Here is a 144,179-nt window from a genome sequence, read left to right as displayed (position 1 = left end):
CACACCGTTCTAACAGCCTTTTACAACTTTGCATTAGGAATATCTCCCCATTAAATAAAACATACAAGTATGGAGATATTTTCAATACAAGGGCAGCAAAGGCTGCTCGAATTGGCTTTGCCCTGACTAAAGCCGAACTGAAACGATTGTAATCGTTACCTTTCTCAGTTTTATAAGCAATAAAGTACAAGTGTTGAATGGAAAGTATAAACAGAACTAAACACATACCTGGTTTTCCTTCCTCTTCATCAATTTATGTCATTCAACCTCAAGAATTATGGTTGGGTGAAGCTGCTGGCTGTATTCATCAACTTGAGCTAAGAGAAGCCACTAACTATGTCTCCCCGTCAGCTTATATATATATTGTTTACCTTTCCAAGACGTAGGAATTATTTATTATCTTTTTGGATTTAGCAAGCATTACTGTCAAAAAAAATGTTAAATTGTTGGAGTCTTCATTTTCCGGTATTGAAAAAAGAAAAGAAAAAGAGAGAAATTAAATAAATAGTGACTGCTGGATACTTAGAATCTTCAACTGTTCGACGTTGGAGTTCTCGGAGCCGAACCGACTGGGGGTGTTCACATTGGACTGTTTAAAATTAATATTTTAATTATTATATAAATTGATTAAATGATAAAACTGATCCAAATTATTTAAAGGCCGGTCGAATTCAATTTAGTCAATAAAGTAAACCCATTAAGTCGGATCGGTTAAAGAAAATTAATGGCTCAATCCGACCCATAAAAACCCTACTTCCTCGAATAATTCCCAAAACTGATTTTTGATTAGCTGCACTTGATGGCTGACGTGAGCCATTAAGTGCACAGCTAATCCGGGCTCTTCAATAATCAAAACCATGGATTAGCCCGATAACTCTGCTGCGTCCTAGCTAGCGTCTACCTGACTATCTCTCTGGTTAGTTTGCATGTGTCATCTATCCTCACCACGTGGAATACATGGCACGGTTCTATATATGCACGTTGTCTTTTAATTTGAGTACGTCGAATTGGATATGAATCAAATGGTTTATGGGAATAGACCATTCTAATTTCAATTCAAAGGCATTATGATTCTAATTCCAATTCTGATTTCAATTGTCCTTAATCTTTTTAAGATCAGCACTGAAAGACAAAATGATCGAAAAAATCCGTGGTGCCTCAAAAGGATCACAAAAAACCAAAACAATAAAAAATGAAGCTTATGGTCTTTTTATACCTAAAATCTTTTAATTTTGAACCATGGTAAATCATTATATTTATCAAACCGTGACCTTTTGGCTATATCCATATAGACTGTCAAAAGATCTAAACAGCATCTGAATTTTTCAAAATTAAAAGAAAAAATTATCTAAGTCCCTAATTAAAGAAACCATCCCCTCAACAATGATCATTCCAAATTTTATTGTTTTTTAGGCCTTGTTGAGGCTATTTACCCGGGGATAAGTGCATTTATCTATGTTCTTCTTTGTTAAATTTATTCGAGTAAATGAGGCCTCATGCCTCTCAACTTTCCCATGTTCTTTTGTCTCATTAATTTTTTTTTATCTTTTGTCATTTTTATCTTTGGGCCCAAGTCCATGTTTTTTGGATTATATTTGTTTTAATGAGTATTTTTGGTTTATTATATTTTGAGCATTTGTTCTCCACTCGGGAAAACTAAAAGGGTAACACTTCCAGTGGATTCCACCTAAATCCTCAAAAAGAATGTGAAAAAGTTGGTCAATAAGGCTTTGTTTGGTTCATCGGAAGATTTAGGTGGGATGGGAAAGTGTAAAAATGTATATTTCCCTTGTTTGGTTTTATATGGGGAAAATAATAGAAAAAATGAAGGGATAGGAAATCAATCACATGGACGCCCAAAGATTGCGAAATAAGGGGGGCGAATTTCAAAAAATTTTCTCTCCTTTCAATTGGGAATCGAATTCCCCATTTAGAAAATCATATTTTCAATGATCATTCTTGAACCATAAACTGAACCAGATCTGAACCAAAAGGAGTAGGGAGAGATAATACCTGATACAGAGAAGTAGTATCTCCCAATGGAGGTGTTCATGCCCAAGGAATGATCCAAAATCTGCTCCCACTGAAGATGGTGCAGTGCAAGGTGGAGCAGAATCAGCAGTGTTCTTCCAAAAGAACTTGATCCTTCTCAAGAATCACCTAGATGGCTTATGAATACAACTCCCACCAATCTTTTCTCCAAAAGATTGGAATCAAGATTCAATCTTGATTTCTCCCAAGAACTGGAGGTAGAACTGTTGTAGGTGGCGGCTACAGGAAGGAGGCGGCAAGAGAGTATTTGTAGGGTGCAGATTCTCTCTTCTTGTGATCTCAGCTCTGAAGACAAGGATCTTTGTATTGCTTGTGATGTCTAAAGGCTGCCGCCCCCTCTTCCTTTTATAGACTTAAAGGGATCAGCTCCTAATCCTATTAGGAGTTGCTAACCCAAATCATATCTGGATTAGAAATCCATTTATCTTATCTGCAGATTAGATCAGCCATCTCCTAATCTAATTAGGAGGTTTCTAGATCTAAATCTTATTTAGATCTTGGACTCTCTAAGTGGATAGGGTGTGGGCCCAATCCTATCAGCTGATCCATCTCAGAATTCGCCCCTTAAGTGACTAATCAAATTAGCCCAGTTCGAAATGGGCTTAAGGCCCATTTAAGGTTATGTATTCATTTAGCCTTCCAAACTGCTGCCCAGTTGGGCTTCCTTGTATGGCGTGGGACCCAAACATTGATCTACACATCAGTCACATGGGTTCAGCCCAGCCTTTGTTACAAGGCCTGGCCGAATACACTGTTATGGACAGTGCACCCCCTGAAACCCATCAGATGGGCTCTATGGGCCCAACACTTACCCTAAGTGGTCCCTGGGCCAAACCACCTTGTAACACCCAGGGACTATGGGCAGATGCAAGATTAGCCCATCAGATATTATCCTCAATGGTCTTACACTTAACATCTCAGCCCATAATGATCATACATTGCCCAACAAGAGAGGACCTCTCCCTCGGCTGCAAGGAATAGTGTTGCACTCTCTCTTATACGGATCTCGGGAATTGAAACATTTTGCAAATCATTTCAAAACCATAATTTATATACTTTTATATCTCATATAAAATATATTTTGCAAAACAAATCTCAACGATTGAAATCGGATGCCATCAGTCTTGGTTTCCATCAGTAAGAGTGCATCCCCGATCATTACCTTTGTCCGACAAAGGGGCTGATCCTGTCACTATGATCACCCACTCAGGTGAATTCTTAGACTGTCCCAACATACCCAGGTTTTGACCCCCGCTAAGGATCTCACTGAATGGTACATCAAAGACAGCCCAATCCGACACCTAGTGCAGTATCATAATCGAGTCTAGGGGTCGGGTGTAACTTTCCAGTTTTGCCCATCAATCTCCAAGGTCCAGGGCAATACTGGAAATCTGGTCCAGTTCAAAGATTCAATTAATCCTATACTATAAGTGCCTAGGGTCTCACCCCGGTGGGTGAGACAAGCCACCCTAACCGACTTGGTGGCGCCATAGTGTCAACCTTGTGAGGATAGGTCTCCCCAGACCGATCCACTGGCTGTGAACATTCTAAACTAGCACGAGTCTCATTAAGTGTCCAGTTTAAGGGTATTACACAGAAACATACCAAGGGAACATGAATCAAATATGCACTTTTATTCATTTACAATAAATTCATAAAGTACATCATTTTGATTGAAGCTAAAAGCATACAAAACTGTCTAACAAAAAACACTATTCATCATCTCGACAGTGCCGTCGGAGATGATGAATAATGCTTCTCCCAGTCTTCCACTACCCACCGCATTGTCGCATCGTTGTATGTGATTACGTTTCCATGCAATAGAAACGTGCGCGCCCACAAATTCCCTGAAAGCATCTCCCTAGTAGAGCGATCATTGGGTTCAATTCGCAGATGACAGTTCATTGCCATTTAGAATGTGGTTGCCTTGGAAGGAGGGTTAGTATTAGCTTCAATATCGCTGGTTAATCTCAGCTTCAGTGTTCAGTATCGCTGGATTTCAGCTGGTTAATCTCAACTTCAGTATCGTTGGACCTGTTAATCTCAGCTCCAGCCTCGACTGGTTACTATCACTCTGGATTTCAACTTCAGCATCGCTTCTCTGCTGAAATGAAAAATTCTCACTTCGAGGGGCATCGACAAAGAACGTCACCTGGTGATCGTTCTCAAGGAAGGGGAGGTAGCAAACCGCCGATGGTTTTGGTGCAACCCCTCCAGCTCCTGCTTCTGGGTTCGAACGTCACTGTCGCCGAACCAGCTCCTCTTCTGTATTTTCCACACAAACCATTCCTCACTCCCTCATCTTTCTTAAAATTTTCCACTGGGGTTGCACAGTTTTGGTGTGACCCCAAATCCTTGATTTTGGAATCTAACATCCCACATATTTCTCATCCCATCCCTCCATTTCCCTCAAAATAAATGAGAGAAAAATGAATATTTTTAGAATATTCATTTTATCTCATCCCCATCCCACAAACCAAACAGAGCCTAAGATTGTGATTCCCTTTCACTGCTAAAATTCATAAAACAGATAAGGCCTTAAGATAAACCATTAGGGTTTTTATAGTTCAGTCCACCCTTAGGGTGTAGCTAAGATTTCTAGGGGTGGACTGAACCATGCCTGTGGATTGATGTCAAATTCAGAAACAAGATGCAATTTATAGGGGGCTACTAGTAGGATAAGAAGAGGATGCAATTCAGATTTTCAAGGTGGATTGCAGTCCACTTATCCCTAAACCATTTCCAAAATTGTATTCAATTTATTTGCATTAATTCCTCTCTTCTCTTCTAAAAAACAGAAGAAAATTAAAAGAGGAATAACTAGTGTGATTGAAGGTTTGAAAGTGCGATATATAACCCTGGGTTTTTCGGATATGGATTTGGACCGATGTAGTGGTAGGCCAGAGGGCGAACGTAGTTTCAATCTTCTAGACCATTGTGTAAACGGCTTAATTTTAATATTTTTGGCTACATAGAATGTAAAATAATAATTTGTAATTAGAAAGTGTGAGGATGATAAGCTGATTGCCACGTGAATGGTATGGGAATGTATATGTGGATCATGATTGAGCCCTTGAACCATCATAAATTTTCCAACTCTTACACGTGGACAACTGAGTACTGAGTTTGAGTCGGTGACTGTATCTTGTCGTAACGTTAATTAGAATACTGTTTCTCTTTTTTGGCCAAAAATAAAAAATAAAAGCCGTTGGCCCATCATAAATTTATCTTTGGCTTTATCAAGTGAAGTCTCTAATTGTTCGGTGGGGTCTTTGGCCTGACAAACCTTTAGTTAAAACTGTTATTTATATATGATTATTAAGAGGAAATTGGATGAATGCATAGGGCCTGTTTGGCAAGTCTCTTTGGAAAAGATCTTCTTATGAGCTTTTGACATAAGATCCGGATAGTCCAAAGATTGTTTGACAGATGCACATCATTTCGGGTCGTTCCGTGTGAGATTAAAACGCAAAAAGCTTCACTTGGAGCTTCTCAAAATCAGCCTAAAATGAGCTTTGTGCATCTTTTCTGCATCCCGTCTTTTGATGGTTAAATCTTCTGTGTATCAAATGGAAATAGACCAATTTTCGGTCTTCCCGACTATAAACAGCCAAAAGATTCTGCAGAAAGACGCGTTAAACAGGCCCATAATAAAGTAGGTCTTTGGGCCCCAAAACTTGAATTAAAATGTAATGGATCACTTTCTAAAGCTCTTCTACTTCTCAAAATTTAAAGAAAAAATATTTTTTCTTTACAAAAATATATAAATGACCCAAATCTTCTCAGTCCAATCTTCTCTAAATCCTACTTCTACTCCTTATCTCATTTTCTTGTTTAACTTAGCCTCCTCTAAAAAAATTTCTGACTCTGCTACTGGTATTGAATCCCACATTTACGTGGGTGGGGTGACCGACGGCAGCCACGGCCCCAAAATCCTCACAGCACTCATTTGAATCCAACTTATATTTTGGCCCCCTTGCATATATTTAGTAGCTTTTGGCTCTCTTATCTATGTTTATTAGTTTTCTTGGCCGGGATTTAAGGGTTTTTGGGATAATAGGATAAGACTATCAATGGGCCGGTTCTGCCTAACTGACAGAATAGGACTGTCAATACTATTCCTAGTTTTCTTATAATTTTTATTATATTTTGTTCTTGATTTATTAATATATAAATAGTTTACTGTTTTATTATATTTTTGTTGAAGTTATATTATCAAAATTTTGTATTATTTTGATTTTATCCTGATTAATAATCAATTCGGGACTGGGACACCCTGCCCTTACCCAAACATAACCCGTTGACAGCCTTGGGATGGATACTCTCATTGTCTTGCTCATTTGTATACTATAATAATAATAATAATAAAAAAAAAAAAATGGTGAGCACACTAATTAATCACATACCTGTCCCAAAAATGTGTTTAAAGTGGGCTGAGAACATTCAGATCGTCTAATTAGGGGTGTTAATTGGACTGGATTTGGTCTAATCCGGTTTAATCCAATGTGAGTCCATTACAAATGGACCTGGTCCAATCCAATCCAGTGAATATTTTAGACCGGTCCAGAGACTGCCCAATCTATTCAGATTCATATTAATTTAGATTGGTTTGGATTCAAACCTGGTCCATTGACACCTATGTTCTTATCTTATATCAATGGACCAGATACTGGCTCAATCCAATATAAATTCATTATGGATGGACCAGGTCCAATCCAATATTTTATACTGGTCCGCCCAATCCGTCCAGATTCAATATGTCTTATTGGTCCGTCCAATCCATCCAAATGAATTTTGTTTTGAACGGAATCAATCCAAAATCGGTCCGTTGACACCCCTACATCCAACCATCCGGTTTGGTTATTTGACTCATTTATATAAAATTTAATATATATATATATATATATATATATTATTTTTTATAACTATTTATATCAAAATGAATTAGTATAATTTTCATGAAGCCAACCCAACAACATTTCTAAATTCTAATAAACCAGTTTGGCCGTCGTTCAACCCAACAATATTTCCTAACAAAGTCTAACAAGTAATAACAATGATAGTAGAGGACAAGATGTAGGTTGAGGTACTGGTCGCTTTTAGACGCTTTTAAATTGCCCTTGTTTGTTTTCGAAATTTACATGCCATGACAGGTATTAATTAATATGTGTCTTAAGCAAAAAAAACTGGCTGAACATTTTATTATTTTATTATTTTATTATTTATTTTTATTCATTTTATTAATTTTCACTTATTTTTTAATCAATTTATTAAATAGTTAAACAAACATTATCCATTGGGGGTAAAAAGGTCAAAGTGTTATTAATTTCTCAAATTTTTCAGGACAATATTAATTCTTTGCAATCACATATACAAAAACAAGCAAAAAATCACAACTTTTTTATTATCTCTTCTTTCAAATATATATATATATATATATAAGTAGCAAACGACAGTCATTGACCATACTGTTGATAGCCCTAAAAATTAAAATAATAATAATTAATTAAAAAAAAAAATCATACATGCAAGGAAGTTTCATACTCACCCATCACTTCAACCATCATTAAATGCTCAAGATCCATAGTTATTAGTTAGCTCTCACTGTATATATACAAACCTCCTCGCTTCATTTTTGCTCCACACCACGTTCCTCTCTGGCTCGATCGCTCAGCTCCCTCTCCTGCCGTGAAGATGAACCAGAAGATGATGAAGGGGACGAAGCTCTTCAAGCTGCAGGCATGGCTTAGAAAATGGAGAAGGATGAGCGCAAAAGTTTTTCCCTCTGCGACCTGTGATTACCCCTACAGATGGCGATGGGCGCTGCGGGAGGAGGAGGAGGTGTCCATCCCTAAGGATGTACCCAGGGGTCACTTGGTGGTGTACGTAGGTGAAGACTGCAAGAGGTTTGTGATCAAGGTGACCTTGCTCAAGCATCCCCTCTTCAGAGCTTTGCTCGACCGAGCTCGGGACGAGTACGACTTCATGGCCGCCGACTCCAAGCTTTGCATTCCCTGTGACGAGACCATGTTCCTCGACGTTGTTCGCTGCGCCAAGTCTCCATCGGATCCAAGGATCTGCTTATTCTGTGGTTGATGTTCCATCCATCGGTTCCTCTGATCTTGCTTTTTTCCACCTGCAGCTGATGATAATCGACCTCTTTACTACCCAATTTGGTTGAACATCATAACACCTAATTATAATTACTTGAAGATACGATTAATGTCGCTTGATCCATTCTAGGGTTTTGTATAGCCACTGAAAAGCAATGTCATGACTTCCTTCAACTATATATATTTACTTGGAACGAGCTCTGCCCATTATTTGATTCCTTCTGCTCTGAATTCTGATGTACATGGAGTAGTTATATATACATTAATGGCAGAAAGAAGGAAGCTGAGGCCTCTGAGAGGAGGGAGGCCGGGGTGGTGGCATGCAAATGTTAATAAAAATAATCATGATCGAAATCAACGAATGATGGTGCAATTTTCTCTATCTGCTTCTGCTTCTGCAACAAACTGACTAGCTAGGGTGGTGCATAAGATATAATAACCATCTCTTCTCTTTTCCCCCTTGAAACAAGGAAGGAATTAAGTCAGTCTGTACAGGTGGGTATGTATCGTCACGAATTGGTGCAAGTCCTGAACTCGGTTGCCGGCGCCGCAGTAACAGAGGCACACTTGAGAAGTATACACTATAAACTGTAGCCCCAAGAGAAAATACTTCGCTGCCATCACTCTGGCCTGCTGCATTATTTTCCATTAAGCTACCATTTCCCCCCTTAATTAGTTTGAATTAACAAGGGCAAAGAAGGTTCCCATTAACTAGGGTAAGTTCCCTTAGATAATGCTTATCTGGGTAACTGAATTTATATATATTTTTTATTTTCAGGTAAATTATACAATAACTCTTTTTGGCTTAGTTTCAAAGGAGTACATATGCAAATTTGTAGATTACAAAACCTTATATTTTGTATTGTATTGTACATATTTGTATTTATACTCTTTCCAAAGTGAGTCTTTATTACAATCAATAAAATTATCCTAACACTTTTTGTCAATTTTTTTTCCAAAATGGAAATATTATTTCTCTGGCTACCTAGGAGATGAGTATCACTTGTTCAGATAAGTAAGACCCAAGGTTTTAAAAATCGACCCAGAATCGAAACTGTTCTTGCCATCGGTTTTAGGGTCAATGGTTAGACCGCCCCGTTCAAATGGATAGCTTGTTCCAACTTAAAAAATTAAAATAAAAAAGGCCAAAAATTATTGAACGGATCAAACAAGTCGGCGGTTCGACCACCCAAGTCAGCAGGTCATTGACTAATTCAACAGTTTTTTGCCAATAACCAGATTTAGGATAAAACAGAACTGATTGTCTGAACAATTCTCTAGCCGAACGATCCAAACCGTTCAAATCAACGGCGATTAGAATTTTAAAACTACAACCTCGGTTAAAATTTTAAAAAATACAAACAAATCAACCAACAAACCAGCCCAATTGTAACCCATTAAACACAACATGAGTTGTAGGGTTGTGCAATCCTATTCCAGTTGGATGGTAAGAGTGTCCATAGGCATGGCATAAGGCCTTTTTACCCTTTTCCAAATTAAGGACGTCCCCAACTCCAAGGACACAACAAATGTCCAAATCTGACATAATTATGATAGCAACGGAGCACATGAGCGACGCAGCAAGTACATCCCCTTCTGGACAAGAGCCAAGAGCCAGAAAATGTCGTCTACTCTCTTGTCTTGAATTGAGAATCAAGAAGGTCATCAGGACTCAACTACTAGCCATTAGCCAATACTAAATACCAATAGCGTTTGGCACAGAGCCCCTTGTGCCCATAATAATAGTCCATGATCAAAACTCACATCCTACAAGTTACTACACTACGACGAAAATGACTTATTATGTATGCAAGAGTATAGACCCATAAGACTACTACTACTACTAGGTATTTGATTTACATGTCTCTTTCATAGCAGACTGCAAAGACTACGACAGAGACTGAGCATAGAGATGATGCTAAACAGTCTCCCAAGATTATGTTAATCTGAAGGGAAAATCTCTAATGCGGAAAAGACATGGTATCAAAAGAATTTTGACAAATCAAAGTTCATCCGATTGGTCACCACGTTTATGATTGATCAAACGTTTTTCAAATACCATATCTTTTCCAATATCATAGTCGAACCCTAATTCGATTCATCAGCTAGGCTAAACCGGCCCTCAGCTAATTAATTGTTCTTCAAGTAGAGAGAAATGGAACCAGAACTCTTAGAGTCAACCTAAACCATGAAATGGGTCATCAACCATTCTCTTGTGAGTGTTAAAAGGCCACGTAGAGAATAAAATGGTTTCGTTTTCCCTCCACCTAGAACCATATTTAATATTTCTGTATACACCCACATCCACTATCTAAAATTTCTTAATTTTGATGCGATTGTGATAGCTCAATGGTCAGCGCACGGATATTAATAGTGGTTCCTATGAATTTGATGAGGACAGATCCGAAATATTTTCCACAATTTTATGAGATGTATATAAATAGACTTTCTTCTCTCCCTAATCTATTTATACTACCTATAAAAGAGCAAATGCCACTTTTTCTGGAATTTTTATTGGACGTTTTTTATCCCCTTGTCTAAATATACAGTAGGCATAATGAGCACATATATGTCCTTTGCTCTTATTTTAAAAACTGCCCATTTATAATTATTCACAAACTGTCCATGAATTATAAATTGTTGTCTTAGAGATACTGTCACGTGAAAATGCACATACATGTTTACTAGTTTCATAAAAATATCGTCCAAAATCATAAAATCAATTAGGGTTGTCCATAACAAGACCAAAACCGACCAAACCAACTAACCCAGTCCGATCCAACCCGACCTGGTCGGTTTTTCTTCAGTATTGGTCGGTTTCGGGTTACAAAAAAATATAAACAGAACCGACTTAGGTATATATTATATATATAATATATTTCAGATATATATATATATGATATATTTCAGTTTTACTATATATATTTCAGCTTTATTTCAGAAATATACATATTATATATAAAATTTCTAATATATAAAATATTAGTTTTAATCCATCAAATCATTTTTAATTTTCAGGCATCCAGCCTTTGCTTTGTTAGACTTGAATCCTTTATCGTTCACACCAAGAGAATCATTCACAAAACCGACCCACACCGATTCAAACAAACCAAATCAGTTTTACTTAGTACTGGGTCGATTTCGGTTTCATTTCTAGGTAAACCGACCAGGTCGGGTCAATTGGAAAAATGCCAATAAATCAACCCAACTCGACCTGTGAACAGCCCTAAAATCAATAGTCAATACATGCTAGTGGTATTAATAAAATTTAAAAAAAAAAAGTAAAATAAAACCCATTACCCAATGTTGGTCCCAGGCTCCTAACCATATGGGTGTTGGGGGGTGGACTGGAGTCTTAACCTTTGGCATTGTTTGCACAAAATGGCCACCCTCAAATTCAAACCTGCATTCCCACAAGGTTCAAAGTATCATACTTATATCATACAATGTATATTGATATTCAAGGTCATCAACAACCTAAATTTCTAAGTGTTAGGTGTTTTTAAATTTTTAATAAAATAATAATAGGGTGATAAAATATATCCCCTGACAGATTATTATACCAAATAAATAACAATGAGTTTCGATGGAATGAAAAGGAGATCGGCTTCAATCAGTGCAAGGCCCGTTCAAATAGTCTTTACAGCCTTGCATCAAGAACATCTTTGTACTTTTGTGCTTTATTTCATGGCGAGGTATTCCCAATGCAAGGCTATAATGGTTGTTTAAATGGGCTTTGCATTGACTAAATCCAATTTAAATGAAAAGAGAGTATCGATACTTTAAGCCTTGATTTTCAGCTCGGGATTTTATTGTTACACCAATTATTTGCTATTAATACCAACGTTTTAAAAAACGACCCTAAAACGAAACTATTCTGGCCACCGATTTCTGGGTCAACAGTTCGACCGTCCGGTTTGAACAGATGGCCCATTCTGATAAACAAATTAAAAATAATAATTAAAAAATAAAAAATGGTCAAAATCATTGAATAGGCCAATAGGTCGATGGTTCGACCGCCCGGGTCAACAGGTTGTTGACTTTTTCAACAGTTGTTGGCCAAAGACCGGGTTTGGGATAAAACAGAACTAGTTGCCTGGACGGTTCCTGGGCTGAATGATCCAATTGTCCAGGTCAACGGCGGTTCGAAAACCTTGATTAATACTGCGTTTGATTGCAGAACAAATAAATTTGCACTGATGCAAAATTATGGTAGTATAAATGATTTTGGTATAAATTCTAATTTCTTTTTGTTTCAAAGTTTTACCTTATTTTGTTTAACTGCAGTATAAATGAAATAAAATAATACTTGAAACAGAATGAAGTAAACCCAAAACAAAATTAAACCAAAATTTGTATTCTTTTCATTTGCACTCTCATGCATTTGCACTAATGCAAATAAGATTGCACTACAACCAAACACAGCATAAGGCTCAATTTGAGAAGAACATAAATACAAATATGTATAGTACAAATACAAGGTTTAGAAATATCGTATATAAGCTTTTACACTGTACATAGTTGTATTTACACTCTTTCCAAACTAAGCCTATGTGTCAAATTGCAGTGTAAATCTATTTGAACTGATGCAAAATTATGATAGTGCAAATGATTTGAGCGTGAGTTCTAATTTATTTTTGTTTCAAATTTTATCTTATTTTATGGGAAAATTCCCGACTAGTACCCTGTACTTTGGGCTTAATGCCACTTTGGTCCCCGAACTTTAAAATGCAACAATTTAATACCCAAACTTTTAAAACATGACAATCCAGTCGTTAACTAGTTGTTGACCGGCCGTTAAGTGGCATTTGAAAAAAGACACAAATGCCCTTCAAGTGTTATTTAATTTTCTTTATCAACCATCTAAACGTTGACAAAAAATTAACAATCCCAAATCTGTCTTTTCCATTCAAGAAAGTTGGGATCACATTTGAGTGGGCATTCTAGTGACCCCAACTTTCTTTAATAGAAAAGGCAAGGATTTGAGACTATTAACTTTTTGTCAATGTTTGGATGGTTGATAAAGAAAATTAGATGACACTCAAAAGGGCATTTGTGTCTTTTTTCAAATGCCACTTAATGGCTAGTTAACGGTAGGTACTAGATTGTCTAGTTCTGAAAATTCAGGTATTGAACTATCGCATTTTAAAGTTCGGGAACCAAAGTGGCACTAGGCCCAAAATACAGGGTAATAATCGGGAAGTTTCTCCATTGCAGTACAAATGAAGCAAAATAAAAAATAAAAATAAAAATAAAAACAAAAAACAAAGTTGAACCAAAATTTGCATTCTTTTCATTTGCACTCCCATGCATTTGTATTAATGCAAATAAAATTGCACTGCAAAGAACAAAAATGAGTTCCTCTCCCCTGTAAAGACTAGGGAGATCGGACTCGCCTCTACGTGGCTGCTAAAATCGGCCAGAAAAATATGATAGGTAATCAAATTGGAAATGGACAATAGCAAAACAGTGCAGAGATTTGAGAATGCTCTCCTCAATCCTCATGAGCGAACCAACTGGTAGGAAGTCAGCTGGTTGGATATGGATTAGCAAAAATCATTAGATTAATATATTGACCTGACCATAGCCCATAGCCCCCGCCACCCTCTCTCCATTCATGAAAACATGAATGGCATATTTCATATACAACTTGTACTTGGCTATGATCAACCAGGTAAAACTCCAATTCAAGGTGGGGGGGTATTGAGTTTTATATCATATGGATGATGGCCAATCAATGCAAACCTGATGGACGGTTAGGATCAGCCACAGGATCCCTCCACATGGAGCTTAGTATGAGCGTCCTAGTACAGCAAAGGCATTAATCCTACACCGCCAAGGCAGACCCAAAAAGACAGCAAAAACCAAGCAAAACTAGGACAAACAAATAACTATTTCTTTACACCCGTTCTCCAATCAAACTGCCTGCCAGCGACTCGCCTCGCCAGATCTTTGGACCCAGCTGCACGAGATGTTCACTCTGGATTGTCAATGATCTGGACTCTCTGGTATAGGGAGGGTCCAAGCCGAATCCGCTCTCCCACCTCAACGTGAGAGTAACCCAACGAGAGCATCAGATTTGAGTCCCTATAGCAGTGCCAGTGTGTGATTCAAATATAGAGCTTAATTATAACTAAGGAAGTTCTCTCTTCCCCATTATTCACAGAATAACAGCTACAAATGTAATTAACTCAGCAAGAATCTTTTTTATCAGTTAATTCAGCAATAACCCGTACTTAATTAATTTACAGCACCTACAATATTATTAGAAAATTATAAAATAGTCTCAGACTCCCAGACTCTTCAGGCCCAGGGCGAAATATATAGGGGAATTCCTGCAATAATTCTTTTTTCTTTTTTTTACTGCAATTCATCTTTCTGGTGTCCTAGTTCTGCATTAGATTGTCCATATTGTAGCACTCAAGCACTGAACAAAACCTGATATGGATATGCAATATAATACTCCTTTCATGCAATAAGATATCTTCTTTTTATCAGTAATAAGGTGAGTATATATTTAGTTAAGCAAGACTACCCTATGGCTTCCAAAAAGGAAGAAGACAGCCTTGTGTTCTTTGAATGACAATCTTAAACAAGAAAATAACCTAAACTTTATAGTTCAAATCAGAAAAGCCATAAGATAGCAGACCGACAACCTATGTAGGACCACTTAAGTCCATGAAACTCTACATTTGCAGCTCCATAAAATGAAAACATGCGCACAGTCACAGATAAATACATAGTTACATATAGAGAAGGATGGCATTAAATAAAATGGAATGGTGGAACAAGATTCATCATTCGCATAGCTAACGCATATAGTTGGGAGAAGGTATATACAGAGACAGAGAAGAGTGTAATCAACTCCATAGAGGTTATGGAGTTGAATACACTAAACTTGCACGTTTGTTGTACCAAGTGATTACACTCGGAATATGACAGTTCTGATCATGATAAAGAGGAATTTAATTTACTCCGCCGTGTAGACAATATTACACAAGTTATTTATAACAAAGATGCACTATTTAATTCCATATAACATTGAAATAAAAGATCCATTCTCACTGATCAAAAAACAAGAAATAAAAGATCCATTCTAGCAAGCAATGAAAGATGCAGCAGCATCTTTGCCACCTTACTGAAGACACAAAAAGTGAGGAAAAAAGAAAAAGCGAGAGATCCAGACTACCTGGCTTTGTCAGTACCATGTTTGAGGAGGATTCAATTTATTTTTTTTCCTTTATTTCTGCCCCTTACCCCAGCTTCCCCTTTCACTCTCCATACTGTGATCCTTCTCTCTGTCATTTAATCCAAACCAAGGGACAATGAGCATTTTCACCATACAACGAGCTAAAATATTAAAAATCCAATCATATAAATTGCGAAGTAATCAGAAAAAGAGTCAGATTCAAACCACTTTCTGGGTATAACTTCGCAACAATAATTTGGAGTTTTTCTAAAGTTCCATGAAGAAAATAGATTGCATCAGCATTAGCCATGATTTAGAGGTTAGAGTGGGCTTCCTGTTCCATTATTTGTTGGGTGTGGAGATGGTGTGTCACAGAAAAGAAAATTAGGTTGTTCCCAGATACAGATCTTGGCTTAAATAGGGAGCAGAGTATGTCCTAGAGATTCATTTGGAAGGAGATGGGGCTTCACAAATAAGAAATTATGGAGATATAGGACTACGAACATATGATCAATCAATAGGAAAAAGAATAGAAACAGATCTCCTTTCTTGGAGATCTTACCTGTAAGGGTGTCAATTAGACTGGATTCGGTCCAATCCAGTCCAGTCCAGTGTGAGTCCATTACAAGTGGACCAGGTCCAATTCAATCCAATGAAATATTTTGGACCATTTTGGACCAGTCCAATTCAATGTCTGGACCGTCCAATCTGTTCAAATTTATTTTAATTTAGATTGATTTCAACCCAAATCCGGTCCATTGACACCTATATTCTTATCTTATAGCAATGGACCAGATATTGACTTAATCCAACCTAATCCAATATAAATTTATTACAGAAGGTCCAGGTCCAATCCAATCTAATAAATAATTTGGACTGGATTGGTCCAATCCAATATATCTTATTGGTCTGTCCAATCCATCCAAATTGAATTTGGACTGGACGGGGTCCAGTCCAAAACCGGTCCATTGACACCCTTACTTACCTGTGCCCACAAAGGGATCTTTGGAGTGCAATATGATGGAAATCTCCTGGGAGCTTCCCAAGAGACTGGTACAGCCAGGGAATCTTAGGGAGAGGAATGTTAGCAGTCACACACGTAGGAGGGCATGCCTGCATAGCAGTACAGGCACATAGCGGCATAGCAAGGTCCAAGCACAAGCACATTGCCAAACTTGTATCCAAGTCCGTACTAAAGCATGAACACATAGCTGAAGGGTAGGTTGGCCAGCTCTTTTCCCTTGTTTTCCTACTCCAAAACCAAGATACACTACTAATAAACCAACTAGGAATAGGATAAACCTTAGTTTAATTGGCTAAGGACCTTATCTGTAGTCCTAAATCAACTAAGATGTATGAATAACATTGGCATCACAATGCAAAATCTTCAGATTTCTTTTTCCCACCATAAGATATATCCCATAACAGTTCCAGAAGTTGTTAGATAGCACATGCAACTGAAAACAATGTACAGCACAAGAACTGGATTTAGCATCAATATGGAGAGGCATTGAGAAAAGGTGAAATGCAATTAATATATTAGAAGTAGTTAACCAAGGCTATCCAACATTCGGGTGATGATACTGTACTGATGCACTGTTTAATTTTAATTTACATTAATAAAATTCTGAAGAGTAATTGATAAAGAAAAAAAGAAACTAGATTTAGCATCACCTTTACACATGGGCAACTAGAGGCAAATATATTCACCATTAGAGGTGCAGGAACAGAATCCTGAAGCGAAACTTTAGTCATGTCAAGAAAGGAGAGTCAGACCCAAAAAAAAAAATAATGAGAGAGTTGAGAATATTCAGCATGCTATAGTAATATCCCAAGCAGAAAAAATATGAGAAGATAGAGTCATATCTAACAAGACAGTCAAAAACAAGGTCAAGTGGCAGCAATTGAATACCATTCTCAGCTGAGTAATGCTTTGATGAAAGTTGCCTCCAGAATTAGCAGCAGGAGCACATAGAAAATGTACATCACTCAGATCCTGAATACTTTTGCACCTAATTACAAGTAGTCTCCTCTCCTGCTGCCAACTTGTCTGCTGCTTCTGGTAACTAGCCTTCTGTCAGAACACCTAAACAAGCTAAGATATACCCTTCAAGATGGGGCATCAAAACCAAAGAAACTACTGAACCCTATCCCCAACTTCACTGCTAGGAACTCCAGGATTTTGGTTGGTTCCCCAAGAACAGAATTCTGTGTAGCATACGTTTTGGTCGTTGATGCAGCACAACTTTTACCGATTTATGTATCCACTATTTTACATTAGTCAAAGAAGATAATAAATTTGTAATAGAGCTTGGCTACTTCTTACACATATCAATACAATATCATATTTACTCCAAAGGATGCATCTGGTAAGAGTGGAAAAAGTGAATGCACTGATGTAAATGCAAATTTGTTCAAATAAAAGGATGCAATTCCGGCAATCTTGCATTCATAACAGAGTCTTGTTTGGTTCCAAGGGTGCAATCACAAATCTGAGGCTGGAACCAACCTAATTTTACATTGACCAACTTTGAGTGCAAAGTTTGCTTCCATTGCTCTCATTTTGAACACAAAATCAGTTGATAAAATAAATTTGCTTTCATTTTCAGTATGAATACGCGTTCTCACCAAATGCCCACAAAACTGAACTTGAGTGCAAATTTCCTTCAGTTTTGCTTTTGTACTCTTGCCAAATGCAGCTAAAAAAGAAAAGAAAAGATAACAGAACTATGGAATGCTGAGTGCTGACCAGAAAAAGATCAGCAACAATGTAATAGAGTAAATGTATTTCAAAGAAAAAAAAAAAATGTTCTCATCATACTTTTAACCTTCCAAGATTTGGAACAGAACACACTGGGCTGACAAGAAGTGTCTTCGTTGTTTATTCTCTGAGCACCAGGAACTGGAATAATAACAAGCTATTAAAAAGAATAGAAGCCTTTTTTGGAGGGAGCAAGTATTCTGGAAACTTTACGCCCGCTAGGTTTTCCCAGATTGCACATGTCATTTACTAATATAAAGTGTTATTTTACAATTTCATGGAGACTTTACCAAGTACCAACTATATAAAAGAAAATCAACTCCGCAAAACTATGGTGAGGGAAATCATATATTTATCAGGAGATCTTCATTGGGGCCTTGGAGATGCCAGCACCTCCAGCTTGATGAGTAAAAATCTTTATTTCAAACAGGTAGGTTGAATTCCATTCTTTAGCTGAAGATCTAGTTTATAGAACTTAATAATCTTCATTCTTTTTAATTTTTTTACAAATGGATGTTAGACAAGGAAACCATAAAATTTTAATCACGTCTAGATACAATAAAGGACCAAAACAGATTATCTGGTATTATTGGTAATACTGTGATAGTGAGTGCTGCTTCCAAGAAGGTGCATTTCTCATTCACAGGTTTTTTTATCAGTCTTGTTCATTAGTTGTTAGTTGATCTTCCACGAATTATAGATAAAGGAGCATGAATCCTTCCAAAATCCCTCACTTTTCACTCATCAAAAATGTCAATCACTTCTAAATAGATAAAAGAGCCAGAAAGATATCTGAGAAACATTTTAGCTCTTTTAGGTATTTAGCGCCTGTTTGGGAGGGCTTTCCCATGGTGACCTATGGCTTTGCAAGGCGAGCCCCACCCCAACACTTTATAAGCAATGTTTGGTGAAAAACTAGGAAAACCCAAACTTGCTGTCCTTCAAGCTTCAGCCAAAAAAGGCAGCTTTCTGTTAAAGCCTCTTTTAGTAACTTCTCAAAAGCTTCAGCCCTCCCAAATGCCCAAGTGCTGCTCCCTATGAGATTCACTAGCTCATTCATTAGCTCATATTCCATTATGTGTGCTTAGGGCAGCAAAATCCCTGTAAAGGTTCTCTAAGTGATCCCTTTACACTTTTCTGGAACCTGTGGAAAGATAAAACCAAATAGAAGCCCCAATTAAAAATATCTTAGCAGCCAGGACGGATTAATTGATATCCAGTGCTAAGTTGAACTAGATAGAGTGAGAGACTTAAGTACCACCACATCCCACAACAGAACAAATGTTCAAATAAATGATAATGGAGAAAGTTTGCTTTCAAGTCCACATAGGCAACAATGCAAATAAACATGAACCACATGGAATGTGATGTTAATAGAAGCAAAACAACCCATTGAGCCTGGCATTCAACAAATGTGTTTATCTCTGCAAGAAATGTACAAGGAACCAAAGACACTAAAAACTGACAAAGAACCCAAAAAACATTGTAACAAAAGATGATCGTGAAGATTATCTTTTCAGTTGCGTAAATCATGGCCATTCTCAATGTGTTATGCCACTATCACCAAGAGAAAAGGCAGAACCTTTTAAAATGGGAAGTCTTCCAGTGAAAATATACACAATTTCATATACTCACTGATAAAGTACATACAAGGCAGAGGGTCCTGGTGAGTACACCAACAAAGTTGGCAGAGACCAATCCACATGGACTTCAAGAGAGGGCCACGCAAAGCATCAAAAGGTTATCAATATTTTACAGTTGCATTCAAAGACCCCAAGTGAACCATCACCCTAGCATAGCCACAATCATCTGAGACCATTAATATAGTCCTCTAAATCTCTTCGACCAAACCTCCTTCCCTCTGGATTGACATTCTTGCACCTTGCAGCAAAGTATAATATTAACCAAGCCACCATAAAATAGACTTCCACTATCGATTGGAAAAAAGATGCACATAATTCCCCAAAAAACCGAGCCACTACCCATCTGGGAACAGAGCCAGAAAGGATTTCCAAACATTTTAATTGAATTGCTTGTATCAACATCGTAGATATCAAGTAACAACCTTCCTGTATGACTTCCCTCCCGCTCCTCCTTGTATCCATAATTGCAACCCAACAGTCCACTGCAAATACAAAAGCCACAAAAACATCCAGGAAAAACCACGTAGACAGAAAGCCCGAGATCTCTGTCTCAAACCCCCGGGTCCAAGGAGAAGATATGGAGAATGGCATCAGTTTCAATCTCACAAACAATTTAAAAAATGAGTACTGGTCTTCAATTTCACCAAAATACCACAGACCGAGGAGTTGGGTCAAAGCATCTCTAACAGCCCATCTCATGAGTATAAAGCCCGAAAGCCTCCGAATTCCCAGCCGCGAACCAGCCCAGATCGTTTTCATAAATGAATTATGTTTCTTCAGATAGTCATTAACCACAGCATAGAACACGATACCAAGAACACAAGAATGCGTAATCAAGAACCCTAGAATCACCCAACCATAAGCTGCGGACAAGAAACTCACCAGAAAAAACAAAGTCACCGCGTCACGTCGACCCAGTTCGAGACCCTTAACAAGTAACTGAAAATCTGCAGGCCGATCCCCTTCCTCCCCCTTCTCTTCAATCGTTGTCCTGTTCCTTTCACCATTATCCTCACCCTCATTTTCAATATCAGCATTCAAAGAGAAACCCTCCGCCTTGAACAGAAATCCAGAACCAACAATCTCCGAAAACCTAATCCCATCGCCCTTCTCCGAATCCAGAAACCCTAATTTCCCTTCTCCACGAAAGAAATGACTCAGATTCAAAAAACTGCGATTTACAGGAGAAGGACGACCCAATCCAAAAAGACTCCGATCCTCGTCATCGTCTCCAGAAAAGAAATCATCGTCAAGAGTACCGACGCGGCTCAGGTGAAGGAACGGCCGGCGACGACGGCTCATGGTGGTCGGAGATTTGAAACTCTCCGGCGATCGAACATTCTTGCCGGCGAGATCGAGGCGGGAAAGTAATGACTTCAAGGAGGGATCCCGATCGATGAAGGAGGTAACGAATAGGGTACCGCTCTCGACAACAGTACGGAAGGAAAAGAGGAGGAAAGAGAGGAAGAGGAATGTGTAGAAGCCGGAGAGGAAAGACGCATAGGACTGCTTGATAACTTGCGCCGTTGTGCGTAGGTCAAGGCTAGTCCTGGTCATGGCCGTTCTCAGGGTCTTTTTTTTTTTTCTTTTTCTTTACGTTTTCTATTTTCCCTCTCTCTCTCTCTCTCTCACAAAATCTCTGCAACTTCTCTCTTCCTTTCAACTTTGTTCGGACTTCAGAGAAGACACCATCATCAACGTGTACGAGCGAGCGAGCAGGTCCACGAGATATTATTATTAGTGTTAACGTTGCAATTAAATTACAGATTACAACACCTGTGTTTGGAATAATGATACTTAACCCCTCAAATTTTTATTTGACGCAAATTCTTCTTGAAAAAAAAATTTTTTTTTTGACGGCCATACTTCTTTCAGATTCTAATACTTTATCCCTTTTGTATCAATTGGATTGAACAAAAAAGATTAATTTATTAAAATACCCTTTTTAAGATTTACATGAATAAAGTGATGATATTTTAAAATGACAATGAGAAATAAAAAATAAATAAATAAAGGATTTATACATGCAATTGTTTGCGGGATAAAACTTGTTCGATCATACCACACATCAACTAGCCTTATCCTTATTCCGCCCGAATCAACGGATTCGATAAGCCTTATCGGACTACACAAAGTCCATCTCCAAGTAACATGGACCGAAGATCTCGGGTGTGTTTCATGAGGCCTCCAGCAACTTGCCTATATAAGGGCATACGTGTGATTTAATTCTCTAGCTCTCTCATTTATAAAGCTTTCAAACTCATAATTACTCTTTGCAAACTTAAGCATCGAAGTGCCCACACTAAGTAAAACACCCTGAGTCTTTTGGTTATACTCTATTGCAGTTTGATTGCCCACCTGAATAGAACGACACTGAACTACCATCCAGTTAGGAGCGACCAAACCGTGTACCATCAGTATACGTTATAAAATTGCAAATAAATCAGTAGGAGGGAGAGATTATTTATCAAAGTAAACGATGCTCACCAATAACTCTTAGTTACCATGAGACTTGATATAGCAACAAATGAGCATGCATAGTCAATTTATCGATTGACTAATTTATCTCAATTAACTGAAAATTCTATATTAGTACCCTGTACTTTGGGTCTAGTGCTACTTTGGTTCCCAAACTTTAAAACGCAATAATTTAATACTCGAACTTTCAAAATATGCCAATCAAGTACTTGCTATTAACCAACCATTAAGTGCCATTTGAAAAGATACAAATATCCATGAGTGTCACCTAATTCTCTTTATCAACCATCTAAACATTAACAAAAGATGAACAGTCCCAAATCATTGCCTCTTCTATTCAAGAAAGTTGGAGTCATCAAAATGTCCATTGAGACGTAACCCCAACTTTCTTGAACAGAAGAGGCAAGGATTTGAAATGTGTCAATCCACTTTGGTTCCTGGACTTTTTATCATTTTTATCAACACTCAAATGACATTTGTGTATTTTCAAATGTCAGCTAACGTCTGGTTAACGATAAGTACTGGATTGACACATTTTGAAAGTTTGGGTACTGAATTGTCATGTCTTAAAGTCCAGGAACCAAAGTGGCACAAGCCCAAGGTACATGGTACTAATCGGGAATTTTTCCTAAAATTAATATCCGAAGTAAACCTATTCATGGGCCGAGTTGGGCTCAAGCTGGGCTTTTCACTCTGCATTAACAGATTTTTCTAAGGCCCGAGCCCGATTCCGGCCCGACCATCGGGCCTACAACTTGTGCCCGAGCTCAACCCTCATAAAAAGCCTAAAGCTCGGGCCTAGGCCCAAGCCCGAAGTCTAGCTCATGCGGCTGCTACTGTTGAAGTGGCCGAGAAGAGAGAGAGAGAGAGAGAGAGAGAGAGAGAGAGAGAGAGAGAGAGAAATTATAAAGAAAAAATAAAAAATTGTATATATATTAAATTATTAATTTATATTCTAATAAATATTATATTTTATATAATATATAAAATACATACTATATATTTTATAACATATATATTGCTAAGTCAGGCTCGGTCTGGGTTTGGGCCAAGCTTTTTTGACAAATTCTGAGCCCAGCCCGAAACACAGTTGGGCTTACTATTTTGGGCCTGAGGTCAGACCCGTGGGCCTAATTATGTGCCCAAGTCCGACCGGGGTGTAGGCTAGGCTGTCAAGCTACCCGGCCCATGAACAAGTCTAATCCGAAGGCATCAAAGACAATGAAGAGACAACAACACCCTTTATACTTACTTTGCTTGCCGCCTTGCTCTTGAAAATAGAACTCCTGTTACTTAAAGAGACGAGGGCATGTTTGGCATCTGCTTTCTGCTATTGCATATCCCCCAAAGCCAGAGGAGAACCGTCGACCGGTAGAAAGAACCACGTAATCCACGTTATAACGTAAAACTTAAGATTCTTTTGACGTGGTTTAGTAAAAAGCTTCTTTTTGAATTCGAGCATTCCGCGTTATGATGACGCACCAATCACAGCACCACAGATGAGAAATAAGAGATGGGCTTGATGGGTCCGTAGTCCATACACCTATAATCTTCCAATAGAATAGAGTAAATGGGCCCCAACTAAAATGTAATCTAAACTTTTCATAGTTAGCTAGGATGAATGTTTTAAAAACCGATTCGGATGTCGAACCGTTTTGCCTCAAGTTCGCAGGTCATCGTTTCGTCCGACCGGCTCTAATGGTTTAGATCATGCCTCATCATTACCTATATGTTAAGTATATACGTATTTATATGCACATACACACACATGTGTGTGGACATTATCTTCAAGATGAAACTATTTAAAATTTATAGACAGTTTTTGAACAATTAGTTATAAATGGGTAGTTTTTGGAGTGAGAATCAAGGGCATATATGCCCTTTTTATGCCCGTTTTATGTTGCTTAGATAATATATACTTTTTAATTCAGTTTTTATTTTTTACTTATGAAAATATTAAAAATTGCATTTTAAGGCCAAAAAATGAGTTTTTTTTTTTACGAATATAGCAGGGGCAAAGCGCCTTCAACACTTGGGACGCATAGATCTCAAAAAAGTTACTCAAAATAAAAAAAAAAAACACAATCGAATATCAGAGTGCAAAGTTATGGCCTCCGAAAGTTTTGTATGCATTGTGTGCAACCCACCAGTCACCAGGTCAAATGGGTCAGCGATTAAACCAGTTAGGTCGACTGATTTTTAACCAAGTCAATGATTTTTTACTGTCTAACAGGTTGGCTGAACCGGACCCAAAATCCTGACCGGGTGATAGATCGACTAGCCAAGTCAACGGTGGGTTGAAAACATTGGCAAGGATGTCAATGGATTAGATTAAGGGTAAACTCGGCTTGACCCTACCCTACGGGGTCAAGGTAGGGCCAGGTTTGATTAGGGCTATAAATGGATCACCTATTGGCATGTCAAAATTAAATTCATTTGTATTTTCTAATCGAATCTTATTGGATTTGAATCAATTCGAATTACAATTTGATATTGAATAGTATTAGTAAATTAAACTAAAAATGATTAAAATATTATTAATAAAATCAACTAAAATTGACTTTAATATTGCATTTCTTTAACAAAATGAATCGAAAATAATTTTTATAAAACATAAGCATATAATAATTTGATAAAAATACTAACATTTAAACCATGCAACTTTACCCATGCATGCAATATAAATTGTAAGTATATATATATATATATATATATATATATATATATATATATATATATATATATATATATTCAAAAATCAAATTAAATCGGATATTATTAGATTGAATAGGGTGGATCCATATTCAATCCAATTACAATCGGATTAAATTCAAATTCAGATAATCGGGTACTATTTGCAGCCCTAGGTTTTATTCAGTTTAGGGCTTGCTTCTTTAACCTGAGTTGGGTTCAGGTCAAATTTGGACTTGGCTGACTTGGGTTCAGGTCCTTTATTTTGTTTTCTATTTTATGTGTATGTGACACTTCAGAACCTATAAACCAAGTTCCAACATAAAGTAATGGCTTTCAGATTTTTTAAAATGTATTGTAAAAATACAATTGGAAATATTTTAGGTTGAGCAAGTTCTAAAATGGGACTGGGTGATAGTTTGATGATCTAGGTCAATGACATATTGAAAACATTGCTCAAGAATCTAATTCTTTCAAAGTTAAATCCATGGTTGTAAAACTGTCGGTGACCCAAACAATCAGATTGTTTGGCCCTTTATTTTGAAAAAAAAAAAAAATGTTGAAATGATCAAAGAACAGTTAACCATTGAACCATTAAACCCTTCAACCCAAACAGTCGTTTGCGCGTTAAAGTTTGATTTTCCTTTTCAGGTTCTTCCTCACTTTTCTTTTCCAGGCTCAATTTTCAGCCATTTCTTCTTGTTTTTCCTTTAAAAAAATGATGATTCCCACCACTCTATCTTGAGACCGATCACGTTCTGTGAACCCGTGGGTTTATGGGATGCGTGAATCCGCCAATCAAAGATGGTCACGTCGTCGGGGCGAGTAAAAGGTAACGTCAACGAAACTTTGGCCATCAAGACAAAAAGACAGAAAAACCAAAGTTCCCTCCCTCCATTTTTTTCATTCTCCTCCACCGAACTTAGCACAGTAGCATCCACCGGCATCCTCACTCCACACTGGTGTCCGTAAACGCGGAAGCCACCGGTGGTGAGGGATATCACAGTTCGAAGAACCGTAGCTCACACCGGCCCCTATTTCACTGAATGAAGAAGGACGAGGGGCTGAGAACGGGCATTGGATGCCGAACGCCGGACGATATTCCTTTCGCCGTCAGTGGCTTTCGTGTTTACGAACGCCGGTATGGAGTGAGGACGCCGGTGAATGCTGCTGTGCTAGAATCGGCGGAGGAGAATGAAAAAAAAAAAATTGGAGGGAGGGAGTTCGAAATGAGGACAGACCCTTTTTTTTGTCTTTTTGTGTTGACGGCTAAAGTCTGTTAATGTTACCCTTTACTCGCCCCGATGACGTGGCCGTTTTTGGTTCGAGCGTTCACGCATCCCATAAATACACGGGTATCTCACCGCTTGTTTATTTTTTATTTTTATTATTGTTAGTTTTGTATCAATTATCAAACGCCTCCACCAATGGTTTTTGTGACAAGCCAGTATGATTAATACGTTTTCTCATTTTATTCATATAAAAAGTATAAATTGATTAAAACCCCATCGCAGGATTGTTGAGTTTATCTTTACATTAACAAAAGCCCGTTTTGAACCAAGCGTTATTTGCCAATAAGTGCATTTTTCTTTAGAAAAAGGTACCTTACCAAGCAGATTTTAAATGCTTTTTTAGAAGCACTTCTAAAAAAATCCCACTAGGACGTACGTTTTGAGGGAATCCAGCATAGTAAAGGGAGTTAAGTGATTGACCCCCCAAACTGGGGGCATGTGTGAGTTTACTAACATAAATGTTATAAAGCCAATAATACAAGACAGATACCATGCTCATATCATATCGAGTGTCAAGCCATCTTTTGTGGTTTAGTTTGGAGTGGTTGGAAGTTACAGATCATAGTTTGTGGCTTTATAACTTCCTGTCAGTTTTCATTTAGTTGAAAACTGTTTTTGTCAATTTGCTCGCCATTGCTTTGGTTGCAGAAATTCTTACAATTCTTACAATTCCCTTTGTTTTGTTCTTCTTGTATCAATCACTTGAACGAATGAAACATGATTGAAACCTTCAAAAAAATAAAAAAGAACAGAAAAGAAAAGATAGGGGTGGTAAAATAAAATTTAGTTTAACATTCCACGCGTGCCATGATCAATACCTTAAAGTTTAAAACAAAGTGTATCTCGTATCTCATATTGAATGGCATTAAACTTCCCAAAATGCACAAAAAGATCCATCTCTGAAAATGCCACAGGCCCAAGTGCCTCTAGTCATCACAGAAGAAAATGGCTTAAACGCCCTTCAAATATAATTATGCTCGACTCGGGAAAGTTGATCAGAAATAAAACCGGCTACTCCGTGTCACAAACAAAGATAAAGAGCGTTGCATACATGCTCTTAGAAGTCTCTCGCTAAAAATCAATTAATATATAGAAAAACATGGTAGCCAGGAAGAATTGTGAGAAGCTTTAGTTAAAATCAGGCTTCTCCGGGTAGGTGCAGCCAGACCTTTGGATGATGACATTGGCTGCATAACAACCAGCTCTCACACAATCTTCAATGGGCTTCTCTTGAACCAACTGAGACAAAAATCCACCAACAAATGCATCACCTGCCCCAAAAAATGCAATACACCATTCAGGTTTTCCTTTTTTTCTTTATATCAAGTTTTTTGTTTTGCGATGCCTAATGGAGTGATGGGTGGGGTCTAGAATCATACACCAGATAGTTAAGAGCCATAAAAATCATAAACCCTGAAAGTTGACTAGAGGTATAACCAAAGCAACAGAACCAGAGCTATTTTGATTTTTTATTGTTCAGAGAAAGGTTTGTTGAAGGCACGGAGCACCGGAAAATCATGAATTTATGATAAACAGCATGTGCTAGGAAGGGCATGTTTATTAATTTGAGCATCCAGGGTTCCTGTAGAGATAATAAAGCACATACCTGCGCCATTGGTATCAACAAGCATCTCCTTGGGTAACAATACCACTGGGAACAGTTTCACCTTTCCATCCTCGGCAACAACAACAGGATCAGCACCTTGAGTGATCACAGTAATCCTCTTGTGGGTTCCTGATGCCTTGGGCCATTGGGAGATCTTCAAAGCAATCTCCTCAACATTATCAGTCTGACCAGAAGAAACAAACCCAATCAGAAAACCATTTAAGCACAAGTGAATCCATAAAAGCCAACATCATCAACTGATCATTACCTCCCAACCATGAACCTTTGCAAAAGTTCTTGCCTCTGTCTCATTTCCAAAGATATAGTCCATATAACTGAACCAAAGAATTTTAACCCATATCAGTGCATTCTCTAGCTTGGAACCAATACTACAAATAGAGGAAAAACTTACGGTAAGGCCTTCTCCTGTGCATCCCTGAAGAATTCGCAGATGAAGGGGGCAGAGAGGTTCATTGAGAATATCTGCATGGAGCAAAAAATGAATGAAGTTGTTGATGCTGAGGTAACTGAAAACCAATTATCACTGATTACCTTGTTCTTTTCTGCTGCATGTTCAGCTACAAGTTGAATGGACTCTGGGGACACCGTAAGGAAAAACCCAGCAATGTAAAAGTATTTGGCCTTTTCAACTGTAGGAACATGGCTTTATATAAGTAAGCTCTGTTAAAAAGCATATATAAACTAAACAAAGAACAGAAACAAAATAAAACATAAGAGAAATTACCAAGGGCCCAATTTTCTGGTCTTTTCAAATGTTCAGTTTTGTAGCAATTTGCTGCTGACAAATTAGCTATAAGTGATCTGTTTGTATGTTCATGAAAATAATGTTAATAAATAGCATTTTGCAGAAAGATTTTGCTGCTGACAAATTAGCTATAAGTGATCTGTTTGTATGTTCATGAAAAGAATGTTAATAAATAGCATTTTGCAGAAAGATAAAAGGATACTTTCTTGGCATCTGTACATCAGTATGATGTATATGCACAAAAATATAACTCCTCATAATGTTAGTTGTATTTGGATGTTGCGTTATTGTGCATTACTACATATGAAACGTTGCATCAATGAGGCTTAGGTGCAAGTGTATGTTATATTTCCTTAGTTCATAAACCATCGGTGTCTCCATGAGGTAGCACTTTAAATTTCAAGGAAAACTTAAGAGGGTCTAATATTATCATGATTGCAATTTTTGCATTAATAACTGGCTTAGTCCCTGGTATGGTAGAAATTGTATTTGGAAACAAAAAGGGGCACATTTCTTAAAATACCCCTATGGTTTATGAAATTGACTAGTTCTACATATCGTCTTAAAATACTCTTAAGTTTTCTAACAATTGACTAGCTCTACCCCTGCCGTTACCGTCTGTTAATGTTCCATCACAATCTGTGCACATGTGACACCATGTGACGTATAAATTTTTTCTAAAACCCAATATCACCCTTCTGTGGTCAATTTTGCCCTCTATTATTCTTCAAACTTTCAAAATGAAACTTAACATCGTTGCATAAGCAGAATGCTAGTAGGATGCACATCAAATGGTGCATTCATGATTCACAACCATGAAATGCAAAGCTGTGAAATGCAAGTGCCCGTTGCCAAACAATAGAGAGGCATGGGTATGATCTATTTCTGCCCCTTCTTCTTCCACAAATCTCCAAACATCTGGACCCTGGAAACCTCCCTCTTCCCACTTCCAAATCCATCATTTGAATCATCTTCCAGCATTGGAGACCCCACAAATCTAGTGTACCCACCATCGCAAAGGGTATTTTATTCAGCTCCATCTCCAGACAAGAATGGATGGAGTAAAAATAAGAGGATTTAAATTGGGATTCTCTGTGGCAGTTTCAAGCTACAGCTGTAGTCGAAGAAGGCACCGACGGTGCAAGAATAGGAGGAAATGGATCTGGTTGATTTGATTGTTGGATTGGTTTCTCGGCTACTGAGGACACTGCTTTGGCCTCTAGGGTTGTGGGAAAGGAGGGAGTAACATCCACTGGAGGATCTACAGCATGTTGCGCTCAATGGAAAGTGGGCTATAAGCGAGCCCTAAACACCTTGTCTTGGTCTATTCTCAATGGATTTCCCAAATGCACTGATTGCACAGTTTTGTTTTTGTTTTGCCTGTTGATAAAGCTTCAGCGAGAGGCAGGTGCTTGGTGGATCATTGTGTGTGATTTCAGAGGCAGGTGCTCAGTGGGCTCCTATGGAGCCTTTTGTGCAGGTTCGCTCTTGCACTGATTGAAGGGGTCAAGATAACTAGAAGATTGAATGTTTCTCAAGTTATTTCTGAAAGCAATTACAGGAACCACATGCTGGCTCTTCTCAATCCCAAGATGGATGTGCTATCAGAAATCCTCTTTTTAGTAAAAGATATTCAATGTTGGCTTCAGCCTCTTTCTGCCAAGTTTGCCTTTATCCCTAGAAATTGCAACAAAGCAGCTCATGGTGTTGCTACCAGAGGCAGATAGATCCCTGGAAGATGCATTCATATCTCAGGTTCCAGATTGGGCTCAATCCGTCGTTCAAGTGGTTGGAGACTTCCAAGTTTAAGTTCTTTTACTTGTTTCTTAGCCAGGGTAGTTTCAGTTTTTGCTTGCATCTTGCTAGCATTCAAAGAAATTAGGAAGATTAAAAAAATAAAATAATCTTTTATTCAAATGTTTCATTTTGAAAATTTAAAATAGAATGATGGGTAAAATAGTCTTTTTCATCTTTCCGTTAACGGTAAGAGAATTTAGTCAATTGTCAGAAAACTTAGGGATACTTTAAGTCAATTTCCAAACAGTAGGGGTGAGTAAGTCAACGAGGCTTAGGTGCAAGTGTATGTTATATTTCCTTAGTTCATAAACCGTTGGTGTCTCCATGAGGTAGCACTTTTCATTTCAAGGAAAACTTAAGAGGGTCTAATATTATCATGGTTGCAACTTTTGCATTCATTTGGCTTCGTCCCTGGTATGGTAAAAATTGTATTTGCAAATAAATAAATAAATATATATATAAGGTACAGTTTCACCTACAATCATTTCCTTGTAAACTCATATTTATATATTAGATTAGATGTAGTATAGTACATAATTTTAGCTAATTGGAAAATCAAACCAATAAAAGCAATTAGGCAAGTGACCAAAAAAAATGTTGATGGCCTGATGCATGTACACAGCAGATATAGTGGTGAATATACAAACAACAACCTCTTAAAAACATGCAACATTAGACAAAAGAATTGTAGAGGAAGTATGATGCAACTGACCTTTCACCACCCACAACACAAACAGCACATGTGCCTGTTGGTGCAGACTCGTCCTCATAATAATGCACCTGATTGTAAGATGTGTTATCCTCAACAAGATGAAAATTTTGGCAATAAAGGCTGAATGTAAGTGATAAAAGATTAAAATAATCAATATAAAATGAAGAAATTTACATTAACACCAGAAGCCATTGAACTTTTCTTCATCTCTTCCCCAAATTTATCCTTTCCAATGGAACCCATATAACCAGTTGCACCAGGAATTTGAAGCATCCACTGCAAATGGTCCGAAAAAGATAAACTTATTGGAATAAGGAAATACCATTACAGGAATAATAAAACAAAAATAAATTCAGATATACCTGAGCCACCCTAATTGAATTTTGAGTAGCACCTAGAAGATTACAAAAAACTCATAATTATATAACGAACTCATGGTAAACAAACTAGTAATTGAACATTTTTATGTTAATAAACAGAAAAACAAATTTATCTTTTAATACCTCCAGCAATGTACTCAACATTGTACTTTTTAGACATTTCATCATACCTATGAACATTCACCCAAAGATTCTTAGCCAAATATAATGAAGCACATTTTTTTCAATATAATGCATCAAATGATCAAATCATAGAGGCAAATCCACTGAAACATATAATGTAAATGGATGATTTAGTAGGGAGCTTCCCTACATGATCTAATCTGTTTCTGCCATGGAAGGAGATGATTTAGTTCATCGAATAGAATGATTGTTGCATATCATTCTATCTGATTAAGTTTGTGAAAGTGTCAGGCCTCTCATACCATCTTTACTACTTCATACTTAATCAATATCAACAAACAGAAGATATGACTATACCATATCAACAAAAGATAATCAAACCTTGAAAATGCCAAGTTCATAATCTCAAATTTTCTTTCTTCCAACTTTTGTTCATTCCACTAATTCATAGTTGTAGACTGGTGAGCAAATTCTAACTGATATAGATACCAAGTTATCAAAAAAACACAGAATACAGGTTTGTCAAAAAGCCGGTTATGTGAAAAAGGAAGTACATTTCACTGGGAGAAAGAATCACTTTAATTAAGTCCAACATTAGCAAATCTGCCTATTTACTACCAGTCTACTCTTAGGATCTCGATTAAAATAGCTGGGCAGCTTCTTATGGGAACTGGGTGATGAAAAGAATGACCACTTGATAAAAAGGGAATAGGTGTATGTAAATCTAAGGAACAAGGTGGACTAGGAATTGGGAATATGATAAAGAGAAAACACAACTCTATAAAGATAGGCCATGGCACAGGATTATTAGAAGCAAAAATGGTTTAGCGAAAAAATGGCGAAGACGCAAAATTGGCTCCTCACACTTTGTCAAGCTCCGCTTAGAAAGCAATAATTGAGGTACTCCTTTCCTTTATTTTACTTGTTTTGATGTGGGTTGTAGGAATAAAGTGCTCTTTTGTGAGGATCTTTGGATTGGTGGCATGCCCCTTAATCTGCAATTCCCTATACTCTACTCCTTATTTAAGTACAAGTTCGATCCTATTTCAAAATTTGGTGTGACCTCTCCACTTGGAAGAAATTGGAACTTTGGGTTTAGGAGGGGCATAAATGTGATTACCATGTTCTCTTGTTATCGAAATTGGAAACCATGTTTTTGGACCAAATTAGTATTGATGATAGGATTTGGTCTCCATCCCCTAATGGTTTATTTTCTCGTGCGAACGTGTCTCATTCTTTAGCCTTCTTGTCCACTCTAATTCCTAGGTGGCGATACCAATGAAGGAATCATAGTGCAAACCTATCCCTCCTAAAGTACAAGCTTTGTGTTGGAAAATGCTCCATGGAAAGGTCAACACCTATTATATGCTGCAAGAAAGAAGGCCTAACACTTGCCTCTCTCCTCATGTATGTATTTTTTGTAAGGCTAGTGGTGAGGCCATTCCTCACTTGTTAATCTCCCATCCGTTTATGTCTTGTATTTGGGATTCTTTTTTTTTTTCTATTTTTGGTTGCAAATGGTCCCAACCAAAGGATGTGGTAAGTTTATTCAACCCCAATTTCCTGAGGCAAAAGAAAGAGAGAGAGAGAGAGAGAGAGAGAGAGAGAGAGATCATGTGGAGGACAGTAAGAGTAGCAATGGTGTGGAGGTTTGAGAAAAAAACAAAGAATATATTCAATAAAAAGAACAAATCTAACTAACTGAAACCATAAAAGTTAGAGTTGTCTATACCTATCAAAAAAAAGTTAGAGTTGCGTATACCTATCAAAAAAAAGTTAGAGTTGCAGATTGAGTAAAAACTTTGGAGGTAGTCTGAGTCTTTTCAATCAATGACATTGTTAGAACTTGGACCAATGTGGCACCAACAAGTAGGCATGTTGACAGAATGAGAATGAAATGGAATCCTCTGGTTGTGTATAATATGAAGCTGAACTTTGATGGCAACTCAATGCCTCTTTGGTAAATCTGATAAGGGAGGACATGGGGAGAGTGATTAGGAACCACCAAGAAGTGGTAGTAGCGATGTATGCAATTTCAATTGGCTTTGGAGACTCGATCAAAGCTGAAATCATGGCACTCTTACAAGGAATGAGACTAGCACCAGAGTTTGATATTAGGGACTTGGAAGTTGAAGGAAATTCAGAACTAGTCATTTACTGTACCAAGCAAGTTAAATCAGCACCTTAGAAAAATAGACATGCATTCAGGGATATGGATATCCTAGCAAAGGAAGTCAATCCTAGTTTTAATTGGGTTAGAAGTGTAAATGGAGTAGGATAAGGGGCTTGTTGAAACTTTCCAACTGCTGTACTAAGTTTTTTTATTATTAACTAATGGAATCATTTTTCTGATAAAAAAACAATACTAAAGAACAGCATCCAACATCCAATAACTGCCTTTTATGTTAGTTGTCACCCAAGAAAAGAAGGGTAATGGGTTTGAAGACCTTCTTTGATAGGAAAGGCTCAAAACAACATGAGTAAACAAATTGCCAATCCCACGTTTTAGCATATAAAATCAAATAGATTTGACAGTAGAAAACTAGAGGGGTACAGTTTCTTCTTACATTGGTAGGTGTTTGTCTTCTGCAAGAATAGCATTGTTTAACTTGACGTCATACCTGTCAAGAAGCCAACCAGATAAACCTCAAAACCATGAAGTTCAACAGTTAAGAAAACATATATTCCCCAACAACAAAAGTGCAACAATGCCAGCAAACATTGAAGATGAATTAATTCTACAACATTAAGCGATGCATACTCCAAACTATTTAATACCTGAAATAATAAGAGTTTGCAGAAAAAAATACAAAAAAAAAAAGTAGTATTCAAGTTACTAACAAATTCTGACAAGTTGGATATATTGAAAATTAATCAAACCATTAAATCATATAATTTAGAATAAAATATCTCCTAAATAGCAGGTGTATAATGTGTAAGTAGAATAAAAAGGAAATCATTACTATTCAGAAATCAGAAACTATGATATCTGGATACAGGGGCAGAGACAGAAATTTTTTGTGAGGGGGGCCAAAACCTAAAGTGGAATGGTAGAGGGGGGGGGGGGGGGGAATAAGTATGGATGGGCCCATGGAGGGGGGGCACTGCTCCCCTGGGTCCCCCCTGGCTCCGCCCCTGCCTGGATACCTGTTCAAGGATGCTGAATCATATTGGATAATTCAATTGTTAATGTAAATTCTGTATCCAATATATTATCCAGTGCCCTTGCCATATCTAGACTGGATAACATGGTTCAGATAAAAAGTAGAATAAAAGGCAAAAAAACCCCAAGTATAAATTAAGTACAAGCAGAGCAAAAAAGGAGCAGAAAATGCCTTTACTAGATAGAGAAAACAGAAGACAATAGTTTTAAGAACCCAAGTATTGCAGCCTTCCCAAAGAAAAAAAGGAATAAATACATGTATGCATATACGTATATCAAAGATTGAAGAGTGCTATAGCAGGCCCAAAAATAGTTACAATGCACAAGAAGAGTGAAAGAAAAAAATCAAATAAACAATAAGTAAAACTCACTTTTCAAACCACCAATTGCAACATTGGTGATTTGAAGGAAATCCTACCAAATCCAGGAAGAATATACTCCTCCCCAGAAGAAGAGGAAAAAAAAATCATGGATCAAAATTATGATCATAAATGCTGCATGAAAAATGAAAGATTTTACAACATCAAGTTCATTAAAAACCTATCCATCAAAAAAATGTTCATTAGGAACACGTATCAAACCACAAAGTAACAACACAAACAGGTATAATGGAATTTTAACATATAACGTGAAACTAAATCATAAGAAGCTGATCCCAGACAGAAACGAAGTAGAAACAAATTCGGCCTGGAACAACCCAGCCACAAGAAATGAAAGGACTACCAATCATAGTGGTTCCAAGTTCCAACCACATGGAAAACCATAGACTGAAGATCATATATGGATCTCTGAAATCTAGATCTTCTATGCATTTAACAATAATTACATAAGAATGCAAACAACTCATTAGCTTTCCTTGTATCAAACCATAAACGGCATCTAGGAAAGCAAGTAATACTGAAGCTTTCTAAACACGCCTAAAACGTTAAGTACCAGATAGATCAAACAAGAATATCCAGCTTGCTAGAGCTGAGATCTCGATGGACATAAACTTCCGCCGTAAATTGCCGTTAAAGTTGATCAAACTCAAAGCGTAAAATATTACAGTCTCCGACCCGGCAAAAACAAACATAATAAATGTACAAAAGTTTCTGGAATCTAAGACCAACTAAACAAGATAAAATGACATCACAGTAAATCAAATGAAGTGAGCAACAACAGGGAATCCCGTATTTCTAGTATCTACAAAATCTAACCGAATATAACATGGAATATAGGGCAGGTACTTTCATTTACACAACCATCAAAAAAAGGGATCAAATCTCAAGATCTACGCGCTAACGAGCTTAAAGGCTAAATCTGCAGAAATAGAGCTAAATCAGAGAAAGGTACAAGAAATCTTATTACTTTTTCAAGAATTCATCGTCAACAACTGCGGAGATATCAAGGAGGGGGTTTCCCATCCCCAAAAGGATTCCCTCGTACGCCATTGCAGAATAAACCCGAGCTTAGCCGAGCTTAGCAGAGGAGCAAGGAAATAAGAAAGAAGAGAGAAGGGAGAATGTCGCGCGAGCCACAAAGAAAAAGTTGGATTCCAGATCTCGTAGAGAAGCATTTCGTATTTATAGGCCGCTTCTCACCAACCCAATTACCCCAGAGTTCACATTAGCGCCTTACAGAGCGCGCCCCACATGCTCAGCGTGCATTGGAAACATCTATGTAAGGCGCCCATGCGAAATCATGAGTTTACATCAGCGCCCCACAAATACGCCTCACGGCACATCTGAACCGTATACTGATAACATCTTCCAATGACAAATACGATAGATATTCGCAATGCACGATGTACATATGAGGCACCCTGTATGAGCGCGCCCCACAACGCTCTACACAATCGTGTACTGGAAACATCTCCCGATGACGGGGCGCTAGTGAGGCGCTGATATGATCTCCAAACGGACCTCGGCGGGGAAAAGACAAAAAGTCGGAGTTGGCCCACGTTATTTTACCAAAATATCCCTATCCATGTGAGAGAATTACAATTATAGGTCCCACCAACCATTGATTGGGTGGATCCAGAGTCTGTCGAGGTCAAAATTTTTGACACGCGTCTGTTACGGGGCAAACGGGTCCCACGTAAAGTTCATCAAATGATTATTCACCATTTGATCCCCAACTTGTCTTCGCAGGAGTCGAGATTTGCTGCGGATACAAACGGTAAAAAGCCAACCCTAATAGGTAATTTAACAGTAGATCCCTACTCCGTTCCGAGTACCTTTAGATGGTTACTGAATATTCTAACTCGTAGCAGGTACGGTTCACAATTGTTGACTATTCTCTTTCAGTGATAGACTCGGGATCTCCTGCCCACGTCTACCCACAATATACTGTTCTCGTGAATTGAGAACATCTTACATCTCTCCCTGAATAGGAAGATGAGATATTCTCAATGTGTAACTGCGATGTTGTGTGGATAATCGTAGGCAGAGTTGAATGGGCAGGTGTGCAGTGTTTGGATGGAGAGGAGATCCGGACTCCCAGTGATATCATAGACATAGATAGGTGTGAGTGGGACCAACAATGGTAGGTATCAATCAACTTTACCACGCCACGTGTCAAATAATTGTTGCCCAACTCCCGGTACCTAGGACGAGTTACTGGAGTCGGTGGCGTATTTAATTTTCTTTTTCTAGGCTATAGTTCTTCACTATTGATATCTTTTTTTTTTCAAGTACCAACTCACTATTTGGTTTTTAGAGAGAGGTACCAACCGACCACCAACTCACTATTGGGCATTCACATTTAATGCAGTTAAAATAAAAGGCTTTTAAAAAACAAAATAAAGACTTTTCTTCGCTTAGGATTACCAGTAGGGGTCTGCTACCGATAAAACTTCCAATACTATTCGTCGCACGTTGGAAACGTTTATCATTCTTGGGATCCGTTACCAATAAAATTTGGGAAAAGTACGGATAAATTCATTTCAGAATTTTGAAATTCACGTCAGTCCATACAGAATCCAAAATGACATTCAAATTCAACTTTTTCGATTTTAGACAGATTTCCACGCCAACTCAGATTTCTCTTATTTTTTTAATTTTTCCCTCCTCTTTTGTTGTCTCTCCCGCTTTCATTTCTCTTGTTCCTGCAACTTTCTATCTCCCAAACGTAGAATTTCTCTTTCGCTTTCACTCTCCCGCTCTTCCTCTACTGTAACCGCTTTTGTTTCTACCATTTCCCTCACCCGCTTCGACAATACGGGAGGAGGCAGAGATGTCTGTTTCATTAGTGGACGTCCAACCATTATAGATAAATGAAGAAACGATTCAAACATAATATTATACGTATAGTTCATCGATCGTCTGAGCTTCAACAGGAGGGGAACTGTCGTCGTGACAGATTCCATTTTATTTCTTATGAGTTTGGATCCTCCCGAGCCCGTTGCCAGCAGCTGCAACGTTCTTGAAGCTGAATTCTTCGTTCCCGTTTCTGGTTCCGTTCGCCGCCATCTCCTCTCAGCAACCTTATTGTTGGTTGATCAACAATTATAAAATCTCAGATACTCGAACAAGCGAAGAACGTCCTCAAAGAATATATACATAGGAAGATTCAAATAGAGCATCACAAAAGTACAGAAAAAAAAAAGTAAAGACAAATGACTTAAAAAATCTGAGAAAATTCGGATTTTTTAAAAGCTAATATAATTTAGAGATAAGTTTTTTATGTAATTTTTTGTTTCATATGCAACACAGCACTATCCAGTACTTGTCAGACATTGTAGAATAGTTGTGTATGGAATTCTCGCATATGAGCATTGAAGTTTTAAAGGTTTGGGCCATATACAAGAATGTAGATAATTTACTCATATTAATTTCTCTGTGAAAATGTTCTCGATCGATGGAATTGTTATTTCTGTCGGAGGTTTCTGAGTTCGTAGAATTCTTCTTTAAGTTCAAGGCAAATAAAATTTAAAACAATAAAACCACCAAAAACCAGAGGAACAAATCCAGAGGCTTTACAGTGCAACATGTTGAAATTGAGACAGATGATTATGCCCCCAAAGATACAGGGGGTGATTCACAGAGCTCATCAAACATAAAAGAAAGCAATAGGAATAGGATCAACAGGGAGGGAGCTCAACAGAAAGGCTGAAACTGGAAGCTGGAAACAAGAAAGAAGGACAAAATGAAACCCTAAAACAGATGAAAAACGAAAGGGGAAATGGAGGTGTTCACCATCCAATTTCAGTAGAGGGAAGGCTTCGAATAAAGCGAACAGGAAGGGTGCAAAAATAGAGTAGTGAGCACTCCCTTTTAAAGCCATCTACTAACCCAAGTTTAAACCAACTCCAACCCAATGCTCCGAAACCATTCCAACCATGGTTAAATCCTAACACATTTGGGATTGAGCCCAAGGATCAAAACGGTTAGATACACGTATAATATTATGTTTGAATTGTTTCTTCATTTATCTATAATGGTTCGACGTCCACCTAAAAGGGTAATGAGACAAACATCTGTCTCCTTCCGTATCGTCGAAGCGGGTGAGAGAGAAACGGTAGAAACAGAAGTGGTTACAGTAAAGGGAGAGCGGGAGAGAGAAAGTGAAAGAGGAGTTCTGAGTTAGGAAGGAAGAAAGTTGCAGGAATAGGAGAATTGAGAGTGGTAGAGACAACGAAAGAGGAGGAAGAGCGGGAGAGAGATTTAAACAATGGGCCCCATTAGAGTCATTTTATTCTATTCACAGGTTAATTAGTAACTTTGAAATTACAAAAAATAAGAGAAATCCGAGTTGGCGTGGTAATCTGTGTTAAGATTGAAAAAATTAAATTTGAATGTCATTTTAGGTTCTGTATAGACTGGCCTGGATTTCGGAAATCTGAAATGGGTTTATCCGTACTTTTCCCATAAAACCTCCTCCTAAGGTGTTAATAATCGATTGGTACTGTTTAAAGCAAACTGATTGGATGGATCAACAAGATATGTTGAATTGGACTAATCCAAATTTAGCACAGTTCCGTAGGTGTTTCTTAAAAAACGATGCCACGTTTGTAACGTTTGTATCAGTTAGGCGTTGGTGTTTATTGAAGGTTGAACCACTATTTGATTCACCAATTTATTGAAAAAAACGATAAGAAACTAAAACCCATAGATTTGTGTGCCCAGAGCCATTGGGGAAAGCAACAAATTCTCGCTTCCCTCAACGGCATGGCATTTCTCAAAACCCACTGTTGATGTGGATGCCAGCGTGGTGGTTCAAGTAGGTTGATTCCATGCATGGCAAACCACGAGAAGATAACCTTTTTTCACCCTAATGCGTCTAAATAAGAAAGTTTACCCTAAGAATTACCGCCATAGTTTTGTCTGAAAATAATTGCTGTCGTTGTTCACGACTTTTATGTTCTTTGTCGTCGGTAAGACCACCTTCTAATATTTTCGTTGTCATGCCGATATTGACATTTTTTTTAGATCTATTACCTTCCTGCAAGTCTCCCCTGTGAACGGTACGAGTGCTCACAGTTTCGTTAATCGAACCATGGCCATTTTTTTGAATCGAACCGGTATTATCGGTTTTTGGAAAACTGATAATCATAATCACATTGAAATCGGTCAGTTAACCATCAGTTTGATTTGTCAGTTTTTGTAGTTTTTTTATTTTTGTAATATATATTATAAATATATAATATTATATTTTAAATAATAAATAATAGATAATATATTATGTAATGCATATTTATTAATATTATATTTATACCAGCTAGTTCGGTTAATCACCGGTTTTCTTTATTGATTAACCGAAACCGAACTGACCGGTTTGATTAACCAATTTTTTCAGTTCAGTTTCGATCGGTTAATCACCGGTTTTTTTTTTTATCTTTGAAGAAAATCTTAGCTTTTTTTTAGAGAGCTGATGTGAAAATGTTGTTTAGAAATACTTCCTTTCTCTTATGCAACAGTAAAAACACTCCTCTACAAATTCTTAAGTAGATTATAATCCCTAAAATGGAGGTGAGCGAGTGGGATGTCCAATTGTCAGTCGCATTATATTTTATCAAACAAAATTTCAAGGCCTAACCATTTAATTTGTTCATTATTCAACTATTTCTCTTTCGCATCTAAGCTTCTTTTATTTATTTAATCCTCTTCATGGGAGTGCAACTTCCTAGTTCCTATCATCTACACCCCTCTTGTTTCTTTGACACCAATTCCTTGAGGGAAGCCATGGTCATGGCCTGTTCTCACGTTTGGTATATTGGGTTATGCTCTGTTATTCTCCTCCTCCATGGAGGAGCTGAAGCATCTCAACCACTCCTTATGCATTTTCAATTTGTTCAATCCACTTCAGCAGTTATATTAGGAAGCCAACTATGCATCAAGATGTACACTTTAGGCTGAGTTTGGAAGGAGTATAAATGCAAATATGTAGAGTGCAAAACCTTATATTTTGTATGTATTTACATTGTACATACATTTTTTGTACTCTTTCCAAACTGACCCTTAAATAGATTTAGCCAAAATATCCCTTGAAAAGCTTAACAATCGAACATAAACATCTTCAAAACGAACAAACCTATGTATCACTTTTCATAGAAGCTCTGAGTTTTTTTTTTTTTTTTTTTTTTTTTTTGTGTTTTGGGGGGGGGGGGGGGGTAGGATTACTGTAATAGAGGAAAATATGTGTTGTCATGGTGTATCACATATGAGGGTAACTTTAATTAGAAAAATGTATGGGCAATTTTTATTTGAGTGCAACAAATAAAGGCCATCCACACATGCATCCCATATACCAGTTATTTTATCGTTGGATGTAATTTTCAAGCAAAATCAAGTGTTGGATCTCAAAATATGCAAGTAAATGTAATTTGGACCATTGGATCAATTCAATGGTACCCAAATATCAAGGAAAGGTGCCACATTGAATCTTCCATATGGCCATTTCTTGAAACACCCTTCCAAACAACAAAAGATGAGGCATTGTTTATCTTTGTTGAGGTGAAAAGTGCCTTTATGGGTTGTTTCTTGAAATGCCTATGAAATGTCCAACCAAACAATAAAAGCGAAAAATGTTTAAAGTAGCATTTATCAAATAAACATTTATATGATAAGCACCCCCCTCAAGAAACTGTCATGGAACCAAATATATACTTAATGATCCAAAGTATTTATTGGATTAGTTTGGAAATGGTCCATCCATAATGAATTTATATTGGATTATCTTGGATTGAGCCAATATCTGGTCCATTGATAGAAGATACGAATATAGGTATCAATGAACTAGGTTTGGGTTGGAATTAATATAAATTAAAACAGATTTGAACAAATTGGATGTCCTAACATTGAATTTGATTGGTCCAAAAGATTCATATGATTGGATTGGACATGGTCCATTTGTAATTGACTCACTTTGGATTGGGTCGAATTGGACCAAATCCAGTCCAATTGACACCCATACACCTAGGTGGGTTCTAGGGTATAGGAGTTTACCCTATCCCAACCAACTTAGAGGATTGGCCTTAGTGGAATCAGCCTTGTAACGAAATGTCTTAAAATAATTCCTAATATAATTTGAAGATGATGATTAATCCTAAGCACTTGTGGTTGCAAAAACCATAGTCCCACTTAACCATTCATACATTTAAGTGAACTAGTAATTAAGCACATGTGTTGCACGTGAGATTTTTATTTTTCATATTAATTATTTGAAATTTTAGGCATATCATAGTTGATTCTAGTACCTTACCCACATCTACCCACAACACACTGCCCCTATGCACTAGGAACATATCTTGCATGATACTATGTAGGAGTATGAGATGCTCTCCATGTGTAGCTGCAATGTTATATGTGTAGACATGGGTAGAGTTCTTGTGGGTAGGAGATCTGGACTCATCATAGTTAATATAGAAAACAAAAATTAACAGAAGTAACAACATGATTAAAAATAACAATTATTATTATTATTATATTTTTATCCAATTAATGTCATAAATAAAAAATATTTTTTATTTTAACAATTATTTTTATTTAATATGATGAGTATATAACATTAGAAATGTTCCTAAATGTTTTTGGCACAATTCTCTACTTTATCGTTTTATGTTAAATTTTTTTAAAATATTTATTATTCAATTATGACATCATGAGTTTTTTTGAAAGGTTTGATCATTTACTCACCATCTAGATAAGAAAAAGTTTTGCTTTCGGATCAGTTTTAAGTTATATATATATATATTATTTAACTATTACATCATCGATTTTTCCATTTGACCCAAACCACTAACCCACCACCCAAAAAGAAAAATGTTTGATTTGTATGGTAACATTAAATTTTATATTACATTTTCATCAATGATAAAATTATTTCTTATGTATAATACTTATTATATTTGTTCAATAATTTAAATGTGCCCCAAATTTTTTATGCTTTTTACTTTTCATGGTTCTTTATTTTAACAAATTTTATTGTCTTACAATGACATCATTTCATTTATGGGTAGGTTTTAAATTTAGCATTCCATTTTCTCCATTAATAAAGATACTTATTACATTCTATATTTATTTTTGTTTTATATAATAAATATGCAATATTAGAGATAATGCCTATTTTTTTTGTATTATATATTTTATTTATTTTACTTTTTATTATTTAATTATGGCATTGTTCATTAACCCATTTAACCCCGAATGGTTGAATTGCTTACCCATCACTGGAAGGGAAGGAAATGGTTTTGTTTTCAAATTACTTGTTAAAATGTCTATTTTTATACTATTAATATTAATGTTGTGGATTTAATTAATAGAATTTAATGATGAGATAAATATATCTTAAAAATAGGATTTAATGAGAGAATATACCTTAGATATGAGACTTAATGAGAGAGAGTAGGAAAATAATTTTATTTTCAATTGGTTCTAAAGTTTACATTCAATTCCCATTATTAATAAAAATACTTCTTATTTATCATACTTATTATTATTTAATATGTCTAATATATGATGTTAAAAATATTTTATTTTTTAAATTTCTATATATTTCTATGTTTATCTATTTTTTAATTTTATTATTTAATTGTGGCAACATGGATAGGCCCATTTGACCCAAAATGGTTTAATTTCTTACCTCCACCTAGATGAAAAAACTATTTTTATGTAGATTTTAAAAGTATAATTTTTTATGTTATTAAAATTATTAATTTATTATGTATGGATTTAATTAATAAAATTTAATAATGAGAAAAAATGCCATAAATATATGATTGAATGAAGGTGAATGCAACTTAATATCTTAAATATTGGATTTAATGAAAGGGAATTGAATGTCTTAAAATGACCTCTTTTCAATTCATTTATTATCAATAACCAAATACCCTATTTGCCTTCATTTTTGTCAATAAATTTAAATATATAAGGGTAGATTTTGTCCTCAAAAAATTCTAAAAATATTCTTGAGGCTATTCATGCTTTTTAAAGTAGTATAGATTAATAATTTTTATTTGATTTAATATTTGAATATATATATAATAAGTAATGTATAAAGTAAAATTTAAATTATAATGATAAGTTTTGAACTATATCATCATCATCATCATCATCATCATCATCATTATTATAATTGTGATTTCTAATCAATTATATATAGTAGGTACCATGTCAATGATACAATTTGTGATTATGTCATTAAAAAACATAACTTACCTTATAGTATTATGTTAAAGTCACATACATTAACACACACACACACACACACACACGCACACACACACCTATATATCTATACTACTTATAAAAGTGCGAATGAGGGGTATTGACTTCTATTATTTTTATTTACTGAAATACTCCTCATCTTGAATTTATTTCATCTCCATTAAAAAGACAGGAAAATGTAATTAAAAGAATATCATTAAGTATATTTAATTACCTCTCATTAAGTCTCACATTTAAGTCATTGCATAAATCACATTCTCTCTCATTGAATCCAACATTTATACTTTTGTTTATCATCATTAAATTTCACTAATAAATCCATACACAATAATTATTAATAGAATAAAATTTTATATTTTAAAATAAACATAAAAATTAAATCATATTTTTCATCTAGGTGGTGGGTAAATAGTTCAACCATTTGGGTCAAATGGATAATTTCATGTCATAAATAAATAGATCAAATTTAGAAATATAAAAAATACTTTTGTTTATCATCATAAAATTTCACTAATAAATCCATACACAATAATTATTAATATAATGAAATTATATATTTTTAAAATAAACCTAGAAATGAAATCATATTTTTCATCTAAGTCGTAGGTAAATACTTAAACCATTTAGGTCAAGTGGATAATTTCATGATGTCATAAATGAATAATATAAATTTAGAAATATAAAAAATATAAATAATATAGAAAAAATAAATAAATTATGAAAAAATTGGACACGTTTCTATTATTATATATTTGTCATATTAAAAAACAACTATGATAAAATAGACATAATTTTATTAATGATGGACATTAAATATACAACTTAGAACCAAAAGTAAATTAAACCATCTTCATATCTAGGGGGTGGGTTAGTGGTTCAACCTTTCAGGTCAAATAGGTAAACTCATGATGTATAATTAAAAATAAATTTTTTAAAATAGAATAGTACAAAAATAATATAGAACAATATTGGGCACATATATAATATTATATACTAATAGTATAAACAAAAATAAGTATGATAAAATGATTATTTTATCAATGATATAAATGAAATGCAAAAATTAAAACCAGTTTGAAAATGATACTATTTCCATATCTAGATGGTAGGTAGGTCAATGATATAACATTCCGTGTCAAATGGATAAATCTATGATGTCATAATTAAGTAACGAATATTAAATGCACACACACACACACACACACACACACACACACACACACAACACACACACATATATATATATATATATATATATATATATATATATATATATTATATATATATATATATATATATATATAAAGAAAAATATAAAATAAAGTATTTTGATACAATTTTATTGTTATATATTCACCATATTAAACAAATATAAATGTGAAAATAAGAATTACTTTTATCAATGATGGAAAATGGAATACATGATTTTCCATCCAAGTGGTGGGTAAGTGGTTAAACTATCCATGTCAAATGGGTGTTATTATTAAATAATAAAATACATAAAGTTATAGAAAATGTAGGAATTTGTTGATAATTTTGGATACATTCTATAATATTATATATTCATTATATAAAAAGTGTGATTAATGAGAATTATTTTCGTTAATGATAGAAATGTTATAAAAATTATAATAAAAAATAAATAGCATTAATGTTTAACACATGACCCGACTAACCATGTCAAATGGTTTAATAATTTAATTAGCTAGGCCATCGTAAGCAAGTGCTTTGGTAGGGATGCAAACAAATCAGATCATATTTGAATTAGGGTATATTCAAATAAGATATGATCCAAAGGTTCGATCAGATCTCATAATTATTGATTTGAATCCGAAACTGATCAAGATTTTGGATATTCAAATATAATATGGTCCAATTTATTTTTTTAAAAAGTAATAAATTATTAAAAGAAAAAATATATAATAGTTGAAATAAAAAAAAAACAAAAAATATAAGTATTTTTTCAACTATTTCCATCGTATAAAAAGTTTACAAAAATGCAATATAAATAACATATTATATATATATATATATATATATATATATATATATTATATATAATTGATTTGAACATAGTATTAAAAATCAATACTCAAACAATATTTGGAATTGCATTTCCTCTTGGTAAATAAGTAATTTTTATTATCTCATAAATTAAATAATAGAAATATAAATATATATTTTTTTATAAATTTTATAGAAAATTTTGAATATGCATTAATTTTATATATTATTCATATTAAACAAAAATATGTTTAAAAAATAAGAATTATTGTTATTAAAGATGGAAATGGCTAAAATACAAAGAAAAAAATGAATTAATGTTTTAATTATAGTCCATTTTCTTGGTTAAATAGGTTAATGGTTCAACCAAAAAGATCATTTGGTTGTTGAGTAGCTATTGTCACCACCATCATTTGATATTGCCACGTGCAACGTGCATACACTTTTACTAGTATATATATATATATATAATGTTATGGATTTTTTTATGATAAATATTCAACTTTTTTTTGTAAAAAAAAACAAATTCCAAGGTGTTGAAACTACCAAGGCCTCTACAAGGTAGATTTTGTTTCAAAAAACCTAGAATTGACCCATAGGGTAAGTTACGAGTTCTACATTGGAATCAAATTGAAACAACCCATGTTCACCCATATTAAGTGGAACTTAAGGTGATAAAGTGACACATATGCCAATACAATGAGGTTGTGTGGTTACAATTCATTCTCATAGCATAAAGTCTATAGTATTTTTCACGTACTAGGATTTCTCTAAAATAACTATTATTTCTTCATTTTACTACACATTAACTATGGGTATAAAATGTATTTTGTTGGACTGCTTCTTAGACATAAATTACTATACCATTTTTATTGTTCAATGCATTTCAAACTGATGTAGGAAATGGTTACCCAACAAATAGATAAGTGCTAAAACCTCCCCTTTGAGTAAGGGTGCTCATCAAAAATTGAAAAGTAATGAAACCAAATCTAAAAAGCTTATTAACTGAACAGACTGGTATGACTTTCCACATATCCTGTCATACAACTTGGATCACTTGGTACTATAACAAGGATGTATTAAGTCATTTTCTTTTTAAACATGGGAGGCATTAAGTATATGTCGAATACCGTATAGATGTTTAAGTATTTTTCCCTATAAAGTATTATGAAGATACCCTCACTCTATCACAAATCCAAATTTCTTTATCTCATAATGGTCCTCATATTGACTTCATAGCACTTACAACCATGCATTGGGAACATTTCTTGTGAGGTGGATGTGAGGAGGAAATCAAAACTCCTTTGCCATCTAATTCTCCTTTTCACAATAAAAAAAGGTTAAACTATGATATCAGAAAAACTTATAACCAATCAATTGATATAAAAGTGGCAACCAATTAGACAATACTTATAAATATTCACAGTGTTTTTAATTGGTCGTATCCCTTAAAGTATCATATCTATTCAGCATCATAAATTTACCCTACAAGTAATACCATTTTTTCTCATGATGTAGTTGTAAAGTTTTCATATGTACAAATGTGTTAATTTAACAAATGAGTAGTTTTTTTTTTTTTTTTTGAGGGGGGGGGGGTTGACTAGGGGGCCAAATTATGGGTTAAAGATATGCTATCAATCATAATCTAATGCCCTATTGGATCAGACTTAGAGAGTTTTGATAACAAACCCTATAGGGTTTGGTTCAAAACTAGGTATGCACATTTACTTATTATGTGAAGCCCAGGTCTACCTTACCATAGGCCAGACCTGATCCATTGACAATAAATGAAGCAATTTTCCATCTAGTCTATAATGAAAGTCTAATGCCAACCAATGAGATGATCCCCACATGGAAAATGTCCACCTTATGCTAAAAATAAAACTTACATGTTTTGTGTAACAAGGTCCATGCATCGCATGGGTCCCCACTAGTATATATATCTATACTATATATAAAAGTGCAAATGAGGAGTGGAAGTTTTTTGGACTAAATATATTATTTATTTATTTGTTTGATAAATGGTATAAAAGTCATTTTATTACAATTTTAATTGCAGCTTTAATGGCTACTAGAATGCCCATATTTATCTATTTATTGCATATTTAATTGTAAGGGTAGAAAATGTAACTTCAAATATTACTTTCAACTTAATTTAATCCCCTTTAATTAAGTCATATACACAAAGGTATTGCCTCTCATTAATTAATGCTACTAATTAGATCCATATGAATATTTTTAACAATGTAAACCCATATTTTTTAAACTGGCTCAAAAACAAAATGACTATTTATCCAAGTGATGGTTAAGCAATTCAACAATTCGAACCAAATTGATCAACTTATGAAGTCATAGTTAGGTAATAAAAATTGTAAAATATAAATAAATATAGAAATTTATAAAAATGTAGAAAAAATGTAGACATAATTTATAACAAAAAGTAAAATTATTTTACTTTTGCTAAAAATACATTTAGGCACATGTATAATGTTATTTAATTGTCATGTTAAACAAAAAGTATGTGTGGCGTATCAAAATTATTTTTACACACAAAAATACAAAAAACATAGAAAATTTGAGAACATTTATAGTTCTATATTTATGCTAATATTAAAATTATGAATAAGATTATAGAACTTTCTTTTGACTAGAATACTAATTTTTTGAATTTAATCCATATTTAATTGTGAGGTTTAAATTATAAATTGAGCTACTTCTTTTCACCACATTCAATTCCTTCTATTTAAATCTTACATTTATTTGTTTAATGAAAAAAAAAAGATACACAAAAAATATGAAACATTACAAAAAGAAGAATTCGGCCAAGCAGGTAGGTTTGTCAATTATACTTGAAGCTTCACAACTTGATCAAATTATCACATATTTAGATGAGATGTTTATGTAATTAGATTTGAATTTTACAATCTGCATCCGATTAATAATAAAAAAACAAAAGTAAAAAAATACATATTTATAAAAAAATGTGAATACATTATTACTATCATTATCATCATCTATAACTGCCACGTACTTTCCACATACATGCTTACTAGTATAAAGAAAAGCCACAAATTTTAAAGCATAAAGTTTTAAGTGCTGCTTGGTAGTAATTTTCAACAAAAGTATGAAAAGTATTAGCTTATATCCAACCTTAACAAGACTTAGGTTTCTTTTAGGTCGCGTTGGGTTTGAAAGAATTGTAATAGGTTTCCTTACATTTCCCTGGCTTTTTTTTCCCCTTTCTTCTCAAACAAACAAAACTCAGTCTTAGAGTTTTGTATTCTTGTCTATTCTAACGCCAATCAACCTTTAATGTGGGTTTATCCATTTGGTCCATATGAGAAAAACACATACCAACGCATGAACTCAATTTCATAGGTCATTGTCTAGATATAAATACCGTACAAGAAATATGGGTATTGGAACGGGGATATTTTTTCTTTCTTTCTTTCTTTCTTTTCTTTTTTTTTTTTGGGTGGGGGAGTTCATCCCACAAACCCATGCCCCTTATCCCTTGTGAAGTGAGGATTTGGCCCTAAGTATCTGCTGCAACCAGACCTTACCAACCAATCAATTGGAATCTCATGGGTTAAATAAAAACTTGATAAGAGGATATGTATGGAAACTTGTATGTATGCGTACTACCAAGTACCAACCAGGGGAGCTAATCATCTCTAGTGGTAAGACTTTCAAATCTGAACAATATGCTCAAACCCAATAAAATCTACCTTAGCCTTCCTAAGTTGAATTGGCTTATCTTAAGTGTTTTTTCTCCTAACTTGAAAGTATCACTCAAAAACATTATGAAACTTCAGAGGAGGTTTGAGCAACGGTCAAAAACTTAAGTGGAGGTTTCAATAATTTTTGAATGATAAATAAAGTTTTCTCTAGTATTTGGGCGAATTCCATAAAAGGCAAGGTGCCAACCGGCTGATTGGTAAGGTCTCTCTGGTTGTAGCGGAGAATTGCGATCTAATCCCGTTTGCACCTGGGGGTTAGGGGGTCATCATGGGTTGGGGCTTGGGAGGAAAAAAAAATATAATACACATCGGGTTTCGGTTGGGATTCAGGCAAACGGATGTCTATTGCGGTTCTATTCCTACCACGTAAGCCTTTTTCGCGCCATCCAGAGCTTCGAAGGATAGTTTCATCATTTAAAAAATTAAACTCAAAGAGGAAAAGGAAAAAAGAAAGGGTGCATGAAACGACTCCGTACTAATACGTTATTATTCATGGGAATTGGAATGTGCATGTGAGATGTTCCCAATACATGAGAGATGTGCATGTGAGGTCGGTGTGAGGCGCCCTGAAGGAGAGCCTAAAACCATGTCGTAGCAAAAGAGTGGTTTGCTTAAAATATCTTTCCATTCTTTCGCTTTCTTTGCTATCTGCTTCCAAATTTCGTTTGCTCTCGAGTCTCGACTTCACAGTCTCTGTTATTCGAGATAACGATCGATGGTAAAACCTGTAAGAGCGGGAATATCCTACATTCTCTTTTCCTGGCCAAATTTGATTCTAATATCGTTTTCACACAATTTCATTGCTTGTCAGAACTTTCGATTTTTTATGGAACCAGTCTCTTTTATTTTCTTGTTTCAATATTTTGAGTTTCATGGTTTTTTTTGGTGGGTTTTCTTCACCAGATCAATTTTTCATATGCCTGATAAACTTTACGACGATTTTCGTATTGGAAGTGTACGCAACAGTGTTTCTTTTTTGTTGTTGTTATTACTTTTTCTCTTGCTTTGTGATGGGTTCAAGCATTATCTTTGCATTATTGTCATGCGATGGATTCAAGCCGTTTTGATGGTTGTTGAAGATAAAAAACAAAAGGATTTTATGAGCGATTCATGAGTGTTATTGTCGTCCGGTTTTGTCTTATAGCGCTGACTGGGATCTTTTATCGTTAGGCGTCTTTCCACGTCAGAATTGCTATTAAATAGAAGAAAAAATAGAAGGGATACTCAAAGAATTGGAATATCTAAAGATAGAGTAATAGAGATCTTTGGCAATAAGAGCTAGATATTTTTAGACGTGTACAATGTTGTAGCACCAAACAATGAATAATTTTTCAGCTGTCAGCAGGGAAGGGAGAACACAAATTTTGAGTAGGTTTTGATTGTTGTTTGGATGAACTACCACTTCTTTGGGTATATATGGAGTAAACAACTAATGAATGATAAATGTACCCTACACCTGTTCTTCTATTAATTAGAGTTATTTGAATGAGAAAAGTTGAGGTGAAAAGATTGGAAACCATGGTTGTCAAAATCATATGATTTAGGATTGTGAACCCCAAGAGTTTTAACTTGAGAGAGTTATTATTATCATTTGAATCTTATGGAGGGTAGAGTAACTCGCATGGAAGAAGAATTACATCTCTTTGGGGGGTAAAGTAACTTTGATAAGAGCCACACTTGCTAATCTACCAACCTACTTTCTGTCCATGTTTAGAATTCTACCTAGGGAAGCCAACAAACTGGAGAAATTGATAAGGGACTTTTTATGGGAACCGGGGGAAAGTAGGAAGGATCATTTGATAAAGTGGAAAGTGGTCTGTTGGAACAAAGAGGAGGGGGGTTGGGTTTAGGAAACTTGATTCAAAAGAAGACAACACTACTAGGGAAGTGGTTGTGGAGATGGCTCCTAGAGAAAGAGATTATGGCATGAGGTGGTAGGAAGTATTCATGGTCATTTAGAAAATGGATGGGATGTTGGAGACTTGGAGTATCTCAGCGAGCTACATTCTCAGGTTTGTCAGGTTTGATGTTTGTGATGGTAACTCCTTTCTTTTTTGGAAGGATACTTAGGTAAGAGAGTCTCCTTCAAGGACCTCCTCCCCTCTTTATTCTCTGTGTCTTAGTATAAAAAAACCCTGTTTCTAAATTTGTCTCCCCCTGGAAAATTTGTTGGCACATAACTGGGATTTTGTGTTTTTAGAGGCTTAAGGAAGGAGAAAATTGATTGCCTACCTAGTCTGTTAAGCCTCATTGACAAAGTTTGCTTGGACCCTTTTGAACTAGATAAACGTGTTTGGACATCCCGACCGACTAGGTCTTTTTCGTGTGCTTCTTTTTTCAGGTCCCTTTTTCAGTTCCCTTCCAATCCTTCCCTGTTAAGGAAATTTGGTGCAAGCCTATTCCCCTGGTATTTTGGCTTTTTGTTGGGAAGTGTATTATGGGAAAATAAACACCTTGGGTATTCTTCAAAAGAGAAGACCTTTCCTTTGGACATCACCTAATTGGTGTATGCTTTGAAGACCTCATGGCAAGGATTGTTACCACATACTAATATCTTGCTCCTTTTAGCTTCCCATAGCATCAAAAAAGAGGAAGAATCATGTGGAGGTGTGCTAGAGCTGCGTTGATATGGACAACGTGGGAAGAAAGAAATGCTAGAATCTTTTAGGAGAAGGAGAGGAGAATACAAGAATTGAAGGAGTGCATTTTGGATAGGGTGATATGGTGGCTAAAATCCCTGGTTACATTCCACCAATTCTCCTTTAATGATATATGAAGGAATTGGTCAGAAGTAGCAAGCTGCTCCTCTTTAAAGACTAAAATTGGTATGAGTTGGGAACCCCCTCCTGAAGGTTTTTTTAAGCTGAATTTTGATTGTAGCAGTCAAGGTAATCCAGACCCCTCTAGAATGGGAGGGGTGCTGAGGAATGAATTTGGAAATGTGGTCCTCCTTTACTCGGGTCCCCTAGGGATTGGGAACTCTACTAGGCCAGAATTGCTAGCTGCCATCCAGGGTGTACAACTTGCAATTCAGCTAGGTGTGCAATGACTACTAGTAAAAGGGGATTCCAAGGTCGTAATGAGCTGGCTACAAAACCCTAAGTCTATCTTGTGGAGCTTTAAGAATGAAATTAAAAAATTTAAGTGGCTGATAAGGAGCTTGGCTGTTAATATTAAATGGGTGGGGGGATCTGCAAATGCTTTGGTTGATTGTCTAGCAAAGCAAGGGGCAAACAAGGAACAATTGTATTGGTCTCATTTGTAGTCTGAATTTGTTTTTCTGTTTCTTCTTGTTGTTGGGAGAGGACACAACTCGCGCCTCTTCATGGGAAGTTTGTATCTCCAGCTCTTTTCTTAATAAAATCTTAATCATTTATCAAAAAATATACTTTTTTTATGGCATAATCTTTTCTCAATTGTTCTTTTCATAGTTTCATAGTGTGTGGTCCATGAGTTTAATTCTTTGATAGTTATTACAACCTTGTATATTACTAGTTTTCTTAAATTTACACACCATAGTACTCTTTCTCTAATCATTAGACATGCTTTTTTTTTTCCTTTCATTATCTTATTAAATAGCTTATCTAGTTACAATAAGGCCACCTCTCTCATACATTTTCACACTTCTATTGGAGTCCTAAATGGTCCTAACACCTTTCCCTTCATTTTATTTAGTGTTTCACTTCAACAGTTATAATTTTAGGAAGGTATATGCTATTTTTAACACTATTAAGATTACTAATTTCTTCTCCATTATCACATCCTTTGCATGTTCATTTAATAATTTTTTAAAATAGTTTTTTCCAGTTTTTTGCTTGATTTACTCATCTTTATCAAGACTTTTTGTCTTTAATGCATCTAACTTGGTTTAAATACTTGCCTTTCCTTTCTCTTATCTTTGCTATTTTATAAATTAATTTTCTCCTTCTTTAATGCTTAATTTATGATAAAGCTCATCATATGACCTAAATTTAATTTCACCTTATTTTTAACTTCCTTTCTTATGGATTTATATTTTTCTCAGTTTTTTTTTTCATTTTTATTCTTTTTCTATTCATTGTAACATGCTCATTTTTTTTGAATCTCTTCATTCCACCATTAAGTTTCTTTAGCACCTTTTCTTTTCCCTTTTGATTCTTTTACAACGTCCTTTGCTACTTTATGTAGTTTTCCATTTCAAGGCACATGCCATTAGTCTTTTCATTTAAATTCCATTTTCCTTCTGCTTTCAACTCATCTCTAAATTGAGCTAGTTTTCTTCCTTTTATGTTTTCCCACCTAATTCCAGGACACTTATTTTCTTTCCTATTTCTGTTCTATTTTCTAATTCACAATTCTACTACCACTAATCTAGATCGCGCGGTTAAGCTTACCCCTGGAATAATTTTGCAATCTTTACACATAATTTATTTTGTTCTCCTAGTAAGGGAAAAATCTATTTGACTTATGTTTTTTCAACTTTTAAATGTTATTAAGTTTTAGTTTTCATCATTCTTTTTAAAAAATATGTTTAGAATTTCCATACCATAAACTACTACAAAATCTAAGGTTGTATGTATTGTTTCATTCCTCTCCTAGATCCAAATCCTCCATGTACCATATCATATCCTACACTTCTTTTCCCCACATGCCCATTTAGGAATTTTGCTATAAAAATCTTCTCTTCATTTGGAATTTTTTGGATTAATCTTTCTAAGTTTTCCCAAAAATTGTTTTTTAATGTTTCCGTCTAAATTCACTTGAGGTGCATCAGCACTATGTTAATTATTTTCTCACCTAAAACAAGTATAATTAAAACTATTTTATCTTCAAATATTGTAGCATTTACAATTACATTTTTTTTCTTTGTTGCAACTACAAAATTGGTAAGATAGGTTTTTTGGGCCCTTGGGATATAAGAAATCATGGAGGCTAAGCTGGAGTATTGATGTGTTGACTTGCTTGCATTAGAATGGAGGAAACATCAAGAAATCTTAGAAGACCATGGAGGGAATAGATAGGAATTCCAACAATTTGTTGCCAACTTTTGAGCCAAATCTTCGGGGCACTGAGCCAAGTTCTAGTGTTATTGAAGTTGAACATAGCCTAGGGATGAAAATGGATTGAGTTGGATAGGGTATAGGTAGATCCAAAGTTGATTTGTTTATAATCGAATTTTATCCATTGGATTTATGTCAGATTTGAGTCAAATTCGGATTGCAATTGGATATTGAATTTTTTAAATAAATCAAACTAAGACTGATCAAAATATAGTATAGTAAAAAAATGAATTAAAAATTGCTTTGATATTATATTTTATGAACAAAATTAATTGAAAACTATTTATGTGAAACTTTTTTTTGAAGATAAAATAAAATGAATTTTATTAAATAAAAAAAGCAATTACAAGGAAGGTGATAAACAATCACCGAGAGGAAGCAAAACCCAAAGAACCAAGCAAATAAACCCCAATCCCCAAAATAGAAAACCATCCCAAACAAAGAATAACCCTTTCGACCCAGCTAAAAGAAAAAACCACACTGCAACACTAAGGCAAAACCCAGACCCTACAAACCAATATCGACACCCTCCAGAAACCCATCCCTACTGCCCACTCCCACTCAAAAACTCTTCATATCAGCTTTTTGAGAACAATCTTCTAGTCGCCTTTCCTCTGATCATTTTTGTTTTTAAACGAGTTTATTAGGCCCAATACCATATAAGCCTCCTTTTGTCTGTGCAAAGACTTTTGAAACTGGAACTTGCTGCTGAAAATTGAACCTATGCAAATTTGGTAAAGGCATAATACCCAAGTCAACTATACTAATAGATAAGTATAGATTTTAAGTATATATGAGCATGTGCATTTAAATTGAATCGAATCAGATTATACTGGATCGGATAGGGGTGAATCCATATTTGGTCCAATTATTAATAGATCAAATTTGGGTCACCCTTAATGGGATCAAATTAGAATTTGGACAATCGGATACCATTTACATCCTTACATAGTCATGGGGACCCCAACTCACTCCAGCGAACTGCTGAATCATGAATGTGTGGTTGAACGTCACTAACATTATCAACAAGGTTAGGATAGTTGATGATGTCATTCATTTAAACTTTGAAGCATGCCTCTTCTAACCTAAATTAAAGGAATTTGTCTATATCTTCCATGATCAAGGAGTTTCTTGCAGAGATCATTGTCATTTGGTGTTAATTTATGATTGGAGGATGATCAAGTTAGATGGAGGTCATTTGGAGATGTAGAGGAGGCTGATAAAGGGAATAACGGGGTGGTTGCAAATAAGACATTTGATAAGTTTGGAGTTAGAGAGGATAAATGTGGGTTCCAAGGACATGAAGTTAAGAAGGTTCCTAGTGCAGTATGACGTTTCAGAAACCAGAAGAACCATCAGACTGTTCAGGTTTTGAAAGTTTTTTTTTTTTTTTTCCTAGATTGAAAGGGGGTTTATTTGGGATTGGACCTAACAAAAAAAGTGAAAAAAAAGGAAATGTTCTAAGATAAGCAAGAAAGTGCCTGTCCAAGCCATTAGAGAGGCTGAGTAATCGAGTAGAATTTTATTATGATTATATGCTGGAGTCTTCGTGTAGAAGTTGTTGGATTCTGTCATTTGGTTTGGTATATGTATTCTTGGGTTAGTTAGGAGGTTTTGATGTAGAGGACTTGGTGTTGGGTGGTGGTTGGGTGGATGGTGGATTTATATCTTCTCTTGGGTGAATTTTGGTCACCTTTCTTGTATGTTCAATTTTGTTTTAATACATTTTATTTTACTTCTAAAAAGGACTTTCTCTTTTTGATCAGTTTAAAAAAGTATTTTCTTATAGAGATAATGGCACGATGCAGCTGATGTCCATGGACAAGGGATGACCAGCAATGGACAAACTAGTTTAGGTGAGCCTGGATCTCCTGAAAGCAAAAAACGTGCAAACACTTTCAGAGCATGATATCCAGCCACACATCGAGAACATCTCCTGTAAAGCTGGATGCCGTGCTCTCAGATTGTTTGCACATTTTTTGCTTTCAGGAGGTCTGGGCTTAGTTTAGATTTCTTGGTCATATATAGATTACTTGTGACTAGACCTGTTCATGGGCTGGGCTCAGGCTGAGCTTTTGCCAAAATTTGAATGGGCCCAACCTGAAGCCTGAGTGTGACAGGCTGCCCATGAACAGTTCTACTTGTGACCTGAGACCTGGGGTTGTGATGGAGTAAAAGAAATTACACTCTGACCTTTAGGGCAAGGACATTTCAGAGGGAAGTGGAATGATACATTTGTAGATTTGAAAATATTCAATTGGTCAACTTGACATATAACATTCATTTAGGTTAGAATGAGAAGGTTATTCAGAAAGGTATATTTGCTTAGATCTGGGTTTTGGTTGGTTTTTATTTTGTAAGGATTATATATTGATGTGGACACTAGGGCTGCCTTCACTGTATGCTCATCATCATCTAAGCTTTATCCCAACTATATGGGTTAGCTACATGAATCCTGTTTGGCCATTCCGTTCTATTTAGTGCCATATCTATTGTTAAATTTTTAGCATTTAAGTCATTTCTTACTACAACCTATGTCCTTTTTTTGGTCTGTCCCTATCCCTTCTAGCCATCAACAGGTTGCTTCTTCTTACAGGTGTTGTAAATGGTCTTCTATTTAAGTGACAAACCATCTTAGTCTACTTTCTCTCATTCTAATGGAGGATTTTGACTCTTGATGAGGCCTGCTTAGGTTGTCTGTCCCACTAGACTGAACCTATTTTTCTATTCCTTTTCCTTCTCTTTATTTTTCTTTAGTTACAATTAATGGGAGTGTAGAAGCAGGGAATTTTCAAACTTGGACTTCTGAATTTTTGGTTCAATATTCTTATTGTAGATTCTCTTGGCTTTAAGAATAACACCTCTCAAGTGGCTAGGTTTTTCTGGGTGAATTACTAGCAATGCATAAGGAAAATGGAAGTGTCAATTATTCTTATCATCTCCTTCAGATTTTATTGGTTTGGTTTTGTTTCATGACAAGGATATTTTATGATAGGATCATGGAGAGTTGGAAATTTTATTTTTTCCAAAACAAAGAAAATATTATTTAATTAACATGGGAGTGTTTGACATCGCTGTGCCCATATGTTCAAGTGAGGAGAGTAAGCTGAACCTAAACTAGCATATGCTGGGAACCCATAACAAATTTGCATGACTTGAAGGAATTTCTAATCCTTTTTTCATAAAATATAGAATGCCTTTTTTTTTTGTTAAGACTATCCAATAAAAAACATTAGCATGCTTTTAATTGCACAAGGATGGCTGCATTGAACTTTTACTTTACTCAGTTCAGTGAGGAAACGTGATCTTTGTTATTGATTTACAAGCTCATATCCTTTTTTATTGCATTGGTGTTTCCTCTCCTGACTAGCTCATATAATAAAATTCTATTGGCTTCTGTCTTTTAATTTGCATTTTTCGGGTGATTTTACAGTTGAGAGATGGTAAATGATATTCAACCTCATAAAAAAATTAAGGGTTGTGATAACAACCACTCCGGTAGAGGTGACATTGGTGCTTCAATTATCTCAGATTTTGCAACAACAGATACTTCTGCTTTAAGAAGGTTAACCAAACAGTTACCTTCAAAGAAGAAGACAGTGTTGAGCTCTGCAATCACACAGAAGTCTGAAGGACTTGAGAAACAAATTCTGCCAACTGCTCCAGTTAAGAGGAGGGCTGAGAGAGTTGAGAAGAAAAAAATGCCGGGTCCTTTAAGAAAGTCTGATGCGAATGAGAAGCAGTGCTCTTTGAGTTCTTCAGAGTCGAAGAAGACTAGAAACGGTTTCAGTACATTGGATACCAAAAGAGAAAAGAAAGGAGATAGATGTGGGAAGAAACTGTTATTTGATGTCAGAGAACAAAGTAGTAGAAGTGAGGAGCTGACACATGTGGGTCTGAGAAAGAAGAGATTAGATGCCCATAGTTACAGGGCACTAATCAGCTCTCAGTCTAGCTTGGCCAAAGAATTAAGTAAGTGACATTTCTTCTATACCTCTTTTGTTTTAACTACATGTTTCTCTTAACTCTTTCATGGTTAATTATTTTGTCTGGTTTATCATTATAAAACCTCCAATAAAGTTATAAAGGTAATGTGCTCTCATTCTGGGTACCTTGTGACCATATAGAAAAAACAAAAAAAGAAAACAGGCCATTGAATCACCATGCTTTCTTTGCAATGGTAAAAGAGGAATTTGATGTTGATTTTCTTATGGCTTTGATGCATGGTCTCTTACTGTCTGTCTTAAAAGTATCGTGTATAGCCAACCATTGTGATTTAGGTTCCATGTTCAAGTATGCCCTCGCAAAACTGATAATAACAGTTGCATTGTCTTAAAATGGTTAAATACTTTTTTTCTCTGCTTGGCTTAGATACTTTTTTTTTTCTCTGCTTGTCTCAAGGAAATGGCAATAATATCGGAACTAGGGATTCAATAGAAGGTAAGGAGGGTGCAGAAGAGTGCACTGAGCTAAAGGGAGAGGAACAAAGAAAACAAGATATGGCAGGAGGGGGTGAAAGATCTACAGAAGGATCCAACTCAGGAGAATTGTCATCCTTTATCCAGAAGCATAAGATTTATCCTGATGACGAACAGGATTCTGAAAATGGAGATGGTTTAGCAGTATCCAAGTATAGTCATATCTCTTTGCACTCATCCCCAAATGGAATAATTGGCAAAGAAACTGTTGATGATGCTAAAAAGGATTGCCCAGCAAGGGAAGACTTGCAAACACCAGAGTCAATTGAATCTACTTCTGAGGGAAGATTACTTTCTGCTGATGCTGATATTGGAATGGATGAAAAATCTGGAGCTGTTAAAAGAAATGCAATGGGTATGGATTCTGATGCTTCTGTGGCGGCAGCAAGCAAAGAGATCTGTAGTTTTACTGCTGATATTGTTTCTTCATCACCATCTGGTGGCAGGAGAGGTAACACTATTGAGAGTTGCAGTATCTGTTCTAAAAGACAGAGGTATTCTTTTTCCTGGTGTCATTCTTTCTTATGCCTTGTGTTTTGGCTGTTACCCCACCCAAACAAATTCATACATGTATGCATTTTATTTATATAAAATATATTTTCTAAGTGTATATACGTCTATATGTATAAAATATGTACATACAGATTTTTTAAGAAAATAATATATATATATATGTATGTATGTATAATCTATTCTACTTCTAAGTTGGGCTCTAAAGTCCAATAAAAGATGATTGTACAAAAATATAATCATAAGTTCTTTTTAAACCCAATCAATGCACTTAGGCCCAACTTGACTGAACTTGAGCCCAAGCCCAGCCTGTGCTTTTTGTGTTAAGCTTGGGTTGTGCCTGGGTTGGTAAACTTGGGCTTGATCTCAGGATCTCAGGTTGGGCCAAGCCCAAGCCCGGAGTTTACATCTTAGGGTTGGGCCTAGGTTGACCCTCAATCTAACCCAACCCCGCCCCAGTTGCACCTCTGGCTGTAACAATTCTCAATATATGGGGTCAGCTAGATGAATCTTGCTTCATCTTTCTGTTCTGTTTAATTCCATTTGTTAAAGTGAGCCGAATAGGTGTAGTTTAGTCATCTTATGTTTGTTAAGCGGTTTGCTTATGTGGCAGTTTTATTAGAGACACTCTGCCCCACACTTAAGTAAGGGCAGCTTAGTCTTTGTAAATGCCATTAGAATCTAATAACTATTAAGGGGGTCGACTGAATGGGAATACCATCAGATTTCGACAGACCCCTCTTTTCCTTCTTCTTCTCTTCTTCTTCATCTTCTTCTTCCTCTTCTTCTTCCTTCTCTTCCTGGTTCGGGTTACTGTAGCATCATTCGAAACATGGTATCAGAGGCAGGTTCTTGACCTACTTCAGTTTATAAAGCATCTCAGCAGTGTTCGTGACCCTTCTTCCTTCGTTTCTGGTCAGTCAATGGAGAGAACTGATTCGCCCTAGGTCTGAAACATCACAGCTCGTCTCTCTCTGCTGCTCATAATCTTCTTCATCAAGAAAAGTGACTTCAGCAATGAATGGTTGGTTGAGACTCTCAAAGGAAGGTCAATTATCTCTTCTTCTTGTGTTGCTGGTATTTCTGGGTAGAAACCCTTCAAGAATCTGTTAGTACTGATCAGAACCTAGAGAACTAGGTTCATTGTTGCCCTAGAACGGGCTGTGTGTACAGTAGCCAAATGGTGTAGGGGCTGTTGTAAGTTGTTGAGTGGTGTTAGGGATGCTGTAAGTGGCCGAGTGGTGTAAGGTGTAATGCAGTGACCTAGCCGAGCTCTTTGTAGTTGTGCAATGCCCTCTTAAAAGGGTTAAACTAGTCTGAACTGGGTGTAATAGGTTTGACTATGTTGTGGTGCTTGTGGTGCACAATCTTTATTGAGTGGTTGTAAGAGGGCTTACATGTGATTAGTGAGTGTTAAATTGATGCTTATGTGGTTCGTGGTGTTGTGAAATCAGTAGTAGTGTGAATAAGAACAAGGCGTGTGTACCCACTGTTGTGTTTAGGGGCTGCTATAGGTGCTGGAACATCAAACTTTGAATAATAGTAGTAAGCTTGTAACTGAGAATTCAGGTTAGAGGCAACTGTGAAAGAGTACAATGGCAGCAATAGGAGATGGGTATAATGATCAGAAACCTAGTGTGGTGGTTTCCCCTGACTACCTAGGTGTACAGATGACTTCAATTAAACTGAATGGGGAGAACTATGTTCCATTGGTTAAATCAGTGGAAGTTTTCCTCAAGGCAAAGAGGAAAGTGAAGCACGTTAAAGATGATAAACCACCGGCTGATTTTCCAAGGTTTGATGATTGGGAACAACAAGATGCTCAAATCATGACTTGGCTATGGAATAGTATGAAACCCAAAATTAGTGCCAACTTCATGTTTCTTGATACAACTAAGGATATATGGGAACATGCTAAGAAGTTGTATTCTGGACAAGATAATACAACAAGAGTATATCAACTTTATCAGGAGTACTTTGATTTGCAACAAGAAACAAAACACTAGAAGAGTACTATGCCTGCATGAAGAATACAAGGAATGAACTCAATGTCTATCATCCCCTCACTCCAGATATTAAAGTTCAGCAACAACAAAGGGAACAACTAGATGTTACAAGATTCTTGGTGGGGCTGAAATCGGAGTATGAACCAGTTAGAGCCCAAATATTAGGGAGCTCTACCCTTCCTACACTTAAGGAAGTATTCTCACGACATCGTAGAATTTCTTTGGGACAGACAGAGAATCCCACACAGTTTGATAGATTAGCACCTGTGACAGCTAGAGGAGGTGGACACAGTACAAGAGGGGGAGGACATACCTCTCGAGGAGGCCGTGGCAGTTCCATGATTGGTCAGGGTGGTCATGACTTAGGGGGAGGCTGTGGCAGAGAGAAGAATAACTCTGCAAGGAAGTGTACTCATTGTGGCAGGAAAGGACACACAGTGAATTTCTGTTATGACCTACATGGCCCTCCCTCTAAATGGGCTAATCATGCTGTAGCAGGTGAGGTCGATATCAGTGACAGTAAACAGGCAGACCAAACTCCTTCCACATCTACATCTACTTCTGGGAGGGAGATGGTGACTGTACCGCGTGATGAGTATGAACGATTCCTGCAAACCACTTCACAACATACCACTGTCACACTTGCCCACTCAGGTATTGCTTGCATGTCATCTAAAACCTCTCCCTCGATTATTGACTCTAGAGCCTTTGATCACATGACTGGGACTCCAGGTGTGTTCTCTTCTCTCTCTGAAACCTCCACATCACAAACTGTTACACTCGCCAATGGGTCCTCATCTCCTATCTGTGGTGTTGATAATGTTGAGATGGCTTCTCTGTCCTTATCATCTGTTTTATATGTACCTAAGTTTCCATTCAATCTTATGTCTATTAGTAAAATAACCAAAGCTCTTAACTGTTCTGTTACCTTCTTTCCTTCCACTTGCGTTTTTCAGGATCTCACGACGGGGAAGAAGATTGGTGGGGGGCATGAAGCTGGTGGATTGTATTATCTTGACGGTGGTGGATCTTCAATTTCTCTTCAGACTTCACTTACTCCTCTACAATGGCATTGTCGACTAGGACATCCATCTCTCAAGGCTCTCAAGATATTGGTTCCGTCTTTGAGTCATTTGTCAGTTTTGCAATGTGAGTCATGTCAGTTTGGGAAACATCATTGTGTGTTCTTCAGTCCAAGAGTTGAGAGTCGTATGTTGAGTCCTTTTTCTTTGGTTCATTTAGATGATTGGGGTCTAATCAAAATAGAGTCTTATAATGGGTACAAGTATTTTGTCTCATTTATTGATAATTGTTCAAGAATGACATGGATTTACTTAATGAAAGAAGGAAGTGAATTATTTTCCATTTTTCAAAAATTCTATGCTGAAATACTTTCTTACTTCATTTCAACAGTATTTAGAACAACATGGCATTATTCATCAGACCTCATGTGCATTCACTCCTCAACAAAATGGGGTAGATGAACGGAAGAACCGTCAACTTCTTGAAACTGCTCGGTCTATTCTTCATCACATGAATGTTCCTAAACGGTTTTGGAGTGATGCTGTACTCACTGCATGTTTTCTCATTAATCGGATGCCCTCTTTCATTCTTCATGGTTGGTCCCCCTTCTCTATCTTGTTCCCACTTTATCTCTATTTCCATTAACTCCTCGTGTCTTTGGTTATGTGTGCTTTGTCCATAATCTAAGTCCTCGAATAGACAAGCTAGATGCATGCTCAATTAAATGTGTCTTCCTTGGCTACTCTTAGACTAAAAAAGGGTACAAGTGTTATAATCCCATTACTCGAAAGTGCTATATCTGCCCTGATGTCACATTTTTTGAGTCTGTCCCCTTCTTCTCAAGACCTGAAGCACCTTCGTCTCCACCCTTACTTCTTCCTCTTCCTGTCAGTGGTCCAGTTCCAGATGTTGTTGTTGGAGTAGACTCATTACCTCATCCATTGCAGATCACCACTGAACGACCACCGATCCGGAAAGTGTATACATGTCGAATGACATCGGCCCCTCCTTCAGCTTCTACCTCATCTACGGATCCTCTCATGGCTCCTATTGCTCAACCTTCAGACCTTGACCCACCCATTGCCTTACGGAAAGGTAAACACAGTTATACCCTCTATCCCATTTCCAATTTTGTTTATTTATCTCGTCTTTTTACCTCACATCGCCACTTTGTTTCACTTTTGTCCTCTATTTCCATACCTAACAATGTTCAAGAAGCTCTTATTTCACCTAGGTGGCGGCAGGCAATGGAGGAGGAACTTTCTGCTCTTCAATATACTCAAACGTGGAAACTTACTACTCTCCCACCTGGTAAGCATGTTGTGGGTTGTAAATGGGTGTATACTGTGAAACACTTGCTAGATGGTAGTGTAGAGCGTCTGAAGGCCAGACTTGTTGCTAAAGGTTACTCACAGTTGTATGGAGTGGACTACATGGAGACATTATCTCCGGTGGCTAAGATTGGCTCTGTTCGTGTACTAATTTCCCTGGCAGTTATGTATGATTGGCCTGTGTTTCAGCTTGACATAAAAAATGCCTTCCTCCATGGTGATCTGGTGGAGGAGGTATATATGGAGCAACCACCTGGGTTTGTTGCTCAGGGGGAGGATGGTAAGGTGTGCAGACTGAAGAAGGCAATTTATGGGTTGAAGCAATCGCCACGTGCTTGGTTCAGGAAGTTCAGCGAAGTGGTGAAGAGTTTTGGAATGAAGCAATGCCAGGTTGATCACTCAGTTTCAGCTATGACTCAAAAGCTGGGAAGATCTTATTAGTGGTCTATGTGGATGATATTGTCATTACTGGCCGTGATAAATTGGGAATTGGCAAACTAAAGGTATTTCTGCAAAATCATTTTCAAACAAAAGACTATGGAACATTAAAGTATTTCTTGGGAATAGAAGTTGCCAGATCAAAGCAAGGTGTAAATCTGTGCCAAAGAAAATATGTTATTGATCTATTGGAAGAAACATGACTGTTAGGTACAAAACCGGCCGAGACCCCTATGGAACCAAATGTTAAGTTGAGCAGTGATACAGGAGAAGTATTTGAAGATCCCGGAAGGTATAGATGACTAGTGGGGAAACTGAACTATCTGACTATCATGAGACCTGACATCTTCTTTGCAGCCAGTGTGGTGAGCCAATTCATGCAGAACCCTCGTATACCTCACTAGGATGCAGTTCTTAGAATTGCAAGATATCTGAAAGGAGCTCCAGGCCATGGACTATTGTATAAACCAGGAGGAAAACTTGAAGTAGTTGGGTATATAGATGCAGATTGGGCAGGCTCAGTGAATGACAGAAGATCTACTATAGGCTATTGAACATTTCTTGGAGGAAATCTTGTGACATGGAAGAGTAAAAAGCAGACGGTTGTGGCCAGAAGCAGTGTTGAAGCCGAGTATAGGGCCATGGCACACACTACCTGTGAATTAGTGTGGTTGAGGAATCTCCTACAAGAAATTGGGTTTCACATGGATAAACCTATGAGATTGTACTGTGACAATCAAGCTGCACTCCATATCTCATCCAATCTTGTCTTTCATGAGAGAACAAAGCACATATAGGTTGATTGCCACTTTGTGAGGGAGAAGGTTCTTGCTGGAGAGATAAACACAGAACATGTGGGCTCGAATGATTAGTGGGCAGATTTGTTTACAAAAGCTCTAAGCTTAGGGAAAGTGAACTATCTATTTAACAAGCTGGGATTATATGACATATATTCTCCAGCTTGAGGGGGAGTGTTAAAGTGAGCCGAATAGGGGTAGCTTAGTCATCTTATGTTTGTTAAGTGGTTTGTTTATATGGCAGTTTTATTAGAGATACTCTGCCCCACACTTAAGTAAGGGCAGTTTAGTCTTTGTAAATGTCATTAGAATCTAATAACTATTAAGGGGGTCGACTGAATGGGAATACCATCAGATTTTGACAGACCCCTCTTTTCCTTCTTCTTCCTCTTCTTCTTCCTTCTCTTCCTGGTTCGGGTTACTGTAGCAACATTCAAAACACCATTATCCATTGTTAAATTATCGGTGCTTTAAACATTTTCTACTACTTCAACCCATGTCCTTTATGGTCTACGCTTAGCTTTTCTACTTTCTCTAATTTTACCACCTGTTGGAGTTACTCCTAGGTTCCTTTGAATGACTTCATTTCTGATCCTATCCTTTTAGTTTTTCTTCTCATCCATTTCAGCATACACATTCCTGCCAAGCTCATTTTTTGGAAATGTTGTTGACTGCTCAATACTCTACCCATACAGTATAGCTGGCGTTACAACTGTTTTATAGAATTTTCCTTTTAATCTAAGTGGTATTGCCTATCACATAAAACTTTGGATCCACCCTTCCATTTTTGCCCATACTGATCTAATTTTATTTGCAATCTATTCCTCAATCTCTCCGTTGTTATGAATTATCGAACCAAGGTACTGAAAAAACTCACATTGAGTTATCTCTTGATCTCCAATCCTAAGTTTATCCCGATTTTCATTCCTATTATTATTAATTAGAAGGTATTAATTGGAACATAACAAAAAAAATCAGCTGATGTGCTCTGTGTTTTTTGTAGAATGGGGTACCCCACAATAAAAATGTGTATGTAAATAATACAAGATATTGGCCATTTGGTCTAAACTCCAATGCTAACTGTATCCTGATTTGCACTCCTATTATTATTAATTGGAAAATACCCTAAAAAATCAGCTGATGTGTGCTATGTTTTTTTTTAGAATGAGGGACCCTATAATAGTATAACACAAAATGTCTATGTAAATAATACAAGGTATTGGCCTAAAATACAAAATTTTAAGTAAAACATATGTTTTTAGTTCTTTCTATGTTTAGGGAAATTAAATATTTTCTAGATCTTAGAATATGTTGGGCTGAAGCTTGGAAGTAGGGATAAAATATACTTTTTGAAGGATATGTGGTGCTTCACCTGTTCTTTATGTGATGTCTATCCAACACTATTTCACATTGCTGGAAACAACAATTAGGATTGGATTCTTATATTGTTTGGAATCTCAACTTTAGACGTAATTGAATGATTGGGAGGTGGGGACTCTATCTTGCTATAGGGTGCTTGTGGGTGTTAGCAACCAGCTAGTCCCTTGGTGTTGGATTTGCTGTATGAAGGTCTCCTGCAAGGTCACTTTATTTGTGAGGACAACATATGATCAGGATTCCTATCATTGACCACCTTTTGAATAAAGTAATGGTGCTTGATGATGCACACACTTTATGTAGACAGGGGTGCAACTTGGGTAGGCCCAACCCGAGCTTGGCCCGACCTATCTTGAGTTTTTGCATGGGTTAGGCTTGAGATTTTGAGTTGTAGGTTGGGCCTGGGCCAGAAAACTCGGGCTTGACCTAAAATTAGGTTGGGCTTGGGCAGCTGAAGGCTGACTTGGGCCCCACTCAACCTAACATGGGCTTAACCCAACTCGAGCTTCCCGAATAAATACATACATATTTGTATAAATCATATATATATATATTTTCTAATTATATACACATATGTATATGTACATTTGTAAATGAAATTTGTACATATTTTCGATCAACTATACTCTTAAATTGGGCCATAAAACCAAATAAAAGATGGCTATATAAAATTATATGAACGAATCCTTTCAAACTCAACTAACTTGTCCAAGCTTGACTAACTTGGTCCATCCAGGCCCGAGCCCAAGTCCAACTCAAGTAGTGTTGGGTTAAGCTTGGGTTGATATACTTGGGCTTAACCTCGGGTTGGGCCCAATATGAGCTTGAGGTTTTCACCTTTAGGGTTGGGCTTGGCCGCTGGGTTGACCTTCAACCCAACCCAACCTGCCCAAGTTGCACCCATATATATTGATTGGAGTAGGTATTGGTTAGCCACCTTTTCATTCATTGTAGATTCACACCTTGTTATGGTGCCACTTTTTTCAACTTTTTTGGTAGACATTGGTTCATTCCACCAAATCTTCCTAGTCTATTGTAACCTAGACAACAAAGGGGTTTTTAGTAGGGGTGTCCATGGTTCAGTTAATCGAACCATGGCACTTTTTTGTAAACCGAACCGGTGGTACCAGTTTTTCCAATTCTCCAAACCGAAACCGAACCAGTACCACCGGTTAACCGGTCCATCGGTTTTGGTTTTTGATTGGTTCGGTTCTTTGGTTTTTTGGTTTTTTATATTTATAATATATATTATACAAATATATGTATAATATTATATAATAAATAATAAATGATATATAATATATTATAAATATTTGAAAAATGTATAATATATTTATAAATAGATAATTATAAATATGATATAAGTATATATTTATATATATATATATATATATATAATGAATATATATTTATATATAATACATAGAAAATATGTGACATATATTAAAAATATATATAAAATGTACATAATATATATATATATATATATTAGGGCTGTCGAATGAGAGTAGAAGAGGAAGAAGAAGAGGAACAGAAATGAAATGGGCGGCAATAATCACTTCGGCCAGCCCTAATCTATTATATATAAATGCATTACATAATGTTACATGAATAGACAAGACTGCCCTGATTAGTGATGGGACACCTAGTCGAAATAAACATTAAGTAAGATTAGGCCCAGTAACAAGGCCCACTAACTAATGACTTAAGACCCAACAAAAGGTAAACATACAAACTAAGACAGCCGAACCAACACTCCCCCTCAAGCTAAGCATGGATGTCAATCATGTTTAGCTTGCCAAGTAAGTCCACGAATTTCACTGTAGCTAACCCTTTAGTCAGAACATCTGCAATCTGCATCTCGGAGGGAGTATAAGGAATGCAGAGTTCTCCTGAGACAATTCTTTCTCTAACAAAGTGACGGTCTATCTCAATATGTTTTGTTCTATCATGCTGCACTGGGTTATTTGCAATGTTGATGGATGCCTTGTTGTCACAGTACAACCTGAGAGGGCACTCAATCTTTATTCCAAGTTCACCAAGCAGGATCTTCAGCCATAAGAGTTCAGCAACACCATGAGCCATAGCTCAGTACTCAGCCTCTGCACTAGATCTTGCAACCACATTCTGTTTTTTACTCCTCCATGTAACTAAATTTCCTCCAACAAAGGTACAGTACCCAGAGGTAGACTTCCTATCCCCAACAGAGCCAACCCAATCTGCATCAGTATATCCTTCAACTTCAATTTTATTGTTTTTTCTGAACAGAATCCCTTTCCCGGGGCAAGACTTCAGATATCTGAGGATCCTTTCCACAACTTTCATGTGAGGGATCTTAGGAGTGTGCATGAACTGACTGACAACATGTACAACATAAGCAATGTCAGGGCGAGTAAGGGACAGGTAAATCAACTTCCCCACCAGCTTTTGGTATCTTTCCTTATCAGGGTAGTCCTCTCCTACTGACACCTGTAGACCATGGTTCTGTTCTATTGGAGTATCGGCTGGCCTACACCCCATCATGCCTGTCTCTTGAAGAAGATCAAGGATGTATTTCCGCTGACATATATAGATGCCCTCTTTGGATCTTGCAACTTAAATCCCAAGAAAGTACCTCAGTTGGCCCAGATCTTTGATCTCACATTCAGCAACCAAAAACTCCTTTAGTCTTTTAATCTCTTCCTGATCATTCCTTGTAATTACCATATCATCCACATAGACAATAAGTGTCGTAAGTTTGCCATTTCTCTTCCTTATGAATAGGGTATGATTTGCTCCACTTTGAGTGTAACCCCCTTTCTTCATGACTCCACATAGCTTCTAAAACCAAGCTCGAGGGGACTGCTTAAGGCCGTAAAGGGCCTTTCTCAGTCTACATACCTTTTTGCCAAAGGCATAACCTGGTGGTGGATCCATGAACACCTCTTCATGCAGGTCGCCATTCAAGAAAGCATTCTTCACGTCCAACTGATGTAGCTCCCTTGAGAAATTTGCAGCTAAAGATAATAGAACTCGGATTGTGTTGAGTTTTGCCACTGGAGCAAAAGTTTCTTTGTAGTCAATCCCTTCTTTTTGAGTAAACCCTTTTGCTACCAGTCTAGCCTTGTACCTCTCAATGGACCCATCCTCCCTGTGTTTCACAGTGAACACCCACTTGCATCCAACAGTGCCTTTCTCTTCTGGTAGATCCACTAATTCCCAAGTCCTTGCTTTCATTAAGGCTTTCATTTCTTCATCCATAGCCTCTTTCCATTTTGGGTCAGATACTGCCTCAGTATACCTGGTAGGAACATGCACAGAAGATAGAGCAGACACAAAAGAACAATAACGAGGAGACAACTGTGAGTAAGACACAAAATCAGCAATGGGGTATTTGATAGTACAAGAACGAGTAGACTTACGAAGGGCAATAGGAAGATCTAAGTCAGAGGAACTGATAGGATTACCTTGAGTTTCTGAGACAAGTTGATCCGAGTCCAATGCGCAGTGAAGCAGGATCAACAGGATGTCTCTTCAGCAATAATGGAGTAAAGGGCTGGTGAGCACGACTTCAGATTGTTTCCTCAGCCAAGGAACACTATCAAGAACTCTTCTTGATCAGTTCCACAGGTGGAGATCGAACTGGGTAGGGATAGCAAGAATAGGGAGAGAATTCTACAGATTGTTGTGTCTTAAAACTGAGGAATTTGTCCCATATTTATAGTCTTCTTTGGATCAGCCTCCTAATCTAATTAGGAGAGAGTTTCTTGATCCAAATCTGATATTTGGATCTTGACTGTTAAATGGATAAGACTTATCTTATCCTTCTTTTAATTAACCAATTTAAGCCCAATTTGAATTGGGCTTTAGGCTCATTAAGCTTATGTGCTCACTTACACCTTTAACCTGCTGCCCAGTTGGCTCTCTTTGTATGGCGTGGGACCCTTACATCGATTTACACATCAGCCACATGGGTTCATCCCAACCTTTGTTACAAGGCCTGGCCGAATTCACTGTAGGAGACAGTGAACCCCTGAGTCCATCACCATGGGCTCTTAATGGTCCCAACATTTACACTAAATGGTCATTGGGTCCAACCACCTTATGAAAATCCAAGGACTGTGGGCAGATGAAGATTAGCCCATCAGGTATTACCCTCAATGGTCTTACACTTAACTTCTTAGCCCATAATGATCAAACACTGCTCGACAAGAGATGACCTCTCCCTCGACTGAAAGGTACAGTGCTGCACTCTCTACTCACATGGATCCCGGGAATTAAAACCTTTTGCAAACATTTTGAGACCATAATATATATGCATATCTCTATATAAATATATTTTGCAAAAACAAATCTCAACGTTTGAAATCAACTACCGACAATTTAGGTTTCCATCAGAGAGAGTGCATCCCCAATCATTCACATTGTTCGATAAAGGGGCGGATCCTGTCACTATGATCACCCACTCAGATGAATTTTCGGACTATCCCAACATACCTAGGTTTTGACCCCCTCTAAGGATCTCACTGATTGGCATATCAAAGACAGCCCAATCTGACACCTAGTGCAGTACCATAATCGAGTTTAGGGGTCAGGTGTAACATTCCAGTTTTGCCCATCTATCTCTAAGGTCCAGGGCAATACTGGAATTTTGGTCCGATTCAGGGTTTCAAGAAAACCCACACTGCATGCACCTTAGGTCTCACCCTGGCAGCTGAGACAAGCCACACCAACCAACTTGGCGGCACACCAGTGTTAGCCTTGGCAGGATAAATCTCCCCAGATCTATCCAACGACTGTAAAGATTCTAAACTAACACGAGTCTCATAAATGTCCGGTTTAAGGCTATTACACAGAAACATACCAAAACACATGAATCAATTATGTACTTTTATTCATTTACAATAAATGTCATCAAGTACATCAATCTGATTGGAGCTAAGGGCATACACTGTCTAACAGTAACAACGGGAATGGGCAAAAGCCCTTGTGGAGATTTCAAGAGGTAACCGTGAACCTTTAGACATACTAGAAGGTAGTCTTGGAGATGAAGTTGGGGTTGAGGAAGAGAATCCCTTCCATAACTTTAACATCGGAGGAGAGGTTGAACATAGTGGGTTGGAAGAATGCTTTGTTTCTTAGCCTAGCCAAGGTTTAAAGGAATCCCTTTTGCAGTGTGCTGGACTTTATGGAAGGAAAGAAACAAACAGATGTTCGAGGACAAGTCCAAAGGCATTGAAGCTATGGTGGCCTTAGTAGGAAAGCTTGTTTCAAGCTGGGTCTCGATTCTACCAGAATTTGAGCAATTTAACAGTGCATATCTAGAAGAAAATTTCTGGGTTGTTCTTGAGATCCCAGCTTGTAATGTAGACATGTTTTCATAGCTTTCTTTTTTTGGGTGTTACCTTGACACGTCAATGGTGGGAGTGACTGGAAGAGCAATGTTCTTGTCAAGGGAAGCAAAAATCAGTAAATGGGAGCTTATGAAGGCAAAGATGATGAAGCAATTTCTACCAGCTGATTATACCATGGAGTTGTATTAGAGATCCATTCATTGAGGCAAAAGGGGATGGCGGTAGAAGAACACACATCCTAGTTTAATAATCTCTGTATTCAGGTTGGTCTTAATGAGATCTATGAACAACTGCCAACTTGTTATCTCATAGTACTTAACCAATCTATCAGAGATGAGATTGGTGTAGTGAGGCTGTTTAGTCTTGAAGATGCTGACAATATGCCTAATGGCTAAGAGACGAGTATTTTGTTACGATGCAAGGCTGCCCTGTCCTAATCATGAAGGCTCATTTCAATTATGTAATACAAGTGCTGTTAAGGGTGCTCAGAGTGAGCAAACAGGTGTTATACTTGCTAAAGGAGTTAACACCATGGGTTGGACAGCCATTAAAAATCCTATTGGGCTTGGTAAGGGTGAAAAAGGGAAAGAACCAGCAATGTTCAACAACTCTAACCATGCAGATGGGGGTACTTCTAAAGGTGGCATCAACTCCAACCTTCATTATTTCACATGTGGTGAACAAGGACATGCTTCATGCACCTATCTACATTGAAGAGTTAACGGTGGAGACCGATGACGAAGAAAATGAGTTGGAAAATGACCATTATGAAGAATTGTGATGTCACCAAAAGGTAAAGAGGCTGAAGATCGGCAACAACATAACAATTTCCACACTTATTTAATTGTGGTGGCAAGGTATGTAATGTCATACTTGATGGGAGCAGCAGTGAGAGCTTGGTATCTAGGGTAGCTATGGAGAAGCTAAAATTGTCTACTAAGAAGAACCCGAATCCCTACACTATTGCTTGGTTCCAAAAGGGAAATGAGGTACCTATAGGTTCTTATTGTTTAGTTAAATTTACTTGGGGGTTGTATATTTGAAGATGAAGCTTGGTGTGATGTTGTACCAATGGATGAATGTCACATTTTATTGGGTAGATCATGGTTGTATGGCAAGGACATGCTCTATTACACCAAAGCTAACATATATACTTTTCAGAAAGATGGAAAAAAAAATAACATTGCAGCCTCTTAAGGATGATGCTTCTAATTCCTTTGAGGCTAGCAAGGTTAATGGCCTCCTTAAGGCACGCCGATTTGAGGAAGAAAGGAGTCAGGGATTATGTATGCACTAATTAGAACAAATGTGGCAAGTGAACAACTTCAAAAGAAGGCTGAATGTCCTCCATAAATTGAAAAGTTGTTGAAAGAGTTTCAAGAATTAGTGAGTGAAGTGTTGCCATGGGAATTGCCACCAATGAGAACAGTCCAACATGCTATTGATTTGACTTGGGGGCATCTTTACCAATTTACAGCTTATATAATGCCACCTATAGAACGAGCTGAAATGAGAAGTCAAGTAGAAGAGTTGATCGAATAGGGACTGATTCATGAAAGAGTCCATGTGCTGTACCTGCTTTGCTTATACCAAAGAAGAATAGTTCATGGAGAATGTTGGCTGATTTTAAGGTGTTCTCTAAGATTGATTTGCATAGTGGGTACCATCAAATCAGAATGAGGAGTGGAGACGAATGGAAGACAATTCAAGACTCCAAATGGATTATATGAGTGGCTGGTCATGCCTTTTGGACTATCCAATGCTCTTAGCGCATTAATGCGTGCCATGGCAGAGGTACCTAGACCATTCTTGGGCTCATTTGTTGTTGCTTATTTTGATGACACTAATTTATAGTCAGACTAGAGAATATCATTTAGAACACTTACAAAAGGTACTTGAGACTCTTTGCAAGGAGAAACTCTATATCAACTTGAAGAAATGCTCTTTCTTTTTATTTTTTGATAGATAATGATAATTTTATTAATTAGAATAAAAACACCGTATACATCATACAACTCCCTACAAAGAGGTGCGAGGTGCATCCTCCAAACTACATCATAAAGCTTACAATTGAGCCCAAAAGGGCTGATTCCTATGTACTCCTTGTTAGGCTAGGAAATCTTCCAGCCCATTTGCCTATCTTCTTTCCCATTGAACTGTGACTGAGATATTTGATGTTAGCCACCTAAATCTTCTCAAAGCCCCCCTGTAAGGCCAGGCTGCCAACTCTTTTGCAATTTCTGCTCCTTGTATTACAGCTTGGAGTTCTGCATTGACTGAATCTCCCATCCCAATAGGACCAGAAAACAGAGCTACAATCTGGCCCTCAAATTTCTAAAGACTCCCCCTATTCCAGATGGCCCCAGGTTGCCCAAACTACTTCCATCAAAATTTAATTAGTGAAGCCTACATCAGGAGGCTTCCAATCCACCAAAGACTTGCTTCTGACTGCAGAACTTTTGGCTAGTTCCCAATTCCTACTTGTATCATCAAAAGAGTAGGGTGAGAATAGGTCCAAGGATTTTACCCAGCTTATGGCCCTACATAAAATACTTTCTAACACACGTCTGATCCCTCTCCCTGTCATTAAAGACTAGCATTTTGTTCCTCCCACACAATCCACACCAAAGCAGAGAATAGGTCCAAGGATTTTACCCAGCTTTTGGCCCTACATAAAATACTTTCTAACACACATGTCTGATCCCTCTTCTTGTCATTAAAGACTAGCATTTCGTTCTTCCCACACAATCCACACCAAAGCAGCTCTAGCACACCTCCATAAAACTCTTCCTCTTCTCTTTGGCCACCTGAAAGTTGTAGGGTCAAAAAGATTGCAAATCTGCTCCGATTCTATCCACCTGCACCCAAAAGGATCAAAAAGCTTTTCCCAAAAGCCTACAACAAAAGGGCAAGTGATTAGTATATGGTAGTAACTTTCTTCATTTGCTTTGTGTAGTTAGGATAGATACAAAGATTAGGTCTTCTTTTTTGCAAAACATCCAAAATGTTGATATTTCTAAGGAACTTTCCAACAAAGGGCTCCCACTTTTGGAGGGACAGGTTTGGACCAAACTTCCTTGCTATGAAAAGGTTGAGGTAGCAGAGAGGAGCACAAGGAAGCAAAGAAAGAAGAACAAGAAAAGGATCCCGAGGGCAAAGGCTTCCAAATACGGGTATCTAGAGAAGAAGGGTCCAAGCAAACAAGATCAATGGTTTTAAGGAGCAAAGCAACCTGGTCAAGCTCAGAATCTCTCAAATCTCTTCTAAAACTCAGGTTCCAGTTTATACCAGAAGAAAAGGAGGAGGATACAAACCTTTGAATTGGCTCATTTTTAAAACACGAGATGGAATACAAGGAGGGAAAGATGTCCTTGAGGGTGAAGTCACCAATCCAAACATCCTCCCAATACAAAACCCTTTCTCCAGTACAAGCGTCATACCTGATTAGGTTCAAGAAAACAGGAAGAATACTATGAATAGCCTTCCATGGAGATTTCAATGTAGCCCGTCGATATACACCAGCATCCCAACCATTGCTTGCAACACAATGCACACTTCTTACAACTTTATGCCAAAGTCTTTCCCTTTCCAGAGGCCACCTCCACAACCATTTGCCCAGCAAGGCTGTATTTTTCTTCCTTAGATTGCCTAATCCAAACCCCCCTTGCTCCTTCCTCCTACACACTATTTCCCACCTAACCACATGATCCTTCCTCCCCTCCCCTAACTCCCACAAGAAATCCCTCATGACTTTCTCTACCTTCAAAATCACCTTTTGTGGCATTCTAAAGACTGAGAGAAGGTAAGCTGGCAAGTTTGCAAGAGTAGCTCTTATTAAAGTGATACGACCCCCGAGGGAAATGTAGTTTCTCTTCCAAAATGCCAGCTTCTTTGTGCATTTTTCTAATCTTCCTTCTCTTGGATTATCTCCTAACGGCATACCCAAGCAAGGTTCAAAATATCGATACGCCAGATACACCGGTAGAGGCGTATTGGTAGTTTTTTTTGGGGGGGTAAATTGTTTTTGCAGAAGGGTTACAACCAGATTTTAAGAAGTTGAAAGCTATTAGGGAGTAGCAAATACCTCAATTCCTAGGTGAACTGTGCTGTTTCCATGGCTTGCCCCTCCTTCTACCATAGATTTATACACAATTTTAGTTCTATTATGAACCCCATTATAGAGATTTTGAAAGGTTCTACCTTAGTGTGGACAAAATCAGCAGACAAAGCCTTTCAATACATCAAGCAAGCCTTGATTGAAGCTCCCATACTTGCCTTACCGAGTTTTGATAAGTTGTTTACAGTGGAGTTTGATGCATCACAAGATGGAATTGATGTGGTACTCAACCAAGAAGATAAACCAGTAGCCTTTTTCAGTGAGAAATTAACTGATGCTAAGCGTTGGTACTTTACATATGATCTAGAGTTTTATGCCTTAGTGAGAGCTTTACAAAATTGGAGACACTATTTGATAGACAAGGAGTTTGTTGTGTTTTCAGATCATCAGGCCCTATGGTACTTGAATTCACAAAAGAATCTCAGCCCATAACAAGGGCTGGCTCGTTGGTGTGCTAGCTGGTTTGTTCCAGTGTTGACGTGGAATCAAATCCTGCAACTAGCACTTTGGGAAAAAGGGGCCATGTGTTATTTATCAAAAAAAAAAAAAGAATCTCAGCCCATGACATGCCAAGTGGACTTCCTATTTACAAGAATTCACATTTTCATTAAAACATAAGCCAAAAGTGTCAAATAAGGTTGCTGATGCACTTAGCCAACGGGTTTTATAGTTGAATGTGCTATGTATGCAAGTCTTGAGCTTTGAAGAGTTGAAAAATCAGTATGGCGATGATCCATTTTTCAGCCAAATAATGAAGGAATTGGAAGGGCTAGGGCTCTTCACAGGTCGGTTTACTAGTTTTTTTTTTCAACCGACTGACCTGGTTGGGTTAGCTAAAGATTAAACCGAAACCGACCCTCTATTAAGCAAGGCCAACCTAGTCAGTTTAGGTCGGTTTGGATCGGTTTTGATTTTCTTGACAGTGTAGCCGGCCAGAGATAGGTGGAAGAGAAGAGAAGAGAAGAAAAGAGAGGAGAGAAGAGAGAAGGTTTGCAATGTAACAGTACTAGTGGCACTATTGTTTATTTTACTATATATAGGGCGACAGAAATAACAAGGGAAAAGACCCTTGTGCCTATGAGTACAATAACAAACATAACAGAAATAAAAAACGAAATAAAAAACACTTTAATTAGACAAACAGGCCCTAACAACTGCAACTATGTTATTTTAACATTATTCCAACACTCCCCTCAAGTTGGAGCATAGATGTCAATCATGCCCAACTTGTCACACAAATCTTTGTGCCGCACATGATGAAGACCTTTGGTGAAGATATCTGCAAGTTGCTCTTCCGATTTGACATATGGTGTGCACACTTCTCCACTTTCAAGTTTCTCTTTGATAAAATGCTTGTCCACTTCAATGTGTTTTGTCCTATCATGCAGAACTGGATTAGCAGCAATATTGATGGTTGCTTTATTGTCACAGTAGAGTGACGTAGGATTGCTTACTGTGAAACCCAGTTCACCTAACAGATTTCTTATCCACATGATTTCCGCAACGCCATGAGCCATCGCTCTATACTCTGCTTCAGCACTGGATCTAGCCACCACACTTTGTTCTTTGCTTCTCCATGTGACAAGGTTTCATCCTACAAAGGCACAATAACCACTGGTAAACTTTCGGTCATTGATTGCTCCTGCCCAATCTGCATCGGTATATACTTCCACTTTTAAGTGACTGTGTTTCTGGAACAACAAACCAGCTCCAGGAAACTTCTTGAGATATCTCAAGATCCTCTCTGCAGCCTCAAAGTGAGTTGTCATCGGGCTGTGCATGAATTGACCAAGGATACCCACTGCATAGGCAATATCAAGCATGGTCATAGACAAATACAGAAGTCTCCCCACGAGTCTCTGGAACATCTTTACATCTTTCAAAAACTCTCCCTGACTGTCTCCCAGATGGTGATTAGGTTCAATAGGTGAATCAGATGGTTTTACCCCCAACTTGCCTGTATCTTCTAGTAGATCTAGTATATACTTCCGTTGGGAAATAAAGATGCCCTTGTGAGAGCGGGAAACTTCAATTCCAAGAAAGTATCGTAAGGGGCCTAGATCCTTCACCTCAAATTTAGTGGCTAAGAATTTTTTGTCTCTGGATTTCAGCCTTCCAATCTCATGTGATCGCTATGTCATCCACATACACAATAAGAGCTGCAATTTTACCTTCACCTCTTTTTACAAACAAGGTATGATCTGTCTGGCATTGTTTGAATCCCATTTGTTGGACTGCTACATGGAACTTACTAAACCAAGCCCAAGGTGATTGTTTCAATCCATATAGGGACTTTTTCAACCTGCACACCTTTTGTTCACTGCCTTTGGCACAGAACCCTGGGGGTTGGGTCATGTACACCTCCTTTTCCAAGTCACCATTCAAGAAGGCATTCTTGATGTCCAATTGGTGAAGATCCCAGTCAAGATTTGCTGCCAAGGAAAGGAGAATCCGGATGGAGTTCATCTTCGCTACAGGAGCAAAAGTCTCTGCATAGTCCACTCCATATACCTGTGTGAAGCCTCTTGCTACCAGTCTAGCCTTGTACCTTTCAACAGTTCCATCAGCTTTGTGTTTCACTATGAACACCCACTTGCACCCCACTGGTTCCTTCCCCTCAGGAAGATCTACCAACTCCCACGTACCATTTTTGTGTAAGGCATCAATTTCTTCCTGCATTGCATCTGTCCATTCAGGTTTTGACAAAGCTTCTGCCACGGTCTTAGGGATGGGAACACTATCCACAGAGGAGAGGAAGGCACGATACGAAGGTGAAACATGCTCATAGGAACAAAGTTAGAGATAGGATGATTAGTGGTACAAGATCTAACACCCTTTCTCTTAGCAATAGGAATATTAAGATCATTGGGGACATGTGAATCAACATTTAAAGGAGCAATGGGAGCAAGTGTACCTGGCTGATGAGACGGATCTGCCTCGGGTGAATCCGATGATATTGGTTGCATAGTGTCCGGCTCCATGGCTCTTGAACTCTGCTGGCTCTTATGGCGACGATGGGAAACCCGGAATGGAGGAGGATCGGGTAAAGGAGGTAGTTGAATCTGAGTCGTCGCCTGTTTCTCCTCAACCCTACTCTCCCCCTGAGGAGAAACCGAGAAGAACGGTTGACTCTCAAAGAATGAGACATTAATGGAAACATAGTACTTGCGGGCAATGGGATCATAGCAACAATACCCCTTTTGAGATGAGGGGTAACCAAGAAAAACAAAAGGAATAGCCCGAGGGTCAAGTTTACCACGAGTAGGTGATAGGTTGTGGACAAAACAATGACATCCAAAAACACACATTGGAATGGTGGACAGCGGGGCTGTAGGGAACAGGAGCTGATGTGGGGCATTATACTCTAGTAGCCAAGAGGGCATGCGATTGATGATATATGTCGCACACACTACTACATCCATCCAGAACTGTTTTGGCACATTCATATGAATCAGCAAGCCATGAGCAACTTCGAGAAGGTGACGATTTTTTCGTTTAGCCACACCATTTTGTTGGGGTGTCCTGGCACAAGAGCTTCGCTGAAGTGACCCACTCGAAGCAAAGAACTTCGTGAGATCACTATGGAAATATTCCTTTGCATTGTTTGACTGGAAAATATGAATTTCCATTTGGAACTGAGTGAACACCATAAGTTGAAAATCTTTCACAATTTGTGGCACTTCATCTCGAGATCGCATAGGGTAAACTCAAGTGTATCGAGAATAATCATCAATCAAAGTAACGAAATACTTATAGCCAGCCGTAGTAGGTAAGTAACAGGGCCCCAAACATCAGAATAAACAATATGAAATGGAAATTCATCTCTTTTATTTCTTAAAGGTAAAGAACTTCTACAATGCTTACTCAACTGACAAGCTTGACACTGTAACTGACTCACTGACAAGGACTCAAACAACTTTGGGAGCATAACTTTTAACGACTCAAAAGAAAGATGACCTAAACGACTATGCCATAAATAGGCCTGACTCTCACTCGACGAACTTGTGGACTCAGTCGCCACTAGACCAGCATTATTCTCCAACACGTAGAGACCATCCACCATGCTTCCTCTACCAATCATCTTCCCCGAGGTCAAATCCTAAAACACACATGAAGGCGGAAAAAAGGTGACTGAGCAGTTCAAAGAGTGAGTAATACTACTAATGGACAACAAATTAATAGGTAATTACGGAACATGCAAGACATAAGGAAGAGTAAGGCCAAGTGGGAGAGATATGGTGCCTCGACCAGCTATGGTAGAAAAAGAACCATTAGCCAGTCTTACCTTATCTCTCCTAGAGAGAAGGTTATATGTCTGGAACAAATTTGACTTACTGGTCATGTGATTTGAGGCTCCAGAGTCAATAATCCAAGGTGAATCAGTAGTATGAAATGACACATGGAAGGTTGTGGCATTACCTGATGTAGACGCAAATGAGGTAGAAGGAGTAGGCCCAGAATCCACCTGGCGGAGAGTCCTACCATTACAATTCCAAATGCTCATGGAAGGAGTTGATGATATCTCCCTTTGGGTCAGAACCGGGATGTCTCTCCTGAGTTATGGAAGGACTAGTCTCTGTCGATGCCAGGTTAGCTGAGTTATACCTTTTTTGATTCTGCTGGCCTGGTTTCTTCGCTTGATCCGGTGCTGACTTCTTACCCAAATTCTGTGCCCATTTAGGTTTTCCATGGAGATCCCAACATGTATTTTTAGTGTGTCGTGTCTTCTGGCAGTGAGTGCACCAAAGTTTGCTTTTATCCCCTGTTTTTTTCTGAGTGTCACCCCTTTTAAAGCCACCTCCGACATTTGTATCTGAATTTCCCCAGACCGCTAGGGCAACTGACTCCCCTTCTACACCATTCATCACACTTCTTCTGACTGCACCAAGGCATACACCTCATGGACTGATGGCAAGTCTTTACTACCCTAGATCTGTACCCTGATGGACTCATATGACTGATTCAGCCCTAGGATAAAGGCGAGCACGCGTTGCTGCGATACAAGTAACTTATAGGACTTTGCATCTTCATCACACTTCCAATTCACATTCTGATAGTGATCAAGTTCTTTCCATATTGATGTCAAATCAGAATAGTACATCGAGAGACTCCTCTCCCCCTGCTTGCAAGTAGAAGATTCAGCTTGTAGTTGATATATCTTGGCATAGTGTCTCTGTTCTAAATAAGTGGACTTCGCTTGTTCCCATATCTCACAAGTAGTTTCAGCCCACATAAAGGTCTTCCTTACTTGTGGCAGCATTGAAACCAAGAGCCAAGACATCACCATACTGTTCTCTTGGTTCCACCTATCATGCTTAGCACTTCCATACTTCGGTTCCTTTACTCTCCCATTGATGTATCCTATTCGCCCCCTAGCAGTGATGTAGAGTTTTATCCCCCTAGACCACTCAAGGTAATTCAGACCATCAAAGGGAATGACAGCCATGGGAAAGCTCATATCCATTCCCCCACTCACTCCATTGTGGCTCCCTGAGATCTCTGAAGTAGCAGAATTCTCAGTCGACATGGTCAAGCAGTTAACCAGTCCCACACACCGGACTTAGGACCCCTCCTTACTCCACAAAGCAATGCTCCACTCAGTTCACACCCACACACTCGGGTTTACCAACCAGATTGAGCACAAACAGTACCAAATTCTGGACAAAACTGATGTAATATTCGGCAGTTTCAGACCTGTATAGTTTTATCAGTCCCCACCTACCAGAATTCCAGAATGGCTAACAGCCACTAATCAGCAGGAGAGATCTTCTTGCTTATAGTCAAATCAAACCATTGAGAAGACAGGTCAGCATTGACCTACAGTTGTCTTAACACATGAACAGGATCACACGATCCAAGAAAACTAGGGTTACACAGGTTTGACAACATTCAGCCACCCCAGATTCATAGGGTTTTCACTCGGCCCATGACCAAGGAGAGTGAAGAAGAGAAAAATAATAGGGAGAACTGTATCAGTCGTAGCTATTCTGTAGTCCAGAATCAGATTTCCTTTATGCTAGTCTGTTCGGTCTTCTCTTGAAAGTAGGGTTGATCGATTTGCTCTCTTTTAATCAGCATTCCTGCTCTAATACCATCTTGATAGTGTAGCCGGCCAGAGATAGGTGGAAGAGGAGAGAAGAGAGGACAGAAGAGAGAAGGTTTGCAATGTAACAGTACTGGCGGCGCCAATGTTTATTTTACTATATATAGGGCGACAGAAATAACAAGGGAAAAGACCCTTGTGCCCCTGAGTACAATAACAGACATAACAGAAATAAAACACGAAATAAAAAACACTTTAATTAGACAAACAGGCCCTAACAACTGCGACTAAGTTATTTTAACATTATTCCAACAGGTTTAAATATATACATTTCCGAAATATATATTTCAGCTTTATATATATATTTCGGAAATATACATATTATATATAATATTTCGGATTATATTTTCTGGAAATATATTTAAAACAAATATACATTTCAGAAATATATATATATATATATATATATATATATATTTAAAACTGAAATATACATATTATATATAACATTTCAGTGAGAATATATTTATAGACAACTCGGTTCGGTTTGGTTTATTGGTTTACCCATCTTTCAACCCAAAACCAACCTGTGGTGAAGAAAAACTGGCCAAATCGGGTTGGGCCGGGCCGGGTTGGTCGGTTTGAATTTATTTGTGAACAGCCCTAGGAAGGGCCAGCGAATGGAAGGAACTTATAATATGCTGTCCATGATGGGTACCTTTTCAAAGGTAGTCAGTTATGCATTGCCAAGGGATCTCTAAGTGAAGAGATTGTTAGAGAGCTCCATGGAGGAGGTTTAGGAGGTCATTTTGGGAGGGATAAAACTTAACACATGGTGTTTGATCGCTATTTTTGGCCTAAGATGCACAAGGATGTGTAATGGGTGGTGAAAAGATGTAGAGTTTGCCAACTATCTAAGGGAAATACTCAAAACACAGGGCTGTACACACCTTTGGTAGTCCCAAATTCACCATGGGTTCACTTAAGTGTTGATTTTGTGCCTGAACTTCCTAAGACAACAAGGGACCATGATTCAATTTTTGTGGTGGTGAACAGGTTCTCCAAGATGGTACATTTTATACCTTGCTTAAAGACAGTTGATGCTACTCACATAGCTGAATTGTTCTTCAAAGATGTGATGCGATTGCATGGACTTCCTTTTTCTATTGTATCGGATAGGGATGCGAGGTTTATGGGGCACTTTTGGTGGACCTTATAGAGGAAGTTGGGCACAAAGCTTACCTACTCTAGCACGTCACTCATAAACAAATGGGTAGATGGAAGTGGTAAATTGAAGTCTTGGAAACATGTTGAGGTGTCTTATGGGTAACCAAGACTTGGGATACTATCCTTTTGAAGTAGATTATGGACACAATCTGCAAGATATTTTAAGCCTTGTTTCCTTACTGAATGAAGCAAGGGCGAGCGTAGAAGGTGGGGATTTTGCTGATCATATCAAACGCATCCATGAATAGGTACAGGCTGCAACAAAAGTTAGTAATGAAGCTTATGCTGCATCAAGAAATCAGCATAGAAGGCTCAAGGAATTTTGTGAAGGTGATGAAGTACTTGTCCATTTGAGGAAGGAAAGGTTCCCTAAGGGAACGCACCATAAGCTGAACTCAAGGAAGTTTTGGGCCTTGTAAGGTTTTGAAGAAAATCAACTCCAATGCATACATCATTGAATTGTCGGAAGCACTTCAGATCAGTCTTATGTTTAATGTTGTTGAGTTATATCCATCTGAGGGATTTGATGGAGAAGTGTGGCCACCAGAGACCATGTTTCTTAGCTCCCAAAGAACTTACCAGAAATGATACGTGATGTTTTGGTTGTGAAAGAGGTTTGATCTAGAAGGGGAAACACCTATCAATGATTTTTGGTGCAATTGCTAGGAAAACTAACTAATGAGATTAGTAGGATCTCAAAAGAAGAGTTGTGGAAGTTGGATCCAGCCACATATGCTGAGTGTATGAAGGTTTTCTTGCTGAAGTCGAGTTTCCAATCTAGGGAGGTTGATGTCGGAGCATGTGGGGCCTACACATGTAACCTCACTATTAGCTGGGTTCCTAGGGGCCCAAGTTAGTTATTCATCTTTGTTTTCTTATTTTTCTTGAGTTATGTATCTTATATGGACTTTATAGTTGTTTGTTAGTATCTTAGTCTTTTATTTTTAAGTGAGTCATGTGAGTCACTTAAGTTGGGGTATTTTTGTCAAATGGGGCGTCACTTTGCTTGGAGGCAGCCATATAAGCCTCATATCATGTTTGTAGAAGGATCTTTTTGCTGTTTTCAAATCCTAAAGACTTATGCTATCCATTGAAGTAGTGATTTGAGCCCTAAAAGTGGGTTGTTCTTTGTTCCAGTTTCAAGTGCACTGATTCACCTCAAGATTTAACACTTGTTACTGTTTTCTACTGGTTTTATACTTTTACTGCATCAGGCAATCAACGAAGTTGATTGGTTGTTGAGGTGGTGGGTGGGGGTACTTGAGACTTTTTTTGGTGTCACTTGTGACAATTTCAAGGACTAGTGGAAAAGCGTTATTTTTTATGGTTACTAGGGGGTTGTTCAATTTTTATCTTTGGGTCAGCTTTAACGTACATGATTGGTGTGGGTTTACAACCTCATACCCATTGTACTACAGCTGTATATGATTTTGAGGGCCACTCACTCTCTTTACAGTAATAAAATACTTATAGAAAAACTCCATGTATTAGCTCATTTGAGCCATTGATGAATGAATAAATGAAGAACTTTCTCTATTTTGTTTATGGTGCTGACACTGAACTTATGAAGGTGTTAACTCCTAGGATCCTAAACCTAATGTTGCCGATTCCATTAGGTTTTATCTTTGGTTCATAGTAGGTGTAAGCTAATGGATAGGCGTTGACGGTCTGACTCTGAAAGTTTGAGTAAATGGCTGCGGTTTGGAACAGGAACGGGAGGAATGAGAACCTGCGTACCCGCTGATGAGGGATCAGGCCAGATGTAGTTCGCTGGTGATGGATTTTCGACAATCAATGACAGAATGGGAGAGGCAGCCAGTGGCTGTAAGTCTGGCGATGGTTTTGAGTTTCCAATCTTTAGGAAACCTCGAAACCCAGAACTGTTATAAGGACCTCCATACCTGTATGGGGGGGGGGGTAACCCATTCAGTTCAAGAAACTCATTCGTTTTCTCTCCCCTCTGTTCAAAGCCATCATCGTTTCTCCCTCTTCTCTGTCTTTTCCTAGAAATCACCAGCTTATGATCATTGGCCGCTTCTCCCATTCTTTATCATCGATTACGGGAAATCCATCACTGGTGAACTACATCTAGCTTGATCCCTCGCTTCTAGAGGGTATGTAGGCAGCCTCCCTGGTAGGGCTGTCAATTGGTCGAGTCTACCTGAAAGACCCGAACAGGACGAAATCAATTATAACAGTTCTGGTTCTATGATTTTTCCCTGATTAATAATTGGGTCAGTTCCGGTTCTTGCCTGTCTCGAACTGATTCAGACCTGAAACCTATAATTTTATTAAATATATAATATTTTCTTAATTTTCTTATAATTTTTATCATAATTTATGTTTGAAATGGTAAATTTGATAGATAATAAATAAGATAATATTAGTTAAAATGTTTAATTTATCAACATATTGATAATTTAGTATTTTTGTATCATTTTTATTCAAGTTATGTTATCAAAATTAAAATATTAAGTTATTTAAATAAATAAATATTGTTTTCAGTATAATCGGGTCTATGGGGTCCAGACCTAGAACTGACCCATTGACAGCCCTACGCCCTGGAGGTCCAGCCAGATCTCTCATTCCTCCCATTTTTCCCTAGTTCGAAACCACAACCATTTCCTCAGGCTTTCAGAGTCAGACCATCAATCCCCTATCCATCGGCTTACAACAGGCATTTCATGCATTGAACAGATATTAGTTTCTTCAATTTCTATTAATACTCTCACCTTTGCTCTAATTATTGTTTTTTCTCCATTACTAATCCTCAGCCTAGCTCTTTTTGCCCCTCATATTTTGTTATCTTCCTTTATCTTCTTACTATTTCTGCTATCAATTTTCTACAGTCCTTGAACAATGTAATGCATCAGTGTCTTGTTGTTTTTCTTGATTTTTGATATACTTTTAAGTTCTCTCCAACTACTCTTGTTGGGCAATACAATTAAAGAACATATCACAAAGAAATTTATTAGCTTTGTTACCAACTTATAATTGATATTGATTTACGCAGGGTGGACCTTGATTCACGAAGTCAGGTAGTTTGTTCTTGCAAACAAAAAGTAAGCATGATTTAAGTATACTTCTTTCATGATGTTTGCTATCTTCCCTTATTTTGTTTTTCTTTTATTTCTTTTTGACAGGTAATGCATATTGCATACCTATTTGACTAAAAATTTACATAAAAAATTCCAGCATGTATAATAGCACCTTTTCTGATAAAAGGTCTAGAGAAATTGTTCAGCTTTGAATGTAAGAACTTTCCTTCTGTATAGGTGTTATCTCTGTCAATGTTTGGGTACTAATTTCAATGTCATTAATTATATTCAGAAAAAAAGTGCTTGGAAATCTAGAAACATGGCCTTTTTGGAGCTCCAGTCAACATGGAGGTCTTTTCTTCTTTTGATTATACTGTTCACTACTGTCAGCATCAAATTCTTTGATCCCACTCCCACTTTTACTAGGTCAGATCATCTTTGGGTTCTTTGGGTTTTTACCATTGATGAACCCGTACAATGACCTTGATAGACACCCTTGCTGGTATAGACCACTTGAGACAGAGTTCTGCATATTCGTCTTAGCAGTGGTAATCTGTAGTCTTGGCTCATTAGACTGAAATTTAATACTCAAGCCTGTCATAACTCTGGAACTGTTTCAGGTAACGTAAGCATAGTAAGATCCCACTGATACAAACAAATGTGAGATCCCTTGTGATTGAATAATTGAAGCCCATTAGAATTCCAGGGAAGCAACAAATTTTAAATCAAAACTTCTGAATCAGCACTTTATCAATACCATACATAACCACTACTGGATTCCAGTGTACCAAAAAAAAAGGATCCCGGGGGTTGGAGAGAGAGATGCAAAAATTTTTGTTGACCGTTCTTCAACCATGGCTTTCATCTTTCTAACTACTGTCAGGGTAAGGTTAGGATGGTCCTAGGTTGAGTTGGAGAGAAAGAAGCAAAAAACAAGGCCCCTGACAGAACTGAGCATGGCTAGTCTGATTCAAGAGAAAGATTGCTTTTATGAACTTGGCATCTATAAAATCCATGGATCAGATGCTCCATGTTTTTCTCAATCTGGATTAAGTTTCTTCTTGAATCATGATCTGCTTGTTCATCTTGGAAAATAGTGGAAGGTCAAGTGTAATGAAGATAATGTTAACAAATCAGACTGAATAAGAAAAAGTTGAGAGAGAATAGAAAAGGCTAAGCCCGCCATAAAAGCTTTGGGGAAGGGGGCTTAAGATCAGGAGGTAGAGACTACAGAGGAGATGGAGAAGACACTTATATGACAATAGAGAACCACAGCAACCAGGTAGGGTAAAGCTGGGGACTTGAGTTTGATCAGTTTTTTAATCCTATGGCTGCAATGGTTCTTGAGTTCCTAATGAGAGAAAGAACAAAGTTGCGGATCTTCATTGGTTGGACCCAACTTTGAAAAAAATAAAGGTACAGGTCTGTTCAATTCTTGAAGATAGAATTATTAATGATATTTTCTGTTAGAGCTTTAGAGGAACCATACAATTATTCTGTTCACTTGCAGAACTTAATGAGTCAGATCAAATTTGATTGAATTGGATTTTGTTTTATTTTATATTTTTGGATCCAGATTGGATTGAATCTGGATTATCTTTTATGGAATCCTTATTGGATCGAATTGGATTAGACCAGAATCCAGTCCATTGACAACCTTATTTACTGCAAGGTTTGATAAGAACCTTCAGAAGAACCAAAAAACAACCAACTAGGACTGGCAATCTTGACCCCAGCCCATTTGACCCACCCAACCCACCCAATGGGTTGGTTACCCATTGGGGAGAAAATTGGGTGGGTTGGTTGGTTATCCCAACCGAAAAAAATCAAGTCTACATTGTTAGTTATGTGAACTGTCAAAGCATTGTAGAAATTCTTATAATACAAATAATAAAAGATCTATTGTTCTTTTTCATATTGTTCACTCTAATGTGTGGGGCCATACTTTGCATGGGTGGTTGCAAATACTTTATTCTGTTTATTGATGACTTTTCTCATTATACCTGGCTTTATCTTATGTGGTCTCGTGCTGAAGTGCCAAAACTTGTGTAATGATTTCATGAATTTATACTTACCCAATTTGGTACACATATCAAAATATTTTGATTAGATAATGCTAAGGAATAGTTTTGAGAAGGATCTTATCTCATACTTTGAGAGGTTTAGCGGTTGTGCATCAAAATTCTCGTGCTTGTACTCTACAGAAAAATGAAGTATTGACATGTTGTTGAAGTAGCTAGGAGTATTCTTTTTGCTTCTCATATTCTAGCGAGATTTTGGGGTGATATCATCATGACAGATACCTATCTTATTAATTGCTGTTGAAGATTAATTAGTTTTATGATATTTTTCTGAGTAGATGTTTTATGTTAGTTGTTAGATAGGAGGTGGGGACCACAGTAGTTATGTGAGTCCAAATTTTATTATGTTTTTGAGTGTTATATATGCTATTTTATGTTTTGCCGCCCTATAAGGGCATAGTTGTCTTTGTACTGTTCTATTATTTTAGTATAAATAATAAGTGAAGGGGGCGGCCAGATCATTACTCTCTTTTCTGTTCAACTTCTCTTCTTCTCTTCTTCTCCTTCTCTCTTCCTTCTCTCTTAAAGAAACTACTTTCTTTCATATTTTTTAATTCAGCTCCTACTATTGCATGTCTTCTCGAGTCTTGGGGTTCAAATCCCCCTTTGCTGTTATGTTTCCTAATGGTGATATTTTCCCTATTCCTTTGCTTGTCTTTGGGTTGTACAGGTTACATCCATATTCCTAGCTCTCAGAGACATAAATTTGAAACCAAAGCTTGGAAGTGTATTTTCTTAGAGTATGCCTCCACACAGAAGGGTTATTGCTGTTTTGATCCTACTAGAGGCATCCGTTTTGTTTCTATGGATGTCACCTTTGCTGAGTTCCTTCCCTTTTATGGCCATTCTCCTAAGGGGGAGCATTTCGTTGAGTTATTTGCTTGGTGTTGAATCCTCTACAGCTCCTATTTCTTTGGCAGAGTCTTACTTGTCTCATAATACTCCTATTCTTGCTCCTTCACCACTTGCTAGTCCTTAGGTTTTCATATTCATCTTATTGTTCAGAGATGGTACCAAAGACAAAGGCTATGGCATGAATAGGTTGTTCCACCATCTATAGTTGAGCCTTAGACACTCTCAACTCCTGAAGAGAGGATAAGACCTTTACCACATGCTCCATTGCCTTCCCTCCCAGACCTTGACCTACCTATTGTTGTGAGAAAAGGTAAGAGAAAATGTATGACTCACTGTATCTCAAAACACCTTTCTTATAGTTTGTTGTCACCTTCATACTATTCTTTCCTAGTCTTTACTTCCTCTCAACTATACCCAAGTTAATTACAGAAGACTTGCCCAAGAAAAAATGGAGGGAAACTATGAGACCTGAAATAGAAGCACTTTACAAAAATAATGCCTAGGATATTGTAGATTCCCTATCGAGAAGGAACTGGTGGGATGTAAGTGTGTGTTCACCATCAAGTATCATTTTGATGGTACAATTGAGGCCTGACTGGGTTGCCAAGGGTTATACATAGGTGTATGGAGTTGATTATATGAAGACCTCTCTAGTTTCCAAATGACCTCAGTAAGGGTTTTTTTATCCTTGGCAGTGAGTTATGACTGGCCCTTATATTAGTTTGATGTTAAAAATGCCTTTTTAAATGTGGACTTAACTAAAGAAGTTTATATATCACTTCCTTTGGGCATATATGGCAAGGATTTGTAGGGTAAGGTGCATAAATTGAAGAAATCCCTATATTGCCTCAAGCCATCGCCTCGAGCATGGTTTGACAAATTCCAGGCTACACTTACTGAGTTTAGCTACACTCAGACACGACTTGACTCTACCCTATTTATTAAGAGGAGAGAGACTCCATATACCTTATTGTTTATGTTGATGATATTGTTGTTACAAGCTATGATCCAAAGGAAGTTAAAGTACTCAAGAACTTCCTTAATTAAGAAATTGAGATTAAAGATTTAGGGGAGTTGAGATATTTCTTGGGAATTGAAGTTACTAAGTCTAAAGATGGAATCTTCATCTCCATGTGGAAGTATGTGCTAGATCTTCTCATTGAGTCTGGGAAATTTGGTGGCAAACCTGCCTCTACACCTATTGATGCAAACTATAAACTTTCAACCAATGATGGCGAGCTCTTGGTAAATAGGGTAGTGTTCTAGAGACTTTTAGGGAAGTTACCACATCTTTGTATTGCACAACTAAATATTTCATATACTATCAGTGTGATTAGTCAGTTTATGTATGCTCTTAGAAACACACATACAACTGCTGCAAAAAGAGTTTTGTGTTACTTGAAAGGAACTCCAGGAAAGGGAATTCTCTTCTTTAAGTATAGACACATGAAGTTCGAAGCTTATATAGATGATGATTAGGCCGGAAGTATTGATGATAGAAAATCTACATCTGGTTATTGCGCTTTGGTAGCACGGAATATTGTCTCTTGGAGAAGTAAGAATTAGCCTGTGGTAGCTATATCTTCACCTAAGGCTGAATGTAGATCCATGGCTCATGGAGTTTCAGAGTTGTTGTGGGTTAGGTCACTTCTAGAGGAGATGGTCATTGCATATGATAAACCCTTGGTATTGTGCTGTGATAATTAGGCTACAATTAATATAACTCACAACCTTGTCCAACATGACAAAAGAAACCATATTGAGGTACATAGACACTTTTTAAGAGAGAGAGTGGCATCCAGTGATGTCTCTCCTCCCTTTCATTGCCTTAGAGGAGCAGCTGGTAGATGTTCTAACTAAAGGTGTACCTAAGGCAAAACTGCAGTACCATGTAAACAAGTTGGACATGATTGATATATATGCTCAGCTTGAGGGGGAGTGTAGAGATACTTGGTTGGATGGGCCATAGTTCTTTTCTTTTATTTACAACACTGTTTATGATTTGTGTCTCCATTAGTGGGCCTTAATTATGGGCCTGTTTTACTTTTCTTATTATCTTTATTGAGCTGGCTGCCTTACTAAGGGTGTACTTGTATTGGTATTCGAACTTTAATTAGTTTTCTAATAAAAGATGATGTGGGGGACTGTAGAGATGTTTGATTGTCTCTCTATAATAGCATAGGAAGCATATTGACATTAAGTTGTAACTTTTATATAAACACAATAACATAATATTTATAACTGACATATCAATAACAGGTATTGTATAATCATACTTTAAACCCGTAAATTTATTCCAAGTGGAGGAAGAGGCCATCTTTGAATTGTTTAAACTTTCTAAAAGCATCGTTTATAATTGACATATCAATAGCAGGTATTGTATAATCAGTGTTTTAAAAGCGCAAGGCGCAGTGGTCAATTCGTGCCTGAGGCACAAGGCGAGGCGTGCACCTTTTTAAGCAAGGCGCAAAAAAAAGGCTAAAAATAAAAAAAAATAATAAATGCCAAAAAATTCAAAAAAAAGCAAAAAAGCAAAGATTTATTAAACATAATATTAATAAAAATATAAACTTTAATTTTAAAATAAATGTTTTGAAAAACCTATTATCTAATATTAAAATACATAAATGTAACATGTAAAGCATATTCAAATGAGAGTTTAAAAATAAAATCAAATATATAAAACATTTTCAAGCATATAAAACCCACAATTTCTTTCTTTTTTCACAACTGCATTACTTTAAGTAGCTAATGTGATGTAAAACATATTACATTCCTGATTCTACGAGCTGCCTTTGTACCACACCCCTCTAGGCAAGGGTTACTTGGAAGAAGGGCTACTTGGAGTAGAGTGGAAACTATCGTGGAGAGGGTTGCCTCGAGTAGAGTGAAAACTATCATAGAAAGGGCTACTTGGAGCAGAGTAAGAGCTAACAAAGGGAAAGGTAAAATGCTACTGGCTGCCAAAGTGAAAGCCATCCTGGAAAGGGCTACCTAGTACCTACTACTAGAGTAAGAGCAACTAGGGAAGGGGCTACTTAGCCACTAGAGTAAGAGATGCCGAGATGTCATCTGTTGAGTGTGGTGGTATGTTATGGTCCCTAAGGTTAAATGGCTTGGTTTTACGTGATCCAACAGCCTAGGGATGTTGGCCTGGGGCTTTATCTGCATTAATTTTTATGTTTGTTTGCTCTAAAACTGGTATTTGCCTAAATTATAGGAACAATGCCTTGCTGGTTACAACTTTTGGATGAAGAAATGTTACTGACATGGACCAATAACTATGATTCACTGAGGAAAAAGCAGTTAACATCTTAGAATGTTGTGTGATGAAATTATTTATTGGTGTTTTGCAGCAATATGATACAATATGATATGCAGATGAGATCTTTCAACTGCAGTAGGAAAGCATATTCAGGCTCATCAATCTCATTTGTTTTGGTTCTTTAATTTATTGATCCACCTGCTGCTTTGATGAGTTCTTTGCTGTATTTCTTCCCAAGATAAATGAACTTGATTTATTTTTTTTGTTAAAACCCAACTTGGTGAAGTCTAGATTAGATTTGGGTAATGTTGTCTACAACTTAGCCCTGTTATGTTTCTGATGTTATTTTACCTATTGCTGTTATTCTGCATGTCAAGAACAAGTATTTCTTCACAATCATCAAGGGTCTTTAAATACCTCACTCTTTGTTGTTTGCACAACTTTCATGCTATACTTTTTTTTTTTTTCTTGTTGTCATGGATATGCAATTAACAATTTGTCGTTGCTGCAAAAGAAAGGGTCATCATTTAAATTGTCAAAGTTTCCCAGTGGAGTCCCTCCTGGACTAGATAATTGTCATCTACGTTATGTTAACAGGCTTTGCGAATGTTGGCACAAGGACCAGAATGCTCTTATTATTGACGATCAAGTAGGAGCCTGCTTGAACAGATTATCATCAATATTTTACACAATCGTTTTCTATGCATTTATTTTGCTTTGTGCATAGTATTGAGTTTTATATCTCCAGTCATCTGTTATCTTTGGCATGACATAGTATTGAGTTTTACACTTTTACCCTTGTATATGTGCTGCATATATGTGCATAACACATGGATTGTAGGCTTTTAGCATTGCTCCACTATAACCACAAAATTGTTTATGAGTTTGGTACTTGCAAATTTAAAAATTATAATTTAAAACATATCTTTACATTAATTTATAAATGATCCATTTATGAGTTTGCTCCTCTATATCCATTTGTTTTGGGCTACTATGTAATCTTATTGTTGGGGGGGTGGTAAGAGGGTTTGCCTCCCCCACCTTTGTATTTTAATCTTCTTATAATTTAATGAAAGTTTCCTGTTACTGATCACAAAAAAAAAAAAATGAAATGAAATTAGGATAGGGGGATAAGATAGTGTGAACTTATTAGTACTATATATATTGTACATCTCATGTATATAGATATGTTATCTATGCTATATAAAGTGGATACTTGCCTTGACTCCCATGAAGGCCATAAAAGTTAAAGCACTTAATTTGCACTACACCATACATATAAGGTTTTTAATTTTTTATGCTTTTATCTTGCACATGTGCATAACATGTGCTCTTACACTAGTTTCTGTAATAAATACATAATTACATATAACCGATTTATTAAAGATTCATAGAAAGGAAAGATGTTAAGTTAAGAAAAGAAATGAGATAAGCATGAGCAGATAAATGCTATATATATGCAAGTTGGTGGAATCTAAAAATATTATATTTATATAGAAGTATATTAGTTTAGAAAATATAGAAGGATAAGTGCATAAAGAACATATATATGGAGATTAAATTAATTTATTAACATTAAAAATCACGAAAATTCCTTTTATATTACTGTATTACTTTTTTCCTATGATTTATATACCTCTTTAAGCTTCTGAACCTTCCTTTATTTGTATACATAGTTGTTTGCTATGATTTTCCAAGTCTTATACACTTCATTAACAAAATTTATGCTTTTAGTAATCTTTCTGTAATTTCTCTAGTTTTTCCTCCTCCTCCTCCTCATCATCTAAGCCTTGTCCCAACTATGAGGTCAGCTACATGAATCCTGTTTCACCGTCCTGTTTTGTTCAGTGCCGTATCCATTATTAAATTATGGGTGCTTAAATAAATTCATATTACTTCCATCCAAGTCCTTTTTGGTCTGCCCCTAGCTCTTCTAGCCCCTTCAACTTGTAATAGATCACTTTTCCTAATAGGTGCTGTGGATGGTCTTTTATGCATGGGAACAAACCATCTCAATCTACTTTCTCTCAGTTTATTCCCTATTGGAGCTACTCCTAGGTTCCTTCATATGACTTCATTTCTAACCCTGTCCTTCCTAGTTCTACCACTCATCTATCTAGGCATTTGCATTTCTGTCACCCTCATTTTTTGGACATGCTGTTTCTTAACTGCTCAATACTCTGCTTGGTACAACATAGCTGGTGATAGATGCTGGATAGTGTCTTGGTAGCTAGATGAATTAGTTGACTCTTGGGAAAATGGAAAAAGGGAAAAAGTGTAAAGGTGGAATTGAAGAAGAATAAACCATTTGCTTTCTCTCTCTCTCTCTCTCACACACACACACACAGACACCTGTTCTGGAGGTTGAACCCCCTTGAAGTGGTGTCCAGGACCCAGCTCCAACTTGTAATCACCACGGACATATTTGTTGCAGATTCTTATGAATGGCAGAATGATTTATTAGTTTGAAACCCTAGACTTCGAAGAAACCCTCAGGATTGGGAGATAGAAGATACCCTAGAGCTCCTCTAGGTGTTTAACAACCAGATTATTAGATTGGGTCAGGAAGGTCAGTGGCTCTGGAAGTGGGGGAAGAATGACTGCTTTTCTGTTAGATCAATGTTTAAGAACCTGCTCCCTGCTAGCCAATATATGCTTCCTTTCAAGCAGAGCTGGAGACATGTGATTCCTTCAAAGGTATGCTTCCTGTTGTGGTATGCTACCCATGGGAAAGGGCTAATGAAAGATTGCCTGCTCATGAGAGTTGTCCAGATTCAAGACACTTCCTGTCAGCTGTGTGATCAGATGACTGAAATTTTGAAACATCTACTTATCCACTGTCCTGTGGTTTATTGAGATCTGGTTACATTTTCCTAGAGCTGCTAAGCTGGCCTGGGTGGTTCCTAGGAACTTATGAGAGCTTCTAGCTAGCTGGTGCCCCTTGGGGTTGAGCAAAAATGGGAAAAGTTATGGGTTTTGGTTCTGTCGGAAGTGGTGTAGACAGATTGGACTGAGAAGAACAAGAGGATCTTCAAGGAAAGCACCACCAGATTGATGAGATAACCAGTTCTTCTGTTGGGAGATTGAGTTCCTGGGCTGTGACAGCTAGGGATCTTCCTCAATAACCCATCATCAACCATTTGCAAGCTGTAAACCTGTGGTGGCTTTGTTGGGGCTGGGTTAAGTTTATTGAACCATCTCCTTGAAATATTCCTCAAATCTCCTCATTTCTATGTGGCAAAACATCCATTTGTATCAAAATTGCAAACTGTTGTTCTATTGAGGCTTTTAAGTTTTCTTTAAGGTCCACTTGTACAATTGTGGAAACCCTGCAAAATAACAGCTGGACCTAATGTAGGAGCTAAAGAGTCAAATTGGAAATTTCTGGATTTTTACGATTTTTGTATTTTTAGACAGTGGGGGTATTTTGGTTACGTTATTGTCTATGGGATCTGTCCATATTATGCTTTATGCTTATGGTGAGTGATACCCATAACCCTTAGAGTGATTCTAGGTGCTCAGTGAATGATTTTGGGTTTTCTTTCTTACTTTTCTCATTCTTTTTTGAAGATAAAAATAAAATTTTATTAAATAGAAATAGAAGAGTACAAGAAAGATGACCAGCAGTCATCTGAAAGAAGAAATATAAAGAACAAAAAAAAAAGAAAAAAAGAAAAAAAAACAATCCATTACCACCCACTTGCACCTCCGCGCTTCAACTCAGCACACACCAACAACCAATTATACCAACCATTTGAAAGCAAAACCCTAACTCAACTTCAAATTTGTTAGTAGTTATTACATCCATCAACAGCTAAAAGTTCTTTATCAAAGGATTTCAATCAATATCTGGAAAGGAATGGAATTGGTCCTGGTACTTAATAAAGTTTTTGTTAAAACCTGAAAATTTCCTGTTTTGACATTTTTGTCCTTTTGAGCCAGACTATGTTCGATTGATTTCATATATGGTCAGCCCTATAGATCTTCATAAAATTTCATACAAATTTAATCTCAAGGCTCCACCTACAACTTTAGATTCCGTATTTTTGTATTTCTTCACAAAGCAAATTCTTTATGTAATTTTTTTTTGCAAGATGTGCTGTAAACCCTACCAGAATTGGTCAATGCTAGAACTTACATTTATACAAGCTAAATTTACCTACAAATTTTCATTTAAAAATTCCAAGACTGGACCTATTTTTCCCATAATTTGAAACTGTTCAGAGTTTTGGGACAACATTGCAATTCTTGCAATTAAGCCCCAAGACCCTTTCTAACCCAACCAACCTATAGCCTTAGTTCTAAAATCATCTCTAAACACTGTTCTAGCTAATTAGCACCTTTCTAGACTCATCCTTGGGTCATTCCAGCCAACATCAGACCTATAGTTAAATGATGGTAAATGGATTTTAATTTTTCTTCTTTTTTTCTTTTTCTGCACAAGTGACAAACAATTGTATTTATTGCAGAAACAAAAGAACAAAGAGGGTTGAAGTCCTATATACAAAGATTTATAGGTTGCACATGAAATATTAATTCATTGGCCTTTATCCTTCAAAATAATTATTGGACATAATTGGGCCACGTTGACTCCTAAAATATTTAAGTGAGGCCCCAGAAGTCCTTTAAGATAGCAGTTCATCATGCTGTTGCGTTCCTATGTTGTTTATTACCATTGCCAGTGGAAAGCTTTTTTTTCTTAAAAAATGTGCCTTTTGTTTTTGTTTTTTCCTGATCATGAACTCAAGCATAGTGAAAAGGAATGAAGTCCAAAAGAACATGGCTTCTACCAAGATCTCTCATCAGCCATGTAAGATTTAATAAGTTAGTTAGGATCACACTTTCCTTGTTGGAAAGAGCTATGAAATGCAACCAAATTACATAGAAATAGGGACAATGCAATGGAAAATGAGATGTCGAGTCCTCAACTCTACAAACAAAACTTCTGTTTTGGGTTGCACCCCCTCTAGATATTAGGTGGTGGATCCTCAAGATCTTATCCAACATAGCAATCCATGTAAGGAGACTTTTGACAGGATACTGAGAACTTTCTATTATTGTGTTTGTTTTGCATGCTTACCTTATTCTGTCTCAATTATTATTATTATTATCATTATTATTATTTTTTTGTAATATCACTATGTTAATGTGGAAACTGACAAGTCATATTGCTCATTCTTTTTCCTTCTTCCTTCTGTTCTTTCTGTTATTCTTGCAGTAATTGTGCAGAAAATATTCTCTCTAATCAACAATCTGAGCAAGCCCTTAATTCTAATACCTGCCTTCATATTTATTGTGTCATATCAGTTAAATGTTTGTTAGCCTAAGACCATGGTATGGGTTTATCTATTAAACTAGAACTAATGGATTCCATGTTTGCAGGAGCGAGTTATAAGGGTGGTCTTATTTATCTTATCATTGCAACCTGATGTATGCCGGCCATTCCTCATTATCTCTTCTTCAACTGTTCTTTCTGTTTGGGAAGCTCAATTCTTGCATGTAGCCCCATCTGTCAATGTTATAGTCTATGATGGGAGCAAAGATGTACGGAAGAATTTAAGGTCACTGAAATTTTATAAGGAAGGTGGTTGCATAATGTTTCATGTACTTTTATCACCGCCAGATGCTATTATTGAGGTACTAGCTTAGGATTTATTCAGGTTGCTTTAAGATGATTTTACACTCCAGGATTGAGATAAAAATAAGTGACCTAGGGATGAGTCATTTTCCTGGTTGATTTGAGGTATGAGACTATTAATCCCCTGGCTACCTGCACGGTTGCCCTTTTCTTGGTTATTAAGGTAAAAAGTTTGGCATGGTTCACCTGAAAGCATGATGTCTTGATACCTTAAGTTAACCAGACAAATGACTTATTTGTTGAACTATTTTTACTAAATTTCAAATGACTTGTTTACGGCATTGTTTTATATTTCATAAGCATAGGGATCTAATTGGCTCCTAATATTTTTCTGCAGGATTTAGAAATCTTAGAATGCCTGGGATGGGAGGCTATAATAGTTGATGAATGCCAACAGTATGGAGTTGCAAAACATCTTGAACAAATTAAGATGCTAACTACTGGTTTTAGGCTTCTCATTTCCAGAGGTCAAGTAAAGGTGTTTATGTTTTCTTGTTTTCGTGTTGGTTCTTTCTATTACAGACATAGTTATCAAGGTGCCAAGGTGAGGGTAGGTTAGAAGGCGGTGTTGTAGCACCTACTCAGCTGCCTAGGGGATGAATTTTGATGAAAAACCTGCAACTTCTAGTTTGTTTTCCTAGCTGAGTTGGGCCATGCGTTTTTTATTGTTGTTTTTATATTTGAAAATTAATGGGAAGGAGTAAGGAGCAGTCCCCTTTCCATACTGGTGGAGAGGAGGAGAACAGATGTGAAAAAGAAGGAATAACGTATGTTCTTCAGGGTTTAGAAACTTGGGTGGTTGCTTTCCTCCTTTCTCTTCCTCTTCATTCCTCGAAACCTTTTTTAGTTCAACAGTAGACCTGCCCTTTTTGGGTTAAAACTGAACTCTTGGTATTTACTTTACTGACTTGATTTGTGTACCATTTGATATGGTGTATCAACAACACTTGTAATAGTAAATTGTATAGATGCCCATCTTGTCATTTGGCATAACTAGGTGGGCATCAATTCATCATTATACACAAGACTTCTACTTGAGGCAAATCCCAAGAGTGTTCATATAGAGGGTGTAATAATTTTAGTTGTAGTGCAGCTAACAATATCGTATTTGTAATGTAAATAGGTGCACAGGGCATCGTAAAAGAACTATTTTTAACTTAGAGAGTTGTCAAACGGGCCTTGCCTCTTCTTTTGTTATTTTTCTTTAAATCCTTGGTAATCACTCTTGTCTGTCTTTCTAGTTATGGCCAGAGTAAGGGCTTTGCCCCTTCATTTTTCCCTTTTTCTATAATTAACATACTTGCACATTCTCTCTTCAATATCTCTATTTTGTGATTTTAACACACACACACACACACACACACACACACACACAGATTCTCTCTGCATCTCCCTATTGCACAAAGAGAATAGAGATCCATCCCCTAGTTTTTCATAGGCTATATGATGTTGTTTTAGTTCTACTTTTAATGTTTATTTTTTACTGTTAGATCACTAATGTTTTCTAGTTGTTACGCCAACTAGGTAAACAATGTAATTCTTAAAAATTAAGGAAGCAAGATAAAATCAGCCAATTATTTTGTATAAAAATTCATCTTTTAGGCAGGTGACTTGTTGCCTAGCTGACAAGGTTCTCTTCTATCACCTAGCCTTGACTTAACAATTTGATAACTATGCTTAGGTGCCACCTAGGTGACATCCTGCTTCCAGTGAATACAGGTTAGATAATTAACTTCTGTTGAACTTCTCCACTCTCCAGGATAGTATACTGAGCAACTTATTCTTCTCTCATTCCTTGACCCTGGAACTGAGAAGGTCAGCACTGATGGTTTGAAGGGATCTAACATGAGCAAGCTGAAGGAACGGTTGGCACAGTTTATCGCATTTGAGCATAATTTGAACTCCTCTAAGTTTGTAGAATATTGGGTTCCTGTCCAGCTTTCCAATGTGCAGCTCGAGCAGTATTGTGCTACTCTTCTCTCAAACTCTATGTTACTTCGTTCAAATTCAAAAAATGATATTGTTGAGGCCCTTCGTGACATCCTTATTTCTGCCAGGAAGGTCAGGCCTAACCATGCATCATTGCTTTTGAATGGGATAATTTGCCTCAATTTAGCTGAATGTTGTACTACCACATTTTTGTGTTTTTGTTTGATGTGATTATTTCATCCATTATTCATTTTTTATTGTGCAGACATGTATGACCATTATGGATTGGTAGATTACTAGGCCTTTTTGTTAGATATGCTTATATATTAACTTTTTTGGCAGTGCTGTGACCATCCCTATCTTGTGGATCAATCTTTGCAAAGCTTGCTCACAAAAGGTCTTCCAGAGACTGAATACTTGGATATTGGTGTGAAGGCAAGTGGAAAGCTACAACTTCTCAATTGCATTTTGTCTGCCATTAAGGATCGAGGGTTAAGAGTGCTGATCCTTTTTCAGGTACATGATTCTAAATATTGGATAGTTTGTGTATCCATAGACATTTGTTTGATGCTTTTTTCTTTTCTTTATATGGTTCGTATTTTCATTGCTTCATGGAGTGGTTGACAGCATGCAAACATATATTTGTGTAATATAACCCTGTTCTCGTTTAAATGCTTTTGATATGGCAGTCAATTGGTGGGTCCGGACGGGATTCTATTGGAGATATCTTAGATGACTTTCTACGCCAAAGGTTTGGTCCAGACTCTTATGAACGTATTGACAGTGGATTGCTCAGTTCAAAAAGGCAAACTGCTTTGAATTTATTTAACAACAAAGAGAAGGGTAGATTTATTTTCCTATTAGAAAATCGTGCTTGTCATCCAAGCATTAAACTTTTTTCAGTGGATACTGTTATTTTATTTGGTAGTGACTGGAACCCATTTAATGATTTAAAAGCCCTGCAAAGGATCACTATTGATTCACAGTTTCAACAATTAAAAGTATTCCGTCTATATTCATCGTGTACCATGGAAGAAAAAGTTCTAATTCTGGCAAAGCAAGATGCGACTCTTGACAGCAATGTGCAGAATATAAACCGTAATACTAGTCATACACTACTCATTTGGGGTGCATCCCATTTATTCAATCAACTGGATGAATTTCATGGTTGTACATCAAACATTTCTTCGGAGCAGCTGATGATGAATGTAGTGGGGGAAATGCTGATGCTATTAACTTGCAACACTAAAAACATTGATACAAGCAACTGCTTGATCATCACAAAAGTTCAGCAGAGTGGAACAGCCTATCCTAGAGATGTTTATTTATTTGGTGAATCAGAAAGGCAGTTAACAGATGAAGTGCCACATCTATTTTGGGTGAAACTACTGGAGGGTAGGAAACCTCAGTGGAAATATGCCTCTAGGCCTTCTCAGAGGGTTCGGAAGAAAGTTCAGTATTTTGATGAGATGTCAAAGAAACCAGAAGTTCCAAGTGATGAAAATATAAAGAAACAGAAGGTGGTCAATAACACAATTGATCCAATCTCGCTCAGACATTGTCTTGAAGATGAAAGGAAAGGAATTCCTGGGGAAGAGGAAGGTAAAATGATAGGTTGCTGCTAGAGCTTATTTACTATGGATCATTTGTTATTTCCTTTAGACAAAATTTCCAATTTGTTGGGGTGGAATGAAGGAGTAACACTTAGGAATGATTTGGCTTTTCAGTTATGCTTTGTTTCTTTTTTTTTATGGAAATATTGGCATCTCATTATCTATAGGAAGGACCACAACTCAAGCTGGTGATGGATCTCAATCTCTGCTACAGTCAACAGTTAATACGTATAGAAAAAATCATGTGAAGCTTGCTCTGTCCAATATTGCTAATGATATCTCTAAAGCATCTGAATTTCAGTGGGTTGAATCTGAAGGAAGAAAATTACGTAATTCGCAGAATAGCCTTCACCTCTTTTTGAAGCCTGAGATATCAAAACTGTGTGAAATCCTACAATTTCCGGTATGCATCTAGGAAAGCCCAACCATATGCCTTCATTAAAAAATTTGAGTTGATTTGTGTTGTTTGTGCTTCTCTTTTCTCTTTTTATAGATAAGCTTATTGTTGTTGTGGGTGTTATTACTTGCATCTCTTAAACCCGACCAATATATCATCAGCTCTCCTCCACTCCCCCCACCCAAAGAAAAAAAGAAAAGAAAAGAAAAGAAAAGAAGAAAAATTTAATTTCTTTATGCTATACATTGGTTCTGTTTTTGTGTTGTTTGGGCAATCTTCCTTTACATCACATCTAGGTCCAAACAAATATATGAATAGAAAGAGGTTAAAGGGTGTTAGAGTTCACAGAACAGGGGTATTTTGGTCATTTGGGTTTATCTATTTGAGAGTGAAAGGTCTGTTTTATTCAAGTTTAAGTTGTGTGTCCCATCACTTATGAGGGACAATATTGTCTTTCTTGTAACCAAGTTTATTTGAGATAAATACAAGTGGGTCAACTAGAGAGGACTGATTTTCCTCTACTGGCTGAACCCTTCTTCTCCATCTTCTTCTTCTTCTTCCTCTTCTTTTTCTCTACTTTAACCTAGAACTGAATAGGGTTTTCACACGGTATCAGAGCAATTAAACCCAGTTTCCTTTTCTTTCTTTTTCTTCTTTCCTCATCGCCCTTTCTTCTTCCTAGGTTTGCCGCCAGCCATATCAGCTTTCTTCGATTTTCTTCTAGCCTGATTGGAAGCTCGACAAGAGGCTAAAAAGGAGTGGTCGTTTTTTGGTTTTGGAGGTAAGTATGCCTCCAGTTGCTGTGGTGGTGGTCGTTGAAGTGGTGTACTAGATGCCCTCTATTCTGTGACACGAAGAGGGCTGTTTGTGGACAAGGTATGAACAGTTTTTTTTTTCGCCCAAGTAGTGGACTGCGAATGCTGTGTTTTGGTCTAGAATATTTTTCTGTGGTGGTGTGAAGTGATTGGTATGCATATCAGTCTCGTTTTCCTCTGTTATACCTGGGTATGTGCGTTGAAAGTAGGGTTTTCTGTTGCTGAAATTCACGACAGAAGTGGTGTGGTGGTGTTTGTACTGTGCTGAATATTGTGTGGTTGATTCTGAATAGTTGAAAGTAAAAACCTTGTGTCCTGTGGTGGTGTTCACACTGATTTCTGTGGTGGTGTTCATACATCCTTGTGAGGTGAGTAGATTTGGTTGAAAAATGATGTCAGTTGGATATGGTAGTAACAACAAAACTGGTGTTATGATCTCTCTAGATTACCTAAATGTTCAAATGACACCTATTAAGCTGAATGGTGAGAACTATGTTCCATGGGCCAAGTCAGTGGAGGTGTTCTTAAAGGCCAAGAAGAAGGTAAAGCATGTGAGAGAATAAAAACCTTCCTCTGACTCTCTAGGGTTTAGTGACTAGGAGCGGGAGGATGCTCAAATTATGACATGGTTGTGGAATAGCATGGAACAAAAAATCAGTGTGAACTTTATGTTCTTAGATACAACTAAAGAAATCTGGGATCATGCTAAGAAATTGTATTCCGGGCAAGACAATACAGCTAGGCTGTATCAGTTGTACCAAGAGTACTTTAATCTGAAGCAAGGCAGTCAAAGCTTGGAGGAATTGTTTCAAATGCTGCTACAGTAACCTGAACTAGGAAGTGAAGGAAGAAGAAGAGGAAGAAGAAGGAAATAAGGGTCTGTTGAAATCTGATGGACACTCCCATCCAATCGACTCCCTTAATCTTTATTAGAGTCTAATAATCTTTTACAAAGACTAAATTGCCCATACTTAAGTGTGGGGAAGCGTACTCTAATAAAACAACCACATAAGCAAACTACTTAACACACATAAGATGACTAAACTACCCCTATTCGGCTCACTTTAACACCTAATGGTTCTAAATCTCCCATTTGTGGTGTTGGTGAAGTTGATCTCTCCTCATCTTTATCATCTGTTTTATATCTTCCCAAGTTCCCTTTTAACCTTATGTCTGTTAGTAGATTAACCAAGTCACTTAATTGTTCCATAACCTTTTATCCCTCTTCTTGTGTGTTTCAGGATCTTAAGACAGGGGTGAAGATTGGTGGAGGGCATGAGGCAGGTGGATTGTATTACCTTGATGGTGGTGGCCCTCTAGTAGCATTTCAGTTGTCTTTGACTCCTCTTCAATGGCACTGCAGACTTGGTCATCCTTCTCTTAAGGCTTTGAAGCTGTTGGTTCCTTCCTTAAGTCATCTTTCATCGTTGGATTGTGAGTCGTGTCAGCTTGGGAAACATCATAGAGTCTCTTTTAGTCCAAGAGTTAATAGTCGTGTCTTGAGTCCTTTTTCTTTAGTTCATTCTGATGTTTGGGGTCCAGTTAAAGTAATGTCATACAATGGTTATAAGTATTTTGTACTTTTTGTTGATGAATTTTCAAAGATGACATGGATTTATCTTATGAAGGATCATAGTGAATTGTTCTCTATTTTTCAAAAATTTTATGCTGAAATACGTACCCAATTTGGTGTTCATATTAAAATTCTTTGCTCCGATAATGCAAAAGAGTACACCTCAACTCCATTTCAGCAAACTTAGAGCACCATGGGATAATTCATCAAGCTTCTTGTTCCTACACCCCATAACAGAATGATGTAACTGAACGGAAAAATCGATATCTCCTTGAATTTGCTCGATCTATGATGCTTAATATGAATGTCCCAAAGCATTTTTGGAGTGATGCTGTCCTCACATCATGTTTTCTCATCAATCGGATGCCCATGTCCATCCTTGGAAGTTAATCCCCCTTCTCAGTGTTGTTTCCCACCTCGTCTCCGTTTCCTCTCACCCCGAGAGTCTTTGGGTGTGTTTGTTTTGTTCAAAATTTGGGGCCTGGTTTAGACAAGTTAGATGCACGAGCTACTAAGTGTATCTTCCTTGGATACTCCAGGACTCAGAAAGGGTATAAGTGCTATGACCCTAACTTCCATAACTCATTTGTGTGCTCCGATGTTACCTTCTTTGAATCGGTTCCTTTGTTCTCGGACACTGTGGTTTCTTTTCCTTCCCCCGTTGTTCCACTTCCTGTCCCTGTTGAGGATCCCATTCTAGTGGTTCTCATCCCAGTTGCAAATTCCCCTCCTATGCCAGTTACTACTGAGAGGCCACCAATTAGACAAGTGTATACTCACAGAAGAGCACCAGCCCCTCCTCCAATTTAGCCTTCGTCCACAGATCCTGTGGTTGCATCTTCTTCCTCGGACCTTGATCTTCTATTGCCCTATGGAAAGGTAAACGTACTTGTACTTCTCATCCTATTTCACACTATGTTTCAACTGCTCACCTTTTTGCTTCTCATCGCAACTTTATATCATTGCTATCATCTGTTTCCATTCCCAAGACTGTCTAGGAAGCCCTTACCTCCTCAGGGTGACGACTAGCATTGGAAGAGGAACTATCTACTCTACAACACAATCACACATGGGAACTCACTGCTCTTCCTCTTGGTAAACATGTTGTTGGGTGTAAGTGGCTCTACACAGTGAAGTATCTTCCATATGGCAGTGTGTAACAATTGAAGGCCAAGTTAGTGGCCAAGGGCTATTCTCAGTTGTATGATGTGGATTATATGGAGACATTTTCTCCTGTGGCTAAAATTGGCTCAGTTTGGGTGTTGATATCATTAGCTGCTATGTATGATTAGTCTCTTTTGCAACTTGACATAAAAAATGCCTTCCTGCATGGTGTTCTCATTGAGAAGGTGTATATGGAGCAATCACCAAGGTTTGTTGCTTAGGGGGAGGATGGTAAGGTTTGTAGACTCAAAAAGGCAATTTATGGACTAAAACAATCTCCACGCGCATGGTTTGGCAGGTTCAGTGAAGTAGTGAAAAACTTTGGGATGAAACAATGTCAGGTAGACCATTCTATGTTCAGCCATGACTCAAAAGATGGGAAAATCTTGCTAGTGGTGTATGTGGATGATATTGTCATAACTGGGAGTGATAGTAATGGGATTGACAGGTTGAAGAAATTCCTACATGACTACTTCAATACGAAAGATTTGGGTAAGCTGAAGTACTTTCTAGGAATAGAAGTTGTAAGGTCAAGACATGGAATTAACTTATGTCAAAGAAAATATGTTCTTGACCTACTTGAAGAAATATGACTGTTAGGTGCTAAACCATCCGAGACTCCTATGGAACTGAATGTCAAGTTGAGTGTTGATGTAGGTGAAGAGTTTGATGATCTTTTGGAAGATACAGGAGGTTGGTGGGAAAGTTGAATTATCTAACTATTACCTGGCCAGATATATCATTTGCTATGAGTATGGTGAGTCAGTTTGTGCAACATCCTCGGGTTCCTCATTGGGAAGCGGTTCTAAGGATTGTTAGGTACCTGAAGGGTGCTCCAAGTCGTGGTTTGCTATACAAAAGTGGAGGGACTCTTTAGATAGTAGGGTATACAGATGCTGATTGGGCTGGTTCTGTATCAGAGAAGAGATCAACTACAGGGTATTGTACCTTCCTTGGTGGCAATCCTGTAACTTGGAAGAGTAAGATACAAGTAGTGGTGGCAAGGAGTAGTGCAAAAGCTGAGTACAGGACTATGGCTCATACCACATGTGAACTAGTATGGTTGAAGAACTTGCTACAAGAGATGGGGTTCTCAGTTGACAAACCCATGAGACTATACTGTGATAATCAAGTAGCTATTCACATCTCTTCTAATCCAGTCTTCCCTGAGAGAACCAAGCATATTGAGGTCGATTGTCACTTATAACTTTATCTATTGATATCTAGGCAGATTTAATTGTTTAATTTTGTGTCGAAACTTTCCTCTTTCATCAAAATCATTAGAAAGTTGTTGTTCTTCTTGTTTCTTCCATTTTCTTTGCATGAAGTTTATTTTTAAAAACAGAAGTAGAAGTAATAGTGGTAGTAGTAGTATAGAAGTATTTTTTTTACCTATTATGCTTTTTCCTATTATTGCTATTGCTCTCATTTGTCCATGATCATTCTCTTACTTTTCCTTTTTTTCCTTTCCCTATTATTCCAATTATTATACTTTTTGTTGTTTTCCCTCTTCATCAATTTTCATATCATCTCCCTAGCGAAAGCCTTTCTTCTTCCCTGGATAGTTTCCTGATGGATTTCAAGTTGTTTCCTGGATCATGTTTTTCCTTAAAGAAATCTATGTTTCTTGTTTTGTCCCAGGTTGTATCTATCAATTTCTTTGCTGATGAATTATTATTTTTTTTGTTCCAGACTTTGCATCAATAGTCCATTTTAATAGTGTTTCACTTCCCCTCTTGATATCCAAATTCAAAAGGTTTTCTTTAAGGTTGTGTTTGGTTTGAAAGAAATGGTAGGGAAAAGTGTACCAGATTTCCCTACCTTTTCCTTCAAACCAAACACAACTTAAAGTACTGGTATATAGATTACTAGAGGGTTTGTCTGCCCCTAAAGTTTTACATTGAATTGCTTTTTGTACCCACAAAATCTTTTTAAGTCAATACCTAGTCAATAAGAAGGCTGCTGTCTTCTGCACAAAAATGAAAAGAAAAAATTTTTGCCTTCAGACATCTTTCCATTCCATTCCTTCAAATTGCTTCTGCAAACAGTTTAAGGCACAAAATTCCACAAAAAGGTAACACTACATCCTGCAACAACAAGCTAATGACGTTTTGATCCCATAAAGGGTGTCACAAAGGGCAGCCCAGTGTACGGGGCTGTTTCCACCCTCCCATAAGGGTGCCATAAAAATAAATAAAAAGCAAGGAAAAGGTCTCAGACTCCTAAAGTCTGCACGTGATCTATGTTATAAAAGTGTTGGAATCTGACATAGGTATGATGTTATGGACGCCTTCCTCGGGAAGACGTAACATCGCCGCCGGCAGCAATAGGCCCCGGGCCCACCGCCAGCAGCAGCAAGGATTCAGTGATGCTCATCCTACCCAGTTCGGCAGCAACAACCTTATCTAGATTAGATTAGCTCATTTTGCTTGTTCTTATCTTATTGTTCTTATCTCTTATCTTATCTTGTTAATAGCTTATCAGATTAGGATTAGCTTAGCTTATCTTATCTTGTTAGTAGCTTATCAGATTAGGATTAACTTATCTTATCCTTAGCAAGATAGAACTGGAAGTCTCCCTATTCAGCAAGGAGACTCCCTTTGATTAGGACTCTTGTAATCTCCTATTTAAGGAGACCCCATTATTGAATGAGAAATCAAATTATTCAGTCAAGAGTGAGTTAGGAGAGTTGGTGATCTCTTGGACAAATCACCGAAGGCGCCAAGATAGGTTCATCACGAGCAGGAAGGAACAAGGGAAAACAGGAGGTTTTCCCCGTGGACCGACCCGTGACGAGATCCTATTCCCGGGCCCTCAACAACTTGGTATCACAGCAAGGCGTCATGGGAGATATGGAGCAGCTACCTTCCAGGGTCCACGACCTCGAGCACCAACTCGTGGAGACCAGCTCCGAAGTTCGTGAGATCAAAGGTGAAGTGCGAGAATTGCGACGACTAATGGAGATGTTTCTTTCCAGTAGGGAAAGGAACTCTGACGGAGGGACAACAGCTAACGACTGCCGGCCAGATCTGTCGGAGTCGTCCGGCGAACAGCAGTCCGTCGGCCATGGAGCAGCCATCATTCCCAAGTACAACAGGCTGGAGTTCCCATCGTACAACGGCAACGAAGACCCCCTAGGCGGGCTGTATCGCTGCGATCAGTTCTTCCGGAATCAACGGTCAAATGATCAGGACAAGGTAAGCCTAGCTGCCTTTCATTTAACAGAAGAAGCACAACTTTGGTTTTATCGGTTAGAGCAAGAAGAACCCGGGCTCAGTTGGCCCCAGTTTAAATCCTATTGCCTTCTTCGGTTCGGACCCCCATTGACCAGCAACCCACTGGGCGAGCTAATTAAACTTAAACAGACCGGAACAGTTGCTGAATACCAGCGACAGTTCCAAACCCTCCTCGCGAGGGCATCCTCCGTGCGACCAGACCAGCAAGTCGATATGTTCACAGCTGGGTTAGCAGAACCCCTGCGAGTGGATGTCGAGATGCAGAATCCCCCAAATTTGGTCACAGCCATGAACTTAGCCCGCACATTCGAGTGCAAGCTGCAGCTCAGCCGCGGAATCTTTAATGTGGGTCGTCCACCGAACTCGTGGGTACCCCCAAGACCAACAACAATGACCCCCTCTTCTGCTACCAGCCGGGAAATGAAGCCTCCCACGACCACCACCTCTAGAGCAGTGACAAGTACAGGCAGTAACATGGTCACTCCTCCCATCAAGCGCTTGACCAGGGCAGAAATGGCAGAGCGCCGAGCGAGAGGTCAATGTTTCAATTGTGATGACCTCTACTCGGCAGGACATAGATGCAAGAGGCTTTTTTGCCTTCTCATAGATGAGCAAGAGGAGGAAGGGGAACCCGTCACATTCGAACCAGAGATCTCTCTCCATGCGATCACCGGTATTAAAACCTCTCAGACCATGCAGTTACAGGCACAGATCGCAGGTCAGCCGGTGCGCATTCTCATCGATTCAGGGAGCACATACAACTTCATAAGTGAACATGCAGCCCTACAGTTAAAACTACCAATGGAACTCCGGCTGCGACTACAGGTAGCCGTCACAAATGGTGAAAAAGTTCACAGTCCAGGGATTTGTAAGGACGTCCCAGTACAAGTCAATTCTGAACTAATTCATGTTGATTTATTTGTACTCTCATTGGATGGGTTTGATATTGTTCTCGGTGTCAAATGGTTAATTACCCTAGGCCTGATTTTGTGGGACTTCAGCGCACTCACCATGACCTTCCACCTGAATGGCAAGCAAGTTTCATGGCACGGTTGCAGGGTTAAAGAAAAGACACTGCAGGTTCATGCACTCTAGACAGAACCGACAGCCATGGAAAAACTTCTCACCGAGTTTTCAGATCTGTTCCAGGAACCGAAGGGCCTTCCCCCTTCTCGAGCTTGCGACCATCGTATTCCTTTGGTGGCGGGTACAGCACCGGTCGTTGTCAGGCCTTATCGCTACCCTCACTTATAGAAGGATGAGATAGAAAAACAATGTATAACGATGCTGACCCAAGGGATCATACGCAAAAGTCACTCCCCCTTCTCTTCACTGGTTCTGTTGGTGGCGAAGCAGGATGGAACGTGGAGGTTCTGTGTTGACTATAGAGAACTCAATGACCGGACGATCAAAGATAAGTTCCCTATTCCCGTTGTGGATGAACTACTGGACGAGTTGCATGGTGCCCAGTATTTCTCTAAGTTGGACCTCAGGTCCGGATATTTCCAAGTTCGCATGGATCCCTGTGACGTGAAGAAGATTGCTTTTCGCACCCACCATGGCCACTTCGAATTTTTAGTCATGCCATTCGGACTCTCCAATGCACCATCTACATTTCAAGCACTAATGAACGAGGTATTCCAGCCCCATCTGTGCAAATTTGTTTTAATTTTCTTTGATGATATCCTTGTTTACAACAAATCATGGGTAGAGCATGTCCACAATCTGAGGACCGTTTTCGTACTCCTACGCCAACACAGCTTATTCCTGAAACGGTCCAAGTGCTCCTTCGGGGAGCGACAGGTTCTTTACCTCGGCCACATCATCCATGGGCAGGGTGTAACAGTTGATAGTTCCAAGATTCAGGCTATAACAGAATGGCCCAAACCTCAATCCGCCAAAGCCTTACGCGGGTTCCTTGGTTTAACGGGTTACTACCGCAAATTTGTACAGAACGACGGAGTGTTGGCAGCCCCGTTAACCAACCTGTTGAAGAGAAACTCCTTTTGGTGGGACGACGCAGCTGATGAAGCTTTTCTGTCACTGCGAAATGCACTGTCTTCAACCCCTGTCCTGCAATTACCTAATTTTGCCCTCGAATTTACAGTCGAGTGCGATGCTTCCGGAGTGGGTATCGGGGCCATACTACAGCAGCAAGGGCACCCGATCGCTTTCTTCAGCCGCAGATTGGCCGACCGGCATCTGAAGCTTCCAGCCTATGAGCGTGAACTAATCGGCCTTGCCCAAGCCATCCAGCACTAGAGGCCGTATTTGTGGGGGTGGTCGTTCATCGTCAAAACTGATCATTACAGCCTCAAATACCTGTTAGAGCAGCGTCTCACCACTTCCCCTCAGCAGCATTGGGTTAGCAAACTGCTCGGGTTTGACTTCCGGGTGGAATATAAGGCGGAATCCTCTAATCGCGCAGCTGATGCCTTGTCTAGGCAAGAAGAAAACACGATGGTTCTATGTAGCATTTCCCAACCTTGGATCTCTCTGTTTGATGACATTAAGAAGGCAGCACCACAGTCCCCGGAATGGTCACTCTTACTGCAGAAGATCCAGACCGGCACGGCCGACCCCGATTGGTCACTTCACGACGGGTTGGTACTACATAAGGGACGAGTCCATCTTCTAGCAGACTGCCCGTTGATTCCCAGCATCATCACCAGCATCCATAACTCCACCCATGAGGGCATTCAAAAAACACTACACCGCGTCCGGACTGATTTCCGTTGGCGAGGTATGAAGACTTCTATTCGAGATTCTGTCCAGAATTGCTCCACATGCCAACAACACAAATGGGAAAACCTACACTCGGCAGGTCTCCTTCAGCCCCTTTCCATCCCATCGCAGATCTAGGCCGACATCTCCATGGATTTCATTGAGGGACTTCCCAAGGTAGGGGGCAAATCAGATCTCCTTGTGGTAGTCAACCGCTTCTCTAAATACGCACACTTCATTCCTCTATCACACCCGTACAGTGCAACTTCGGTTGCCCTCGCCTTCTTTACACATATCTTTCGCTTACATGGGTTGCCGGAATCCATCGTCAGCGATAGAAACCCGGTCTTCACTAGTGCCTTCTGGAAAGAGTTATTTCGACTACACGGCACCACCCTGGCCTACTCATCAGCTTACCTGCCACAAACCGACGGTCAGATGGAAGTGGTTAACCGCACTATCGAGATGTATCTCCGCTGTTTCTTAGGCGATCAACCTCGACGGTGGTTGGAATGGCTTCCTTGGGCCGAGTACTGCTACAACACAACCTACCATTCCTCCCTCGGCATGACTCCCTTTCGCGTTGTTTACGGCAGGGATCCTCCCCGCTTGTTGTCCTACGAGCCCAGATCTACTCGCTTGGACGCAATCGATCACTCCTTACAGGACCGCGACGCCCTCCTCGTTGACGTCCGCATTTGCTTACAGCAGGCCTAGCTCCGCATGAAGCTCCACTATGATAAGCACCACCGAGAACTGTCGTTCGATCCAGGACAATTTGTTTGGTTGAAGCTCCAGCCCTACCGGTAGCGCTCCTTGCGCCACAAGACTGCCCCGAAGTTGGCCCCTAAGTTCTATGGGCCCTACAAGGTTCTGCGACGGATTGGCAGTGTGGCCTACCAGCTGGAATTGCCAGAGACTAGCCACATTCATGATATCTTCCACATCTCCTTGCTGAAACCATTTACGGGTGTTCCCTCGGACCAAGTTCCCTCCCTGCCACACTTGAAAGAGGGCAAACTGGTTCCCCAGTCTAAAACTGTCACCCACTCTCGTTTCAATTATGGAATCCTTGAAGTCTTGGTGGAATGGTGTGATCTACCACCAACAGAAGCCACATGGATCCCATTGGCAGAGTTCCAAGCCACATATCCAGCTTTCGAGCTTGAGGACAAGCTCGTAGTCCAGGAGGGGAGTAATGTTATGGACGCCTTCCTCGGGAAGACGTACCATCGCAGCTGGCAGCAACAGGCCCCGGGCCCACCGCCAGCAGTAGCAAGGATTCCGTGATGCTCATCCTACCCAATTCGGCAGCAGCAGCCTTATCTAGATTAGATTAGCTCATTTTGCTTGTTCTTGTCTTATTGTTCTTATCTCTTATCTTATCTTGTTAATAGCTTATCAGATTAGGATTAGCTTAGCTTATCTTATCTTGCTAGTAGCTTATAAGATTAGGATTAGCTTATCTTATCCTTAGCAAGATAGAACTAGAAGTCTCCCTATTCAGCAAGGAGACTCCCTTTGATTAGGACTCTTGTAATCTCCTATTTAAGGAGACCCCATTATTGAATGAGAAATCAAATTATTCAGTCAAGAGTGAGTTAGGAGAGTTGGTGATCTCTTGGACAAATCACCGAAGGCGCCAAGATAGGTTCATCACGAGCAGGAAGGAACAAGGGAAAACAGGAGGTTTTCCCCGTGGACCGACCCGTGACGAGATCCTATTCCCGGGCCCTCAACATATGAGGTGTCAGACTTGGCAAGGGAAAAGAAAAGATTCAAGGACTTGGGCACCAAGTCTGAAGTTACTTTTGTTGATGATATATTTTTCTGTTATATAAATAATGGGACAATTGTTAAAAAAATAGCTGCATAAATCAATGCAAACAACATTAAGCAAGCATATTGAGTATAAAAATATAACCATAAGAGTTTGAGGTTCTTTATATTACAGATGTAACAAAGAGAAGAGTCCCCTCAAATGTCATGCTAATGTTGGTTTCCATGTGTTTGGAATGGGTTTGTTGCCCATTTTAATGTTGTAGAGAAACTGATGTGGGCCCCACAGCTGTGGGGCCACTCTGTCCGTAGGGTAGAATGTACCTAGTCTATTTGTTATGTTTTTCTGTTATTCTAGTTGTTATTTATTTTTCAGTTTTATATTGTTAAGTGTTATGATGTAAACACCAAGGGCAGATGTGTCCTTTCATGTAACTAGCATAACATATAAATATTAAGTTGAAGTGGCGGCGGCAGATTTATCAGAATCTGCCCTTCCTTTCAAACCTGTGTTCTACTGCTCTCTCACTAATCTTTCTCCTCTTTCTTCTTCACTTTCTCTTCTGTTCGAACCTAAAATTCCAAGACTGATAGCAGTCTTGATCATCTTCATGGTATCAGAGCCAAGTTAGGGTTTCTTATGTGAGTCTAATACCAGCCGACCACATGAGAATCTCCTAAGACTAGAAGCTGAAAAGGTGGAGTTCGCAGACTGATTCTTGGAGATCGCCAGAAGTGCTAGCAGCTGTTGGAAGTTTTGTTATGGTTGCAGAGTATTGGTGGTCAGGAAGGATCAGAGAAGACTAGGGTTCGGGTAACCCTAGAAGGCAGCGAACAATTCTTTTCTTGTAAGTCATTTACTTTTCTAAGAAAAGATAGGTTGGACCTATCTGGAGAGGAAGGCTGAACCATTCTAGGTTTTCATCTCTTCGATTCACTAGGGTTTTACAGCAAACCCTATTGTTTTACACTTCGATTCACTAGGGTTTTACAGCAAACCCTACTGTTCTACTGTGATTAAAACCCTACTGGTTTACACCGAACTGTGATTAAAACCCTAGAGTTTGAAAGTGATCTTGCGGCAAGTCCTAATGCTGGACTGAACCTTGCGATCTACCTAGAGCCGTCCTCAAGTTTATTGTTGGCATTGATCAGATTCTAGGGTTTCCTATTAACCCTAATGCAAGTCTATCTATACAGTACTGATTAGATTGTGCAACTGAATTGATCACTTTAAGGACTGATTAAAACCCTAATTCTGCAAAGGCAAATCAGACCTTCTTCTAAGCTGTTTTTCAAAGTTTTTTGGGGTTTTCGAACTCTCTTAAAGGGGTTAGAGCTCTACGGACAGCCAATGTTGTGTTTGTTAGTTGGTTTCATATCAGAGTTATCCCAGTTGTGCACATACACTGTGAATACAAATCAGGCCTATACTGTTTTTGGTTGTTATTGGTAGTCCAAGTTTTGTTTTAAGACTTGACCGAGATGGAGTTTAAAAATCAGGCAGAAGGCAGCTTTGGGAGCATCAGTTATGGTAGTGTTTCTGAGATGGGTGGTCAGATTACAACCGTAAATTCAGGTACTCTAGCTTCAGCCTACCATGCCTCAGCTCCAGGTACTACTGAACCTTGTTGGGTAATAGATTCAGGACATTAAGTTATCAGATACGATCTCCTTGTCTTCTGTCTTACATGTTCCTAAACTTGATACTAACCTCCTTTCAGTCAGTAGTATTACCAAACACATGAACTGCTCAGTAACTTTCTTCCCTGATCGGTGTGTTTTTCAGGACCTGGAGACTAAAAAGGTGATTGGGACTGGCCATGAGACGAATGGGATCTATCTGCCCGGGGAGAGTTCTCGTCGGGAAGAGTCAGTGGGTAAGAGGTCACTTGTTTCCCAGAGTGTGAGTTCGGTTATGCTTTGGCATAACCGATTGGGTCATTTGTCTTTTCGATCCTTAAAGAGTTTGTTTCCTACTTTGTTCGAGTCTGTTGAGTTGTGTCAGTTGCAATGTGAAAGTTGTGAGTTTGCTAAACATTGTAGAAACTCTTATTCATTGAGCAATAAAAGGAGTAATCGTTCTTTTGATCTTGTGCATACGGATGTTTGGGGGCCATATCACATTCATTCTATGGGTGGGTACAGATATTTTTTGTTATTTGTTGATGACCATACCCGGTTTTCTTGGGTTTATCTTATGCGTTCATGAAATGAGGTTCCCGCCCTGACCCAAAACTTTCACCAAATGATCCTAACCCAGTTTGATGCCAAGATTAAAGTTCTTAGATCTGATAATGCAAAAGAGTACTTTGCTAAGTCATTAGCATCTTACCTTCTTACTCATGGGGTTATCCATCAGAGCTCTTGCCCTCATACACCTCAGCAGAATGGGGTTGCAGAAAGGAAGAATAGGCACATCTTGGAGGTGGCTAGAAGTCTTATGTTTACCTCCAATGTCCCTATTCGCTTCTGGGGTGATGCTATCCTCACGGCGGTATATCTTATTAATCGGATTCCTTCCCGGGTTCTTGATTTGCGATTTCCTTTTTCCCTTCTATACCCACATGAGGAGTTGTTTTCTATTCCCCTTAAGACATTCAGTTGTACCTGCTTTGTTCAACTTCTCGGAACCCATCACTCCAAGTTTGAACCCAAGGCCTCCAAATGCATTTTCCTTGGTTATGCACGAACTCAAAAGGGGTATTGCTGCTCTGATCCTGTCTCAAGGAGGAAGTTCGTCTCCATGGATGTCACTTTCTTTGAGGAGACACCCTATTATCCTCGGGTTTCTCCTCAGGGGGAGAGCAGTGAGAGTAGGGGTTTAAGTCATTGTCTTCAGGGGGAGAGTAGTGAGAGTAGGGGTCCAGGTCCATGTCTTCAGGGGGAGAGCAGTGAGAGTGGGGTAGTTCCTTTACCTATTCCATTGGGTGATGGGAGCTGCAATGGTGAGGGTGGCCAGAGGGATCAGGAGTTGAGGGGGAGCTACAATGGTGAGGGTGGTCAGAGGGATCAGGACTTGAGAGTCTATCACAGGTGGTGCAGGCAGGTTGATCCCGATCATCAGCAGTTCAGGCCAGCTCCAATCTCATCTGCGGCTCCAGGTCCAGGCATTACAGTCCCAGGACCCACAGAGACTTCTATTGTTGCCATTTCACCTCCTACAGATGACCTTGATCTTCCAATTGCAGTCCGTAAAGGGAAACGACATTGTACCACATCTACAGCCCACTGTATTTCCCATTTTTTATCCTATGATTGCCTATCTCCTACCTACAAGTCCTACCTTAGTTCCATTTCCAATGTTCCTATTCCAAGAACAGTGCAAGAGGCCCTATCAGTCCCAGAGTGGAGAGGTGCAATGCAAGTTGAAATGGATACTCTGTTGAAAAATAATACCTGGGAGCTAGTTGACTTCCCCAAAGGAAAGAAACCAGTTGGATGCAGATGGGTATTTACTGTAAAGCACAATGTGGATGGTTCCATTGAGAGGTACAAAGCTCGGCTAGTTGCAAAAGGGTTCACTCAGACTTATGGCATAGATTACTTGGAGATGTTTGCCCCAGTAGCCAAGATGACCACCATTCGGGTTCTATTATCTCTTGCAGCAAGCCACACTTGGCCTTTGTACCAAATGGATGTTAAAAATGCCTTCCTGAATGGGGACTTGCAGGAAGAGGTTTACATGCAGTTGCCTCCTGGATACTATGATATAAAGACAGGTAAGAAGGTCTGCCGGCTCAATAAGGCATTGTATGGTTTGAAACAGTCACCTAGAGCTTGGTTCGACAGATTCAGACTAGCTCTTGGGAAGTTCGGTTATGTACAGGCCCAGTCAGATCATACACTGTTCATCAAGAGGGTGGAGTCTTCACTGACACTACTTGCAGTATATGTTGATGATATTGTGGTGATAGGAAATGACAGCCATGAGATTGAGTCCCTCAAATAGCTCCTTCATCAAGAGTTTGAGGTGAAAGATCTGGGTCCACTACGGTATTTTTTGGGTATTGAGGTTGCTAGATCTAAACAGGGGATCTTTGTCTCACAGAGGAAATATGTTTTAGATCTGTTGGCTGAAACTGGAAAGTTAGGTGTCAAACCTGCAGATACACCCATTGAACAGAACCACAGGATTAGTGCAGAGAGTGGAGAGCTGCTTGAAGACAAAGTTATGTTCCAACAGTTAGTGGGAAAGCTCCTATATCTGTGCCTCACTCGGCTAGATATCAATTATGCAGTTAGTGTTGTTAGTCAGTACATGCATTCTCCTAGAACCACGCACCTTCTAGCAGCAGAAAGAATACTAGCATACTTGAAAAGATGCCTGGGTAGAGGTATACTGTTCAAGAACAATAACCACATGAAGGTGGAGGTCTATACGGATGCCGATTGGGTTGGGAGTGTTGATGACAGACGGTCTACCTCAGGATATTGTGCCCTTGTGGGAGGAAACCTTGTCTCCTGGAGAAGTAAGAAACAAAGTGTTGTCTCCCGGTCTAGTGCTGAAGCAGAATACAGGTCCATGGACAACGGAGTGGCTGAAATCCTATGGCTAAGATCGCTACTTGAGGAGTTGGGTATTGAGTATGAGAAGCCTCTGATGCTGTATTGTGATAATCAAGCAGCCATTAATATAGCACATAATCCAGTGCAGCATGACAGAACCAAACACATTGAAGTTGACCGACATTTTGTACGAGAGAGGGTCTCATCTCAAGAAGTATGCCTCCCTTACATCACTTCCAGTATGCAACTAGCAGATATCCTCACTAAAGCCGTATCAAGAAAGAAGCTAGAAGCGGATCTATCCAAGTTGGGAATGATAAACATTTACTCCCAACTTGAGGGGGAGTGTAGAGAAACTGATGTGGGCCCCACAGCTGTGGGGCCACTCTGTCCGTAGGGTAGAATGTACCTAGTCTATTTGTTATGTTTTTCTGTTATTCTAGTTGTTATTTACTTTTCTGTTTTATATTGTTAAGTGTTATGATGTAAACACCAATGGCAGATGTGTCCTTTCATGTAACTAGCATAACATATAAATATTAAGTTGAAGTGGCGGCGGCAGATTTATCAGAATCTGTCCTTCATTTCAAACCTGTGTTCTACTGCTCTCTCACTAATCTTTCTCCTCTTTCTTCTTCACTTTCTCTTCTGTTCGAACCTAAAATTCCAAGACTGATAGCAGTTTTGATCATCTTCAAATGTATCCATATAACATGTCAAATGACGCATCTATTCAGGACCCTTAGATCCTTATGACCCAATTAATGACTACACATAAAAAACATCAATCACATGAAAACTTCAGTTCTGGGACCCCCAAAACTTTCCATGGTAACTGTCTTAACGATGTAATCTTGCCGTAGTGAAAGCTTCCACCCTGAGTTCTTGCAACTGTGAGTCAGAAATGACATTGTTCTCAAGGAAATTTAGTTGCAAGGAACAAAAGACCAAAGCCAGATATCCATATTTCATTGCTTAAGATGAACTTAATGATGACCTAGTTATTACTCACTCTATTATTATTCTCTTAACTTGTCTTTGAGATCTTTATGAGGCCATATATTAGAAAATCTTGAAAAGTATGGAAATATCTGTTGTAGGACTTTTCAAGATCATTCCAACCAGAAATAGGTCTTTTAGAGTGGATATTTATGTTCGAAATTTTGGCCATAGTGATTGCTTTTAAAAAGATTGTTCAGATGAGCAAGCTGGCTAGTTGAATGAAGGTTGCATCACATGAAATTGTGGCCACAATAGGATGATTTTGTTTTTCATAATTTACCTTTAATTTATCTTTGGATTTGTAGGTCCTTTTTTTTGTAATTGGATGTTAAGTTGATGTCATAACTTTTTCCAACTTATTCAAGTTGATCTGTAATGTTTTATCACCATCATCATCATCATCATCATCATCATCATCATCATCATCATTATTATACCATGATTGATTATCCCTGGTATTTATTAGCAGCATTTATGCCAGTGATAAATTGCAAAGTCCTGGATTTGACTATTATGTGATTTCAATGCTTGTCTTTGATGCAGGAGGATGTCAAGGGCATGGCTGGAAGGTTTCTTGAATACATAATGAACAACCATCATGTCAGTAGAGAACCGGCAACCATATTACAGGCTTTTGAGATATCCCTGGTTAGAGTCTTCCTGTATTATTCTGCACTACTATTCCAATTTTAGTTCTGGAAACATCTACTGATTGAAACCAATAGTTGTTGTATGTATGCACTGTTCAGGGTGATAAAGAATTGTTGTATGTACACTATTCAGGATGATTTGGAGACACATGACTCAGACATCATATTTCTAAGGAGGGGTACTCACCATTGGTATTTTTCACTGCAAGCATAAAGCACATTTCTCAACAGTATCTAGGAAATTAACATATTTTGGGGGTGGGTCAGAATCTTTCTCCTAATTCCTGAGCTAGGATTATAATGTTTCATGCCTGGCTTGATCCAACCATGCACGATTTTTATACTTGGGCTCCTTGGTTTTGTAGAAGTTGAGAAATGGTACCAAGTTTGTTAGTCATCCTAGGTCTCCTTTTTTTTTTCTGTTTCTATATATTTTTTTGGCGGGGGGAGGGGGGGGGGGATTGTAAGAAAATCTACCACATCCCATCTCCCTAAAATTTCTATGGCGAAGATTGTTTTGTTTAAAAAACAACTCTTTATTGTTACTAGAAAACAATCATCTAATCAGAATCTGTGGAGCTCATCGGTTGAGAGGGATGACAGTCAAACTACTGAATACAGCCTCCTAAGAAATCTAGACCTAGGGAAGCAAGTCTGTCTTTCAAGAAAACAGTCAAACCTAACTTGATTAGTATTGAGAAAAGAAGAGAGACAAAATAGAAGTGCTAGGGTTCTATGCCCAGACAAGAGGGACTTAGACATTGAGTATGGTTAGAATTTCTGTTATTCTTTTGTATTGTTTTTCCATATATAGTTCCAAAATTTAAAAGTCAAGCAGTATTTTAAGTGTATGTCTGAATAAGCTGTCAAAAACAAAATCTAGATTGTAGTTACTTTTATTGAAATGAGCTGAACTAAGGCCCATGTGAAAATAACCCACATTTTAGGCTCTTTTTATCCGAATGAACTTGATTATGTTTGGGCTTTATTCATGAACCTTAAATCTAAATTCAGGCTCGTCTCTACAAGGCCTACGTGAGAATTGTATGGGTCCTCATCCATAATCCCATACTTGTTTGTTTATCTCCTTCTTATCAATCTTAAGTTCTATGTTTTATTTCTTTTCAAGAAAAGGGATTTTATTAATCTTGTCATCTCATGCTGCTGACATCCCATGAATATAAGTGGCCCTTTTATAGTGGTAGTCTGCTTCTTGCATTGGTCATATTGAAAACTTGTATAGAAATACTTAAATATATCTTGCTGCCTTATGTTATTACAGGGGGGCAGAATTGTAATTTCTGGTTAAATTTTCTCAAAAAAATTGTAATTTCCATTCTTTTAATGCATAAACATATAAATTGGGGTGGGCTGACCACTAAGTAGCGACTGTTATTCATATGAAAGAGCCATGCAAATTACTAGTATTTTATTCACCTAAGAGCTCAAATTCATTAGTCTTATTGCATTAGTTATATATTACTTTTAGGCTAAATGTGTTTGAAAGGGTGACTTACTTTTAGGCTAAATGTCTTTAATTTTCTGGAAATTTTTAATGGAATAAGTTTTATAAGCCTTATTCTATTAAGAAGTTAAAAGCTACAGTTATCATAAGCCATGGTCTATCTTGTTGGACTGCCATCCATTTACTTACGACTTGTCATGTTCTGTAATGTGGTTTCATGGACTTGACTTAGGCATCGGAAAGAAACCTTAAATCTAGTCAATCTTGGCTTAGTACCTATGTTTCTATGTGTAATAATTCTATAATTTTTCTACACATACCATGTATCACTTTACTTTTGGATTGTGCATCTTTCAGTGTTGGGCTGCGGCATCTTTGCTGAAGTACAAGATTGATCATAGTGATTCACTTGAACGTGTGAAACAACTATTGAATTTTAACTGCAAGGAGGAAGAAGTAGAATATGTCTACTCAAAATTGCGGGTGTTGAAAAAAGTTTTTCTCGTCATACGGAAAATGTTGAAAAATCTAATTTGACAAGAATTGATACACCAAAAACTAAAGATATTGCAGAAAGCCTTTTGCCTGTGATGAATTCACAACCAGCAGCTTCTGCCCAGCAACAGTTGGAAGGAGATATCAGAGAGAGTTCTGAGAGTAATAACTGCTTTGGTCAAGAGGTCTCTCTCAAACAGGGGCATGCTTTCAAAAATGCCAATGGATTAATCAAAAATGAATTCTCCAACAATGTTGAACTAGTTGAAAATATTTTTGCTGAGAGATTAAAAAGGCTCCTCCAAAAGCAACAGGAGGAAGTTCAAAAATTCAATAAGATTAAGGAGAAGGAAAAGGCAGAGCTGGAAAAACAGTGCCAAGTGGAAGCTGTCCTTACACATACCATTAACAGAAATTTGGTGACTAGATTAGATAAATTGAAGAGACTAGATCAAGAGCATTCTAGAAAAATGGAACAATTCAGTCATCATATGGAGTTGCAACAGAAAAATCTTGAGAATTTGCTTCTGGCTGCAAGGAATGAGGAGAAGCGAATGACAGCTCATTGGTTGGAGCAAGCAAAATCTGGGAGACCAATGGAGGAAATTTCTAAGCTCCCTTTGCCAAATTTTGTGCTCAACTTTGAAAAACTGGAAGCCAGTGAAAAAGGAGCTCCTATATCTGACCCTTCTTTAGAAAAACAGTATCCTGATGGAAATGTACCAACAGTGGTAGGTGGAGGGGCACCATCACGAATTCTTGAATCTGTTCCAGATGGGGTGGATAACGTCTGCAGCTCCATGGGAACAGTAAATCCTGCAAAGTTGTCTAGTAGAATGGATGCCTCAACAATGTCAGGTGGAACGGTGCCATCAGAAATTGCAAATAATGTAGACAGGGGCAGAATCTCTATGAAAACATTAAGCCTTACAACACAATCCAGTGGGATGGATGCATCAATAGTTCCAGATGGAGTGGTTCTATCCAAAGGTCTGGAAACTGTTCCAAATGAAGTGCACATGGACAGCATCCCCATGGAAAAATTTACTTCTACAATGCAAACCATTGATCTGGATGTAACAGGAATGTCAGGTGGAGTGGTTCCTTTTGAAGTTCTGGATACTTCTTCAAATGAGGTGGGTAGGTTCAGCATCCCCGTTGAAACGTTTACTCCTTCAATGCAATCCATTGGGCTAAATATACCAGTAGTGCCAGGTGGAGTGCTGCCACCTGAGGTTCCAGAAGAAGTGGATGAGAGCAACATTCCCATGGAAGTAGTAAATCCTTCCTTGCAGCCTAGTAGATTGGATGGTGGAATGTGTACTGTAGCCTCAGACAGAATAGATCTTGCTGAAGTTGAGCAGCATACTATGGCAAGCAGTCCCAACAATGGAGAAATATCTCCCTTGGAGCTAACCGAGATAGGTACATCTTCAGATCATGTTATGTCTTCTCAGGATAATACGTTACCATCCAGTCAGGTAAAGTATTTTACAGAAAATTTTACCTTTATGGTAGAGTTGTCTAAATCATAATTAGATTCCTTTTCTCCATTTAAAGTATGGATGGTTTTGTATGTATTCATGACTTGTATGCGTTAGTCACTCACACATTTTGCATCAAAATGTTACTTTTAGGAAAGAGAAGTGATGATTGCAGAATCTTACTTGGTTCAATTTGTTCTCAGGTGCTTTCCATTGAACATCCTGGACCACCCATTTCAACATCAGTGCAAGTTGAGGACTTGGGATATTTTGATGGGAAGAATCCTCCTCAACAAGTCAAGGTTCCAGCACTACAACCGGATAATGTTGCATGGCCTGATCAATCTAATCATAATATCTTGGTTACATTGCCTTCTATGCAATTGCAGCTGTCTCCCTCTACAGGTCCAACCTCTAAACATAATCAACTTGATGTAACTTTAGTTACAGGAAGATGTGAACCAGGTAAAGAAGGGGGTACTTCTTGCCAACAGGCTCAACTACCAATTGAGGACCTAGCTCAGCTACCTAACCATTCTGTAGCCCAGCCTGTTACAGATTCATCACCAGGATCCCTTACAGGAACACCTGTTGGAAGCATTGGGTTACCTGTTTCAGATCCCAGAAGCATGGGCACTCATCCAGAATCCAGTAGCTGTCAACAAACTGTGCCTTCAGGTGGAAGTGAAGTACATATTTTGGATACTATAAGTGTAGTCACTGTTTCTGAATCCAGTAGTTGTGCTCCATCAACTGTTCCTGTGATTCCACAAGTGCCTCCGCCTTTTCACCATGACCTGCTTCAGGAGGAACTGAAAAGAATACATGAAGAGGAGGAGCAAACCATCAAGATACACAAAGATATGGTTTGCATCTGATCTCTCTATTGTTTTGTCATTGTTTCAAATGACAATTATCCCAAATAACATTTTTCCCTTACTCAATATGAATTTTTGCTTGTGTGGATAGAAAGTACAGCTTCAATTTCAATGTGATAAGGAGATAGAAGAGATACGTAAGAAGTATTCTGCGCAGCTTCATAATGCTGATATAACATTCATGCAAAGAGAAAAGGAACTTGTGGTGAATTACAACGAAGTTTTAATGAGCCAGATATTGGCTAAGACTTTGAGAACCATAGACCAGCAAGGTATTAAACTCTTTTTTAGACCCTTTTCTAAATTGACAATACCTGAAGGATTGCTTTTGAACTTGATTCAATGTGTAGACAAGCATGTTTGTTTTGTTTATCTGGGCTGAGTACCAGCTTTCAATATGCAATTTTTATTGGGTAGGAGGGGTTTCATATGCATTGGTGCTTCGTCCTTGTATACTTGCATTGGTGTTGCTTCCAATCTAGAATCTTGAGTCCATGGTTCAGGAGCTGGTCCTCAGAAACTTTCTCCCACAAAGTTGGTAATGTGATTTATTATCCTAAATTCCTAATCAGTGACTGTGGAAAGTGAGGTCCTCTTTCCTGGAAATACTGGCATTCCCTTGTGGAAAAATAACTTATGAAAAATACTTAGGGAAGGAAGGCATATATGCTTACACATTGAAGGGGCTAGAAGAGCTTGGGGTAGACAAAAAGAACATGGTAGAAGTAGTAAGAAATGATTTAAGCACTAATAATTCAACAGTGGATGTGGTGTTGAATAGAACAGATTGGTGAAACAGGATTCATGTAGCCAACCCCATATAGTTGGGATAAGGCATGCATGTTGATGATGAAGGCAAGCATATATGCAATACAAATGAACCTAACAAAGAAAAGAGGATGTTACTGGGAGAGATTGTTCCAAACAAGCAACTTATAATTTGTTTACCTCTCATGTTAGTGCCAATGGAGTAGAATATTGATATTTTTATTGATCAGTAACTGTGAAGCTTTTTATTAATATGTTTAAAAGAAAGGTATGCAAAGTTGTCTGCCAGAAGCACCCCATCATTTGGCTTAGCCCCTTCACCCATCAGTTTGTCTTACAGATCCCCTAAGGGATCCAAACCCCAAAACAATTGATCCTTAGTGGCTCCTTGTTTTTCTAACCCATCTGTCAATCAGTTATAGTCCTTGGTATCAATTTGTAGCATGTTCTCAACTCCTTTGCCAGTTTCTTATCTCCCTCATGATGTTCCTAAAAACCTACAACCCCGTATCATAGCCATCCCATGACTGTTTTGGAATCCCCTTCCACATCTAAGTTACAAAAAAGTAGAGATTTGGAAAGTCTAAGTCTATACAGCATGGTGAGATACTGAGATTGATCTGAAGGAGTAAAGCATTGGTATTGAGATGTATCTGTGTGTCATAAGTTATATTGTCATGGATATGTTACTGATGTGCCAGAATGATTTAAGATGGGACAAATTATTATTGTTGTTGTTACCACTAAGTGAGATAGAAACACTTAATGAAAGGTCAGAATAACTAACTCAGAACTAAAATGTAGTTGTTTGATAACCAATTCATTCATCCAATTATGCTTAAACATATTAAAAACTAAAATGACTGTTGAAACATCATGTTCCTGAAATAAAAGAATTTATAGCTACAATATCTAGTTTGAATGAGTTACTTATTCAGATATACCAGATTCCCTGGAATAAAAGATGGTCAATGATGTATGTCTTTTATAAGAGAATGCAACGCATAAGAAAGGCCACTTTAGTGGGACATTAGGATTCCAAATGAATTTGGTTGGGTATGACCCATAATCTGCTCCAATTAGTGAAACAGCAAAGATTTTAACAGAAACTGACTGTTTGTTTCTAACTTTGCCACCCTTCTATCTTTCCTTTTACCAATGAGGAATGTATTGGTTCTATCATTTTCATTTCTTTTCTGGTTACAGTATATATGAGGTAAGTGCATTAAATTTATAACAAACTCTGGTTACTGTTTCTTTGTTGGCCACTAGTTGGTATATCTGGGGAAGATATTCTGAGGGGTCTATCTCTTCACATCACATAATGACAGAACCTGTGTGTTCATGAGCTACTGGGGTTGTATTTAGCTTGCTCAGTACAAGTTGAATCCCTAGGTTTATGGATTTAGGATGGAAACCCTAAAACTATGCCATAGTTGTCAAGATGACACCTAGGTGACAAGGCGCTCTTGGAGGCTAACCTCGCCTAATTGCCAAGCAGTTTTATACTTTGTATTATAAAATACTTTTTTATTCTTTATTTTTTGAGATTATAATTATAAAATAAACATTATTAAACTAAATTATTCATCTTGTGTTTTTATATACTAATTTCCTTTTATTAGTTTCTTATTTGTTAGGGTTTCATCAACACAAACATTGCTAATGCTGTATTGAACCCTCGAGGCCTCGTAGACTTCAAAACCTGAACAAAAATAAGGGTTCAGTCCTTATATTTTTTTTCAAATTTCTTTTCTTTCTTATTTCTTCTCATGAATATGTTGATTTTCTATACTTAACATGAACTTTATTCTTTTCTTATGAAAATTATGAATAATTATTAAGGAAATATGGTTATGGTACCTAGGGAACTACCCTAGGATCTATGTTTTTTACTTGAAAAAAAATCCATTGCCTAGGCAACAAGGTGCCCCCCCTGTCACCTAGCATCGCATTGGCTCCTAGAAAACTATGACTATGGCATAAATTCTAATAACCTAAGGTGGATAGTTTTTAGGTGGAACTTGTTTTCTGAAATTAATCATATTTCCACCATTATGCATTGTTGAGTGCCATGCCCATTGTTAAATTATGGGCCCTCAAAACTTTAAGTGGCTCTCTTGGACTGGAATGTAGGCCTAACGGGAGAAGGACCTGTGTTATAATTGTGATGAGAAATTTGCATTGGGTCGCTAGTCCAAGGCCTAACAGACTTAACCTCTTTCCTAGGTTCAAAGTATCAATATGTTACATCGTATCGGGTGTCTCATATCGTATCTTTTGGGTTCTGAAACATTTGTTAATAGGTGTTTTCGGGAACCCTAATTATTTAATAAAAATATATAAAAACCAAAATTTGAAAATAAACTAAAAAAAATATAAAAGTGAATGGTTTTTTAAGTACCAATACACCTTTGCCGATACATAGAGGTGTATCGATACTTTGAACTTTGCCTCTTACAAGTGGAGTCGGAAATGGAATTGACCCAACCCGCCCTAGAAGTGGATAGACCACTAGAAGACAAAGAAATGGGATACTAGGAAATTTCCTTGCAAGCTCTAATAGGACTTCCCTCGCCCCAAACCGTGCATGTATTAGGCTTCATAATGGGTTGGGAACACTCTATACTGATTGACAGTAGGAGCACTTTCACTTTTATCACCATTGACCTAAACAAGAAATTGGGCCTAGCCATTCAACCCACACCCCATTCTCGGTTCATGTAGCAGATAGGAACCGGATTTCTTGTGATAGTATGTATGGCTGCATTGGGGTTAAGATTTAGGGGAATGTCTTTAAGGTGGACCTTTATCCACTGAAATTCTTGGGAGTTGACGTTGTGTTGGGGATACCCTGGTAAGTTAGCTGGGCCCAGTAATGCACAACTGTGTTAGATAGTGTATGCCCTTAGCTCCAATCAGATTGATGTACACAAACATTTATCAGTAAATGAATAAAGTACATTATTGTTTTATGTTCAAATTGGTGTATTTATGTAAATCACTTCTTAAATTGGACACCTTGCAAACCATTTCAAATCTATCTTTAGAAAACCTTTAAGTGATAGGGTGTGGATCAAGGGGACGAAATGGCCAATCTAAATCTAGAGGATAGGAAGTGGTTGGAGAGAAAATTTGATGTTGAGGAAGTAAAGGAGGCAGTATTTTCTATGGATGGGTCAAAGGCACCAGGTCTAGATGGTTTTGCGATGGCATTTTATCAAGATTGTTGGGAGATATTGAAAGAGGGTTTAATGCTGGTTTTTGATGAGTTCCATAGAAGAGGAGTGATTAACCCGGGGTTGAATTCCACCTTCATTGCTTTGGTTCCCAAGAAGAGAGAAGCAACCCACCCAAAGGACTATAGACCAATCAGTCTAGTAAATAGTCTATATAAGATTATTGTGAAGGTGTTGTCCCTTAGGATTAGATAGGTGCTCCATACCATTGTATCAAATAACCAAGGAGCTTTTGTGAGGGAAAGGTAGATAACCGATCAAATACTTATAGCAAATGAGAGTGGTGGGTTTCAAGAAATCAAAGAAAAAGGGTGTGGTTTGCAAGTTAGATTTGGAAAAAGCTTATGATTTGGAAGATTGGTCCCTTCTGCTGGAGGTGATGATCAACTTTGGGTTTGGAGAAAGATGGTGCAGATGGGTGTTGGGGTGTATTAGGACTTGCCACTACTCAATTTTGGTGAATGGAACGGTGGTGGACTTCTTTCCGGCATTGAGGGGAATTAGGCAAGGAGACCTTCTTTCTCCTTTCTTGTTCACCTTGGTTGCTGAAGTCTTAGGGAGACTGATCTCTAGAGCAAATTCTAGGAGTCTAATCAAAGGGTGGATAGTTGGCAAGGAGAACATACCACTTACACATTTGCAGTTTGCAGATGATACGGATTTTCTTCTATGAAGGAGGGGACTTGAATTCCATTAGGAATTTGGAACTCACAATACAACTTTTTGAGCAAATGTCAAATCTGAAAGTGAACTTCGAAAAAAGTTGTGTTGTAGGTGTGAATATGGGGGAAATTGAGATCCTTGCATGTGCAAACATTTTGGAATGTGCAGTGTCGACTTGGCTTCTAAATTACCTTGGTCTTCCTATAGGAGATAATCCTCAAAAAGGAAGCTTTTGGACTCCAGTTGTGGAGAGGTTTGAAAAGAGACTTGCATCTTGGAAGAAAAATTATCTATCTCTTGGAGGAAGAATCACTGTAATTAGGTCTACTTTAGCTAACCTGCCCATTTATTACCTATCGGTCTTTAAGGTGCCTGTAGGGGTGGCTAGAAAGTTGGAAAAGCTAATGGGAGATTTCCTTTGGGAGCCAGGGGAGGAGAAAAAGGACCATAGGGTTAGGTGGGAGGTGGTGTGTAGGAGCAAGCAGGATGGAGATCTAGGCATTGGGAATATAAGGAAGAGAAATTTGGCTATACTAGGGAAATGGTTGTGGAGATTTTCATTGGAAAAGGAAAAACTGTGGGTTACGATAATATGTAGTATTCACGGGCTTGTGGAGAATGGATGGGACTCTAGAATTCTAGCTATGACTACAGGAGCATCACCTTGGAAAGCAATCCAAGCTATTCTGCCTTTATTTTCTCCTTGGATCAGGTATGACTTGCACTTAGGTAATCTCATTAAATTTTGGGAACTTGTTTGGGTTGGGGATTCTCCTTTGAAAAGACCAATTTCTGGCCCTCTTTTCTATCTCCACCTTCAAAAATGAATCGATTGCCACTTTCCTTGTTCCCTCGAACTCAACTTCCGGGTTTGGTTGGAACTTGGGTTTGAGAAGAGCTCTCAGGGATACAAAATTGGATTGTACCTTAACTCTCATGTCCATTCTTGATGAGACTACAAAAATAGATAGCAGGATTTGGACTTTGTCTCCTTCAGGTTCCTTTACTTGTGCCTCCTTCTTTAAAGCCCTAATACAACCAGAAATTCCTTTTGGCTTGTCATTCCCCGCCAAAGAAGTGTGGTGTCAACCTATACCTCCGGAGGTTGGGTGTTTCTGTTGGGAAGATTTCCTGGAAAGAATCAACACAGGTGATGTGCTTCAAAGAAAAAGACCCAATAGTTGTTTATCTCCTCACTGCTATGTTCTTTGTAAATCTTCTGGTGAGTTTGGTTACCACTTACTAATATCCTGTGATTTGACAAAAAATATTTGGGAATGGTTTGCTTCTTTGTTTGGGTGCACAGGTGGATTTCCTCATTGAACGTGCAAAGCTTGTTCAATTCTTCTTCTTTCAACTGCCCAACAAAATGGTCAAGGATCATGTGGAGATGTGTGAGGGCTGCTGTTTGTTGGACTATATGGGAAGAAAGAAACTCCAGGACTTTTTCAGAAAAGGAGAGGGGGTTGGAAACTATGCTAGAAGTGATCCACATAAGGGTAATACATTGGTTGAAAACAACGAACTTGTTCACAGATTATTCAATGGATGGTATGTTAAGAAAATGGAAAGAAATGGCAAGTTCAGCCTCAGTTAAGAAGACCTTGAATCCCACTTGGAACCCTCCACCTCTTGGCTTTATAAAACTAAATTTTGATGGCAGCACTGCAGCAGCATGAGGAATCCAGGGCCTTCGGGTATTGGGGGGGGGGGGGCTAAGAGATGAGAAGGGGAATGTAATAGCTATGTTCTCTAGTTCAACTGGAGTGAGAGACTCTTTGAGGGCCGAGGTTTTTGCAGCTTTGGAAGGGGTACAAAGGGCTAAAGACATAAATGTCAAGAATCTGTTTATAGGAGATTCTGAGGTTGTAGTGAATTGGCTAAAAGAGGACACCTCTAAGCTTTGGAGCTACAGCAATGAAAAGAGAAAATTCAAATGTCTGATCAAGAACATGAAAGTTCAGTGTACTTGGGTAAAGAGAAATGCAAACTCCTTTGCTGATGGATTAGCTAGGCAAGGGGTGAATAGGGATTCTGGTTTCTGGGCTCAGTTGTAATTGTTCTTTCCTTTTTGGGTGCCTGCCCACTTTTTTGGGGAGTTAAGATACTTTAGCTCCTCTAATTTGTAATCTTATTCCTATTTAATGAAATCTGTTGTTATTGATAAAAAAATGAGAATTTAAAAATAAAATCAAATATATAAAACATTTTCAAGCATATAAAACCCACAATCTCTTTTTTTTCTCAATTACATTACTTCAAGTTGAGCCCCCTTACTTTTCTGACAAACACTAAAATCTCTTTTGGTTGTTTACTCTAATCCTTCAAAATCTCCTGTTAGAGAGACATGTTTGTTAATGGCATCCCATTGGATGCCCTTGCAATCATCTTAAATTTGGTCCAATTTGGTTGATTTTTCTTTGTAGCTTTCAGTTCATCATTAGTGTAAAACTAGTCCAATTCAATTCAGTTCTTTCTTCATCTTCATTTCCTCTAGAATCTTGTAAGTTAGATCTAAAATCGCCTACAAAATCATCATTTGACTAATAATGGTGTTAGCGTAGGGGTATTTCTGTCTTTATACCTTGATTGATGTTGCTGATCTGTAATGTTGTGTTGAAACATGTGCTCTTAACTTAAGTAAGGGCACATAGGTCTTTTCAGTTATGTTTTAATAAAATATAAATACTTACTGGCCGACTGGGAGAAGTAAGGTTGACTCTTCCAGTTTGAACCAGAATTCTCTCTTCTCTCTTTCAGGCCGAACTCTAAGGCAGACCTGAATTCTAACATGGTATCAGAGCAGGTTAAATCTGCCTAGATTTCTGCTTGCCTAGGGTTCATTCTCTATGCACTCTATCTAGGGTTTTCCTCTTTTTTTCTGTGTTCGATTGGAGATAAGGGAAAGGGTTGAAAAGGAGTGATCGCCCTCTTCCCTTGGGGGTCTCTATGCCTCCAATCAGGTCGTATGTGGTCGGTTGCTGTGATTTCTGAGATCGCCCTCTTCCCTTGGGGGTCTCTATGCCTCCAATCAGGTCGTATGTGGTCGGTTGCTGTGATTTCTGAGATCGCCCTCTCCTAGTAGAGGAAGAATAGAGGGCCGAACTGTGTGTGGCTGTTGTGTGTGGACTGCTCTCCTGCTCGCATGGGTGTTACTTCAGCGACAAGGTAAGAGATTTCAGTTATGGATTAAATAGGAGGTGTGTTTCAAATCATTTGCTAGTGTTTCGACTAGTAAGTGCTAGGGTTTATGCTGGTTTCTTTGTGCATGTTGAAGGAAGAGATATGATCATATAGTGGTGAGATTTCAGGTAGTTGTAGGAGCAGGGTTTGTGGTGTAAAGAGCACACATTCCAGCAACAATTAGTGCTGCAATCAGTGTGACAGGTGTGACCTAGTGGTGTGTAGTGTGCAGATCTCAGCGATAATAGAATTCAGCAAGTGTGCAGAATTGGTGATAACATAATGGGAGACAGTAATGATTATAAACCTAGTGTGATGGTGCCTACAGACTACCTGAATGTTCAGATGACCTCCATTAAGTTAAATGGAAAGAATTATGTGCCTTGGGCTAAATCCGTTGAAGTCTTTCTAAAGGCAAAGAAGAAGGTAAAACATATCAGAGAGGAGAAACCCTCCTCTGACTCTCACGAGTATGAAGATTGGGAGCAAGAGGACGCTCAGATCATCACATGGTTGTGGAACAGTATGGAACCCAGGATTAGTGTGAACTTCATGTTCCTTGATATTGCCAAAGACGTGTGTGACCATGCGAAAAAATTGTATTCGGGGCAGGACAATACAACTAGAGTTCATCAGCTTTATCAAGAGCACTTTAATCTGCAATAGGGCAATCAGAGTCTTGAGGAGTACTATGCCAACATGAGGAACATACGTAATGAGTTGAATGTCTATCATCCTCTCACTTTTGATGTCAAGATTCAGCAACAACAGAGAGAGCAGCTTGATGTGACTAGATTTTTGGTGGGACTAAAGTCTGAATATGAACCAGTACGGGCTTAGGTATTAGGGCGATCAGCTCTTCCGTCCCTAGAAGAGGTATTTGCTCGACTTTGGAGGATTTCTATCGGATCTACTGAGAACGCTAATATCTCAGATAGATCTGCCTTTGCTGCATCGAGAGGCCGTGGTGGTAGAGGTGGAGCTCGGGGAGCTCAGTCTGGCCGTGGTGTTGGTAGTGGTTCTGCATATGGCCGAAGTGGCAATGGTGGGTCTACTTATAATCGTGGTGGTGGTCATACTGGGAGCAGAGATTCAGGGGGATCCCGTGGTAGAGGATGTAGCTCAGGCCCGAGGAAGTGCACTCATTGTGGTATGGATGGACATACCATCGACTATTGTTATGATTTACATGGTCTTCCCACAACCTGGGCCAATCATGCCGCGGCCGGTGACTCAAGTTCCAGCTTTAAACAAGAGAATCATTCATCTGATCAGTTGCCTCATACATCCACAGATGGTCCCATGAAGGAGATGGTGAGTGTTCCCCGTGATGAATATGAGAGGTTTATCCAATCACAGCAGAACACGGCAACTTTTGCTCACTCAGGTATGGCTTGTCTGGCACCTACACCCAATCCCTGGATCATTGACTCTGGAGCCTCCGATCACATGACTGGAACTCCAGGTGTGTTTTCCTCCTTATCTCATTGCTCAACATCACAATCTGTCACCCTTGCTAATGGTTCCACATCCTCAATTTGTGGTGTTGGTAATGTTGACCTAGATCTTGTATCTCTCTCATAAGTTCTGTATGTTCCTAAATTGCCTTTTAACCTTATGTCTGTTAGTAAGCTGACCAAATCACTTAACTGCTCCATTACCTTGTATCCTTCTATGTGTGTCTTTCAGGATCTCAAGATGGGGATGAAGATTGGTGGAGGGCATGAAGCAGGTGGACTGTATTATCTTGACGATGGTGGTGGTAGAACTTCAACAGCTCTCCAGTCATCTCTTTCTCCTCTCTAGTGGCACTATCGATTTGGTCATCCGTCGCTCAAAGTCTTGAAGTCCTAGGTTCCGTCCTTGAGTCAGCTTTCTATTTTGGATTGTGAGTCGTGTTAGTTTGGGAAACACCATCGTGTTCCCTTTAGTTCTAGGGTTGATAACCGTGTGTCGAGTCATTTTTCTTTAGTTCATTCAGATGTTTGGGGTCCTTATAAAGTAATGTCATATAATGGATACAGATATTTTGTCATTTTTGTGGATGATTTTTCAAGGATGACGTGGCTCTATTTAATGAAAGAAAGAAGTGAATTGTTTACCATTTTCCAAAAATTTTATGCTGAAATTCGTAACCAATTTGGTACCCACATCAAAGTTTTTCGTTCTGATAATGGCCGTGAATATTTATCCTCATCATTTTAGGAATACTTGGACCAACACGGCATTATACATCAGACCTCGTGTACCTACACCCCACAACAAAACGGGGTGGCTGAGAGAAAGAATCGCCATCTCCTTGAAACAGCAAGATCCCTAATGCATCACATGCATGTTCCCAAACCTTTTTGGAGTGATGCAGTGCTTACCTCTTGTTTTCTGATTAATCGGATGCCCACGTTCATCCTTGATGGTCAGTCTCCGTTTCAGGTCTTGTTTCCCTCTTTGTCTCCGTTCCCTCTTATGCCGAGAGTTTTTGGGTGTGTCTGTTTTGTCCATAATCTGGGTCCTGGGAATGACAAGTTTGATGCCCGTTCTCTCAAGTGCATCTTCCTTGGCTATTCTCGGACCCAGAAAGGGTATAGGTGTTACCATCCTGGTTCTCTACGGTCCTTTGTGTGTGCCGATGTCAGTTTCTTTGAGTCTACTCCGTTCTTTTTGGGGTCTAGTGATGTTTCTTCCTCCTCATCACCTCCTCCCCTTCCACCTCCCGTTGTCGATCCTCAGTTTGTTCCAGTTGTGACCAAATCCTTGCCTCTAGTGCCACCACATGTTGAACGCCCACCTATCCATCATGTGTATACACATCGCCCACGTGCACCGGCTACTACTCCTTCGGCTACATCTCCGTCGACGGATCCGGCACCAGAACCCCACTTGGCATCTGAGATTGATCTACCCATTGCTTTGCGGAAAGGTAAACGTACTTGCACCCTTCATCCCATTTCTAATTATGTTTCTCTTACTCACCTTTCCGCTTCCCATCGCCAGTTTGTTACCTTGTTATCATCAGTTATTGTTCCTAAAGATGTCCAAGAAGCCCTTGCCTCTCCAGGGTGGTGCCGTGCCATGGAAGAAGAACTCTCAGCCCTTCATCATAATCATACTTGGGACCTCGCTGCTCTTCCTCCTAGGAAGCAAGCTGTTGGTTGTAAGTGGGTTTATACGGTTAAGTATCAGCCTGATAGTAGTGTTGAACGCCTGAAAGCGCAATTAGTTGCAAAAGGGTACTCCCAAACCTATGGCATTGACTACACAGAGACCTTCTCACTAGTTGCTAAGATAGAGTCAGTTCGTGTTGTGATCTCTCTTGCAGCCATGTATGAGTGGCCACTATATCAGCTTGATATCAAGAATGCCTTTTTGCATGGTGACTTACTCGAGGAGGTCTACATGGAGCAACCTCCAGGGTTTGTTGCTTAGGGGGAGGATGGTAAGGTGTGCAGACTAAGGAAGGCTATATATGGGCTTAAACAGTCTCCTCGAGCATGGTTTGGTAGGTTTAGTGAGGTGGTAAAGAAGTTTGGCATGAAACAGTGCAAGGTTGACCATTTTGTATTTAGTCATGACTCTCCGGGAGGAAAAATACTGTTGGTGGTGTATGTAGATGATATTGTTATTGCTGGGAATGATAACATTGGTATTGATAGGCTGAAGACTTATCTATAGGATCACTTTCAGACAAAGGATTTGGGTAAACTAAAATACTTCTTGGGGATAGAGGTAGCGAGATCCAAGTATGGGATTAACCTGTGCCAGAGGAAGTATGTGCTTGATTTGCTGGAAGAAACAGACTTGTTGGGTGCCAAACCAGCTGAAACACCCATGGACACAAATACCAAGCTAAGCAGTGATATGGGTGAAGTGTTTGAAGACCCTGGCAGATACCGATGACTTGTGGGCAAACTGAACTACCTAACCATTACCAGACTAGACATCTCATTTGCAGTTAGTGTGGTAAGCCAGTTCATGCAACAACCTCTGACTCTTCATTGGAATGCGGTTCTGAGAATTGTGAAGTATCTAAAAGGGGCCCCGGGTCGCGGTCTAATATACAAGAGTGGGGGAAAACTTGAAATAGAAGGGTATTCTGATGCTGATTGGGCCAGTTCTATGTCTGATAGGCGGTCCACTACAGGCTATTGCACGTTTCTGGGAGGTAACCTGGTGACATGGAAAAGTAAGAAGCAAACGGTTGTGGAAAGAAGCAGTGTAGAGGCAGAATATAGGGCTATGGTGCATACCGCTTGTGAATTAATGTGGCTAAGGAACCTTCTACAGGAAGTAGGGTACAACATTAACACTCAAATGAAACTCTATTGTGATAATCAGGCTACAGTTCATATCTCCTCTAATCCAGTGTTTCATGAAAGAACCAAGCACATTGAGGTTGACTGTCACTTTGTGAGAGAGAATGTGCTGAATGGAGAGCTAGACACTACACATGTTAATACAGGAAATCAGTGGGCTGACTTATTTACAAAAGGCTTGAGTCGGGGAAGAGTGGACTACATATGTAACAAGCTGGGAGTATATGATATATACTCACCAACTTGAGGGGGAGTGTTAGCGTAGGGGTATTTCTGTCTTTATACCTTGATTGATGTTGCTGATCTGTAATGTTGTGTTGAAACATGTGCTCTTAACTTAATGGCACATAGGTCTTTTCAGTTATGTTTTAATAATAATATAAATACTTACTGGCCGACTGGGAGAAGTAAGGTTGACTCTTTCAGTTCGAACCAGAATTCTCTCTTCTCTCTTTCTCTCTTTCTCTCTTTCTCTATCACTCTTTCTTCTTCTACATAACTGAACTCAGTCAGGCCGAACTCTAAAGCATACCTGAATTCTAACAAATGGCAAGAAACTGAACCATGTTTTGTTCTGTAGAGCCCTCTATGTACTTACTGAGATTATCTCTGGTTGTGGTTACCTGCCTTTCATAATTCATACATATCACTCATTGCAATTAGCTGCTTCCGAACATCAGAAACAACTATACCTTCAAAGAGTTTTTGCATATTATTTATCAAAAAAAAAAAGAGAGTTTTTTGCATATTTTGATTCAAAGTTTGATCTCAGGGGTGACCAATTTTCTGGTTTGTATCTGGTCTGTTTCATTCTACCCATTCTTAAGGGTAGAGATCTTTATAAAGGATTGGAATGTTCAAATGGTCTCATTATTGGACTAGTCTGATCTTGGAACCTGAAGGTTAAGTGGTGGGCTTGAAATCCTGCAACCATGCACATTCTTTTCATATATTATATGCTCTCACAAGCAATGGAGATTCATGGCAAATTAAGGTCTTTCTGCCCTGCCACATCAGCTGGCAAGGGAAGTCGGTCATTTCATAAAGCTCAGAGCAAGTTTTAGTATTTGTCACAAAGTTGAGGGGTGCTTTAAGTATTCATTCCTATATTTTAATATCAATTTACTGGAACTTGATTTCTTATTTTAATATCAATTTAATGGATGCTACACCAAGGTGTACTACTTGCAGAGTTATTTAGCTCAGCATGAAAGTACACAAATTTATTAATTCTCACATTGATGAATTTAATTATAAAGCACATTCTTCAGACCTAGAGATGCCTTTTGTTTGTGTTTTATCCTTTATCATTAACAAAATTGGCCTTTGTAATTCACTACGGATGTGCCCAAATCAGTTCCTGTTATTAAATGATTTTTAAGAATATGATGGTATTCTCTAAAGCTCATAATATTCTCAAATCCTTTGTTTATGCCATTATCTATTCATTCATATCTTTCTTTATTACATAAAAATATACTTCTCTTATGCATGCTTCTATACTTCTATATTTGTTTGATGTTTTTCTTTAAAATCAGTTACCTGTTACCCATGAAAGCCTCGGCCCAGGCCTTGAGGCTTATGCTACCATCATCTAAAGCTTCTGGTGCCTTGCTTCATGCATCCAGATTTTCAAAGATTGGTTTGGTATGTGAGCATAATTCAGCATATATGTGCCATGGAATTTGTGACCCTTAATTTCCTTTCAGTTTCAGGTGTGTATTCCAGTTTGTTTCAGCAGTTACTTCAGCTTCCAGGTTTGCAGCAGGTGCAGAAACCTCCCACTGATGCTGGTCCATCTGCATCCTGACCCCTGCAGGTAGTCCATCATTTTTGGGAACTTTTCTCTAGTAGTCCTGTTAGATCACAGTTCAACCCCGTTGTCCCTTCCACAGGAAACCTCCAGGTTGGTACTGAACCACAAGCCCTGGCCACACACCTCCAAACCTTTAGACCAGTAACATCCATGTCGGTACCCATTCCCCATTTAATGCCGACTCAGAATTCCCTTGGTAATACCGTCACTACTCCAGCACCCAGTTCTATGCCTGGTCCTTGTACAGTGCCCAGTCAGCAGTCCCTTAGTAATCCTGCTACCACATCTTCAGTGCAGCATCTATTTGCTCCTCATCTGCTTACCAACCCATTGTTGACAAGAGAAAGTCATCAGATGGAAATTGCGGATGCATTGCCGGTTTTCCATAATACTTCTATGTCTGCTCTTGATCTTCTGATGGACATTGACAACAGCCATTTTACAAGTCAACCACAAATGTTGCAGACTCATCTACAATCAAATCCAACCATGGACATGTCAGACACATCTACGCTTGTGACAGCCAGTGGGTTACAGGGAGCTGCAGCTTGCTCCTGCACAACTGATGTTGTTTGCTTGACTGATGATGACTGATTGTGTGGATGAAAAGGTTTTTTTTTTTTTTTCTTTTTTTTTGGGTGCCTTTTGGGATGGAATGGGAAGATGCCTTTGTAAAATATTGAAACATATTGTATATAGTCAAATTGCCATACAGCCTCTTGCAGCGCTGCTTGGGCCCGGGCTTCACGAATCCTGTTTTGTCATTCCATTTGGTTTAATGCCATATCCTTTGTTAGAGTATTAGAGCTTAAATCAATTCTTACTAGTTCAAAACATGTTCTTTTTGGCCTGCCCCTAGCCCTTCTAGTTTTACCACTCATCCATCTTAACATATATTTATAATATATAATACTTAACATAATGGTTTCTACTATTGTGTATAATAAATATTAGGGTAAATTATAAAGACCCCCCTGTACTTTGTTTTGCTACAAAGACCCTCCTGTACTATGACCATGAGACAAAGACCCCCTTGACCGTTAAGTCAAATGACGGAATGCGTTAAATTACCAAAATACCCCACTAATTTTTTTCTATTTTCTATTTTTTGCCCTTTTCCTCTTAAAACCTATTTAACCCCGCCTGAGTTGAGTCCAATGTCAACCCCGCCTGAATCAGTGCCCAACCCAGAAAACCCAGTTCCAAAATTACAGTTCAACCTCTTATCAGCAGCCCCAGAAGCAAAAGCAGGAAAGAGGTGCTGATCTTTGCTGTTGGCAACCTCCTCCTTGATGTAAGTGGGAATCGGGATTTGGCCCAACTCAATTGCATCTACATCATCGACCAAAACCTCGTAGTGTTTCTTCAGTTCAGCTACAATCTTACTTGGAACCATAGAAGCAATCTTCTCCCATCGGTCTTTTGAGTCGTCAGCAGCCCAGTGCATCGAAATTGCAGTCTCGAACGACTTCTCCTCCTCTCTGCTCCATCCTCCTACACTAGCCATGTTCGTTCGTCTAGTATTATTCCAATCAAGTTCAGTCTATACCAAACAACACCGATGATAGATTAATTACAAGAATCCAGTTTCTTTCGCTAGCATGGTTATTTGGCTATGTTGGGACTCAGGGAGGGAAGAATAAAGCAAGGTGCGGAGATGGGTATTAATGGAGGTAAAGTTTTTAAGGGCCACTTGGAAATTGAATGGGTGGATCAGTTGTCATGTTCAGACAATACATATATATTCTCTCTCTTTCTCTCGTGACTCTTTTTTCACTTACATAGACATAGTAATCATGGAGTGTGTAAAGGGGTGATTGGTGAAAAGAAGATGAGAGCCAAAGAATCTTTCCAACAATCCAACTACCGCCCGTCGCTTGGAGTCACAGCCATGAGCCAATCAGCCAAAACCTTTTATAAATTTGTGAATGTTTGGCTCCTCTTCTCACAGTCAAAAATAAAAAATGGGTTAGTATCATAATGAACTCAGATGATGGTTGTTGTTGTTGTAACTCTATATAATCATCAGATGAACTATAATTTTGGAGCAGTTAGTACAGGGTTGGCATCAAACCCAACTCAAGCTGCTTTCGATATGATGTTCACCTAGAAATTTTGTTTTGGTGTGCCCATCTGATTTTTCTCCATCTGCCAGGAACGGAAAACAGAGAAAATTTCAAAGAAGAAAGGGGAAGGGGAAGAAGAGAGATAGGGGGAGAGAAAGTGAGAGAGGGAGGATTTCAACTGAAGTCTGTTGCCACTTATGTTCGTGTATTGTGAGGTCGGAGAAGATGAACAATATTTTTCTTCCAATTGTTCAAATAATTATTACAAAGGTAATATGGGGATTAAAAAACAAAATAACGGCAAACTTCAAGGAAAGGCTAACAAAAAGGGGTTTTTGTCTTATGGTCATAGTAAGAGGGGTCTTTATCGCAAAACAAAGTACAGGAGGGTCTTTGTCACAGACCTCATAATACAAGGGGGGTCTATAATTTACCCTAAATATTATAGTATTGTTTAAGCAGAAGTTCAAGTGTCAATATATGGTCTGATATATGCATGGATTTTTAGAGATCGATGTGGCATACTAGGAAACTACTAATTTTTAAAAAATTCCACCCTTTTATTCGTATTATGTTTGTATGGATATGCATATTCCGGTACCAGTTGAAATTTAATCATCACAGACCGATACTCAACTGTTACAAATAATTACAAAACAACTTTCAACTTTTACAAACCATTTCCAACCCGTATTCAACTGTATAGACTCAGATTTTAGTCGCTACACTAATAAAATCATACTTCTACAAACTGATATTTAGGTAGTGCAAACCATTACAAACTCATACTAAACAATTATTAACCACGCTCATTTGTTTAAACAAGTACTCAAACTGTTACCCCTGTTCAACCATTATAATTGGATTACAATTGATATAAACAAATTTACACTTGCTTATTTTAAATTAATTTGAATTATCCTATCAATTAATGCTGTTAAAAATCACCCAGATAAAAGAGAGATTTTACCAAACTATATTTTCAAATTTTGTTAGTGATGTGTGGCTTATGTTTCAACTTTCTAAGCTATTTTTATCATTTTTTTTCTTCTTAATATTATATCAACAAAAAAAATTGAAGAAATAAAATGGTTAATTGATCATTGAAATTAATAATTATTTAACACTTCACATAAACCAAGGCTCAAAGTATCCAGTTGCTTGCTCTATAGTAAAAAAATGAGGTTTTCAGGGTAGGTAAAATAGGATAGGTCTAATGATTAAACCTGTAGACTTCCCCACTAAAACTCTCTAAAACTTTAATATTTTGAACCTTTAATATAAACTATTAAAGATGCCTTTTGTATGAGATAATTTTATTGATGTATTTTTGGGAATTATGTGAGTTTCCCTATCATATCTATATGTATTCATGTGTATCTCCATTTTTCTATGATGCCCATTTCCAATATGCCTCTTAGGGTTTCTGGATTTTGAGATGGGAGAAAGTTGGTCAATGAGATTTTGATTCCCATTGACCAAAAATCCCATGTTCTTTTTTCAGATTTATGTGGAGACCAGGGAAAGTTTATTTTCTTAGGTATCACTTAGGTAAGTGATACCCATTTCTTAGGTGGATAAATAACTTTTCCACCTTGGGGTAAAGATGCCAACACTTAAATGGGACAAAAAATACCCCTTGTAATAATGGATTTTTATGGCTAAAATGGTCATTGTCTTGTTTGCATGGGAAATAAAAGAACATGAGTAAATGCATTTACTCGGATAAATATTTCCCAGGAAAGGTTTACCCGGGTAAGTAACTTACCAAAAAGTGAACAGGGCCTTGATATCATCCTTCCATACTGTGTTTGCAATGCTTTGAACCTTGATTATATCATTTTTAGTTGATAAATAAGGTTTAGTGATTTGACGTCTTTTAAAATGAAAAAAGGGAAAGTAGTCTTACTCTAATTTGATAAACAATAAACGGATTTCAATTAATAGGCCCTTTTCGTTGCAAAAAAAAAAAAAAAAAAAACAGATGAGAAAGGAAGTGTTTTCATTAGATGCCATTTTCCAGTGTTTATTTTGTAGCACGAGAAGGGGAGCACTCAATTTCAATTTTCAAATCCCAAAATGAGAGATCTGAGGTCTCTCACTAAGATAGTGCAAAAATGAGCAATAAGTAAAGGTTTTTCACAATCACAAGCCCAACTGGTCAACGTTTTAACCCTTTGTTGCCAGTTGAACTGATGACCCGGTTATAACTGAATCTAATTAGTCTATGAACTTTTAGATTGCAAAAAAAAGAAAAAAAAAAAGAAAAAAAACCTGTTCATATGGGACTAGGGTGTAAATGGATCGAATTTGAATCGAATCAGCCAATCAAGTAATATTTGAATTCGATTCGATTTGAATTTGACCAATTAATTATTTTATATATAAATTATATAAAATATTTAAATATTTTATATATTATATATAAGAATTAAATGATTGATCGAATTCAGATATTTATCGAATCGAATCAAGTCATATCCGAATTCGATTCCAATTAACTATTCGATATGAATAGAATATTCGAATTCAACCGATTAGATATTAGATATTTGAGACGGCTTTAAAACATTGCACATGACCAAAGCAAATACCCATACAGTGAATCTAATATGAGATGTTTATGAATTTTCTTCACCTTAGATGCTTACATTATTCAACACATCAATTGATGGGAAAAAGATGGACAAAGTTATACAAGGAAATAGAGTTTAGCATCCAACATGGACATAAAAAATAAGAGTTAACTTTTGCTACAAGCCTACAACAATATCATAGCGCAAGGCTAGCTTTCTTTTGATTTTTTTGTTTAATAAAATGAGAATTATAGCTTTTGATGTATTGCTATACCCCCACGAAGACGTCACTTCATCTAATTCAAGGTGGAATTTATTCACCGAAAGACAAAGTAATAACTCATTCAGTTAAACTTCATCCGTTATTAATTAAACAGCCCTAAGAAACAAGTGTATTAGAAAATTAATTTATCTTTTTGTCATTTACAAAGCAACCATTTTCTATACTAAAATGTTAATTAAGGAACTAGATAGAAAAAGAGCAATCCTTACATGATAATCGTTTGATTTAGAGAAAAATATACACTAGACTGAAGGAGGATAATATGGTATATGTTGAGAAGAAAAGGAGTCCCACTATGTATTAACTTAATCAAGTATATTGGTGCAACTATTAGTGTCAGAGCATCTGAAAAGGAGGTGAAAGCATGATTTTTAAAACCGATCTGGAGATTAAACCGGTCAGGGGTCCGATTATCGGGTTGAACAGTATCGAACGGTCGGCCCGTTCTAATAAAAAATAAAAAAAAGAAAACTGGTCAAAACCATTCGAACGGTTCGGATGGTTAATCGGCTGACCCAAATCAACGGTTTTTATGGAAAATCCAGTTTTGGGGAAAACCAGAATCAGTCATCTGATTGGTTCTCGGTTTTTCCAGTCCAACCGTCCGGTCCGGTTTTGAAAACCATGGGTGAAAGAGTCCAATTTCAATGGCCACTGTCATCATTTAAAAAAAAAAAAAGAAAAAAAAAACTACTTGAAAGAGGGTATTCCATGGTGTTCTCTTTTCATTATCCGCAAACAATATATATAGCCTTCTCATGATCATCATCATCATCTAAGCCTTGTCCCAATCATAAAAGATCAGCAACTGG

General features: G+C 38.1%; 5 protein-coding genes and 1 pseudogene across 5 annotated transcripts; 3 read left to right on the top strand and 3 right to left on the bottom strand.

Moving 5' to 3' along the window:
• Positions 1-19,485: 19,485 nt before the first annotated feature.
• On the bottom strand, positions 19,486-21,482 carry LOC148869001 (uncharacterized). Its single transcript, XM_088972348.1, has one exon. The coding sequence runs from the start codon at positions 21,313-21,315 to the stop codon at positions 19,921-19,923; it is 1,395 nt and encodes a 464-aa protein (XP_088828474.1). The 5' UTR covers positions 21,316-21,482; the 3' UTR covers positions 19,486-19,920.
• A 5,519-nt stretch (positions 21,483-27,001) lies between these two features.
• Positions 27,002-36,396, bottom strand: LOC148869000 (adenosine kinase 2). The gene is made up of 12 exons (XM_088972347.1): positions 36,114-36,396; positions 34,171-34,224; positions 31,604-31,650; positions 31,463-31,494; positions 31,275-31,376; positions 31,101-31,168; positions 28,571-28,647; positions 28,378-28,475; positions 28,238-28,308; positions 28,094-28,160; positions 27,826-28,009; positions 27,002-27,490 (listed from the first exon to the last, which is right to left on the bottom strand). The coding sequence occupies exons 1-12, from the start codon at positions 36,194-36,196 to the stop codon at positions 27,348-27,350; spliced, it is 1,026 nt and encodes a 341-aa protein (XP_088828473.1). The 5' UTR covers positions 36,197-36,396; the 3' UTR covers positions 27,002-27,347.
• Positions 36,397-58,471: 22,075 nt separating this feature from the next.
• Positions 58,472-99,338, top strand: LOC148868999 (uncharacterized). The gene is made up of 5 exons (XM_088967603.1): positions 58,472-59,165; positions 59,595-60,165; positions 86,887-86,935; positions 98,495-98,749; positions 99,088-99,338. The coding sequence occupies exons 1-5, from the start codon at positions 58,634-58,636 to the stop codon at positions 99,307-99,309; spliced, it is 1,629 nt and encodes a 542-aa protein (XP_088823729.1). The 5' UTR covers positions 58,472-58,633; the 3' UTR covers positions 99,310-99,338.
• Positions 99,339-100,523: 1,185 nt separating this feature from the next.
• LOC148868998 (helicase protein MOM1-like) lies at positions 100,524-105,887 on the top strand. The gene is made up of 6 exons (XM_088969889.1): positions 100,524-100,811; positions 101,022-101,195; positions 101,369-102,281; positions 102,460-102,695; positions 104,746-105,146; positions 105,617-105,887. The coding sequence occupies exons 1-6, from the start codon at positions 100,596-100,598 to the stop codon at positions 105,885-105,887; spliced, it is 2,211 nt and encodes a 736-aa protein (XP_088826015.1). The 5' UTR covers positions 100,524-100,595.
• A 3,197-nt stretch (positions 105,888-109,084) lies between these two features.
• LOC148868997 (uncharacterized) lies at positions 109,085-139,309 on the top strand. Its single transcript, XM_088969887.1, has 8 exons — positions 109,085-109,438; positions 110,834-111,112; positions 120,035-120,153; positions 120,241-120,320; positions 122,054-123,582; positions 123,789-124,451; positions 124,555-124,735; positions 138,336-139,309. The coding sequence occupies exons 1-8, from the start codon at positions 109,085-109,087 to the stop codon at positions 138,434-138,436; spliced, it is 3,306 nt and encodes a 1,101-aa protein (XP_088826013.1). The 3' UTR covers positions 138,437-139,309.
• A 262-nt stretch (positions 139,310-139,571) lies between these two features.
• LOC148868996 (protein RADIALIS-like 4 pseudogene) lies at positions 139,572-139,949 on the bottom strand (annotated as a pseudogene).
• Between the last annotated feature and the right edge of the window lie 4,230 nt (positions 139,950-144,179).

This window comes from Nelumbo lutea, chromosome 2, assembly GCF_056320005.1.
Source record: "Nelumbo lutea isolate HS-2025 chromosome 2, American lotus-T2T, whole genome shotgun sequence".
Classification (NCBI taxonomy): domain Eukaryota; kingdom Viridiplantae; phylum Streptophyta; class Magnoliopsida; order Proteales; family Nelumbonaceae; genus Nelumbo; species Nelumbo lutea.
The sequence above is the reverse complement of the archived record's forward strand: the minus strand, read 5'-3'. Positions and strand labels throughout refer to the sequence as shown.

Coding starts and splice junctions, on each gene's coding strand:
- LOC148869001 (XM_088972348.1), bottom strand. CDS start 21,315: ATGACCAGGACTAGCCTTGACCTACGCACAACGGCGCAAGTTATCAAG.
- LOC148869000 (XM_088972347.1), bottom strand. CDS start 36,196: ATGGCGTACGAGGGAATCCTTTTGGGGATGGGAAACCCCCTCCTTGAT. Junction 31,651..34,170: donor GAAGACAAACACCTACCAAT/GTAAGAAGAAAC, acceptor GAATGTTCATAG/GTATGATGAAATGTCTAAAA. Junction 31,169..31,274: donor CAATGGCTTCTGGTGTTAAT/GTAAATTTCTTC, acceptor TCTTACAATCAG/GTGCATTATTATGAGGACGA.
- LOC148868999 (XM_088967603.1), top strand. CDS start 58,634: ATGGTAAATGATATTCAACCTCATAAAAAAATTAAGGGTTGTGATAAC. Junction 60,166..86,886: donor ATCTGTTCTAAAAGACAGAG/GTATTCTTTTTC, acceptor TGATTTACGCAG/GGTGGACCTTGATTCACGAA. Junction 98,750..99,087: donor CGCCAGATGCTATTATTGAG/GTACTAGCTTAG, acceptor ATTTTTCTGCAG/GATTTAGAAATCTTAGAATG.
- LOC148868998 (XM_088969889.1), top strand. CDS start 100,596: ATGAGCAAGCTGAAGGAACGGTTGGCACAGTTTATCGCATTTGAGCAT. Junction 101,196..101,368: donor GAGTGCTGATCCTTTTTCAG/GTACATGATTCT, acceptor TTGATATGGCAG/TCAATTGGTGGGTCCGGACG. Junction 102,282..102,459: donor AATTCCTGGGGAAGAGGAAG/GTAAAATGATAG, acceptor CATTATCTATAG/GAAGGACCACAACTCAAGCT.
- LOC148868997 (XM_088969887.1), top strand. CDS start 109,085: ATGGGAGATATGGAGCAGCTACCTTCCAGGGTCCACGACCTCGAGCAC. Junction 111,113..120,034: donor TTCAAGCACTAATGAACGAG/GTATTCCAGCCC, acceptor TCTTTGATGCAG/GAGGATGTCAAGGGCATGGC. Junction 124,736..138,335: donor GAGAACCATAGACCAGCAAG/GTATTAAACTCT, acceptor ATTTCCTTTCAG/TTTCAGGTGTGTATTCCAGT.